The sequence below is a fragment of the Equus caballus genome, chromosome 6, assembly GCF_041296265.1.
Source record: "Equus caballus isolate H_3958 breed thoroughbred chromosome 6, TB-T2T, whole genome shotgun sequence".
NCBI lineage: Eukaryota > Metazoa > Chordata > Mammalia > Perissodactyla > Equidae > Equus > Equus caballus.
Genome location: NC_091689.1, coordinates 79,625,352 through 79,760,520, shown reverse-complemented (window position 1 = coordinate 79,760,520; position 135,169 = coordinate 79,625,352). Strand labels below are relative to the sequence as shown.

Sequence of the window (135,169 nt, the reverse complement as noted above, 5' to 3'; positions counted from 1 at the left end):
GCGACCCCCTTGCAGAGACAGACACGCTGAAGCTGAATGACCCGGATCCCCAGCTTCCACCCGGCACCAACTAGAACTCTTCCCTTACAGATCGAGGCGCTCCACCGTCCTCCTCGGCCCTTCTTTTAACTCTCTTACCCTGAGGGTTCCCGGAACCCTTCGCCTCAATCTTCCCATTGGGATCTTGGAAAACTTCCCAACCTCTCTGTTCAGCTGACCCTCCACTTGCCCCCATTCCAGAGGGGGCTAAATTAGGGGAGAGTCAGTTCTCTTCTCGCCACCCCCAGTGTCATCTCCTCCTCCTGGCAAGTGCTTTGGGAGGGCACCTCCTCCCCTCTCTCTGTGGTCTAGTCCAATCGGTCCAAGGATCCCCTACTGCCCACCTACCCCCAAGTTACTCAGCTTCAACTATTCAGAAGAGCTAAAGAGGTTGTGTGCGTGTTTTAAAAATGTGCATGGAGGTTTGCATGTTTTTTGTTTTGTTTTTGTTTTTAGCTCTAACAGAAGGAGCAGAAGCTTTGCCTTTCATTTGGCAATAAGACCTGGAGGGAGAGAGGCCCCCCCTGCACCCCCGCTGACCACAGCTAATGGACTAGCTCCTCTGAGCCTTGGGGCAGCTTAAGTTTCCATAGGAGAAGGGGGGTTGGGTGGTGCTGGCCAAGGCAAGCAATTGTCCCTGGCTTCCCCTCCCTTCCTCCTTCCCTCCCTCTACTCTCCTAGAACCTACAGCCTGAACACCATCCCTCTCTCTACCCCTTACTTTAGAATGGAAATATCAATGACTTCTCCCTGAGCCTATCAGAGGGAATCTGAAGGTGCATAGGGGCAGTTCTGCACCTTTCACTTTTTCTCATTTCCAGTCCAGTTGCTGGACCACACACTCCTCTCCCTTCTGCCTTGGAGAGAAGGTAGGAACCTCAGAGCTAAAGCTGGGAGCCCAGCCCCCAGGTCCCCAGAACCGTCCTCTCTCAGCCCCTTCCCAGCGAGATGACTGGCAGGGTTAGCCCTCTTTGGGTCCTGTCCAGGACCCACACCCTCTTCCTCCTCACTCTACCTCCCTTGGGTCCCCCATCTCTGGCTCTGATCTTGCCGTATCTGGCACCTTGCTAAGAGGGACCTCTAGCCTGACTGCACTCCTGGGAGCCATGCCTTAGCATGGCCCCTTCTGTCCTCAGCTCCAGCATACAGGTCCCCAGGGCTTCCCAGGCAGCCTTCATCCCTTTGCCCTGAGGTCAGCTCACCCTATTTTCTGAGCTCCCAGATCCCCAGGTTGTTGGGACCTCAGGATATCTGGCAGAGCCTCTGCGAGCCCTTTCAGCTAGTCTTCATGCAGACACAGCTCTGCGCTGGGGGTTGCCCTACTGATCTAGAATTGGATGTCAGTCCCCACTTGCCTCCTCAGCAAGGCATAACCCGCACAACTGTACTTAGTGGCCCTGGCATTTGAAAATCTGTGTACCATGAGGACAGAGAACAAAGATCTCCATGTCTATCCCTTTGTAGCTATTCTACCGAGAGCAAAACAAAATCTCCCTGTCTCTTCTGAGAAAGCTCTGTGAAAGTAGCTTTCACAGGGAATACCCATTATCAACTCCAGATATTACTCTGGGGAAGTTCCTCCAACATCAAACCTCGATCCCTCCTGCTGCAGTCTCTGTCTTCTTTTTCTGGGCTCTGCCTCTGGGCCCGTGGTGATATTTGATGCTTCTAGGCACTTTCAGGCTCCATCCCCTGACGCAGCATTTGCTATAAATATGTCTAAAGAGTTTCTTGCTGACAGTGCCCAGCAAGATCGCACCTTCCTTCCCACACCAGGTCTGTCTGGAGGGACTGGGCTCTCAGTCTAGGCTTCCAGACCCAACTCTTGCCCGAGCTCGGGGGCAGGCAGCGTGACTGCTCTGGGGATTTGGGGGTTCCTTCTGGTACCTGGGAAGGAGGGAAGGTGAGAGGGCTGAGATGCTTCGCTCTCATTCTTTTACTGCCCAGAGTCTGGCTCAGCCTGGCCCCCCGTAGGTGTTTGATAAATGTTTGTTTTAGTCCTGGATCTCAGCGTCCCTTCTGGGTCCATTGCCTGTGACTGGTGATTCCAGTTCCACAGAATGGACGTGTGGAATCCATTCCGGAGGAATGAAGCTGGGACATGAGCAGAACGCTGGGGCTGCCCCAGGTGGAGGAAGGGGGATTTACAGCAGGATCCCAGGATCCTGGGGATGCCTGGGGAAGGCGGCGGCCTCGACTTTACCCCACTTTCTCTCCTGCCAAACCATTAACACTTTAGGACTCTGAATCACAGCACGGATCAAGGGGTCAGTTCAAGTCTTTCCTCCACTCCCACATGTTTACAGACTTTGTAAGCATCAGAGCAGAGGTTAACCAGGGAAGCTGAGGTTGAAAGAAATGAGGCGGGGGTAGGGAATCTCTGGGAGGGGGATCTGAGACCTTTGACTCAGATTGTAGGCCTAAGCGGTGGGAGCTCTCTGGGGAAAGAGTTCCCCAAACAGAGGCTGCTGAGGCATCCCAGGGCTTCCAAACGTCTGGGGCAGAGTGGACTTGGGCATCCTTTAGCAGGGTGGGGCAGCTGATAGAGGCCCAGGGTGGCCTGGAGAAGGCTCAGAGGGGTGGAGGAGGAGGCTGACCCTGAGGCACAGTGGAGTGAGTGGGAATAAGGCGTTGTGTTTGGTTCCATTCTCTCTGCCTTGACTTTCTGCAGTTCTGGGCTCCTTTATCTCTCACTGGATCCCTGACCTCTGGCTGATTCAGAGCCCCTCTGTAACAAAGAGGAGGGGAGGTGCCAGTGGTGGGGCTGGAGGCTGGGTACCCTTCTCTTTGCTCCCACTAGCCCTCTGCTCCAACCCTGACTCCCACCACTCTCACTTTGAGGATCTGAGCTGTGGTAGCTGTTTCCAGATCAGAATGAGGGCATGATGCCTGCAGCCTCCCCAGGAATGAATTATTGAAGACAGCATAGTGCTGGCCGCTCCCAGCAGCTGCCCCTTGGGCCCACCGTTGCCTCTGCTCTGCTTCTCACTGCTCCTTCACCAGCTGCCAGGGGGATGAGGCCGGCCTGGCAGGCTGGGAAGGCGATGTTAGGGAGAAGCAGAAACTGGATAAGGTTGGGGGAAGTGTGGACTCTGGCCTTGGAGAGAAGCCTCCTGGGGAGGAAGGAAGAGGGCCGGTGAAGAGTTGTGGCCCCTCATCATGGATCAGGAGGGCAGAGAGAGCTGGCAGCCAGCCTGGAGCCAGGCTGGGACGTGAGACTGGAAGAACCTTGACCTGAGTGACTGCCCAGTATTGGAGGTCTGGACTCCCATATGCCTCTGGAGTAACACAGAGCCGGAAGGAGTCTGAATCTTTCTTTGCCCTGGAGTGAGCACCAGGAAGGGCATTAGGTCATTTAGGGATGCTGTGCAGAGCCCTCTGTCCCTCCCAGGGAAACGATAAGAACTGCAGAGCTGCTGGAAGCACGTGTGAGTAAGGATGGGTGCAGGTAACTGTCAGGGTCCTAGATGCACTGTCTGAGGTGGTGGAAAGAATGCAGGATTTGGAGTCAGAGGGCAAGTCCTAGTTCTACAACTTACTAGTCATGCACAAGTCACTTTCTACCTCAGACACTTTTTCTTACCTTTAAAAAGGGGAAAGAACAGTGCTTGCTTAACAAGAGGTTCTGTGAGAGTTCACCAGGAACATTTGTGTTTCATAAAATGTAAATTGCTGTGTAAAAGTTAGTTGTTATTATTGGAGTAAGAATATCATACACAGGGAAGCAGCATGTGGTGGAAAGGACCTGTGCGGAGTCCTGACCTGGGTTTTAGTCCACGCCCTGTGACTACCCCTCAGAAGTCCTTCCACTTCGGAGGTTAAATGACTTTTCAAAGGCCACAATCAGTCAATGTCTTCAGACCCGGATCTTCAGCTTCCACCTCCTGGGTTCTTTCCATTACACAGTGTGGGCTGGATGTTCTCTTCCACTCTGACCTTCCCGTGCCCGGCACTGGGGACTTCCCCTAAAAAGTCCCCCACACCTGATGCCCCAGCAGTGACGACTTCATTCCTTTGTATTATGCGTGGCCACACCCCTCTCTCCTTCAGGAATAGTGCAGCGAGGATTATTTCTTGACTTTCCCCTGAGGCAGCATGAATAACATTATCGAGTATTTGGAATGCAGTTTAAAAATAACCTTTAATTATTACAGAGGCAGTGCTTATTTATTGTAGAAAATGAGAAAATACAGATAAGCAGTAAGACAAAACAAATCCAAACATAGTATTCCCATCACCCAGAAATTACCACCATTATTACTTTTGGGGTAATCCTTCTGGACTTTTTTCTTAAAAATTTTTTAAAAATTGAGATATATGGGGCCTGCCCCGTCGCCGAGTGGTTAGGTTTGTGCTCTCCGCTTCGGCAGCCCAGGGTTTCGCCGGTTCAGATCCTGACCGCAGACCTAGCATGCTCATCAGGCCCTGCTGAGGCGGCATCCCACATAGCACAACCAGAAGGACCTAAAACTAGAATATACAACTATGTACTGAGGGGCTTTGGGGAGAAGAAGAAGAAAAACAATTGATATATAATAATTATATAGAGTGCACAAATATTAAATGTATAACTTGATTTTTTTGCACCATGTCTATATCTGTGTAACCACATCCAAATCAAGGTCTAGGACATTATGCTCACCCCGGAAGTTCTCCTCATGCCCTTTCATGGTCAGTATCCAGGCTCCCGTGATAATGGCTGTTCAACTCTTCTCACCATTAATTAGATTTGCCTGTTCTTTTTTTTTTTTTTAAAGATTTTATTTTTCCTTTTTCTCCCAAAGCCCCCCGGTATACAGTTGTGTATTTTTAGTTGTGGGTCCTTCTAGTTGTGGCATGTGGGATGCTGCCTCAGCATGGCCTGATGAGCGGTGTCATGTCCACGCCCAGGATCCAAACTAGCGAGACCCTGGGCCACCAAAGCAGAGTGCGCGAACTTAACCACTTCGCCACGGGGCTGCACCCTAGATTTGCCTGTTCTTGAACTTCAGATAAAAAGGACCTTACAGTGTGTACTCTTTTGTATCTAGCTTCTTTCACACAACGTTGTAATTTTGAGATTCATCCTTGTTGCAATTATCAGCAGTTTGCTCTTTTGCTGTGTAGTATTCCATTGTTAGAATATACCGTAATTTATTTATCCATTTTCCTGTTGATGAACATTTCGGATGATTCCAATTTTGTCTATAATGAATAAAATTGCTATGAACATTCTTGAACATGTGTCTTTGGTAGATATGAACTCATTTCTCTTAGATATATGTGCCTAGAAATGGAATTGCTGGGTTATAGGGTAGGCTGTATCTTTTTTAATGCCCCCCCGACACACAAATGAATGTTTTTGTTAGCAAAATGAGATCATAATGAACATGCTATTTTGGACCTGCTTTTTTTCAATCAATGGTCTCCACCTTTCCATTTCATTAATTTTCATTTTATCTCCTCCCAGTCAATATTCAACTCTCCCCAGTTGGCCCCAAGATGTCTTCTATAGCTCATATGTCCTAATCAGTATCCAATCAAGGACCACACGTTGCACCTGGTAGTTGCATCCTGTAAGACCTCTCCTTAGGTCATTGTTGGCTCTTGGCTGGATACATCAGTTCCTTGTCATGTGGACACAGGGCTACACACAACATGGCAGCTTACCTCTGAGGGAGAGAGAGAGAGAGAATTGAAGCTGCGGTCTTTTTGTAGCCTAATTTTGGAAGTGACTTTTCATCACTTGCTGCATTTTATTCCTTATAAGCAAGTCACTAGATTTGGCTCACACTTAGAGGGTGCGGATTACACAAGGACTTGAATACCAGAATGCGAGGATGGTTGGGAGCCATTTCAAAGCTGCCTACGGATACATTATAGATGATGTTCCACGCTATCACATGGGAAGATACACAGTAACTTAAAGGGGACTTTCATATATATACATGAAGGCAAATACTCCTACCTCCCTTGTATAGATGAGAAAACTGAGCATCTGAGAGAGCTTCCTTTTTCACCCCATCAAAAGTAAGTCCCTCCGGTTACCTTTTATTTATGTTAATCTCCTGCAACACACGTTTTAAAAATAGACTTTGTTTTTTAGAGTTCACAGCAGAATAGAATGGAAAGTACAGAGATTTCCCATATACCCCCTGCTCCTACACATGCACAGCCTCCCCTGCTATTAACATCTCCCACCAGAGAGGTATGTTTGTTAAAATTGATGGAGTATGGTTTTGGCGCATCATTATCACCCCAAGTTCATAGCGTATGTTAGGGTTCACTCTTGGTGTTGTACATTCTGTGGGTTCGGACAAATGTGTAATGACACACATCCACTACTATGGTATCATACAGAGGAGTTTCACTGCCCTAAAAACCCTCTGTGCTCTGCCTGTTCCTCCCTCTCTACCCCCAACCCCTGGGAACCACGGATCTTCTGCCATCTCCATAGCTTTACCTTTTCCGGAGTGTCATATGGTGGGATTCATACAGTTATATAGCTAGATTATGCAATATACTTTTCATGACATACAATTTTCTTATTCAGTCACCTGCTTGTTTATAGTCTGCCTTCCTGGACTAGAATGTAGTGGCATGAGGACAGGAGCCTTGTCTGTCTTCTTTACTTACCATTGTATCCCCAGTTCCTAGAATTGTGCCTGCTACCTAGTAGGCATTAATGCATACTTGTTGAAGGAAAGAATACGTTTTGAGGTTTGTCCACGTCACCTTCTAATTGGTTGGAATCCAGGTGTCCATGACTTCACAGCCCAGAGGGATCTGCTCATTACACTACACTGAGAAGGAAAAAAGGCGGTGGTGGTGTGTGACAGAGAAGGGAAAAGGCAGGAGGAGGAAAGGAAGAGAGAAGGAGGGTAGGGGGCAAATGGCTTTTCTACAAAACACACTTGGCCAAGGGGACAGCTCTAGGAGGCTCTCCTTTCCCTTAGAGCTCTGCCCCAGCAGGAGCATCACCCCCTTGTCCTGGTTCTTCTTAACATGGCTGAGAAAGGCTCAATTGGTTTGTTTGTTTGTTTGTTTTGCAACATGCTTTTTATTTATTTTCTAAATTTTTATTATTAGGATTTATTTTGGTGAGGAAGATTAACCCTGAGCCAACATCCACCTCCAATCCTCCTCTTTTTACTGAGGAATATTGACCCTGAGCTAACATCTGTGCCCACTTCCTCCACTTTACATGTGGGATGCCTGCCACAGCATGGCTTGATAAGTGGTGTGTAGGTCTGCATCTGGGATCCGAACCCGCGAACCCTGGGCCACCGAAGCGGAATGTGTGAATGTAACCACTGTGCCACCAGGCCAGCCCATCACATTTGTTTTAAGCAAACAAAAAATTTTACCTAATATTAAGCAAGAACAAAAAGAAAATGAACAATGGAACTGCATGAACTGTAAAACAGTGAAGGATAGACTGCACTATAAAGTTTCCATTCTCCCGCCAGCCAGTTTTACCCCTGGACTCCCAGACTTGGGCCCTTTGCATGTCTTGCCTCCTACATAACAGCTACCCACTTCCAAACGGCTTTTTATACCTTTGCAGCCCCTTGTGCCTTCCCGGTTTCCCTGCCTCCCAGCCCCAGCCTGTTTGCCTTGGTGGGTGTGGGGACACATTAAGATGCCCTAAGCATTAAAAAGATTATGACGATCCCTGTGCAGTGAAAAACCATTCAATTCAACAAACAACTCAACTGTGTAAAATTTAAGAAGTCTAACAAAATTCTAAAACTTCCCATGACAAATCTGATGTTTAGGGGAAGATGTCAAATTCTTTTTTAAAAAAAATTGTTTTATTGAGGTCGTATTGGTTTACAACATTGTGTAATTTCAGGCGTACATTATTATACATCTGTTTCTGTATAGACTGCATCTTGCTCACCACCAATAGTCTAGCTTTTATCCATCGCCATACATATGTGCCTCTTTACCCCTTTCGCCCACCCCCTCCCCGTCTGGTAACCACTAATCTGTTCTCTTTATCCATGTGTTTGTTTATCTTCCACATATGAGTGAAATCTTACAGTGTTTGTCTTTCTCTTTCTGGCTTATTTCACTTAACACAATACCCTTAGGGTCCATCCATGATGTTGCAAATAAGATGATTTTGTCTTTATTTATGGCTGAGTAGTATTCCATCAAATTATTTCTAAATAAATATTTTTTAGTTCCCCTGCTTTGCTGGCACCAGCACTCAGTGTGCCCACTGAGTAAATATTCACTCTTGCACCACCCCCCACCTCTGTGGGAAATGTGAAATTTAGAGGAACCACAGTTTATTGTCACTTTCCTCATTTGGAGTATTTTCCCGCTAGCACTAAAACTCTGAACTGGCATTTCCTCAAATTTTTATCTTGAAAAATTTTAAACTTTTCTGTAGGTCTAAAGTTGCGAGAATACAATGACTGCATATAACTTTCACCTGGATTCACTGGTTGTCAACACTTCTCCATATCTGCCATGTAGATATGTGTTTTCGCTGAACCATTTGAGAGTCAGTTGCAGACATCGACTTTATTCCTAGGTACTTTATCATGTATTTACCAAGAACAGAGACATTTCTACATAACCACAAAACATTATCACACTCGGGAAATTTAACATTGTTACAATATTATCTAATATACAGTCTGTTTCAAATTTCCTCAATTGTCCCAACAATATCCTTAGGACTCAAACCAAAAAAATCTGAGGATCCAATGGAGCATCATACATTTCATTTAATTATGTCTCTCTAGTTTCCTTAAAACTAGAACAGTTTCCCAGCTGTTTTTTTCCCTTCCATAACATTGGTATTTTTGAATAGCACAGGCCAACTCTTTTAGAAATATACCGTTAATTTGTGATTAGATTCAGTTTAAACATTTTTGGCAGGAATGCTACGTAGTGTCCTTCCCAGTGCATCCCATTGGGGCATATGAGGTCAGTTTGTCCCATTTTTAGTGATGTTAAAATTTGAGCTCTTGGTTAAGGTGACATTTTCCTTAATCAGAGAGGATGTTACCTTAGAGAGGAGGAGAGAAATAAGGAGAGCTGAAAGGAAGAGTGAGGAGACCAAAGCAAAGAGGCCCAGAAAGAAAAGGTCATAGTTTTTCATCAGTTTTCCTACGACCAAAACTGCATGAAGCGACTAGGTGCTTCCACGCCCTGCTGCAGCCCTGGGCCCAGCTGAGCCAAGCCCAGCAGCTACTGAAGTATCTTCCTCTGCTCCTTTCGCCTTCCCCTAAGCCCAAGTCCTGAGCTAAGGGCTGAGATCCAGCTAGGTCAAAATCAAATAAAAGGGGATCGCTGTCCTGAGCGTCTGCACCCCCTCCTCATCTGTGCGATGGTACTGGCACCCAGCAGGGTGATAACTGATTTCTGGGAGTTGGTTCTCCACCCTGGGCTTTCTCTAGGATCCTCTATCTTCCCGATCTGAAGGATCAAGCACAATGCAGAAGGGGAAATGCCATATGCTGAACACCACTTTTTAAATTGATGACAGTGTCTATAAGGCAATGACAACTGTCTTCATTCTCCAACCCCACATTCTTTTGTTCAGGGTTGATGGAAGAACTTTAGTGAGTTTGTATATATCTATGAATATAATATTCATAGCCCTCAAATGGGAGCCCTTTGAGGCTTAGGAGATGAGGAAGCTGGATATTTGTTAAATATGATTCCTTTTAGTCTCTCTCACCGCTTATACACATATATGAAGCTGGCTTCCTGGACCACTTTTGGCAAGAACAAAAGCAACTTTTGCCATGGCAACTGCCTAGCCAGGGAGATCGGGAAACAAAGGGAGAATGACCTTATGACACTCTCCTTACTACTCTGAGATGTTTAAAGAAAAATGTGGGCATCATCATATTCTACCACTAAATACTTCAGTAGTATCTCTCAAAAAGAACATTTTCTTACAGCACCAAAATAACAGTATTCCTCCTAACACAATTGAAAATAATTCTATCTAATAGCCAGTACCTCTTCAAGTTTCCTCATTTGTAAGACAGGTTAATTTTGCTGGGTTTGGGTTGAGGAGGGCCTTGAAAAGCCCTCAAGAAGGAAGTGGGATTTTGAACGAGGCCTTGAATGATGACTAACAGCTACCTCATTGTAGCAGGCTGACTCCAAGATGGCGCCAAGTGATCCTCACCTTCTGGGATTCATGTCCTTGGATAATCCCTTCCTCTTGCATGTGGGCTGGCCTAGTGACTTGCTTCTAGTGCATAGAACACAGCAAAAGTGATGGGAGGGCATTTCTGTGATTAAGCTACTGGAGATTGTGACTTCCATCTTGCTGGTGGACACTCTCCCTTGCTGGATTTGATGAAGCAAGCTGCCGTGTTGGAAGGGCCCGTGTGGCAAGGAGCTGAGGCCCTCAGCTCAACAACCTGAAGGAACCGAGTCCTGTCAACAACCACCTGAGCTTGGAGTTGGGTTCTTCCTCATTTGAGCCTCAGATGAGACTGCAGCCCTGGCTGACACTTTGATTATAGCTTTGTGAGATTTTGAGGCAGAGCACCCAGTAAGCCATGCCCAGATGCCTGATCTACAGAAACTGTGAGATAATAAATGTGTATTAAGATGCTTACTGTTTGGTAATCTGCTATGTGGCAATAGATAACTAATACACTCATTTAATAAAACAGCATGGCATATGGAAGTCATTGTTATTGGCTCAGAAAGGCTTGATCAACTGACCAATGTACCAGGCATCTTCTTGATTGCAAAAAACAGAAACAGACTCCAACCAATGTGAGCAGAAAAGACATTTATTGGAAGAGTAGGGAATGACTTACTCACAGAATTGATGGAAAATCCACAGTACCACGCTTAAAAAACAGGCAGGAACAAAGAGAAATTAGGCAGCAGGAAGCATTATGGAACTAGGCATCATGGAAGAGCCTGGCTGGAGGCTCCTGCCGCTGTCACTGGATGCATTGCCGCTAAGAGCAGAATCAATTCTAAACTCCTCTAGCTTCTTCACGTCACCAGCTCCAGGCTCAAAGCCCTTGGTGGGAGTGTCTGATCATCTGTGCTTGGGTCAGCTTCGCGCATCTCGATACCTGAGATCAGCTCACAGTAGGTGCTCAAAAATAGTTTATTCATCTCATAAACAAAAGACGAATCTGGCAATAGACAGAGGGCTAGCTCATGCCTCTAAGGCTCAGAAACCAATGTGACCCTTTGCCTTAATGCAATGACATTCCCAGCCCTTCCTAGGATTTCCAAATTTCCCATACTGCCCTAGGAGCATGTAGTTAGATGAGAAAATTGTAGATTGAGCAGTGAAAAAGCTGGGGAGAGTAACCATGGGCTGCAGTGTTGAGAATGTGCCACCAGAGGGCACACGAGACTGAGAAATCTACCAAGGAAGCACGAGGGTATTAGGGCAGCAGAAGCGGGTGGTGGAGAAGGCTAAGGAAGTCTGGCTTGACTGGGGCTCTAGTAGGCTCGGTTCTGGGGACCCAGAGAAGGATGGGTAGTGGTGTGGGCACCAATAGGTTTCTCTTGTCCTCGTGGCCCTAGATGAAACCTCTCCCCACTGTGGGAGCTTTGGGCTCCCCTGGTCTTTGCTCTGAGATCTTGGGAGAACTTTGGACTCTTTTTTTATGGCATCAATTCTCCAACTGTAAACACTCCCCGCACCCCATCAACCCCAGCGTTGGAGTCCAGTGCAGGGGTGGGGTGAGAGGTGTGCCTCTGGTCCTGAAAATGAGGCAGGGTTGGGATGGGCAGTAACTTCCCCAGCCTGGAGCTTCCTGTGGCAGTAGGGCAGGAGGCGGTGGGTTTGTTTTCTCCAGACTGTAACTTCCAGTGCCTAGCACGTGCCTGGCACATCATAGGTGCCTGATAAATATGCATCAGTTTTTGATAATTATTTGATATGGATAAATCATGCAGAGGGAACCAGGTCATTAGGTTACTCCAACTCCAAAACCTTTCCTGAGCCCTTCTACTTCTCAACAGCCCACTATTACCATCCTTTCTAAGGCGCTGCTCTTTTCTACCTGAACCACTATAATAGCCTCCTAAGTGGTTTCCCTTGCATCTCTTGATCCCTTGATTTATTCTCTACCTGGCAGCCAACATGATCTTTTAAAACCATAAATCAGATCATGCCACTTCCGAGCTTAACATCTTCCAAAGCCTTCTCATTACACTTTGAATGAAATCCAAACTCCTTATCCTGGCCTATGAGCTCTGATGCTAGCCAAGGCAAGCCTCCTTCTCTGACCTCATTGTGCACTTTTTTCCTCCGACACACTGGGCTTCAGCCTCACTGACTTTCTGTTTCTTGAACACAGCGAGCTTGCTATTGCCTTAGGACTTTTGCATTAGTTGTCTCCTCTGCCTGGAATGCTCTTTACCCAGATTCTTTGCATGGCTGATTCCTTGTCACTCAGATCTCTATGTAAATGTCACTTCCCTCGGAGAGGCCTCTCCACAACGCAACCTAGGTTTCTCCCCAGCCGCTTCCTATCCTTCCCTGTTTCTAATTGTCACCATTGCACTTATCACCATCAACTATCTTTACACCTATTCACTGTTTTTGTCTCCTCCCACTAGAATAGAGACCCAGTCTGCTGAGTTCAGTTACGGTACCCCCAGCACCTATTAACAGAACAGTCCCTGGCCATAGTAGATGCTTCATAAATACTTGTGGAAAGAATGGACAAATGAATGAATGGTAAGGAGCTAAGGAATGAGGAAGAGAAGTTTGTGTCCCTCTGGAGTTTACAGTCAGCCCCTCCATTTCCATGGGAGGTAGTGGTTGTGGCGCCAGCTATGGCCAAGGCCTCCTCCAACCCTGCGACCTAGAGGAGGCCAAGAGCCTCTGGGGTGGTGGTGGTAGCAGCAGTCATGTTTGGCATGATGAAGTGGACAGGGTACATTTGCTGGATTGAATGAATGTGGGTTGTCTTTACACAGCTTTCTTTCAGAAAATGCAATGTGTAGAAATCTGATCTTTAAGATAGAAAAGTTAGGGAATGGTTATTTGCACTGTAAAAGGAATCCTTGCTTTGCAAAAGGGAGTAGGCAGAGGCTCGCTTAGCTGTTTCCCAAATAACCCAGGGAAGGCTCACGGGACTTTAGTCCATCCATTAGTTAGGTTATGGGGTGTTTTCAACACTGGATATTTACAGACTGTTGTCCAGGTACACTTATGGTTATATGGAACTTGCATTTACATATAATACACTCTTCTTGTAGGAATTTCCTCTTCCTGAAAATGAGAGGTTGAGAATATATCACTGTCACTGTGGTCTGTATTAGAGAAACCGAGGTCACTGAGATCAGGCTGGACTTGGAAAAACAGAAACAGTTCATGCCAGCTGCCTCTCTCTTTTTTTTTTCCTTCCTTCTCTTTGTCAGGGTTGAAACCTTCCAATTGCTCCCTGACTCACTGTTTGTTTCCCATCCTGGGATATGGAGGTCCTTTCCGAATATTTTACTTATTGTAGTGGTTCTCAGACTAGGCTCAGCAGGGCTGGTGTTCCATAACCCGGATCAAGGTGTTCTACCACGAAAACTGAGCAACAGCCATCTTGTCCCAGTTCACAGAAAGAAAAATGGATAGAATTTTCTCAATCTTAAGGTTTTTCAAATATATCTTTCTAAAACTTTTGTGCCTGCGATTCTAGGCTCTATTAGATCTGGCATATCACAAAATTATGTATTTAGTTATTTTAACATGTTAATATTTCATCACGTTCTGCTAAGAATACCATTTCCTCTAGGGGCTCAGACGAGGTCTGAGAACCACTGTATTAGAGAGTCCGTGTTTCCTCCCAAGATACTCACCCACAGGCTCTTTGGTGCATTTCAGAGAGAGATGGTCTGACTGAACCATGTCCCGCACGTGCAATGCTCCATCACGGAGGGGGCTGGTGGGAGGCCCAGACTCGAACCTGCTGGTCTGATGAGGAGTCCCTGGCCCTTTGCAGTTTGTCAGTAACAGCGGTCCTCACACTTTTTGGATCACGAAGCTAGAGATCAAGGGCCCACTGTCCCCATCCTTCAATGCACTCCCCACAGCCAAATGGGGATGAAGCCCACCCACCAGCAGAAGAATGTTGTGCTTCTGAGGAAATACCAGGAAAGGACTGGCACAATCCATGTCTATGACGTATACAGGCATAATCATAGTGAGGCACAGTGGAAAGAGGAATGAAGTGGGGTCAGTGGCTATGAGTTCTAGTCCTACTGCTGTCACCAACCAGCTGTGTGGCTATGGGCAAGTCACTTCCCATCTCAGGGGCTTGGTTTTCTGCAGTCAGTGTAGCATGATGGTTACAAACACAGACTCTGAAGCCACACTGCAAGTGTTCAGACCTGGACCTACCACTTTCTGACCTTGGAGAAATTATTGGACCTCTCTGGGCCTCACTTTTCCCATCTCTAAGGTGAGCATGATAATAATAGCACCATGCAGTTGTTATGAGGACAAATGAGTTATTTTATGTCAAGGGCTTAGAAGAATACTTGGCATATAGTAAATGCTATATAAGTGCTTGCTATTATAATTACTAAAAGGATAGCAGCTGAATGAGATAATCTTTAAGACCTCTTCCTGCTCTAATATCCTATAAATGATAAATCCAATAATTGAGCATTTCCCTTATGCCTAGCACTAGCTCGTGTTTCCTATCTATGAAATAAGAGACTGGAATCATTTTTAAGGCCCCAACAGTCTATAGTGGTGGAAACAGATCTTCTGAGTAAGGTGCTGATGGTGGCCTTGCCCTCCAGGAACTGGAACTGGAATTCAGGAGGCAGGAATAACACACTAGCCATACACTAGGGTAGAGGAGGCCAGCGTGACTTAAAACGCCCGGAGACGGGCCCCTAGCATACTTCTCCAACTTACTTGATTGGTGTCCACATGGTTTTTTTTTCATTCCAAAATAAAACGAGGGACAAAGCCTTCCATTCCAAACATAAAATTTCATAATGCACACATTTCCTGTTCCTTTATTGTCTTTTGTATTTTCCCCATATGGCCCATAAACATATTATTCTAAGAAGTAAGTGGCAAATACTGGATTCAGGTTGGAGAGGAAATTTTGATAGTGCTGAGAATACTGGCTACTTGAAGGGACAAGTCAGGTGAAGGTCAAATAACAGGCGGGGCCTATACAACCGAGGATCGTATGTGGCAGAATAAACTCTCTCTCATTTTCATTTCATTTCATTTAAACCATTTTTCTGGGTGATCCTCAAAATCCTGTAAGAAAGACAAGGTAAATAGCTTTATCCCCATTTTATAGATGAGGCTCTCAGAGAAGAAGTGATGATTCACCCAAGGTATATGGTTTGTAATTATATATGCCCGATAAGTGATGGAAGTGGATTTTCCTAATTCTTCCCCTCTGTCCCTTGCCTCAAGCTCTGTCTTGGGTTTAGGAATCCCAGCCGGGATTTGGCTGGACAGAGTTGGGCCTTGAAGGACAAGAATGTAGGGAGGACTGAGCCTGAGGAGGGAGCAGCTTTAGATAGCTCCGATGGGGAAAGGGCTGCCAAAGGAAGGAGGAGCTACAGGTCTGGTTGAGGGAACCATTGGCGGCCTCCAAGGGAAGCCAGACAAGGTGCCCTTCTCCCAGATCTGGAGGACTGGCACCTCCTCTAAAGTCAGACTCATCTACATCCTGGGAATTAACCCTCTTTCCCTTTCTGGCTACACCATCTTTCTCACCCTCAAAGGGTTTAAAGCAGCTTCCACGTGATTTTCCCATCACCCAGGTAACTTGGGCTGCTGCACCGTGCTTGATAACGTGGGAAATAAATAAAAGTCTCAAACAATTTCTCAGTACGTGCACTTAGCAATGCACCCCCCCCCCCCCCGTTATCCCCCACCCTCAGCAGAGAAGCACAACCCTTTGGGTAAGAGGTGCCAGGGTACGGACTCTGCACGTTGGCAGGTGCGAGGGAGGGGCTCCCCAGAGAGAGAGAGTGGGTTCAGTGGGCAGCGTGGAGAGTGCCCCTTCCCTCAGTCCCCCTCTGGGCTCTGGGTGCAGCAGGTTCTCGTCGCGTCGGGGCCGTGCCCCAGAGGGTTGGAGGAGGAGGAAAAAAGTGGTGTGCAGGGAAGCAGGCCGCACACACCTGGCGCCTTGTGGAATGAAATCTTAATTAATTATTAAACTGAGTTCCCGAGGGAGGGAGCAGGGCCGTGGCAGGCAGGGCGGGAATGGCAGGGTGGGGGCTCGGGGGAGGGAGAAAGGGAGGGCTGAGGAGTGGGCGCCGGGCACGGGTTCAGCGCCAGGGGACCCCGACCCTCCGCGTGCGAGGCGGGGCGGTAATCGCGGCGAGAGGGTGGGTTGGCCGGCGCGCTTGGAGACCCCTCGGGTGAGGGTGGGAGGAGAATGCTTGAGGATGCATCATGGGGGTGGAGGGAAGGGGGAGCTGGACGGCGGCCCCCCCTCCCCCCACCCCGGGTCTTGATCCCAGAACAGTAGCCGCTTGTTTTCCCAAGACTGGGGGAGGGAGCGGCTGGAGGAGAGGAGGGGGCGCGCGGAGGGAGTGGGCCCATTCTTTGGTCTCCCTCACCCCTACCCTGTTCCTCGGAAGGAGAGCGGGCCACTCGGCCGGGCGTCTGGGGAGGGGAGGGGGTGCCCAGACAAAGGGAGCTTGTGCCTTTAAGGCGGGGAGTCCGGGAGCCGGCGGGGAGGGGACTTCTGGATCCGGGGTAGAGGGCGGCTGCGCTGGACAGCAGGGAGGGGGCGAGGGCCGGGCGGGCTGCGGACGGCGGGAGGGACGGCCGGGACGCGCGGGCACCGAGCAGGACCGCGGGACGGCCGGCCGGCCGGCCGGAGCCCGCGGGGGCGGCGCGGCGGGGGCCCGGGGGAGGCGCGGACCCCGGGCGGCAGGTGAGACGGCGCCTGGAGCTGGGCGAGGTGGCGGCGCCGGCGCTCGGTGGCGGGGCGGCTGGGAGACTGCACGGCTCCCGAGAGTTCTTCTGTGGGGGCGCGGAGCCGGGGACGGGTGGTGTCGCTGGTGTTGGGGGAGCCTTGAGGCCGCTGGGGCTGGCACACGGAGGTCTGGGAGGAGCTGGGGGCTCGAGGACTCCCGGTCCGGGCTCGAGGCTCCCCACCCGAGCGCCCTCCGCCCGCCTCCCTTCCTCCACCCGAAGCGAGTTCCCGGCTGGCTCCGACGAGGGGAAAGGCAGGCACTGGGGGAGGGGCTGTCCCCAGGTTTTTGCAGCAGGGCTGTGGGGCGACCCTCCGAGTTTGGGGTACAGTGTGATTGTATTTAGGGGAGGGGGAGGCAGCCTGGGCAGGGAGGCGGGGGTTATGCCCGCTGCCTGCATGAAACCCGCTCCCCTCCCCCTAGACTTTGTGAGTGAAAGGGGTGGTGTCAGGACCCCCTGCAGGGTGGGCAGGGGGAGCAGACTTTATTCAGAACGGGCTCTGGGGCCTGACTGCAGAGCTGGAAGTGGAATCAGGCCCTGGGGACCCCTCTCCCATACCCTCCCCTTTCCTGAGTACCCTTGTGAGTTGCAGGAGCCTGGTGGGGGTTGGATGGTTGCCCGTGGAGGTAAGAGCCCTCTGCGGTCTTTAGGGAGACCAAGGGCTGGGGAAGAGAGGAGAAGGCTGTGCTGGACCTCCAGATACAGGCCCTCCCTGGGCAGGTTCCTCTACATCTGGAAAGGCCAGGAATAGAGGCCCACATCCCAGCATGGTGGGTGGTGCTGGCACTTGAGGGCCCTCCCTGGGCTGTGCCTTCTGCCATGAACTTTCTGAAGTCTTTTAAAGTCCCCTAGAGCCTCCTTTTGCCAAGGAGGGCAGAAGCAGAGGGCCCCTGGGGAAAGGACAACAGGAGGTGGCCAGGAAAGGGCTTTGGGCGAAGCAGCCAGCAGGGCTATCCTTGGGGCTGGGCCTTGGCCTGCTTCAGACTCTGGGTCTCAGGCTGGAGGATCAGGGTTTGGCAGGGACTTGAGGTCTGGGAGGCCCTGGGCCTCCGTCCACCAGGCTGAATGGACATGGCTCTGGCTGTAGGAGCCGGTGGTGCCTGGAACAGCAGATCTGTGAGAGAGAGCGAAGAGTCCAGGACCCAGGGGAGGAGGAGGTCGGAGGCGCAGGCTCAGGAGCTTGTCTCGGGGGAAGAGGGAGGTGGTTTGTGGTTCATAGTGATGGGTTCCCGGGCAAGGAGGGTTGGGGGACCATATAGGGAAGTTTTGTGGCTTTGAACAGTGCTTTCCCCTGTTCCCTGCCATACCAGCCTGGCATGTGGTGCCAGGAGTGCTGGGAGCCTGGTGAATTCTCCAAGATGGGCAGAGCCTGGAGTGGAGCCCAGGGTGGGATGGTTACAGTTGGTTGGACAATTACAGAGCTCTGAAGCTATCCCCTGTGGGGTCACAGTGTTCTTGGGAGGGTCATGTGTTCCCCTGGACAGTGTCTACCCCTTCCTCTGTGGGTATGAGCCAGATGTTAGGATGTGCTTCCAGGGGGCTGGGAACATGGCCAGAAACAGGTCCTTTGGGAATGGAGGTCTGGGCCGGTGGGAGTGGGGGTGTAAGAACAGGTCAGGGGACCGGCAAGTGGGAGGAGGCTGAAGCAAAATGTCATGGAGGGGGGTGGGAAACCTGCTCACTCTGGGCTCTGTCTCCAGCAGCTGTGGGGACTGACAGCCGAGGACACAGGGACTGATAGAACCAGGCATCTCACTGGCTGGGGAGATGCGTGTTTTTGCTCATGACTTTCCTGTCTTCTTATGTCGTGGACACTGGCAGAGTTTTGGGTTCAAAGTGGTCTGGGGTGGAAGAGCTAATGTTTATTGAGTGTCTACTATGTGACAAGTACCGTTAGATTCTTACCTCACAACTATTCCCATTTTACAGATAAAGAAAGTGACGCAGGGAGGTTAAGAGACTTGTCCAAGGCCATGAAGCTAGCAAATAATCACAGTATGGTTTGAAACCTGGTCTCACTCCAAAGATCATACTTCTAATGAAGTGTTTTGAAGAGCCAGGCTTTCTTTGGTGACCTTTTCCAAATGCCAGCCTGACCAGAAGTCTTGGGTTTCCGCTTCGTCCCTCCAGATGGTGCTGTTGGTGATGTGAAGGAGTTGGAGGGCGTGCGGCTCAGTGGGATACAGGAGAAGGGTTGCCAGAGAACTTGCCTGAAGGTGAACCAGGGATGGGAGTTTCGTGTGTGCAGAGAGCTCCCCAGTCTGCCTTCTGCTTTCTGGGCCCCTGGGCGTCTGCTTGGAGCCCCGCTTGTCTAGCTTGAGTGTCTGGTCATGTGGCCACCTGGGGCAAGAGCTGGGTATTCTCCCCCTGTCCCCTGGTGAGTACAAATGTCAGAGCTGCTAGCTCTGCAGGTTTAAGCACAGGAGCCCCTCAGGGTGCCCTGTGGGCATGGAGGAATGTGGCCCTGGTGGGGGCACAGGCATCCGTGGATGACATGCTCTCATCCTTGCCTTCTCCTGAGCTGGGCTCAGCTAGGGAGACACGTTGAGGGTGTTGTCGTAGAGTCCTCCCACCCCAATTCAGGACACTTCCCTCCAGGAAACCTGACCTCTGGGGCTGATTTCATTCCTCCTGCATCAGCCATATAAAATGGCTGTGGACCTGGGTTCCTTTTTTTTTCTTCTGTCAAATCTCCTGTGCCCCAGGTGGTCACACGACCAGCTTCATAGGGTTTTGGTGAAGAACAGATGGAATTAGGCATATGAAAGGACTTCGAAAAGTTTCCAGCACAGAGAAAGTCCACGGCAGTGTTATCCATCCAGCCATGCAGCCATCCGCTCAGTGAGCATTTATTTAGACCCTACGTGGTGCTGCAGACAGAGCAATGAGCAAAACAGGCCCAAACCCTTGCCCTCATGAAGTTGACATCCAGTTAGGAGAGACAGACAATGAACAAATAAGAAAAATATATGGAACGGCAGCTGCTGATAAGAGCCGTGGAGAAAAATAAGGCATAAAGCTGGGAAGAGAGATAGGGAGCTCCCGGAAGGGGGTTGCTATTTTAATAGAGTGGCCAGGGAAAGCTCACTGATAAGGGGACATTTGAGCTGTGACCTGGAGGAGCTCTTGTTCCAGGCAGAGGGAACAGCAGGCGGCAAAGTCCTAGGCTGGCCTGTGCGTGGTGTGTTAGGGAACAGCAAAGGGCCTAAGAGGACCGAAGTGCAAGTGAGAGGAAGAATCATAGGATTATCGTTATTAGTTATTATTTCACATTAGCTGCTCTCTACCAATCCCCTTGAGCTTTCTTTCCTTCTACCCTTTCAATATATATTTATTGAGTCCCTGCTATGAGCCGGCTCAGTACTTGGTGCCTCACAAAATTTGTAGTTAGGGGGTGGAAACACATATTAAACTAGGGACAATTGAATTATAATTGTGATGAGTACTATGGAGGAACGGTACAGAGGGTAAACGGGTCGCACTTAGTCTGGGTGGGGAGCTGGGACGTCTTCCGTGAGGAAGTTACATTTAAGCTGTGACCTGAGGGAGAAGTTGCATTTTGCTTGGTGAAGTGTGCATAGTGTGTGTGTGTGTGTGTGTGTGTGTGTAATGAGTGTGACTGAGTGGTGATGGGGAAGGATGTGGAAAGAGATTCCCTTTTGTACAGAGGTCACCGATGGGCAGCTCACAGGCTGAATTCATTCCATAGACGTGATCTGTTTGGCTTTCAGTGTTGAAAAATGTGAATTACTTGCCAATGTTTAAAAATCAGGAGATGTTGCATTAAAATGTGCGTCTTCTTTGTTCAGCTTCTGTTGAAAAATCAGATCAGGCTCCACTGGGATGCTCGTGGCAACAATCCACTGGTGTGGGTGGTGCTTGTCCCCATGCTCAGGGTGTGACTCCTCCTGAACCATGGGTGGCTTTGCTCCTCGACACAGGCACTTGAGTTTGTAACCATCGAGAAATCAGTGCCTTTTAGGGAAGAGGCGAATGTGTAAGTGTACTGCTTTGGAGTCAGATGGGTCTGGGTTAGAGTCTTGGTTCTCACACTTGTCTGGCTGCTTGATCTTGGGCTTGATCCTCCCTTGTTGAATGGGGATACCATCATCTTCCTCAGAGACGTTGTATGAGGATGGTGTGTCTGAAGCGTGGCAATGGGAAGTGGCGCTCAGTTAACGGCAGCTACTGGTGGTGTTGGGCTGTGATGGTAGTGTTGATACCATCTCATTTCTTTCCTTCCAGCAGCATGTCGTGGTTTAGTGGCCTCCTGGTCCCCAAAGTGGATGAACGGAAAACAGCCTGGGGTGAACGCAATGGGCAGAAGCGACAACGCCGCGGCACACGGACCAGTGGTTTCTGTGCACCCCGCTACATGAGCTGCCTCCAGGATGCACAGCCACCCAGCCCCACCCCTGCAGCTCCCGCTCGGTGCCGCTGGCAGGATGAGGCCTTCATCCGGAGGGGTGGCCCAGGCAAGGGCAAGGAGCTGGGGCTGCGGGCCGTGGCCCTGGCCTTTGAGGACACTGAGGCAGCAGCAGTGGCCAGGGCGGCTGAGGTGGCGCCTGATGTGGCCCCCAGGAGCAGACGATCCTGCTGGCGCCGTCTGGTGCAGGTGTTCCAGTCGAAGCAGTTCCGCTCAGCCAAGCTGGAGCGCCTGTACCAGCGGTACTTCTTTCAGATGAACCAGAGCAGCCTGACTCTGCTGATGGCGGTGCTCGTGCTGCTCACAGCTGTGCTGCTGGCCTTCCATGCTGCGCCTGCCCCTCCTCAGCCTGCCTACGTGGCCCTGCTGGCCTGTGCCGCTGCCCTCTTTGTGGCACTTATGGTGGTGTGTAACCGACACAGCTTCCGCCAGGACTCCATGTGGGTGGTAAGCTACGTGGTGCTAGGCATCCTGGCAGCCGTGCAGGTCGGCGGTGCCCTGGCAGCCAACCCCCACAGCCCCTCTGTAGGCCTCTGGTGCCCTGTGTTCTTTGTCTACATCACCTACACGCTCCTACCCATCCGCATGCGGGCAGCTGTCTTCAGCGGCCTGGGCCTCTCCACCCTGCATTTGATCTTGGCCTGGCAACTCAACCGTGGTGACGCCTTCCTCTGGAAGCAGGTGGGTGGTCGGGGAGGTAGGCATGGGGACACCAGGCTGGGAATGAGAAGGGGTCTGGTAATCGAGGGTGAGTGAGTCATGGGTAGCTACGGGTCATGGGTGGATACTGGGTACAGAGATGTCTGGCTGTGTCTCAGAGGAGGGACAAGTGATGGAAGGCCAAGTTCCAGGGGTCCACCTCCATTCTGGGGCAGAGGGTGCTGCTGAGGGAGGGAGGACTCCAGGACCCAAGCCTGTACTCTGTCACCATGAGCGACAATCTACAGCTCTTTGGCCTGAGGCCCTTGAAATAATAGAGACATAATGTAGGGCTGGAGGTGGGAATGTGATGTTTAGCCCCAGGGTGGGGGCGGGGCTGAGAGCAGTGTAGGCTGTGTCCAGGCCCTGGCATCTCTGGCCCCAGGTTGACACCTGAGACTCATACCCTGGTGCCATCCCTGAAAAGCAGCTCTAGGTGGTGGTCTGCAGGGGTCGAGCAGGTTTTGGATAGAATTAGTAAGGGAGGAGTTGCTTCTCCTGGACCAAGGCCATCTCTGAGGGGACAGGGAAGGTGATGAGTGGGGTCAGTTCTCTCCTGGGCTGAGAGTGGTTTGGATGGGGTTGGACTATAGAAACGATGGGCGGGGCTGGCCTGGTGGCGCAGCGGTTAAGTGCCACGTTCCGCTTCGGGGCCCGGGGTTCGCTGGTTTGGATCCCGGGTGCAGACGTGGCACTACGTGGCATACCATGCTGTGGTAGGCGTCCCACATATAAAGTAGAGGAAGATGGGCACGGATGTTAGCTCAGGGCCAGTCTTCCTCAGCAAAAAGACGAGGATTGGCAGTAGTTAGCTCAGGGCTAATCTTCCTCAAAAAAAAAAGAAAAGAAAAGACAGGCATTAGGGTCTGATCTCGTCCTCCCCTCCTCCCACTGGGTGCCAGGGGTCTGGCAGCCCTCCCTTGAGGTTCTCTGCCCCTGCCGGCTGCTGCCTCTGGGTTCTGAGTGGTGTGTGAGGTGGGGCTTGACAGCATGGTGTCCAGTGAGAAACAAAGGCTTGGCTGCAGGCAGACCTAGTTTTCCATTGGCTGCACTCCTCTCTGTGAGATCTTAGACAACTAACCTTGCCTCTCCCAGCCTTAGTTTCCCAGTGTGTAAGCTGGGATAAAAATAGTATCTGTCTGGTGATGTTGTTGTTAGGGCTCCACCCTCTCCCAAAGTGGAGTAGAACCTGACAGGGCAGGTTCTCACCTGGGGGCAGGGAGGTGTGGGAGTGTGCAGGGGATGGTACCCAGTGAAGGGGCTTCTGGAAAGTCCCTTTCAGAGAGACATGAACTGTGGAGTCTGCCATCTCATGTCGTCCCCCTGACCAGGGAGCAGAGACCAGGGTGTCTTCCCAGCTGATTCTTAAGGGGCTGCTGTAGGTGCAGCCCCACAGCCAACATACCTCATGATTCCTCCATTGGTACCCTGATTTAGAAGGTGCTATCCTCTGTCTTGCTCAAGGTTTGAGGGAACCAGCCTCTGCCTTGCCCAAGGCTTATGGCCTGTAGCCCACCTTAGCTCCACCCACAAAGAGGAAGTTGCCTGGGGCTCCCAGGGTGAGAAGCTGGGTGCTCTGGCATGATGCCTTTCCCCGCCCCAGCCTGTGCTCCAGAACAGAATGTACCTTTTCAAAGTTAACTTTACAGTCTGATTGTTTGTGGAACGTGTGCCCACAGGTTACTGTCAGATCTCTTAAAGGGCCAGGGTCCTTCTGCCGCTGCTAGCCCCCTACTTCTCTCCAGGGTAGCTATCATGCTGTGCTTTGCAGTTGGACTGCCTTCCTGGGGAAGGAGGAGCTTTGAGGTGGTGCCTCCCTTCCCCCCATCCTCTCTGGCTCGTCAAGGGTGGGTGGGTGTCTTTTCTCTGCTCTCCTCTGGCATGGTGCCCAGAGCCAGGCCCAGGGCCTGACTAGGGAGGCGCAGCCCCATGAAGGCCAGGGCTATGCCAGTCTCCCGCCTCCACAGGGGCGCCCGGCTGCAGCCTCACCCAGTGGGTCTCGGCAGGCACATTCCTGGGGTGAGTGGAGAAAGTCGCCCCTGCCCCTCTGCCAGTCCTTGGGGCCGGGGCTGTCCATACCCCTTCTCTGAGCTGAGGATTCCCTGTGCCCAGTTGGCCTGTGGCTTTCTGGATGGGGTGGGGCTGTGGCCTCCTTTCTAGGATCCTTGGGCAGCTACCTCCCAGATCTGGTCCCGCTCACGCTCACGGGAAGGAGCCTTCCTTCTCCTCTGACCCACTCATTCAGACACGCCGAGCAGTCTCACTCAGCCACCCTGGCCCAGCCTGGTCTCCTGCAGTGCCCTGGCATCCATTTGTTCTCACAGTCTATGGGGTCTGTGTACAGATCTATTTCAGTCTCTTGTCCCCCTTCTCCTTCCCTCCACATGACTCACATTTTCCTCTTGGGCTCCTGGGGCCAGGAAGGGAAGTTGCCTGGTTTGCTCCCCCTTCTCTTCTTCCCCACTGGGGGCTATTCTTAGAAACCCCTGAGGGAGATAGCATGCCCCCCTCTTCACCCCTGCTGCTGGGAGGGGGCCTTGTGAGCTGGACTGGGAAGGGAAGTGGGGAGGCCAGTCCTAGAGGATCAGAGCTGGAAATGGCTTGGGGGTTCACCGACCCATCCCTCCATTTTACCCAAGAAAAATGAAACCGAGGTCCCAGAGATTAAGTGACCTGCCCAAGTGTGCTGCATTACTTCTAGTTCCAGGCAGAGCCCAGAACTCCTGGCTTCCAGCTGGTGCTCTTTCCCTGCCTTCTCTCAAAATTAGAGCCCTGCCCTAGCCAACTCGGGTAGAGCCACAGGTGCCAGGTTAATCCCTGAACTTCCAGAAACACTGAGGCCAGCTCCCCTTAGACTTGCTCTCCAGTCAGTGCTACTGATGATGATTGAGGACTGAACATCCTAGGATCAGGGGCCTAGGGTGTGGGGCCTGGCGGGGCCAAGTCTTGGGGGTGGTGGGGCATGGTGGCACCCTATCCCAGTTGGGAAGGGTCCTTCATGTTGGGAGAATTGGTGACTCCCAAGCCTGGGCTCTGAGGCTGGGCCTCAAGAACTCGGGTGAGTCGGGTGAGTAGGAATCTTGGAAATTCACAATGTACCGTACTGTATGGTTAGGACACAGGATTTGGACTCAAGTCCCACACCAGCCAACACCAACTGTGTGATCTTGGGCAAGTTACTCAGCTTCTCTGTGCCTAAATCCTTCACCTTTAAAATGAGATAGTGTTACCTATTTTATGGAGTTATAAGAAATACATTTGTTAATGTATAGAAGACACCTGTAGAATCTAGGCATGTTGTAGGCAGCCAACAAATTAGCTCCAGTAATAATAATAATAATAATAATAATAATAATAATAACTATTATTATTATTATGTCAGGACAGGGAGGGACCTTAGAGATCTTATTTTGCCTCTCCAGGTGAGCAAATGGGCCCAGAGAGATGAGGCCAGTTGTCCTGGGCACGTACAGGAGGGTGTAGAGCTCAGGTCTCTGGGTGTTGTCCTGTCAGGAGAACTACATGCAGAAGGAGCAGCATTTTTTTGTTTGGGGTGTTTGTGGGGCAGGAAGTCATAGTGTGCTGGGCCCAGGCCCCATGACCTATGTGGCCCTAGTTGGTGCTTCTGCTCCCAGGAGCTGTGAAAAGATCTAATTTCTAGCCATGGAGTGATCCAGGCAGGGAGCTGGAATCCGAGGGGAATGGGGGAGATATACGGCAGGGGAGGGGACAGCTTGGGGAGAGACAGGGCTCAGGATCCTGGATTCCTCTCCAGAGGAGTGCATCTCCAGAAAGCCTAGCTAGTTGCGCCTGTGCACATGGGGGGTGGTCACCCGTCTGCCTCTGCTACCTTCCTGCAGCTCGGTGCCAACATGATGCTGTTCCTCTGCACCAACGTCATCGGCATCTGCACACACTACCCAGCTGAGGTGTCTCAGCGCCAGGCCTTTCAGGAGACCCGCGGTTATATCCAGGCCCGGTTGCACCTGCAGCATGAGAATCGGCAGCAGGTGGGGCTGCTCTCCCTGACCATGGCCTTTCCCCTCCTCACCCCCAAATTACTTGTGGATTGGATCTGCTGCCTCATATAACTCCGTCGAATAAATGTGATTGGTTCCCCCAGTTGTGCATCCCAGAGGCTCTATAAGACTGGGGATCCTGTCCTGTCCGAGAGTGAGAGGGAGTAGATGGGAGCACATCGGAGGGGTTGAATGGAGGCTGGTCAGAGAGGGCTGGGATGTATATCTGCTGAGGGCTCTAATGGGGGAGGATCAGGCCACGGTCCAGAAGGGAAGCTCAGTTCTCCAGAAAGGTCTGGTAGGGCTCTGGGAGTGTGGAGGGACCAGGATAGGTTAAATTGTGAGGCCAAGAAGATAGTAGTGCCCTGTTGAAACCACTGGTCTAGGAGCGGCTGCTGCTGTCGGTGTTGCCCCAGCACGTTGCCATGGAGATGAAAGAAGACATCAACACAAAGAAAGAAGACATGATGTTCCACAAGATCTACATCCAGAAGCATGACAATGTCAGGTAGGGTGGGGGTGAGAAGATGCCAGGAGAGGTGGGGGATCTGGCAGTGTTTGAGGGCATTGTGGCTCTTCTATCTTCTGTCATCATCCACAGCATCCTGTTTGCGGACATTGAAGGCTTCACCAGCCTGGCATCCCAGTGTACTGCACAGGAGCTGGTCATGACCCTGAATGAGCTCTTTGCCCGCTTTGACAAGCTGGCTGCGGTGAGGGTGCTGGGGCTTGGCGGCAGTGCCAACTGGTGAGAGCACAGCCTCACCATGGCAGCCTGAGGGGTGGGGCAGATGGAGTCTGCAGTGAGGGTGGTGGGCCAGGCAGGCTGGGTGGGCAAGAGAGTAAAGGTGATTCTCCCCCAATTCTTTCTCCTTTAGGAAAATCATTGCCTGAGGATCAAGATCTTAGGGGACTGTTATTACTGTGTGTCAGGGCTGCCAGAGGCCCGGGCAGACCACGCCCACTGCTGTGTGGAGATGGGGGTGGACATGATTGAGGCCATCTCGTAAGCAGCGCCCCCTCCCAGGCTTCCTGGAACTGAGGGTGCCCCTGCCTGATCCTACCCTTTGACGTGTTCTCAGGATTCTTCCTCATTCTTGGCCGCTTCTCTGTTTTTGAGATCCATCACTGGGGAGGGAAATGGATCTCTCTTCAGCCCGTGTCAAGGTCCATGTGCACCTGAGACTCCAGCCAGTTGGGATAGGGTAGGGAGAGCCAGGGTGAAGTAGATTTGGGCTGGAGAGAATGCCAGATGAGCAGGCCTGAGGGGAGAACAGTGACTGCTTCTCTCCCAGCTCAGTTCCACAAGATGCTGCTGGGTCCCTGCTGGTGAACACAGTTCTCAAACCTTTGTCCTTGAGCCCCATGCAGCCTTCTGCCCATGTCCAGCCAAGGCTGTGCTCCTGTGCCCTGCATCTGGGTCTGTCCTTGCCTGTGTGGCTCCGAGGGGAGTGAAGGGCCTGGGTTCTGGGCTGGGAGTGGGGATGCCTGTGCCAGGAGCTGAGCTGGAGTCACTTCTTCTCAGGCTGGTACGTGAGGTGACAGGTGTGAATGTGAACATGCGCGTGGGCATCCACAGTGGGCGCGTGCACTGCGGTGTCCTTGGCCTGCGGAAATGGCAGTTCGATGTGTGGTCCAATGATGTGACTTTGGCCAACCACATGGAAGCTGGGGGCCGGGCTGGGTGAGTGTGGGGTCCAGGTGGTGAGGGATGGGAGCAACCTGGGAGAGCCCAGGTCTCACCCTGCTGTCCCTGCACAGCCGGATCCACATCACTCGAGCCACACTGCAGTACCTGAATGGGGACTATGAGGTGGAGCCGGGCCGTGGTGGCGAGCGCAATGCATACCTCAAGGAGCAGCACATCGAGACCTTCCTCATCCTGGGAGCCAGCCAGAAACGGGTCAGGCCATGGCAGGGTGGAGGGAGGGGCAGGCTGGGGGAAAGGCAAATGGGAGAAGTGGGTAGAGGCCTTCCCTGGGCCCCTCTTTTGAGCCTGTACCCGTGCTGCCCACACAGAAGGAGGAGAAGGCCATGCTGGCCAAGCTGCAGCGAACGCGGGCCAACTCCGTGGAAGGGCTGATGCCACGCTGGGTGCCTGACCGTGCCTTCTCCCGGGCCAAGGACTCCAAAGCTTTCCGCCAGATGGTGAGGGCCCACAGCACCAAGACCTGGGGCCTCACTTTCTCAACAGTCTGTGTCCCCCTTCCTCCTTCTGTCTTCCTTGTGGTGGCTGCCATCTCCATGTATGATTTCTGGTATTGGGGGTAGGAGGGATGATTTCATTCCAGGGGTTCCAAGCCCACCAAGCATATGGCTGGGGAGCCGTCAGCACAGTGTTGGGGATGGGGAAGGGATTGTAGAGGTGAAGGAGGATCTGCCCTTCACCTCACTTGCACACTCTATCCCTTTCTCCAGGGCATTGATGATTCCAGCAAAGACAAGTAAGTCAGGTTATTGAGGAGGGAGGAAGAGAAGGGAGAAGGCACTTGCACCCTGGGGCAGGGCTGTGGGGAGCTGAGATCCCCCTCTTTCCTGGACCTTAGATGTGTCATGTGGGAACAGGTGCTATACACCCGGCTCACGCTCCCTCCTCTGGGTGCTGTCCTTGCCCTTCCCTTCTCATTGCCTCTCACATGGCAATGCTTATGCACCTGGTGAAGCCATGTCCCCTGCCCTCAGCCGGGGTGCTCAAGATGCCCTGAACCCTGAGGATGAGGTAGACGAATTCCTGGGCCGTGCCATTGATGCCCGCAGCATCGATCAGCTGCGCAAGGACCATGTGCGCCGGTTCCTGCTCACCTTCCAGAGAGAGGACCTTGAAAAGAAGGTTTGGGGGATGCAAGGGCAGGAGGACAAGGGCTTGGGGAGGAGGGAGGTCCAGCAGGGAAGCGTGAGCACGGGGGGGGAACAGGAGAGGTTTTTGGGGAATGGGAAGGTGACCACAGGGCATGGAGGGGATTCATATCAATTGGGCACCCCATCCAGGCCTCTGGTAGTGCCCTGCCTCCCCCTGGGCAGAGCCCAGTGCCAGCTCAGCCTCCTCTCCTCAGTACTCGCGGAAGGTGGACCCCCGCTTCGGAGCCTATGTGGCCTGTGCCCTGTTGGTGTTCTGCTTCATCTGCTTCATCCAGCTCCTCATCTTCCCACAGTGAGAGCCCTGCCCTGCCTTGCTTAGCTTCTCTTCCCTCCACCACTTCCCAGAACCTTCCTAACACCCACACAAGCCCACAGTCCCTGGAGTCTGCATCGTGCCTGTCTGGGGAGTGGTACAAGGATGCCTGGATCTTGCAGAGTAATGTTTTCCCTGTCTCTCTTCTTCCCCAGTTCAACCCTGATGCTTGGGATCTATGCCAGTATCTTCTTGCTGTTGCTGATCACTGTGCTGACCTGTGCCGTGTACTCCTGTGGCTCTGTATGTAGGGGGCCTTCCAGGGCAGGCTGGGTCAGGGGTGGGGAGGGGTCACACGGGGAAAGGGGTCACACTGGGCCCCATCCCTGGTTGGCCTTATCCCTTGGCTGACTTAGCCTCCAACTCCCCATCTCTTGCCTACCTGCAGCTCTTCCCTAAGGCGCTGCAACGTCTGTCGCGCAGCATTGTCCGCTCGCGGGCACACAGCACCGTGGTTGGCATCTTTTCAGTCCTGCTTGTGTTCACCTCCGCCATCGCCAACATGGTAAAGGTCCAGTGGGAATTCTTCCACCCTTCCTCTGTGCCAAGCACTGCTGTGGGTATTGGCGGTACAGAGAGGAATAAGACACATTTCCTGCCGTCAGGGAGCCTGTTATCCCAGAGGAGAGGGTGAGGTTAACTCCCCCTTCTCCTTGCTCTCCCCACCTCCTGTCATCCCTCAGGGAGCACTTGGCTTCTGGGGTATAAGCTCCTGGGCATGGCCCTTGTAACCTCTCTCCTTCTTGGTTACCCTGATATGCCCCCCCACCCCCACTTTTGCAGTTCACCTGTAACCACACCCCAATACGGACCTGCGCAGCCCGGATGCTGAATTTAACACCTGCCGACATCACTGCCTGCCACCTGCAGCAACTCAATTACTCTCTGGGCCTGGATGCTCCCCTCTGTGAGGGCACCGCACCTACCTGCAGCTTCCCTGAGGTGTCCAAGCAGTGCTCAAGCGGGTGGGGGGGTCCTGATCAGTACCAGTTATTGACCCCTCTGTGCCATTCCTGGTGATGGGACTGGGGACCCAGGGTCTCACCAGAGTCCCCACTCTAGGAGCAGCCAGGGACCTTGGTCTGATGAGGGGGCTGGCTGTGGAGGGTTAAGGAGGTTTGGGTTTGAGGTTGTGGAGGGGAGCTTAGGTCAGGCAGGGGAGTACAGGACTCTCCCTGCACGGGGGCGCCGTGGCCTCCGCCTTCACCCAACACTGCCTCTGCCATCGCCCTCAGTACTTGGTCGGGAACATGCTGCTGAGTCTCTTGGCCAGCTCTGTCTTCCTGCACATCAGTAGCATCGGGAAGTTGGCCATGATCTTTGTCCTGGGGCTCATCTACTTGGTGCTGCTTCTGCTGGGTCCCCCAGCCACCATCTTTGACAACTATGACCTGCTGCTTGGCGTCCATGGCTTGTGAGTTTCTCCTCAGCCCCTTTAATCCTCCAAGAGCCTCCTAACCCCCTGCTGGGTCACTGTGAGTCTGTCTGGTGCCCAGGCCCCTTGTACCTTGGAATGCCACCACTCACCCCTCACCTGTAGGGGGAACGGAGGCAGTGGAGGAGCTCTCAGCACATGACCCTATTCACCCCAAGGAAGCCCCAGTCCTGGGAAATCCCTGTTTTTAGGCTAGACATTAAAAAAAAAACGAATTCCCTCTCAGATTTGCATGGTGCTTTCATATTCATTCTCTTAACCACCTCTACGTCACACAGCTGCTTGGTGGCAGAGCCCTGGCTAGGAACCAAAACTTCTGACTACTGCTTGAGGGCTTTGCCTGGGATATCACACTGGCTTTTCCTTTGCAAAACCCCACCCCTTGTGATAAGTAACCATAGCTTGGTGTGGTAGAAAAAGCCTCTGGAGTCTGCGGGGTTTGAATCCCTGCTCTGTGGCTCATGAGCTGTGTTACCTTGGACAGGTGAGTTAACTTCTCTGAGCCTCAGTTTCCTCATCCGTAAAATGGCAGTGCCACCTATATCACAGGGTAGTTGTAAAGATTATAGTAACTAACATTTTTTGAAGGCTTCCTGCATGCCAGGCATGGTGCTAAGCCTTTTGCAGGCATTATTTAGATCTGATCCCTCTTTTATTGATGAGGAAACAGAGGCTTAGAGAGTTAAGCAACTTGTTCCAGGTCACATAGCTAGTAAGTAGACAAGCCAGGAGTGGAATGTTCTCTTAACCTCTGCTCTTAATGAGTTACTATTAAGCAGAAGCCCTGGCCCAATGCCTGATTTATGGTATGTGCTCAGTAAGTGCAGTTTCTGTCTCCCCTTCTATGCCCCCACCCTGCAACCCAGGAAGACCCGATGACTTTGTCTCTTGTATCTTCCTGCCAGGGCTTCTTCCAATGAGACCTTCGATGGGCTGGACTGGTGAGTGAGGGTTCTGGGGCAGCAAAGGGTGGGGCTGCCAGATGCCTCCTTCAGACCCTGAGCATGCCTCTGCTTACCCTCAGCCCAGCTGCAGGGAGGGTGGCACTCAAATACATGACTCCCGTGATTCTGCTGGTGTTCGCGCTGGCGCTCTATCTGCATGCCCAGCAGGTGGAATCAACTGCCCGCCTGGACTTCCTCTGGAAACTGCAGGTGACTGAGTAGGCCTCTCGGGGAGGGGGAGGATCCTGGGGGCAGAGCCTGGGCCAAGCCAGAAATGCATCTTGTTAGCTGACCAAGGCTCAGGCTGCCCCAAGCCCACCCTGGCTCCACGTGTCCTCTGTGCCCATGCCCTATCTCGCCTCATCCTGTTCCCACCCCCTTCACCCCTTTGCCTGTTCTTTAGGCCTCATCTGTCTGTGCCTTTCTTCTTCCACGTGATTCCCTCTGATGCCCATCTCTGGGTGTTGGCTACTGCACCCATCCTGGTGAATGTTGGGCAATGGGTGATGGGTGTGGTGTCCACAGGCAACAGGGGAGAAGGAGGAGATGGAGGAGCTCCAGGCATACAACCGGCGGCTGCTGCATAACATTCTGCCCAAGGACGTGGCTGCCCACTTCCTGGCCCGGGAGCGCCGGAACGATGAACTCTACTATCAGTCTTGTGAGTGTGTGGCTGTCATGTTCGCCTCCATTGCCAACTTCTCTGAGTTCTACGTGGAGCTGGAGGCAAACAATGAGGGCGTCGAGTGCTTGCGGCTGCTCAATGAGATCATTGCTGACTTTGATGAGGTACTTGTCCAGTCAGCTGGTGCTGGCAGAGAGTAGGGGGACTTGAGAACCAGGGGAGTGGGGAGAATTTTGGATGAGAAGGCCAGGATTGGGGTGGGGGGGTGGTACTGGGAGGAGGAAGGGAGATTTGATTTGTCTAGGAGTGGGGATAAAGGTAGGCACAGTGGAGAAAGGGACAGGGACAGTCTCAGAGGCAGCATGGAGGTCAGCCCCATGGGGCAAGGTCATCATTGTTGGGGAGAAAAGGAGAACATGAGGATCGATGGAGGGGACAGGGTAGGTACCAACTGGATGTCACTGAAGAACGCAGTAGTCTGTGGACAGAGTCCCATAAGGCCAAACAAGCAAGATGATCCCTGAATAGAGAAAATGGAAGCAAGGAAGTAAGGAGGTGTCCTGAACATCCATGTCAGGAATGGGCCATTCACTGTTCTGGAGAGAAGGTACTTCTTCACTCTGGGACTCAGTTTCCAAAGGAGAGGGTTGGATAATTGATGCCTAAATGTCCCTTCTGTGGTCTGGGTTCTGTGAGTGAGGTATTGAAGTTGACCTGAGGCTGTATGCCGAAGTCCTGGCCTGGGGTTCTGATGGCTGCTGGGTGAAGGAGGCCTGTTCTCCTTGCTCCTCAGTCCTGTACTGAGAGCAGCAGCTGGAAGGCTCACTCACTAGAAGAGGGGAGCTGCTGAGACAGGGAATGGGCAAGGGGCCAAGGCATGGCGAGGTGGAGCATGGGGCAGGGTGGGTTTGGCCTCTGTGCCTTGACAGCCAGGTCCCCTCTGCTGGTCAGATCATCAGCGAGGAGCGGTTCCGGCAGCTGGAGAAGATCAAGACGATTGGTAGCACCTACATGGCTGCCTCCGGGCTGAACGCCAGCACCTATGATCAGGTGGGCCGCTCCCACATCACTGCCCTCGCCGACTATGCCATGCGGCTCATGGAGCAGATGAAGCACATCAATGAGCACTCCTTCAACAATTTCCAGATGAAGATTGGTGAGAGGGCCTGGTTGCCTGGCAGGTTTTCCCAGGGCGTTTCTTGGGGAAACTGAGGGAGCAGGCTGGGGATGGCATCATAGCTTCCCCATCAGGATTCTGTAGGTTTCCTTTTCTCCACCTCCTATATCATCTCATATTAAGAACAGAGATCATTTATTGAGGACCTATTATGTGCTAGGCACTGTCCTAGACAATTTTTAGCACAATTTAACCCTCACATTATTATCCCCTTTTACAGATAAAGAGATTGACTCTCAGAGAGATTAAATAACTTGGCAAGGGTCGGACAACTAGTAAGTGGCTGAACTGGGATTCAAAACCAGGTTTATCTAAACTCCAGTACCTGTGCCTTGCCTGTGGCCAGTCTGGTAGAGGCACATCCTCTCAGAGGGACAGGTGGATGGCAGTAGTTAATAGTATGGGTTCTGGAGTCAGACTGGTTTGAATTCTGGCTGTTCCACTTACTGGCTTATTTGGTAAGTCAACTAACTTCTCTAAGCTTCACTTACCTTATCTGTAAAATGGGGATAATGATACCTACCTTTAGGGCTGTTGAGAAGATAAAATAATGGAAAATGCCTACCAGTGGTTGGCACAGAGGAGCATTCAGTGGATTAGCTACAGTTAGAGCAGAACTGTCTTGACTCAGGGGAGCTCCTCAGCCAACATGCCCAGATTTTCCATTCTTTACAACCAGGACACTTGTCCCTTTGCCACTTTCTTCTCTGGGTCCTTCTAAGGTGCCAGGAGGAGGGATGACTCCCTGGGCTGCCCCTGAAACATCCACTAGTCTCAGTTTCTTGCTGCTCTGCTCATCCAGGGCTGAACATGGGCCCAGTTGTGGCAGGCGTCATTGGGGCTCGGAAGCCGCAGTATGACATCTGGGGGAACACAGTGAATGTCTCTAGCCGTATGGACAGCACGGGGGTCCCTGACCGAATTCAGGTGAGGAGGATGTGAGCAGAGGTTGTGAGAGGTATGGGTTCAGAGGGCTTCTGCAGGTCCCTCTTACAGTCAGCTAGGACAGGGGCAGGGTGGCAATGTTCTGTGGCTGGTGGGGTGGGGCTGGGGGAGGGAAGCTAGCATGACTAGAGAACCCCTGGGCCCCTGCAGATGCAGCAGGAAGGACCCCAGGCTAAGCAGGTTCCCCTCCCACATCCCCAGGTGACCACGGACCTGTACCAGGTTCTAGCTGCCAAGGGCTACCAGCTGGAGTGTCGAGGGGTGGTCAAGGTGAAGGGCAAGGGGGAGATGACCACCTACTTCCTCAATGGGGGCCCCAGCAGTTAGCAGGACCCAGCTACCAATTCAGCTGAAGGGACCAAGGTGGGCATGTGAGTGGACTCTGTGCTCACTGGGTGGAGCTGTGGCAGGGAGCACTGAGCCTCCAGACCCTGCTGACCACAAAAGGGAACACCCCAGCAGGCCGTGCTGGGACCATGCTTGTCTGCCCTCAGGTTGGTGAATGAGGGGATACCAAGAGGATTGTGCAAGTGACTTTCTTTTTTAATTGGGGTAGGGCTGTTCCTTCTCCTTTCTTCCGGCTTCTGGGAGCAGGGGAGGGGGCAGCAGCAGAGGCAGTGGAAGCTCTCCTGCCTGACAGATTAAAATGGCAGCTCGCCATACCTACCCTTTCCCTGTCTGTCTGGGCAACAGGCTCAGGGCTGGGCCCTTCCTTTCCCTCTTTTTCCTGGGAATATTTTGTACAAAGACTGGGGCAGGCATGAGTGCCTATTCCCTGCTTGCCTTTGCTCTGCCTGCATCCCAGCACTGGTCCTGGATACGCCCACCCCAGCCAGATCTCCCTCCTAGGCACAGGGCAAAGGAGGGAGATGCTCTGGGGACACAGTTCTATCCATATTTCAGGGGAATATTTCCTTTTGCCAAATCCTAGTCCCATGATCTGTCCCCAAAGGGGAACAAAGGGACTTCTGACAGCTCAGATTTGACCCCAGTTCCTGCAAAGCTCTAAGGAAAGGAGTGTCTGGCCTCATTGGTACTGTGAAAATGCCCAGCCAGAGAGCAAGCACGTGTGTGGGGATGTCAGAAGATCAGGAGCTGGAAGTTCACCTGCAGGTGCCAAAGAGAGCAGGCTGGCCAGGGAGTGGGTTGGTGCCAGACTCTGATCGGAGGGCCCCGACAGGGTCAGGATCAGGTCACTCTGCCCCAGTGCTCTCTTGCCATCTACTGGCAAGGGGGTGTGGAGCATCTCTGCCCCTTCTGTTGCCAAATAGAAAAGGGCCAGGGCATGGAGAAAGATGACCCTGATCCCAAGCCTGTCCTCCCAAGCCTCTGGCACTGGGAGGGCCTCTGTGTTTGTGTAACGTGCGTGCATGTCTGTCTTTGTGTGCAGATCTGTTTCCCAGGTCTGTGTGTGTCCTTGGCTCCTGCTCCTCAGCTCTCTACCCCAGGTTGCCTATCTCCTGTGAGCCTCTGTCTTCTGAGAATAAGGCAGGGTTTCTAATTTCAAGGGATGGAGAGATATGCCCAGGTTGCCCAAAAGTGGGATGGGGTGTGGTAGCAAGTGGGTGGCCCTGGGGAGAGGAATCCTTTTTGTGCCAAATCCCTAAGTGCCATTTGGGGGCCACGTATGCAGCATGATTGTCTCCCTGCCTGGGGCAGGGACCAAGCCTGAACTGTCTGGGGTTTGGCGGGCAGAGGCTCAGGAATTCCCTTGGTTCCCCAGCTGGTGTCCTGGGATGTGTTATGCTTTGGGACTGGGGTAGTGTGGGATCCCTCTGAGGACTCAGATACTGGTACTAGGGGATGGGATAGGGGAACCTGAAACTCAGCCTGAGTCTAGTATGTTCCTGCTTCCCCAATCTCCGTGAAGCCTCCAAGGGCTGGCAGGAGGGCGAGGAGGTTGGACACCAGATTCCCACCAGGGTCCCTTTCCCTGCAGCCTCCTTGCCTCTGGCCTGAATTAGTTGGTGCCTTGGTTTCTCTGTCTTGTACCTATTTAAGCCAGAGGCATTAGCCTGAATTTTGCTTGAAGATTGCCTTCTCTTGGAGGCAATTAGAGAGGCAGAGTAAAGAGGGTCCCAGAGTTGCTGCGTTTGAGGAGTGGAGGGGGCAGGTGGCACTCTTGCCCTTCCTCATGCCCTTTCTGACTCTAGCTCTTTGCAGAAGCCTGGTGTCTGGCTCAAACTGTCTGCCTTGGGGGATCTTCACACATCAACCAAATGATCCATCAGGCACTTCATTAGCCAAGGCAGCAGGAGGGGAAAAGACCATTTGGTCCAGACAGAAAATCAACTCCCTTCTCCCAGCCATATCCCTGGGTAGGAAGGGACTGCTTGGAGCCCTGGGGTGGGAGTGAGGGTGTAAGGAGACCAGAGTGGGAAGACTTCAGTTTTGGGTGACTTATCTCTGCTTCTTGCCAGGTGGGAGGGGCCTGTCCACACCCTGGCTTCCCACACCACAGTGCCAGCCATGCCCTTAGCTGGGCTACCATTGCCCCCTTCCTCACCGTTGGTGGGGGAGTCAGTGGGTGGGAGGCCCATGGACTTTGGTTTTATAATGTAACCACTGTGGGAGGGGGGGAGGGTGGTGTACCATGTATTTCAGTGAAATATTTAATATATTTAAATATCAATAAAATCAAACTCTTTGTAAAATTCCCTGTTCTCTGCAGCTGTTCTGGGCTCTGGGTTGGGTCAGAAGTGGCAGAGCCTGGTGTAGGAGGCAGCCTCCTGCCGGAAGGCTCTGTGGACCTCTCCTGTCTGTCGCCAGAGGGCTTCCTCTGGTTTTCTCCCTGCCATTGTGAAGCTGCAGTGTCTTCAGGGAGCATGACTACTCCAGGCCCTTCACCATCATGAGGACTAGTGTGTGTCTTCCCAGATCTGTTACTCTGACTCCTGCATGCATGAAGTCAGGACCACCTGTGGTGGTCTTTCCAGTGTCCTGGCCCCTCCCAAACCAAATGCCAAGTTCTGGCTCGTTCAAGAGTCTCTCTCACACCTGATCTCACAGGAATTTGGGCATTGGAATAATTTCCCTCACCCAGACTTCCAGTGCACACAAATGACTTCTAGTCCAATCTGTTTACTCTGCTTTCTTGATCCCCTCCTCCCGTTAGTCAGCCATTGGAACCAGGGCACCTTCTCCCTCTTTCCCCTTCTTTGTCCTCCTTCCACAGTCTATCTTGTTCTTCTGCAAATACATCCTGCTCAATACAGACTGAAGGTTCTGTCGCTGAGAATACAGTGATCCATAAACCTGGAACAGACAGAGAGGGTCTTAAATTCAGCCAGGCCAGGCTGGAGCTGGGGAGAGGGTCCCAAGTCTGCCTCAGGCCAGAATGGGCAGGGGTAGTCATGAGGAGGTAGGGCTACTGCCAGTGGATGGTGGTTGGAGGGGTGGGGAGGCAGCAACCAAGGGAGTGGAAACATCTCCAGCCTCCCACAGGAATGCTAGAGACACTTGTCTTGTGCTTGCCCAGAACTCACATCCACAAGGCAAAACAAGGACACAGACAAATCTTTAACTCCTTTGAAAGCCACCACTGCCTAGATTTTGCGGCCAATTTTCCCTGGTAAGACCGAAACTTCCTCTTCTAGTCCCTAACTCTGAGTAGAGATGAAACAGTCTCTAAGGATCTAAGTGAGAGAAGGGAATACTTCTCTTGATCTCCCCACGTTTACTCCTCCCAGCCTCACCTGGCCATTGGGCTTTTAATGAGGCAGTGGCGGGGGCCCCGGATCCATGGCATGGTTTCCTCTGGGCGCACTCCTGGATGGTGGGACCGCCAGAAGCTGAAGTTCTGAGCATCAGTCAAGGGGACTCTGAAGACCTGATTGGGGACTGAATGGTTGGGGAAGGGCAGGTTATCCAATTTCTTCGAGTTCTCTGCTCCCTTTTGTGCCTCAGGGCAGCACAAGCCCAACCTAGCAACTGGGCCTGACCACGTGCTGAGAAGTCCTGGAATGTGGTCACCACACCCAGCTTCACTTCCTCATTCTAGCATCTCACACCCTTCATGGTCAGTTGAATGAGTCTTGGTTTTTACTTCTGCTATGAAGCCCATTTCCAAGAACGCTTTCCCCAAGTGCTAAGGTGATGGAAAAGCAAGAAGTCAAATCACTTGGGAAATGTGCAAGATGGGTCCACTGGTTCGTTTTTTCTTTTTCTGGGCTTAATCATCCTCATTCCCTTCCCTCCTCTCTGAAATAATTCTTTTCTTTGCTCATTCCAGGTAATTCTCTGAAACTTAGCAATGATACCACCTCATGGTTAGATACTGCTAATAGATACTATTTATCAAGTGCCTGTCAAGTTCTAAATGTGGTTTTAGGTGTTTTTAAAATTTTGAAATATCAGACTTACCTAGATTTTTTTTTGTATTTTCGCTCTTTATTTGGATAAATCGAATTATACCAGTATATAAAATTTGAATGTTTTTTAAACTTAGAATTATGGCCTAATATTCTGGCTATATAGTCTTAATAATGTTTTTTTTTTTTTTTTGGATAAATCCCTAATATACCATTGAGATGTTACTTTTTTGTTAAAGATTGGCACCTGAGCTAACTACTGTTGCCAATCTTTTTTTTTTTTTTTTCTGCTTTTTCTCCCCAAATCCCCCCAGTACATAGTTGTATATTTTTAGTTGTGGGTCCTTCTAGTTGTGGCATGTGGGACGCCACCTCAGCATGGCCTAATGAGTGGTGCCACGTCCAAGAGGCGCCCAGGATCCAAACCGGTGAAACCCTGGGCCACTGAAGCAGAGTGCGTGAACTTAACCACTTGGCCATGGGGCTGGCCCTAGATGTTACATTTTTGAGTTAGTTGTTTTCCTATTAATTGATGATAAGCTTTTTAAAAGTTTGCTATTAGAAATAACTCTTAGATACTCCTCTTCATGCATATGTCTTTTTTAATTTCTGAAAGTATTTTAGTTTTTTAAATTAAATTTTAATTTTGAGATAATTATAGATTCATATACAGTTGTAAGAAATGATACACAGAGATCCTGTGTACCCTTTACCCATTTCCTGCCAGGGGTAACATCTTGGAAAACTACAGTACTATATCACAACCAGGATATTAACAGTTTCATCACCTGTTGCCCTTTTATAGCCATACCACCCCACCTTCGTAATCCACAATGCATTTTTTCTATAATTTTGTCATTTTAAGAATGTTGTATAAATGTCATCATACAGTATGTGATTGTTTTGGGATTGGCTATCTTTACACAGCATAATTCCCTGGAGGTTCCTACAAATTGCATGTATCAGTGGCATGAGCTAACATGCATGCCCATCTTCCTCTACTTTATATGTGGGATGCCTGCCACAGCATGGCTTGACAAGTGGTGTGTACATCCACACCAGGGATCTGACCCGGCGAACCCCAGGCTGCCGAAGCGAACGTGGGAACTTAACTGCTGTGCCACCAGGCTGGCCCCTAGATGCTTTTTTAAATGTACATTTTCTCTAACATTCACAACAATGCTAGAATATTGTTCCCATTTTCAGATGGTTCAGAGAGGTTAAGTAGTTAAAGGAAGTTGCCTAAGGTCACACAACTTGTTTGGAGTTTACACTCAGTTCAAATTCCAAAGCTAGTGCTTGGTCTACCACTCCTTCCAGGCATAGCACACAATAATGGACAAAGTACTTTTGTAAATTGTCTCATTTTTGTTTTGATCTGCACAGGAATTCCGTAAGATTGGTAGAGCAGGCATTTTCTGGTTTTTGTTTTGCTTTCTTTTTAAATGAATGAGGCAACAGGTTAGTAAAGGATAAGTGACCACCTAAAAGTGAGACACTTAAAAGAGGCAGAAGTAGGACTCAACTTGGATCTTCTGCTTCCAAGTCTGACGCAAATTTTATCTTGCTCGCTGCACCATTCAAGTCTCCTCTCTCCCTCTTGTTCTCAGTCTTTATTCTTGGCTCTTTTTTTCCCCCTGCCCTATAACTGTGCCCCACGACATCCCATCCATTCTTGAGGAACTCAGATGTAACTCTTCTGCCCCTAGCACGGTGCCCACTCCAAGATACTTACATGTCTTCAACAACACCTTCTGTACAGCTTCATGGTACCTTGTGTGGCTATTCTGGTGCACGGAATAATTCCCATCTTCTGAGATAATAGGGGGAAGCCTAGCAGGTACCAGTTCCCTCTGGTCTGAAATGAGAATAGAGCAGCTCTGAGTACATAGCAATTGGGGCTATTTGTTTTTCTGAATTTCTGGTCTCTGTGGTAACCAGGCACACGGCAGGGATCTCTCCTAGCCACTCAAATCTGATTCTTAGGATCTCAGGAGTCAAATCACAATGCCTATGACAGAGGGGAGGGAGGGAGAACCCAGTGATCATGAGACCTCCCTCACCACTCTCTTGTGCCTCCCTGACTCCTGGGTTTTGAGAGGCCTCCTGCTGGAATCAGGATATTGACAGATACTTAGGGTTAGTGCAGGTGAAAAAGGCCCCTTATTTGGATGGACACTCCTTTCCTGGGAATCGCATATTTGCTGAGCTTCAATTGGTCTAATAGAGGAAGTTATGCTTGAGCCAAATCTTGAAGGATAAGAGTTTGTGGGACATAGTATCAGGAAAAGCATTTCAGGCAGCAGGATAGCAAGTGTGTTAGAAGCATTAGAGAGGTCTCAGAGAGCTTGCTATTGATGTGGATCCTGATTAGTGCTGGGTAAAGTGGAGAGGAACAGGGAATGGGCCTGGAAATGTAGTGTAAGATAAGGTACGATAGGGTAGGGTAGGGTAGGGTAGAGTGGTGTAGTGTAGACCTAGCATTCTTAATGGGGATTTGGGAATCCCCTCTGAGGCAAAACCTATATATCACTATAGAGGCTGAACAGACCAGATGTTCCTTACCCACTGTTAGGGTCTGAATGTTTGTTGTCCCCCAGAAATTAATATGTTGAAAACTTAATGCCTGAGGTGATGGTATTTGGAGGTGGGGCCTTTGGGAAGTGATTAGGTCATGAGGACTCAGCCCCCATGAATGGAATTAGCGCCTTTATAAAAGAGGCCTGAGAGCGCTCCCTTGCCTCTTCTGCTCTGTGAGGATACAACAAGAAGTCTGCAAGCTGGAAGAGGTCCCTCACCTGATCATGCTGGCACCCCGATCTTGGACTTCCAGCCTCCAGAACTGTGAGAAATAAACTTCTGTTGTTTGTAAGCCACCCAGTCTATGGTATTTTGTTATAGCAGCCCGAACAGACTAAGATACCCAGCCTCTTTTGCAGCTAGGGCATGGGCAAAGAGTTTTGATGTGGCCAATCACATCTGCTTCAGATTTTGAATCAAAGATGAGGTTGCAAAGAAGCAGGGCCCATGTAAAGTCTTCTATTGATGGGAAGTTGCAGCAGTGAATCTGTATCTTGTTTCTAGCAGCAGTATCCACAGTCCAGTGTCCTTGCTGCCAGTCAGTACCCACCACAGCACTGAATGCAGTAGTCTAGGCCCAATCAGGTCTGCAGCATGATTCTGAACATTGTTTCTGGTTACTATCTTCCAAGCTTGGTTCTCTGTTCTTTCTACAGCTTTTATATGCTTCCTAATATATATTTTTAAAAACAACTTCATTTTAGAGGCCGGCCCAGTGGCACAGTGGTTAAGTTTGCATGCTCCACTTCGGAGGCTCCGGGGTTCGCCAGTTCAGATCCCGGGCGCGGATCTACCCACCACTTATCAAGCCATGCTGTGGCAGGCGTCCCACATATAAAATAGAAGAAGATGGGCACAGGATTGGTGGCGGATGTTAGCTCAGGGCTAATCTTCCTCCAAAAAAACACAAAAAACTACATTTTATAATTGACATACAAAAGCTTGTACATACTTAATATTTACAACTTAATGAGTTTGGAGATAAGTATACACCTGTGAAACCATCACCACAATCTATGCCATAAACATGTCCATCCCCTCCAAAAATTTCCTCCCATCCTCCTTGTTATTATTTTGTGATAAGAACATTTAACATAAGGTCTACCCTCTTAGCATATTTTTAAGTATCCGATACAGTATTGTTAACTATAGGCTCTATGTCATACACTAGATCTCTAGGACTTCTTCTTGTATAGCTGAAACTTTGTACCCTTTGACTACTACCTCCCTGTTTCTTCCTCCCCCCAACCCCTGGTAACCACCATTCTGTTCTCTGCTTCTATGAATTTGATTATTTTAGATTCCTCATATAAGTGGTATCATGTAGTATTTGTCCTCTGTGTCTGGCTTATTTCATGTGGCATAATGTCTTCCAGGTTCATCCATGTTGTTGCAAATGGCAGGATTTCCTTCTTTTTTAAGGCTGAATAATCCGTTGTATGTATATACTACATTTTCTTTATCCATTCATGTGGTGATGGACATTTATGTTGGTTCCATGTCTTGGCTATTGTGAATAATGCTGCAATGAATATGGGAGTGCAGATATCTCTTTGAGATCATGATTTCAGTACCCAGAAATGGGATTGCTGGATCATACGGTAGTTCTATTTTTAATTTTTTGAGGAACCTCCATAACATTTTCCATAGTAGTTGTACCAATTTACATTCCCACCAACAGTGTACAAGGGTTTTTTCTCCACATTCTCATCAATACTTGTTACCTTTTGTTTTTGATAATAGCCACTTTAACAAGTATGAGGTGATATCTCATTGTGCAAGTCTTATTTGCATTTCCCTGATGAAGAGTGATGCTGAGCATATTTTCATATACTTCTTGGCCATTTGTGTGTCTTTGGAGAAGTGTTTATTTAGATTTCGGCCCATGTTTTAATTGGATTTTTTTTTTTTTTGCTATTGAGTTATAGGAGTTCCTTATACATATGGTTTGCAAATACTTTCTCCCATTCTGTAGGTTGCCTTTTCATTTTGTTGATTGTTCCTTTCTGTACAGAAGCTTTTTAGTTTGATGTAATCCCACCAAATGTTCTTTTAAGAAATTCATGTTCTGCTTAAGTAGGCTGCATTTGGCTTGCATCTCAGAATCCTAAGCTTGTCAGGAACTGAATCAAAGTTTGCCATTCTCTCTGGAAGTTGTTGTAGAGATCACTGTGGAGGGTGTGGATGCCACTTCTGTTCTAGAGCTCTTCCCCAGCTCCTGCTTTCCCCCTTCTTCTTGGCTTGGCCCTGCTCATTCATTATTTCTTCCCCTCCTCCCTTCCTTTTACACTTCAATGGAAATCTGCTTTAACATTATCTATCTGAGATAATGACACCACTAGAGTGGGGCACTGTTTGAATCCTCTCCCTCAACAGTTGAGGACTTGGAGAAGTGGTAGAGTATAGAGCTCTGGAAGCCTGGACTGAACCAGCGGGCTGATTTGTACTTCATTACAGGTTACAGCAATGAGGGGCCAGTTCTTGGAAGCAGTGTCATTTGAATTTGGTTGTTTGACTTTGGGCAAGGTGGGGGTGGCAGAATGTCCATGGCCAAGTAGATGTAGATGGAGGAGAAAGAGCATATTCCTAGTAAGCAATGGGACCTGGACTGTGAGTAATTATTCTTCTGGGTGCAGGTGACAGTGGGAGCTCTTTACCAGGTCCTGAGGCCTCAGACTGATCGTCCTTAAGGGTACAGCCAGATGATGTTCTCTATTATCTCAGTTTCCAAGTAGTACGCTTCCAGCTTCCCATATGGATGGTTACCACGTGCTTGGAGGTGTGCTGGACAATATCACTCACTTGGATACCTTTCTCCTGAATCAAACACCAGTTGGCATACTCCTCACATCAGTTTTTGGCAAGCTGCAAGATATTTTTGGTAACCCATAGCTTCCCCAAGCTGCCAAGTTTTGGAAGCCACCTGAGGTGAAGGGTGGTGAGAGGTAGGTGAGAATCATGCCATAGCTACTATGAAAGGGCATGTTCTAGGTGGAGAGATGCAATGAGCTCTTCATAAGCAAATTCTACTGTGGCAAGGTAGATGAATCCATCATTTTGTTGGTAGACGGTATAACAGAAGTTTTCTATCTACCCAGTTAATATTATGTTCCATATGGTTTTTTGTGGTAAACAGATATGAAGGGCCCTGACAGCTTCTTCTAGAGCTAGGCCATAAATTGGAAGTTGTCATAAGACCACATTTAATGCTTTGAATGGACCATGAAGGACATCTGGGGTGGTGCAAAAGTACTTGGGTGGATTTTCCACTTATCCAAATTAATGCTGTAGATTTCTCAATATTATAGGCTTCTCAGGGCCACTGGGGTGGTTGCAAAATCTCATGTGTCCACTTCTTTGCCCATCGTTGCCTCTGGTGGTTGGAACCAGGGCTGATTTGCCAAAATGTTTTCAGGTTGAAGAATTTTTAGCCTGAGTCTACCTCAGGTTCGCAGAATTCTGACTTCCAGGTGACAGCACTTGCCTGTTTAAGATGCCAAAACATAGTACATAGTGGTGATAATATGTCACACACATTACTTGTTGTCTTGAAGTTGGTGTTGCTGCAAGCAGAGTAATACCACCCTGACTAGAAGTTCATACAAAACCAGTTCAAGAGAAAATGTTGTAGTATTGTACATAAAAAATGACTCCTGTCTAGGAGGTCCTATCAGATGCTGGACTTTAATCCCATGAAGTTGGCTGGAGCATTAGGATGGACTGAAATTGGCTGAAGTGTGTTTGGAAGGCTATCCTGCACTTATTGCTTCCCTGATACAAAGAAATTGTCAGTGCTTTGGAAGGAAGTGGACAGGAGCATGAGCCCAGGGAACCAGACCAATCCCCAGGGCACATTTTACATATGGGGATAATTCCTTTGCCTCCATGTCCAGAATATCTTCCTCAAACTGGTGCCCTTGTTCAGGATCCTGAGCACAGGGGAAGTAGATAGGGCACAAGGAAACAGAGAGGCGTAGTGTTGGTTGTAGACTGCTGATATAAAATGGACTATGTGGATCTTCTAGAGATAACAGTGATAAAAAGAGCTAGTACTTAGTGAATGAGCTCAGCACAACTATAAAAAGTAGGTACTATTACTATCTTATTTTACATATGGGGAAACAGAAGCCCAGAGAAGTTTAGTAATTTGCCCAAGGTCACATAACTAGCATACAGCAGAGACATGAGTTTAACCCAAGCAGTTTGGCTTCAGAGCCCATCCTTTTAACCACTACACTAAATGGCTCTTGAAATCATCTAATCAGGACTTTAAGGAAAGAATAAAGACTAAGGGAAAACATGGACTGATAGAACCAGCCTCTGATGGGTTCCCCTGTGTACAGCTCAATGGGGGACCTGTCAAGGGTGTCTGATTATCCTGAAACAACCTTGAATTGGGTGGGGGACATGATATCATTACCTTGTCCCAGAGGTAGATCCCTGCCTCCCTGAGCTTCCCTGAAATGTGGAATATTTCCTATTGCCAGCAGCGGCCGGGCCGAGAGGGCTCGAACCTGGTGGGCCACTCTGCAGTGGATTGGACCAGTCCTAGTGGGGAAAACCAGTGGGGAAAAGCTGAGCCTCTGTGGAAAGAGTGGCCTATCTGCTGCCACTACAGACACAGTCACCCACCTTGGAGGTGCCCACTCCCTAGGCTTTGACAGATTGTAGCTATAAGTAGCTTGAGTATCTTCTCCCTTTAGTTTCACGTAGATAGGGGATGATGGTGTGTAGCAGCTATGAGATGTATGGGTTGTTTCCAAGATACATTTTTATAACTTCAGTAGGTTTATCCATTTGGAAAGGCAGAGAGGCTCAGAGGCTTTGGCCAGGTTCATTCTTGGCTGATTAAGCTCATGTTCCTGTTTGAAAAGCCAGAACTACACTGCCCTCTGCTGGAGTCTAAGAATGGCATCTCCAGCTGTCTCTTAACAAGCGGGTCACCAAACAGGAGCTTGGAGAGGTCAGAAGACCTAGAAGATTGAGCAGAGGACATTCCAGGCAAGGTGGGGAAAACTACCTATTATATCCTTTGACAGGATCCAGAAAATGAGAACACAAGTGAGATGTGCTCAGCTTTTACGAAAGACTTGAAATTTAATCTTTCTTTGGTGATTCATTTGGAAGTAAGGGCACCTCTGAGGACTCGTTACTGAATGCCTCTGGGAAGAGGAATGATGAAGGCAGCAGTGGAGGAGTGAGGCCCTTTGGAGGTGCAGAGCTTGGAGGTAACTGTGCTTATGGCTAGGAGGCAGTCACTAGAAAGTCTGGCAGGAAGAGGTCATTTGTCTCAATTGTCTCAAGACAAGAACAAGCATAATCTCTTCCTACCACCCACCCCCATTGATTTGCCTCTGAGACTCCTGTCAGTAGGCAATGCCCTGAGTGTAGATTTGTGTTATGATGAGGGCTAGTTTGACCTAGGGTTTTCATATAACAAGGCAGGGGAGTTGTCTCAGCAAAGGGCCAGATAAGAGGGAATTTGTCTGAAATCAAGACCAAGACACTCCTGGACCAAGAGGAGTGTCCAGGTATGAAGCTAAGAGTAGATAGGAGAATAGGGTTCAAAGCAGGTTGTGAAGTAGATTCAGCACAGGAAAGGACAGATATAGGGCCATGCTCTCCTGGGCAGGACAGAGAAGGGAAAGCTTAGGCACTCAAGAGACCAGGGCATAATGTGAATGAACTCTGGAAGCTGGGCTGAACCTGCAGGGGCCACCAGTATTAGGATTAGGAAAGGTGAGTCCGGGAGGGGCAGGAATCTACTGATTGGTGGACATGAGAGTTCTGGTCTCTGGTCAGGGATGCTCTTCTGTGGGCAGCTGTAATTGACCAGGCTCTTTCAGGGCCTGGATGAAATAGCCTTTGAAGCCAGCCAGCATTTGTTGCTTCTCAAGGAATCTTATGGTTAAAAATATTGCTTCCCAGGTACTCTGTCCTGGCAAGTATATTTTGAAAAGTGGACAAAGATATTCCAGTCATAGGAAAGGTACATATTACATATGTAAATAGTAACTTGCTTATTATGGCTTATAACTTTTCCTCCAATCATTTGTTGTACAGTTTTATGTGCTAGGCCTTAGGTGTATTACATACATTATTTCATTTAATCTCCACAACTAATCTATAAGGAAGGCATTATTATCTCCACTTACAGGTAAGGCAACTAAGGCACAATGAATCTGAACAACTCTGGGAACCTGATAAAACTGAGTTTATGAAGTCAAGGGTAGACCAAAGTATGCTCCTCACACCCTGTCTTCCTCTTTTGGTTCTTTTTCAGGAGGAAAAGAAAGGAAGGAGGCAGAGACTGGCAGAATATTTGGTTACATATGTTGACTCAACTCTATGAGTCTTCATTATGACTATAATAAGGAAAGCTTGAGTGGGCCTCTGAGTAGAATGTTAATACACTCACACCTACTAGGAGGAAAAAAACCCTATCTTTCTTCAAAGAAAAATTGTGAATGTCTTAAAAATATCTCTATAGTAAGAGCGTTAAGAATGAAAGTGTTGGTATTATTAGGTTTATTTTTATGGCTGCTGTTAAAGCCCCAGCTCAAGGGCCAAGTAAGATTGTGGCTGATTTGAGCATGGAGAACAAGCTGAAGTACTAGTGCAGCTGGATAGGAAAGGGTCAAGCCACCGGAGTGAATGTATGAACAACACGAAATCCGCCAGAGAGAGTGGGGCCAGAGAATCATTCTGAAGACAAGCGTAGATTACAAATCAGAGTCCTGCAAGATCGTTTGGGTTGTGGAACTAAGGGTGAGCATAGAGTCAGGAACTGTGGGTTCCTTGAATTAGTGGATGTAAAAATTGGGATTAGAAAGACTGGGGTAAGCAAGGTAGATATGGGCTTGCTAAGAGCCAAATAGGATGCTGTATTTTATCCATACATACTTTCCCAAATCAGTTCTAAAGTGATAGAAAATTATGAGGTAAGTTCCCCATTATGGTGGTCCACAGGCCCAAGCCTCTACCAGCTGACCATATGTTGCAAGCAACCTCAGCAGCATTAGGTTTCAGAACCATCTGAGCCCTGATGTATTTTTCTGTTGATATGTTAAATAAGATGAGAACTAAGAGCTTACCGTCTAATTTAGCAACATGATGACTGGATACGAGCATTGATGACTAGATCATTGGCGTGGGGGGGCAAGAACCTGATTGGCATGAGTTCAAGAGAGACTGGCAGGAGAAGAATTGGAAACAGCAAGACCAGACAACATTTTTGAGGAATTTTCCTGTATGGGGGGGGCAGGGAAATAGAAAATGTAGGGCTTTGTCTAAGATGGAAGAAATTATAGTATGTATGTATGCAGATAGGAGCGATCAGAGATGGAAAAATTGATGCAATAGAGTGCAAAGAATATTGGAGTAGTGTCCTTGAATAGTCAATGAGATAAGGTCTGATGCACAAGTGGAGGGTGCATGAACCATTCATTGTAAGAAGACATATATGAGTGTAAATGCAGGTAGATGGATAGATGTGGTTTGTGAGGGGTTATAGAAATTATATTCCAATTGCTACTGTTTTCTCTGTGAACTATAAGGTAAGCCATTATCTGAGAGTGAGAATAGGGGAGGAGGTGTTGGAGATTTGAGGAAAGAGGAGAAGGTATGAAGGGGTCTCCAGGAGAGTGAGAGAGTGCATGGAACAAGGAAATGTAGTCTGACTTCTAAGCAGCCGCTTGAGTTCAGTGATCATGAATTTAAAGTGAGGCCAGTCAGCATTGTTGTTTTTCTCTAGTTGATGAGTATAAACTTCTCTTTCCAGGAGTTTTGGAATAGTCAGGGGTGGTGGTGGTGGTGGTGGGGGGGGGGGCCGGAAAGCATGGTGGAGAAAGGAATGGGGACAATAGCTTGAGGGGACCCTGTCGTCAAGAGAGGGTTCTTTCTTTTCCTTTTTTCATTTTTTTCCAGATGGAAGAGATTACAGCACATTTGTGTACTTATAGAAATGATCCAGGAAGAGTGAAAAAACTGAGGGAGAGGGGGATCATTTTGGGAGCAAAATCCTTGAGTAGGTGAGACGGGATGGGATCCAGTACACAAATGGAGTCAGTTCACTCACTGTGCCAGAGGGAAGGTACAACGTTAGATGTGACGATGGAAAGTTTCTTCTGATCACTTCTATTTTCTTAGTGAAATAAGGAGCAAGGAAGTGATCACCTCAGGGTAAGAATGGAAGAGGGATTTTAGAAACTCAAGGAGAGAGATGTGAAACAGTTGCCTTGAGGAGTAGGAGAGTGACTAGGGATATATAATAGGATTGTCAGGCAGTCCTGAGTGCCCACTTGAGATCTGTGATTATGGTACTAATCATCCTAGGAAGACTAAATGTCCTAGGAGAGCCAAATACACGCACTTTTGTCTTGACAGGTTCCCCTGGAGCTCAACACTTCAACTCCCTGGAGTTTCATAGCTTCATGCTGAGCTCCTAGAGTCAGCCTACGTGCCCTAGACCTCAGCCAGGTGGGCCCAGACTTTAGCTCTGGGGCAGTTCAAGTAGCTTGAAGGGAATCCTAGGAATAGAACATAATTACCGTTGAATGGAATTTTCAGGTGGAAGCCTGAATGACATTGTTGAAGCCAAACTTGGCAGAGGGTAGCCAAGTTGCTTGAACGTCTTTGTGGAAAGGGCAGTAGCACCAGAAATATTGTTCTAAGGTTCCTGTTGTTATGAGGTCATGGGTGATGGGCAGAGTGCATAGATATTCCAGGATGTGCACAATTAAAATGGCTTGTCAGAAATGGGAGAAGAGTTACAGGCTTCTGGCTGGGATGCAGTGAAAGCAGTCTGTGATCAAAGTGGGAGTTGGAGGTGCTTTGTTACAGTTTTGGCCTTGAATTGCCTCTAGATTTTGAAATGTGCTTTTATGAAGATGAAGCTCTAGCCTTGGCTGTACACATGGCTGGCTCGTTCTCGTTCTTCAGGGTGTTGCTCAAATGTTATCTCTTTGATTATTCTGTCTAAGGTGGGCCTCCCCAAGTTATTCTCCATCATTGGATGTGCAAACTCAGCTGTGTATAAACAGCCAGGGAGATAAGGTTTATGAGCAAAGCAAACTGAGTAAGACACCTGTCCCATCTAGAGGGGAAGCTGCTATTTTGCTCTGGCTGATTGTGGTCATGTGGGAATTTAGGGTCAAGGTGGCCAGTTCTAATTTTTTTAAGAGAAGTCAGAAATGTGGGTTTTACATAAATCTGATTTTTAAATGTTGGTCCAAATTTTTATAAAAGCACTCTGCAGGCTGAGTCTGGCCTTCTGGCCACAGGTTTATAACTTCTGATCTATTGCATTGTCCTCCTTATTTCCTTCCCAGCACTTATTATAATCTGTGAATATCTTGTTCATTTATTTACTTGTTTATTGTCTGTGTTAGTCACCGTTGTATTCCCAGTGCCTAACACACTGCCTGGCACAATCAGTTCCCAATAAATAAATATCTGACATTGGATGAGAAAGGGTCTGGTTTGGTGCTTTACTTGGGAGCTTTTTATATGTTCTGAATATTATTATATATATGCATCATACATATGAACACATGTATGCACGTGTGTATTTATATATGTGCGTGTTTTTCTCTCATGATTTAATAAGGGTTTATACTTACATAGATGTATGTTTATATACACATACACCTATATATGGCAAATATTTGCTCTTAGTCTCTTTCTTGCCTTTGATACACAATGTCTTTGATACACAATTTACAATTGTTTTAAGTAAAAATTGTAATCTTTTCTTTTAGGCTTCTGGGCTTTACGTCCTATGAGGAAAGTTTTCCAAAACCACGCTAAGATTGCGAAAATGTTTTCCTCTAATATTTCTACAGTTTTGTTCTATATAACTTTTTAATCCATCTGTAATTTATTTTTGTGTATGATATGAGGTGGGAGGTCTTTATTATGCTGAGGAACATCCTTTTATTCTTAATTGACAAAGCCTTTAAAAAATATATCAAATGTCTCTTTCATTTCCAGTGAGATAGTTCTATATATCTCTTTAATTTGACATAGGTGTGTGTATTATATAATCTATTCCTTAATATTAAATCATCATTGTATTCCAGATGGTAGATGACTTGATGGTAGATGATTGTCTTTAATATATTCTTGAATTTGATCTATTAATAGGATTTGTCCATTTATATTTTCATTGGTTGATGGGTATAATTCTGTATTATGTTTTATGTTATTTTACCAGTTTTGTGTTAGTATGGTAAAGTTGATTATTTTCATTGTCTTCTGTGCTTTTAAGAATTGAATTATTTGTGTCCTAAAATTTTGAAAAAATTTTTATCAAAATTATCTGGGCTCACAGCCTTTTGTCATGCAACTATTTAACAACTTTAATTTTCTCTCATGATTACTGATTTAATAAGAGTCTATATTTATCTTAAATCTGTCTTGTAATCAAAACATTTACAAAAAACATCTTTTCACTTTTTGATCGTGTCCTTTATTTTTTAAAGATTGGCACCTGAGCTAACATCTGTTGCCAATCTTCCTTTTTATTCTTCTTCTTCTTCCCAAACCCCCCAAGGACATAGTGTATATTCTAGTTGTAGCTCCTTCTGGTTCTGCTATGTGGGATGCCACCTCAGCATGACCTGACAAGCGGTGCTAGGTCTGCGCCCAGGATCTGAACCAGCGAAACCCTGGGCCACCAAAGTGGAGAGTGCGAACTTAACCACTGGGCCAGGGGGCTGGCCCTGATGGTGTCCTTTGAAGCACAAAATTTTTAATTTTGATGAAACCCAATTTATCTGTCTTTCATTCTGTCACTTATAGTTTCAGTGTTGTATCTTAGAAACCATTGCGTAATTGAAGGTCATGAAGATTTTTCTTCTTACAGTTTTCATCTAAGAGTTTCAAACTTTTAGCTCTTACATTTATGTCTATGATCCATTTTGAGTGAATTTTTGTATATGGTGTGAGGTGGGGTTCAATTTCATTCTTTTGCATGTGAATATCCAGTTTTTGTAGCACCATTTGTTGAAAAGACTATTCTTTCCCCATTGAATTGTCTTGGCACTCTTGTTGAAAATCAATTTACCATAAATGTAAGGGTTTATTTCTGGACTGTCAATTCTATTCCATTGATCTATGTGTCAGTCCTTACGCCAGTACAGTAGTCCCCCGCTTATCCACAGTTTCACTTTCCGTGGTCTTAAGTTATCTGCGGTCATCCACAGTCTGAAAATATTAAATGGAAAATTCCACAAATAACTCATAAGTTTTAAATTTTCTGGGGTTCTGAGTAGCATGATAAAATCATCCCTTTGTCCAGCATATCCACACTGTATATGTTACCTGCCCGTTAGTCACTTAGATCCACTATCTTGGTATTATGGTGCTTGTATGAAGTAACCCTCATTTTTCTTAATGGCCCCAAAGCGCTAGAGTAGTGATGCTGGCAATTTGTATACGCCAAAGAGGAGCTATAAAGTGCTTCCTTTAAGTGAAAAGATGAAAATTATCAACTTAGTAATAAGGAAAGAAAAGAAACCGTATGCTGTTTGCTATCTACAGTAATTTTTATTATAGTACTTTTTGATAATTGTTCTATTTTACTATTAGTTACTGTTGTTAATCTCTTACTGTGCCTAATTTAAAAATTAAACTTTATCATAGGTATGTATGTATGTATAAGAGAAAACATAATATTCACATTAAATGTCAATAGCTCAATACTATATAAAGTAGAAGCTCTCCTAAAGAAGCTCTATTTAATAGGCTTGCTAGATTAATTAATGTTCTCCACTTTCTCTAAAAAACATATGAAAAGATGCCAGTGACACTCCAGTTGCAGCCAAGAGCTACTCTCTAGCATATTTGCATACTTCTGCCCCAAGTTGAACTGTATGCTTACCAAGAGTCGTGGTTTTTTTCTCCAAACAATTTATGCTGGTTTTACTTTGTTTGTGATTGCAATTTTGTAATTTAATGGAATATTATTTAAACTAATGTAATATGTGTTTTTAGAAAAAGATCAGTGGAGGCCAACCCCATGGCCGAGTGGTTGGGTTCACGTGCTCTGCTTCAGCAGCCCAGGGTTTTGCCTTGTTCGGATCCTGGGCGCGGACATGGCACCGCTCATCAGGCCATGCTGAGGCAGTGTCCCACATAGCACAATCAGCAGGACCTACAACTAGAATATACAACTATGTACTGGGGGGTTTTGGGGAGAAGAAGAAGGAAAAAAACAAAAAAGATCAGTGGTTTGTATAAAAGCTAAGATGAACGTTTTGGAAAAACCCAATAAAACTTAAATTGTAAACTTTGACTTAAAATGGACTTGAGCTAGAAAATTACTATTTTGCAACAATCATAGAAATAATTGATGCACAGTGAACCATCAATAGATGCTAAAACTAGTGGGTGAAATGTTGATGAAGAATAGTATATTTGGGGCTAGCCTGGTGGTGTAGTGGTTAAGTTGGTGCACTCCATTTCGGCAGCCTGGGGTTCCTAGGTCCGGATCCCACGCATGGACCTATACACTGCTCATCAAGCTATGCGGTGGTGGCATCCCACATACAAAATACAGGAAGAGTGGCATGGATGTTAGCTCAGGGCCAATCTTCCTCACAGACACACACAAAAAAGAATAGAGTGTATTTACATTTTTTCAAAGTATCTTACTGTTTACAAAAAGATAAAATAGATTGACAGTGGAGAAAACTGGCAAATCCCACCTTAATCAAATGGTCCAAGTTAATATCACCAATAATGGGACAAATAGACATCATGAGCTTCCTGATGTTACGTACCAAAGACATAATGTTGCTCATTCCTGCTAAAATATTCCAATAATAATCTCATCATGAGAAACATCAGACAAACCCAAATTCAGAAAAATTCTACAAAATGTCTTGCCTGTACTATTTAAAAAGGTGAATGTCAAGAAACACAAAGGAGCAGAGGAATTCTTCCAGATTAAAGGAGACTAATGAGGCATGCCAACTAAATGCAATGCTTCTTCCTTAAGCTGATCATAGATGGAAAAATTTTACTCTAAAGGACATTAATGGGACAATTGGCAAAATAGGAATATAGACTATATATAATTAGATAATAGCATTGTATCAGTGTTAAAATTTGCTGAGTTTGATACCTATACTGTGGGTTGTTATCTAAGAAAATGTTATTATTAGGAAATACAGACAAATATTTGGAGGTAAAGAGATAAAATATGAGCAACTTATTCTCAACTAGCTGAGAAAAAATATTTATATATATAAATTATATATATATGGAGAGAGAGAGAAAGCAAATGTGGCCAAATATTAACAATTGCTAATATGGGTAAAAGGTATAGGGAAGTTCTTTGTCCTAATCTTATAACTTTTCTATAATTTTGAAATTATATCACCAAAAAAAGTTTTAAAAATGATTAACTGATCATATAAGTTTATTTCCCTTTCCTCTCAAATTTGCTAAAATGACGTCAAAATAACAACAACAACAATAATGGCTTTAACCTTTAAAGGCAAAGAGAGGGAGAGCAAAGAGACAAGCGCAGATGATATATTTCAATGGAATTATCTTTTGGACAATGGAAAGTGGATAGAGGGATGGTAACTAATGTACCAGAATGGGAAAATTTTAACTTAAGTTTCTGTAGTGGAGGATACATCTAGAATTGAGCTAATTCACCTGAGAGGCTCAAACCTTAGAATGTAACAGGTACCACAGAAGGTAGGAGTAAAGAACAGGTCTGAGAACAGTAAAGTGGTCACTGAAACTCAGTCTCTGGAGCAAGTGGTACAACCAGGCAAAGCACCCTGCATCAACAAAGAGAAGACAGATTTCTGTCCAGCAATCCCACTTCTAGTATACAGCCAAAGGAAATGAAAACAGGATCCTGAAGAGATATCTTCACTCTCCTGTTCATTGCAGCATTATTCACAATTGCCAAGATATGGAAACCCAAGCGTCCATCAATGGATGAATAGATAAAGAAGATGTGGTACGTATATACAATAGAATATTATTCAGCCATGAGAAAGAAGGAAATCCTGTGACTTGCAACAATATGGATGGACCTTGAGGGCATTATGCTAAGTGAGATAAGTCAGACAGAGAAAGACAAATACTGTGTGATCTCACTTATACGTGGAATCTGAGAAAGCTGAACTAACAGAAACAGAGAGTAGAATGGTGATTACCAGGGGCTCGGGGTGGGGGAAATGAGGAGGTGTTGGTTAAAGTGTACAAACTTCAAGTTATAAGATGAATAAATTCTGGGATCTAATGTACAGCATGATGATTATAGTTAATAATACTGTATTATATACTTCAAAGGTGCTCAGAGAATAGGTCTTAAATGTTCTTACCACAAAAAAGAGATGGTAATTCCATGACATGATGGAGGTGCTAGCTAATGCAAAGGTGGTAATCATTTTGCAATATGTAAATGTATCAAATCAACATGCTGTACACCTTAAACTTACACAATGTTTTATGTCAATTATATCTCAATAAAACTGGAAAAAAAGCAAAAGATTTCTTTGGAGGAACTAAATCTAAGAGACATTGCAGTGAATCCTGCTGTGAGGGCTGGTATATGGTGTACGACTAAAAATCTGATGACTAAGTGAAAATATAGATCCTCTAAGACTCTCTATACCCCCTTCTCCTGTCCCAGTCCCAGTATGCTAGCAGACAAGCAGACAAGCAATCCCCAGAAAAGCAATACAGGGTTCTTCCCTGGAGAAACTACAGAGATTCAGAGGAAAGCTCCCAGTGAAGCCCACAATGGACAACTCCCCCAATAAGCTCCCAGTCAGCTTTTTAGTTTCCTCATTCTTAAATTATAATAGAGAGCGAGGGATCATCAGTTATTTAATGATAATCATCAATGAGAAAAATAGAGACTAAAATAAACTCATAGGAAAAAGGGCCTAGAGGAAACAGAGCTAAGGCACGGAACAGAAGAGAACTCAAATAAAGTATAATATCCATGAAGAAAAGAGAGAAGATATGGAAAAGGAAAACCAGAGCATCAAAAATGGCCCTTGGAAATAAACAACATAGTAACCAAAATAAAACGTTCTCATACAAAGGTGTGGTAGTTTTCACATATGTCCACAACTTCTTTGATATTCCTTCCTTTAAGAAGTAGAGCTATTTCCCTCCCCTTGAGTGTTGGTTGGATTTACTCTCTCTCTTCTAATAGAATAAGGTGGAAGTGACAGTCACCTCTCAGACTAGGTCATAAAAAGTGACTGTGGCTTCCTTCTCTCTCTCTCTCTCAGATCACCTGCTCTGAGGAAAGTTAGCTGCCATGTGAGAACACTCAAGCAGCTTGTGGATAGGTGGTGAGAATGGTGAGAAACTGAGATGTCTTGTCAACAGCCAGAGGGAACTGAGGCCTTCAGCCATAAGATGAACGCAGCACCTGCTGACATCCTGTCCGCAATCACATGAGAAACCCTGAGCCAGAACCACATACTGAGCTGCTCCTGTATTCCTGATTCACAGAAACTGTGAGGTAATAAATGTTTGTTGTTTTAAGTCTCTCTGTCTTAGCGTAATTTATTACACAGCAATAGATAATTAACACAGAAGGCTGGAACATAAAATTGAGGAATCTCCCAAAGAGTAAATTTTTAAAAACCCAAAGAAAATACAGAGAAAGATTAAGAAGTTACAGGATCAGTTCAGGAGGTTTTATAGCTGACAAATGGAAGTGGAGAATAAATTAAGAAATAATAAAAGAAAATTTCTCAGAAATGAAGGGTGCAAATTTCCAGATTGAAAAAGCTCATGAAGTATCTATCACAATGAATGAAAAAAGACCTACAGCAAGTTCCATCATTACGAAATTGCAGAACACTAAGGAACAAAAAGAAAATTAAAAGCTTCCAGAGAGAAATAAGTCACTCACAAAGGAGTCCAACTGGAAACTAGAGGACAATAAAGACATACCTTTGAAATTCTCAGAAAGTAATTTTAAACCTAGCATTTCATATCTGGAAAAACTGACAATTAAGTATGAGGGTAGAATAAAACCATTCTGGATTCAAAAATATACCTCCTACACATTCTTAGGAAGCTATTCTAGGATATATTTCAGGTAGGGGAGACAGTAAACCAAGAAAGAAAACATGGGATCCAGGAAACAGGCAATAAAACCTTAGAGAGAGGCAAAAGCAAGTTCCAGGACAAGAGCAATGCACCAGACTGGAGTAAGAGAGAGGCAGTTTGGGAAAAAGTGAAGTTGACAGATTTGTGTCTTGAGTGTTTGGAAAAAATATCATTGGGCATTTGACAGAGCTGTCAAAGTATCTGGGAAAAAAAGTAACAATAGTTACCTGGACAACCAAGCAAATGAAAATACGGTGGCAATTCTTAAGTCTAGCAAAAAATTTTTACATATTTGTAAGACCATACGACTACTCATTTAGTTTGCACCCTCCGCTTCGGCAGCCCAGGGTTTCGCTGGTTGGGATCCCGGGCGAGGACATGGCACCGCTCATCAAGCCATGCTGAGGCGGTGTCCTACGTGCCACAACTAGAAGGACCCACAACTAAAAATCTACAACTATGTAATGGGGGGCTTTGGGGAGAAATGAAAAATAAAATCTTTAAAAAATATATATGGATTTAAACTTGTATTAGCATTCTATTGCTGCATCACAAATGATCACAAATTTAGTGGCTTCAAACGACATCCATTTATTATCTCACAGTTCTTTAAGTCAGAAGTCTGGGCAGACTCGACTAATTCTCACAAGGCTGAGATCAAGGAGCTGGCTGGGCTGGGGTCTTATTTGGAGGCTTGAGAGAAGAATCCATTTTCAAGCTCATTCAGGTTGTTGGCAGAATTCAGTTTCTTGTGGTTATAGGACTGAGGCCTTGCTCGCTGTCAGCTAGGCCAGTCAGCTCCTAAATGCCACCCACGTTCCTTGGCATGTGCCTCCTTCCATTTTTAAAGCCAGCAATGATGTGCCAAATTCTGCTCATGCTTCTAATCTCTGAATTCTTCTTTTGCTGTTAGCTGGAGAAAACACTCTGCTTTTAAAGGGCTTGTGTGATTAGATTAGGTCCATTCGGATAATCTCCCTTTCTCTATATAAAGTAACAATCACCAGAGTGTTATCTGCCATATTCAGAAGTTCCACCTACACTCAAAGGGGAGGAGACTATACAAGGGCAAGGTTCACTGAGGGTCATCCTTAGAATTTTGCCTACCACAAACCTAAAACTGTGATATAACTATCCTGGAAAAACTAGAGTGGGAGAGGGGAAGCATAGGGTGTGGTATAAGAAAGCTAAATTCTTAACTGTCATAACAGGAAGGCAATATATAATAACCACAAATGAATAAGTCAATATATAGCATATAAACATTTTCTTTAGAAGTAGGAAGGCAAGTGCCAAAAGAAACAACTAAAATAGTTGAAAATGATCGTCTCTGGAGAGTGGAGGTGAGAGGGCTGAGGCAAGGGACTCATTTTTTCATTATAAGCCTTTTTAGCACTATTCTTTATGTTTAATATTACTTTGAAAAAGAATTAAAAGATAACTTTTAAATATATCGGTTGATTAGAAATGAGGAAGATTAAAAGATTGAGGAAAATCATAAAACTCATAAAAAAATAAGTTTGCTTTGCAAATGCCTGACTCCACTTTAATAAATCCAAACGGAAATTGTAGCTGAAGAATTGAGGGTGAAAAAAAGGCACGGTCCTCATCAATAGACACATTTTTCTTTCTTCTCCTTTTTTTTTTTTTGCTGAGGAATATTGGCCCTGAGCTAACATCTGTGCCCATCGTCCTCTATTTTGTATGTGGGACGATGCCACAGCATGGCTTGATGAACAGTGCACAGGTCTGCGCCCAGGATCTGAACTTGTGAAGGCCAGGCTACCGAAGTGGAGCATGCCTACTTAACCACTATGCCACCAGGCCAGCCCCAATAGACATATTTTCAAAGAAAAGGAACTGGCACTATATAAAAAAAACTAGTGAACCTATAGTTATACATATTAAGAGAAACTAAAATGGATAAGGTACGTATCTTTTGATTCTCCAATTTACCATGTAAACTTTTGTTAAATTAACTGACCAACTATTTGTCCGATAAGAGAGATTCTATTGTAATTACATTCTACTTTGATTATATACTACTTATTAATTGTAGCTGGATGACTAGTGGCAGGTTTATACCAGGGATCTGTACTTAGTGGTTAGGAGTTTATGGGTGTTGATTAGGTGAGCCACACTCCAGGGTCAGACGGGCCAAATTCAGTTCAAGATGCCTCCTGGAAGGATGGGACCAGTGGTAACTTGTTGCCTTGTCAAATGGTGATTTCACTAAATTCTTGTCCCAGAAGTGAAACTTCCTAGTTTTCTTCGGAGAAATAAGATGTGGATGGACTCCTAGCACTGAGTTTTCACCAGTAACTCCAGTTTTAAGCACAGAAAACAAATCAAATGATTGTTTTGGTTTCTGCATATAACAGTTAGACTATATAAAGATGATTCTGCGATGTCTCTGTGTGTGTGTATCAAAGAGGGAAAAAAAGAGAGATCAGAAGGAACCAGTTACTCTTTCCTGTGCTTGTAGACCACTACTCTAGACTTCTAAAGTGTTGTACCGCTCTTGGGAAGTTGCCCGAGGCAGATGGGAGAAGGTTAGAAGGTACTGACTCCATAAAGCAGTTCCTAAGTCAACAATTCTAGCCATTAGCTGAGCAAAAAGTTACCATTCAGTTTCAGTGAATGGTGGGCTCCTGGCAAACTTGAGAAATACCTGTTGTGGAATGGTGAATAACTCTATGCAAAGCCCACCTGACATTTGAACCCAGGGTTTAGGGGTTGACAGATTTTCTTAGAAAGGCTGACCAATTGTACAGTGGCCTGCTCACAGCAAAAGACCTATGCAATCTGTCCCCATAAATAACTTTAAAAAAATGAGCACAAGCATAGGTGTCTGAAAATTTGGAATCAAATTCTGGCTCTATCACTGTGACCTTGGGTAAATAAGTTAACCTCTTGGAGCCTCAGTTTCCTTATTGGTAAAAAGAAAACAGGAATACCTACTTCACAGGAATGTTGAGAGGATTAAATGGAATCATGCATGTAGAGTGCTTAGCACAATGTACATATAAATAAATAGTTGTTTATTATTAAGTGCTTGAGCCAACAAAATGTGAGATTAATTAGAAGTTAGCAAGTAGACTTCCTCTGTTCAAATCTTGAGAGGTGGCCAGAGGGTGTAAAATTGAGAGGGGAGGGGGAAGCAGGCAGGGGAGCAGGGGTGGCAAATTTGATGTCCAGTCCTCCCTCTAACCTTACATTTTAGGCCAACAGTTTGGCCAAGCCTCCTTCCTCTTATAGTCTGCCTTGGGATGGAAAAATGAGTTAGCAGATGCTGTCAGGATACTTCCCTGTCATCCCATAGGAGACTCCAGTTTTTACGAAGTGAAATCATTCTCTCTGCCTAGCCTACAAAATTATTCAGAAACAAGAGCCAGGCCGCTTTGGATTAGTGTCTTGTTTACTAGTGTTTAAGTAGCTAAATGGGTAGGAGAACCACAAGCTTGGTGCTCAGTTCCCTCATGGTGAGAAGTCAGGCAGGGTTGGAGCAGCTAGGAGAGGCCTATTCTTAGCCTGCAACAAGGGAAATTTGTGGGGTAGGCCAAGTGTGTTTCTCTGAGAGAGGGCGAAGAGCTCCGTATTTGGGGACAATAGCAGCACCATGGCATAATGCTGGGACTCAGCTGGGGGGGAGTAAGCAGGGGAGGGCTGGTGTAGGGCTATTAAGGGATTTCGAGGGTCCATCAGTGGGACCCTAGAAGCTGGATATGTAAAACAGAGCTTCTTTGATGGAATTAGAAAGAGGACAGAACGGAGGCTTATACAAGATCAGTGCTTTACAATCCTAACTTTGTGCTTTATACTTTCTCAGTTACTCCCTCCCCTTACCCCAATACAACTTCTGCTTCAGTACCTGCCTACACTTAATTTCCTTCACGTGTTCTCCATTCTGCCTGGAATACTCTTTCTCCTTCATTTCTGTACTTTCAAACAATTCATCTTTTAAGACCTTAATCAATTGTCACATCCCTTGCAAAGCGTCCCGTGTAACTTCCTGTTTTAGAGTTAGTCATTCAATATCATTCATTCATTCATTCATCCTAAATATTTATTAAACCTCTATTGTATATGAGGCACTGCTAGGTACTCTGGATATAACACAGATCTGATATTTACTCACTGCCTACTAAAACTCCTTCAGCGGCTCCCTGTAAGGTTAAAATTCCTAGCATGGCTCACAGCATCCTCAATTATCCGGACCCTGCCTAGTTTTCAAGGCCTGCTTCTCATTACCTGTCTACTTTACTCTTTATCTGTACCCAAGGACTTGGCGTTCACTTAATATGGCTCTCTCTCAAGTCTCTTTTCCTTTGTCTGTGCTATATACCCTACTTGTCTACTTGATCAACTCCAATCATCCTTTAACACTCAGTTCTGGAAGCATATCCTGTGTGAGGTCTTTTCTAAAGGATCCTCATTCTCATTCCAAATCCAATAGTATCAGGTACTTCCTCTTTTGTGGTTCCACAGCATTCCATATTTAACTTAATCATATACTATATTCCAGCTTTTTTGTCTGCATACTTATCTTCACCTGATAGCCAGCCACTTTATGGCAGAGGCCTTACTCTATCCATCTTTGTAACCCCAGTCACCAACATAAAGCCTGGCACATAGCTGGTGCTTAACAAATGTTGACTAAATGAGCAAATGAGTTAAGAATACAGTTATTCAGTTGAATCAACTGGGTGTCATAATAAGGATATTAAATGACATTAACGAATGGATACTCTCCGTGCTCCATAATTTTAACTAGTCTAACTGTTAATCTTGGCAGATAAATCTCCAACCAAAGGCAGGAAAAGAAATGGCTAAGAAGTGGCCTCTTAACGCTCTACGCTTTATTTCCCTTACTTGTTTCTTCAGTTGTGTCCTTCTTCTTGTTCCGAAAGGAATTTTGATATCCCAATAGATACAAGTTAAAGAAGGCCATCTCAGCTCCTCCCTGTCCTCTTCTAGAATGTCCAGGTTGGAGCACTGCACTGTTTGGTAACCATGGTAATATCCTGAAGAATTACTGTGACTGACACCCCCTTTGTCTAAGGAGGCACAGGACTTATGGGTTCACAGTGGAGCTGGAGCGGGAGTGGGCTAAATAACTTCAGGAAAATGGATGAATCAAGTACTAGTTATCCTTTCTCTTGCCCTAGTCTTATTTATACTGTAAGCTTCAGATGGCAGTGAGTAGAAAGAGCAGTGACCTGGGCTCAAATCTTAGTTTTGCCATATTCTAGGTGTCTGACTTTGAACAGATTAAGCCTCAGTTTTTTTTATTTAAAAGAAGGGCAATAGTATCTATTTCATGAGTTATGAGAATTGGAGAAAATGTAGGCAAATTTACTCAGCATAGCATTCAGCATATAATGGAACCTTAAGAAACCGTATTTAAATCTGAATATGGTACTTCCAACGAGTCTTTATTTCAAGCAGCAGTGTGAGCCAGTTACAGACTTTCAAGAGCTGCTTGTTAAATTTTCCAGAAATTTGCAAGTTGGTTGTTAAACAAGCCATTATTAAAAATTATCTAAACTTACAATTGAATGAACTATATTAAAAATAAAAGTAGTAAATACTAAAGTCATTTGTCTCCCTAATTATTTTACTACATTTTACTATTATCTATGCTCATGAGGTTATTTACATCTATTGTGTCTGGATATTGTGTTCTGCTGTTTTCATTTTTTCTCTTTGCTTTTCAGTTTGGGAAATTTTTACTGATCTATCTTCAAACTCACTGATTCTTTCCTTGGTTGTGTCCAGTGTACTGATAAGCCCATCAGAGGCATTCCTCATTTCTGTCACAGTTTTTTTGATTTCTAGCACTTCCTTTTGATTCTTAGAGTTTTCATCTCTCGGCTTACATTACTCATCTATTCTTGCATATTGTCCACTCTTTCCATTAGGGTCCTTAGCATGTTAATCATAGTTATTTTAAATTCCCAGTTTGATAATTAAATCTCTGCCATATATGAGTCTGGTTCTGATGCTTGCTTTGTCTCTTTAGACTGTATTTTTTGCCTCTTAGCATGCCTTGTAATTTTTTTGTAGAAAGTCAGACACAATATATTGGGTAAAAAGTTTTATGTTTATCTGGCTGGGAGTTAGCCTGTGTTTCCTGTTTGGTATAGCAATAGGAGTCAGAGGCTAAAATTTCCTCCAGTGTCCTTGTATTTGTCTCCTCTGTTGACTTCAGGTTTCCCTAGAGACTCTTTAAGTAGGGTCTGAGTTTGTAGTTCTTTCAGTTGTAATCCCCTGTTGGTCAAGTTGGGGGAGGGGAAGTGTTCTATAATCCTATTAGGTCTCAGTCCTTTAGTGAGGTTGTGTCCCTGGACTGTGACCTTCACAAATGCTTCTTGTCCTTTTTCCCCCTTCAGGTGAAACAAGAACGCTAGAGGCTGGAGTTGGTTATTTTCCTTCTCCCATATTGATTAGACTCTTTTAAGTAGTTTCTCTTGAGGACAGGCCTTTGTTAAGGAGAACTGAATGCTCTGGGTATATTTCAAAATAGCTACTTTTTCCCTTTCCCTGCTGGAATGATGAGGGGATTTTTCTCCAATCTTCATAGTAAGACCTGTGGGACTCCTGGAGGTAAAACTCATGAAAATGGGGGAGACCCCTTAAGCCTGGGGCCCCAGGAGTTTTTTTTGAATCTTTCAATCTAGTCGATGTTCAGTCTCCAGCAATTAGTCAATTGCACTTTAAGTACTCCTACCAGTTGCTGGTTCCAGTAATAGTTTTTGCTCCCAGTAAGCCATGATTCCCTGTTCTGCCTGTTCTGATTCTGCCTGTCTCTCCAGTTTTTGTGGTGGTTTGCAGTCACCTCAGTTCTCTGATGGATTTAAGAAGGGTTGTTGCCTTTCAGTTTGTTCCGCTTCTTTCTTTGTTGTGAGAACAGGAGTGATGACTTCCAAGTTCTTTACATGTCAGATTGGAAACCAGAAGTCCCGTCTATTGTATCTGTATGGAAGAAATACTATGTGATAGGGTGTTCATCTGTTCCATATTTCATAAGTGATGTCACATTGATAGCTTGAAATTGGCCATGGTGGGAGAATTTATACTACAGAAATTGGCAGATGCTACCAACAGAGGCTTGGTTTATTTGTTTTACTGGTTGTCTAGTCTTAAGAAAGTGACAGAAAATGTTAATGTTGTAGATTAAGAGTGTATCACATCTGTAGCCGTTACATTGTCAATAGCACAAGAAATTGAAATAGTCTTCCAGTATTCAAAAACTATTATCCAGTTCAGCAAAGATGTTGCTTAAGTCACTGACAAATAGGTGAAGTTCCAACATAAGTCTCATTGTTTCATTTTCAATGCAAATAAAAATGTCAACCATCAAAGCTATACTCTTTTGTTAAATGCAGTCATAGGCTGGTTCTTGATTCAAGAGTTTGGCAAAACTCAATGAAAGCATTCTGTGAGAATCAGTTGACTATAAGAAATTTACAATAAAGATTCATATTTTATTTTTTATAAATTGTGTGCAACACATCCTTTGTATTAGTAAATTTTATAACAATGTATGTATGTTTACATACCCATACAATTGTTTTACTGGATAGCTAGTTGTTCATAATTTACCAGTACACACATACCATGGCCAATTTCAAGCTATCAATGTGACATCACTGAACGTGGACTTGTCGATAGTTAAAAATAGCACACCATCATTTCATATTTTAATTTGGAGACTATATGAATGTTGGGGAGAAACTGTTTTAACAGTAGTAAATGGTAAGAATGTTTGACATGACTGAAATATGATATTCATGAGCACAATGCAAAACAAAATCAAACCATGAAATAAGATTACCCAGAACAAGATTAGTCTAGTGAATAGGAAGAAGAGCCTCATAGGTGTGATTTACGGGAAATGGAGTCCTATTTAAAATTTTTAAAAAAGTAAAATTCCTCTGGTTTAAGATTTTGTTAATTGTTCCTTAAGGGCAATGAATCTGAAAGTTAACATTATTTTGACAATAAAAATGTACTGAACACCTACTATGTGCCAGATGGTGTTCTGTCAGGATGCAGAGATGACACTTAAGATCAGACAGTTAAAAGAACAGCTGGGAATTTTGAGGACATTATACCAAGTGAAATAAGCCAGTCACAGAATGACAAATACTGTATGATTCCACTTACATGAAGTGTCTAAAGTAGTCAAACTCACGGAGGTAGAAAGTAGCTTGGGGGTGGTCAGGGCTGGGAGGAGGGGAAATGGGGAGCTGTTCACTGGGTATAGAGTTTCAGTTTTGCAAAATGAAAAAGTTGTTGAGACCTGCTGTATAATAATGTGAATATAGTTGACCTTACTTAAAAATGGTTAAGATGGCTAAAAAAAAAAGAATAGGTAGGATTTGAATCCAGGCCTGACTCAAAAACTCATGTTTAGCAATTATGTGATCACTGCCATCTACTTTCAAATAATTTTATCTTCAGTCAAAGAATACTTCCTTTCTCTGATTTACACAGCTCCCTCTCTTCTGTACAGCAGGGTAGCGAGCCATTGGTCAACAGCTGCACCGCCTGAAGCCTGGCAGACACCACAACTTTTTCTTGGAAGACTGGTATACTCAGCCAGGAAAGCAAATTCAAAAATGGAATCATCAAGCCAAGAGATTAAGTGGAGAACCAAACACAAGTCAGAGATAGGCAAGAGGATCTAAGAGAGAGAATTTTGGCTGTTTAAAAGACAACATACATGACTACATAACCGAAAAAGTGCTTATTCCATTAAAAGAAAAAAGTCTGTAAAGGAAGAAGTTTAAAATTTTGTTTAAAATTTTTTTTTAATGTTATAACCTCAGGTAAGTAATTTAAATTTTCCCGAACCTCAACTTTTCTGGAGTAAATGGAGCTAATGCTGACTGTAAGCAGTACATGGCAGAGGAGGGCCTGAAATGGAAGGAAAGACTTCTGAAGATGAATTAAAATCAAATTTACTGAGTGGGAGCAGCCATGTCTAGAAATGACAAAACTCAAAATATTATAAGAGACAAAAGATTCTAATATTACCCAAATTTAATCAGGGTAGATTGAGTGTTCCAGAAAAGCAAGGATACAGTCTGCTAGAATGGAAAGAACAACGGAATTAGACTTGATTTTAAAATCTACTTAAATTTCTCTAAGCCTCCGTTTCTTTATTGTAGGGTGTGTGAGCATTTATTTGACACTTATTGACTACTAGAGCCAGGACCGTAATAGGTAGCTGCTGGGGATACCAAACTGAAGGCGGCTTGTCCTTGCCCTCGATTTCAATACAATGTAATAATACCACGATAACATCTACTAAATGTTTTCTATGCGCCAAGTACTATTATAAATGCTTTTAATTAAACTTCATTTGATCCTTCACAACGTAAAACGTAGGTACTATTATCCTTTACATTTATACAAGAGGCACAGAGAGGTTAAGCATCTTGCCCAAGAGCAAACAGCCATGAAGCGTTGGAGCTTGGCTACATCTTGACAGAAGACAGGAACTTACAAGTTTGTGCCTGCGCAGGGGGGCGATGGAAGCTTTCCACATCGAAGGAGTGTTAGTTCACCGCTCGCGAAACGTAGATTAAACTGTTACTACCTTTTGGGATTGTGCCGATTAAACGAAATAGTGTATTTAACAGTCAGTATTATGCCTGGGACATAGTAAGCACTAAATTACTACTATTAATTTCATTTTGTTCCTTTAAGTTGGATCACTGTGGCGAGGCGTAGGAACATTTTCAAGGCTTCGGCTACATAATCGCAAAGCGGGTTTTCAAACGGCTCATCGACACTACTACCAACAATGTAAGCGCCTCTATTTGCTTTATGTTAGGATATACGATAGGGCCATTCTCTCTGATCACTTTTTTCAGTTTTTGACAATCTCACCTATTTTCTCTGTCAAGTTCTCCAGCTGCCCCATTTTATATCGCCACCTCCTCCACAAACGAAGTTCTCCGAGGAGCCGCGGAGCGGCGCGAGGGCGGGCGCCTCACGCCTCCACAACTGCTGCCTCGCGCCCTCGCCCCGGGCGCCAATGCTCCACCCAGCTCTCGCGGGAGGAGACGAGGTTTTGAACGAAAATTCCGAACCCCCGCGCTACCTCCCAACGGTCACATGACTGGCGCCTGCCTCCTAGACCCAAGGTCTTTCCTAGTCGCCTACTGGCTGTTAACTCGGCTACGGGTTGCCGCGTGGTCCATTCCGGAAGTAGCCTTTTTAACTAACCCTCCTCCGCGGAAGCGTGTCACAACCTAGCCGTCCACCGCTAACGGAAGTCCGTCACGTCGCAGTTGCCCCCGCACAGCGGATGTGTGTCGCCGCTTAGGTGACGCTGGGAAGTGCTTGCAGCCTTCGCCGCTGCCTTCTAGTTGAAGCACTATGGAGGGAGAGAGGAAGAACAACAACAAACGGTGGTATTTTACTCGAGAACAGCTGGAAAATAGTCCATCTCGTCGTTTTGGCCTGGACCCAGATAAAGAACTTTCTTATCGCCAGCAGGCGGCCAATCTGCTCCAGGACATGGGGCAGCGTCTTAACGTGTATCCTTGCGGCCTAGGCCTGTGGCCTTAGGAGTCAGTCCCGCCTTGCTCGGGCGTCCAGGCCTCAAAGCTCCGTCAGGACGGAAGCGGGAAGAGGGTGGGCAGGGGCTGGATGTCTAGGTGGGAGAGCTTACGGTGGGGCGGTCTGATGTTCAGCGTTCGCGCGGGGGAAGCGAGGCGGAGTTAATTTCCCGCTCGCTCGCTCGGGCCGCCAGCCTTGCTGGGAATTCGTATCCTTCCCGGCTTTGTATTTTAACCAGCGCTTCCTGGTCACTTTTCGGTGTGTTCTCATTTCCTGCTCTGATGATTTTGAGATTCTGCTTTTCCGCTGTGCCCTAGGGGTCTGGTGGAGGTTTCACGGTTGATGGCTGCCTTTTGAACTTAGTGTGTAAAGAGAGTTTTGAGAAATTCAGTACCTGAAGGTGGCCTACAGTTAATGCCCCAGCTGTGCTTCAAAGTCCGTTCCTCCTGCTTACTAGCTGTTTAAGAAAGCTGTCAAATTCTTGGTTTTCTCGTCTGTAAAATGAGGTGATACCTCTTCAGTTTGATTTTTGTGCCCATCATGATGCGTGACCTTCAGATATTCAAATAGTAGCTACTCTTAGAGTTTTATAGAATTTCAGAGGAAGGAAGGATGTCAGATTAGATTTGTAGGGATTATAGACCTACGAATCTAATGTTTTAAAAAACCGTTTACAAAATAATGTGTTTTTAAGTTACTCAGAGTGCTGATGTCTTTTCTTTTTCCTCATTTCAAAGATGAGGTAATTTAGTGATTTTTTTCCCCTGTAAGTATTTTTATTTGTCAGAAAATATACTCATTTTGTAGCAAAGAAAGCTAATGCAGTTTTCAAGTGCTTTTCATTCTCTAAGTGAAAAATTATTCTTGGGTGCAACTTCTCTTTAAATGTGTTGCTGGCACTAATATTTGTGTCTTAAGGTTAGGCTCACCTCGAAAGAGGTGTCCTCTTTATCGTAGATATCCAGTTTGTTTCCTAAGTCTCCACTCAGTGCTGAGTTAAACTTTTTGTTTGAAATTCTGTTCCTGGCACCTTAGCCCTCTTCTTTTTATGTATGTTGTTAAGATTGTTGCCATCATGGGACGCTCTCATCTCTGTATACCCGACGGTGTCTTCTCAGGTCTTCAGAAGTAAGGCATTTAAAAGTTTTTCTTTTCAGGGAATGAACAGCAAATCATTCCACAGTGTTTCTGGTCCCAGGGATCACCAAATGAGAAGGCTCGGTTGCCAAAGAGAAGTGGAACTGAAAAGTTAATTACTGGAGTTTAGACAGTGGGATAGTGGAGACATACATAGGGGCTGGATCAGGGAGGTCATTTTAAAACAAGTGGAGAGAGATCCTGAGCTAATGGATCACCACTGCAGGATGTTCAGTAAGCACGTGACGATTTAGGTCTTACATAGTTTGGTTTATATTCTGTCTTGATCCGCACATGCTGAGAAGCTTGATTATTAATTCAGCAAGTTTATATTGAATATCTGTTAGGTGTAAGGCATTGTGCTAAGTGTCAATTGGTGGTTAATAATTTGGTGAAAGAAAACAGGCTTGTTCTTTAATTTGGAGAGGTAGGTATGATTTTCTTTTAGGAGCATCTACTGTACTTGGCTGCATGGTCCTTTTGGGAGGACACAGAGGTGGTAGGGAGGTTTGGGGAATTGTAGCGCCTGCTGTTTTGGGTCCTTAACTTGAATATTTTAGCTCACAATTGACTATCAACACTGCTATCGTATACATGCATCGATTCTACATGATTCAGTCCTTTACACAGTTCCATCGAAATGTAAGTATAATTTTTTTATATAGTGTATTCCTTTTGTGATTGATTCCAACTTTATATTTTGTTTGTGGTTTTAATCTTTACTGCTGAACTGGAGTTTGAAGTTTAGAATTTGGGGTTGATCTCTTTCATTGTGTGTTACACTGCTGTTCTGAATCCAGCCTTCCAGTTTTCCTGTCAATTGTCTAGCTAATTGTTTGGTGGGTTTAGTGCTTCCTTAGATTAGGTAGATTCTCTAATAAAGAAATAGATTATTGAACATTAAACTTAACATTTTTGGGCTGGGAGACTAGCATTAAAGAGAAAACCATGCCTAATTTAACTGTTATTTTTGAAGCGCTAAATAATATGGTCACAGGAACACAAGTGAATGTAAGTTATTTAGAATTTCTAAAAGCCTTTGATAAAATTCCAATCAATGACTGGTTGGAGGGGGAAGGTACATTATGTGATGACTAGGGGATGACTTTTAAGACAGGAAAAGTAAAATAATAGTAATAAAGGGATTTTTTTTTTCTGGACAGAATTGTAAATAGTGCTATTTTCAGTTTTGCTAGCTGAAATGGTCCTATTTAACATTATTGTAAATGACTTGGAAGCAGGTGCATAGTGATATCCCAGTTGCAGGTAAGACTATCTTTGTTTAATAAAATCAGAAGTTAATAGGGCTAAACTTGATGAACACGTCATATGGATTTGTGAGTCAAATATTTCTTCTCTTTTTCTTTTTTTTTTTGAGGAAAAGTGTTTCAGACTCATCCTTCGGATGATGGGTTTTGAGCTCCTTTTTTATGCCATAGGGAGAGAATCTGTGAAACAGGGTGCTGTTCTGGTAGTGTAAGATGTTTGCAGACTCAGTATTGGGAGTAGTTGCACAGCAGGCCCTTTGGATTTGTGGATTAAGTATTCCCTATTTTTGTTGATTATCCAGTCAGTTTACCTTTCTTCTACTCTTAGCCTCCCTGCCTCCTGCCCTGACCTACCTCAGGTTGCAAGGAGCACGCCCTTATTTAGGGAGAGAGAAGTGTTCAGTGAGGCTTTGTGATAGCCCTGGAATAGAAGGTAGTGGGTAAAGAATGAAATTTGAAGAGAAGTTCATACTGTTTGCTAATTCTGAAAGTTTTCTATGTTTTTCCCTTTTATTATGGTAAAGATTTGAAATCTAGGGTGAAATACATCTCAAATCAATTTATACATGTATATGTATTAATATATACTTACTCTACTTTTACTTTTTAAATTATATCTTTCCTTATTTCCTATGTATTAAACTTAGCAAGGATGGAGACTCACTTTTCTGTATCCTCAAAGCACCTTCAGTAAACTTGTTGAATGGATGAATGATCTGGTAATTATCCACTATAGAGAGATTCTTTTGGATGCCATAACCTTTTCAAAAATACAGTGACTCTTTTTTTTAAAGATTTTATTTTTCCTTTTTCTCCCAAAGCCCCCTGGTACCTAGTTGTATGTTTTTTCAGTTGTGGGTCCTTCTAGTTGTGGTATGTGGGACGCTGCCTCAGCATGGCCAGATGAGCAGTGCCATGTCTCTGCCCAGGATTCGAACTGGCGAAACCCTGGGCCACCAGAGTGGAGCGCGAGAACTTACCACTCTGCCATGGGACTGGCCCCCTCCATTGACTCTTAATTTGGGGTTGTTGATTCTCTTTAGAGAACTGATTTTAGGTACATTCTAGAGTTAACAGATCAAAAAAATCACCCCTTTAGTATGTTAATTCTAAGAGTTTAGCTGTGATGAATCCAGCTTCAAATTTGGGAGGACTTAATACACCATTGTGGCATTGATATATTGTATGTCCTATCAAGCTCCCGTGCATTTTTCATGTTATTGTTTTCTTATTACAAAGGTAAAAAATGCTCATGGTAGAAATGAAAACAATACAGAAATGTATAATAAAAGTGAAAGTGGCTCTGTAATCCCACTCTCCAGAGGTAACCATTGATAAATGTTTTGGCATAGAGTGTCCCAGGCATTTTTCTGTGCATATACTAGCATTTATGTATTTATATAAAAATCATTTCTTACTGTACTACTCTTACACAACTTGCCTTTATCATTTGATGGTACATATTGGACCTTTTTTCATATCGGTTTCTCATTATTTTAAATGGCCACGTAGTATTTCTTTGTATAGTTCCCATAATTTATTTCACCAGCTCCCTAATGGTGGGTTTTTGGGTTGTTTCTGGTTTTTTATTGTTATTATTATTATTATTATTATTATTATTGCTGAGGAAGATTAGCCCTGAGCTAACATCTGAGCCAGTCTTCTTCCACTTTATATGTGGGTTGCCACCACAGCATGGCTGATGAGTGGTGTAGGTTCCTGCCCTGGATGTGAACCCAGGCCGCTGAAGTGGAGCACGCTGAGCTTAACCAGTATGCCACAGGGCTGGCCCTCTAAGATTTTTTGTTTTTTAAAAATTAACTTTTAATGTAGCCTATCCTTTCCTCCTTTTTGTCCCAGCTACCATTGGGTTAATCTTTCTAAATATTTCTGAAACTCTGCATTTTTTTCTAAAATCTTTGTTGTCACTCTCATTAAAAATTTTTTGTGTCCCACATTCCAGTATCTGTATCATTGAACTACTCAGTTTGGTGTTCAGAATGTACTTCACGCCCTGATTCCCCACACCTTTGTTCATGCCCACTTTCCTCTGGTTCTGCTTCCCTTATGGTAAGGTCTAGGAATGTATATGTAGCAAATGGCATATATAACTGCAACAAATATGAAGGAAGAGAATTGTTACTATGAGTTGAATTTGTGGAGAAAAATCTGTTCTAGCAAAGTATAGCAGGGATACAAATAAGTATTAGGATGCTTGTCAGTTCTACTCAGTAAAGGGAAACAGCTATTTAAATTCTATAAAATTATTTATTGCATTTCTTTGACTCCTGGCCAATTCCAGCTCTTGCCATTGCCATCTTTGATTCATTGAAATATTCCTGTTATGATTCAGGAGAACTTCTGCTTCCTGAGATTTCCCAGATCATCAGGCTACATTTATCTCATATTGCTCTAATCTCTTAGATTGTTTAGTATCTGAGTTTGTTGTCTACTTGTGTACTTGCTTCAATTTTTTCCCCCCTCTAAGTTCCTTCTATGTTTAACCTCTTGAATATAATACTATACTTTGAATTCCTTTTTTTTTAAGATTTGTGCTCCCCCTCATATATATAATTGAGATACTTTGAATATAATAAAATTCATCCTTTTAAAGTGTATAATTCCCTGGTTTTTAGTATATTCACAAAGTTGTGCAACCATCACCACAACCTAATTTGAGAACATTTACATTGCCCCAGAAAGAAACTACTCCTTTAGCAGTTACTCCTGTTCCGCTCTCCTCCTAGCTGCTGGTGACCACCAAACTACTTTCTTTTGTATCTATGGATTTGCCTATCCTGGACATTTCAATTTACTCCTTTAAAACAAGGTATATAGAGTGCTTTGATACAAACTTAATAAATAACCTTATTTTAAATGGAAAGCCAGCATTTACATCCAGAGGCTTCTTGAACAGGTAGCTTTTTTTTCTTCTTCTTCTTTTTCTTTTGGCTGAGGAAGATTAGCCTTGAGCTAACCTCTTTGCCGCTCTTCTTCCACTTTATATGTGGATCACTGCCGCAGCATGACCCATGAGTGGTGTAGGTCCCCACCCGGGGTCTGAACCCGTGAGCCTGGGCTGCTGAAGCAGATTGTGCTAAACTTAACCACCACACCATGGGGCTGGCCCCTCACCTAAGTAGTTTTTAATGAGAGAGAGTTTGTTGAAGGATTGGTTTTCAAAAGTGGACTGGATTACAGATAGAAGAGGGGAGGACATTTTAAATAGAGGAAATAGCGTAAGCAAGGGGTGATGAAGTTGAAGTAAAGAAACTTGGTTTGAGGCTTGGTTCTTTTTTAGATCTACCTTGATCTAGGACTAAACAAATAATAAATGATTTGTTTTCTCTCCATCCAGTCTGTGGCTCCAGCGGCCTTATTTCTAGCAGCTAAAGTAGAGGAGCAGCCAAAAAAATTGGAACACGTCATCAAAGTAGCACATGCTTGCCTCCATCCACAGGAATCACTTCCTGATACCAGGAGTGAGGTAGGGGATTAATTACTCATATCACCTGTTCTTCTTAATTTATTTTGATCTTAGTTTAGTTTTGTAACTTTGATTTACTGAAGTCTGAATGGGGGCTGTTAAAGGAACCTTTTAGTGTTTGTTTTCCTTAGCAAAAACAGAAATTTTATGGCAAAAGTTAATTGTATTCATTGTGGTAAAATTGGAAAATGCAGAAAAACAACGAAGAAAATATGTCACCTAGGTATAATTTGTACCTCAGATATATGTCAATCGTTATTATTTTTAGCTTTTTTTCTATGAATAGCTATACATGTATATATTTTGTATCTGTTTTTTTTTTTACTTACTATATCCCAAATATTTTCCCATCTTATTGTCCAGTTTAAATGCTGAGATAGTATTTCATCATATACATATATGTGTTTTAACCATTCTCTGTTAAGAAGGTAATTTCTAGCTTTTCACCACTCTAATATCATTATGAAGAACATTCTTTGAGATAAATTTTTGTTAATGAGTATTTTTAAAAAATTAGTCCTGTCAATGGTGTTTTTTTTTAAACTTTTTAAGAAATTATAAGTTATATATGCTCATTATAAAAGTATCCAAACACTTAAGAATCATTTAAAGTAAAAGTTAAAGCTCATCTTTCCTCCTCCTCCTAGGAGGATACTGCTGATTACGGTTTTGGTATATATTCTTCCAGGCATTTGTCCTGTGCATGTACATACAGCTTTTTTGTTTTTCCCTTCCATCCTTTCTTGACTTTTTTTTTTTTAAGATTTTATTTTTTCCTTTTTCTCCCCAAAGCTCCCCCGGTACATAGTTGTATATTCTTTGTTGTGGGTCCTTCTAGTTGTGGCATGTGGGATGCTTCCTTAGCGTGGTTTGATGAGCATTGCCATGTCCGCACCCAGGATTCAAACCAACGAAACACTGGGCCGCCTGCAGCGGAGCGCGGGAACTTAACCACTTGGCCACGGGGCCAGCCCCTCTTGACTTCTTTTTAAAGGAGGGCAACTCTCTCTTGGCTTTAGAAGTCAATGATTGGGGAACGATGAGATATGAGAAATTGAGAAGTCTGCCATTTTTAAGTGCTTGGGAAAAAAAATTATGGGTTTCTGTTAATAGATTATTTAAGTCTCTTACAATCAATGCATGGGTTATCCTTTATCAAATAGATAAACGGAATTGTGTATTCTTGTGATCATATTGGAGAAGGTGGTTTTTTTTGCAGGGGGGTGGTTTTGATAATAGCCCCTAATTATGTGAGTTAAGTGTTTCGCGTGGCAGTGTCTTGACTTTCTTCATCTCCTCTTTGGGCTATACTAGTAGCTCTTGTTAAAAAGAAAAAAAGTTATTACTCTGGACTGTTATTTAGATCTGAGACTACTAAATGCCATTGGTCTATTGAATTGACTAAATAAAAGTTTTATTTTAATGAAATAAAAAATAATTGCCACTTTTTTTCCTTCTCTGAAGTATATTTACACAACTTCTCACCTGAGTTTCTATTCCTGGTGAGTCGATAAGGGGAAGATATTTTCTTCACTATATGGAAAGGAAAAATAGCATAGGTTAAGTCCTTATTGGACTTATTCAAGATCATAAAGTTAAGTGGAAAGTTAACTACAACGTAAGTCTCTTAATTCCTGGCTCAAGTCTCATTCTTCTACAGTTCTAGACCAGTGCTGTCCAATGGCAGTAAGAGGAGTCATGTGTAACTTAAAATTTTTATCTTTTCATTAAACTTCATTTAAAATAAAAAGTTAATTTTAATATTTTATATTATAATAATGTATTTTTTAACCCCAAGTATTGTCATTTCAGCATATAATTAATATTAAAACATTGTTAGTGAGATAGTTTACGTTATTATTATTTTAACTAAGTCTTCAAAATCCATTGTGTATTCTACATTCATAGCACATTTCACTTTAGACTAGCTACATTACAATTGCTCAATAGCCATGTGTGGATAGTGACTACAGTGTTGGCTGGTACAAATCTGAGAGATTTTTTTTGTTTGTTCCCTTTTCCTTTGAATTCTTCCATGAATTTTCAGAAATCTAGCATTACCCCAAAGGGGAAGGTTTAACAGGAATCAAATGTTTGAGATTGCCTACAGTACTCTAGGAAGGCTCTGCAAATGTATTTTGATGATGGTGAAAAAAGGTGTATTTTTAATTTTCTTGTGTCTACAGCACATGAACTTTAAAACCTAAAATGTCGGTCTGAAAATGAACAAACTCTCTGATGCTTTTTCTGTAGCTGTTTATGAATAAAGTGTTCTCAGTATACCACTTTGTTTTTCTTTTAAAAGGAGAATCTGTAGTGAATAGGGATAAAGATTAATTTCAGTTCCTACTCTACCTCATAACTCCACTCCTGTCTTTTGTGGCTTTGCTTTCCTTGGGAGAGGTTGTTTGAATTGCTTATACTTAATATATTGGGCTTTTTTGGGGAGTAATTTATGTGTCTTCTGACCTGCAGGCTTACCTGCAACAAGTTCAAGATCTGGTGATATTAGAAAGCATAATTCTGCAGACTTTAGGTAAGTTTATTTTCCTTTCAAACATTAAACAAACATGTATGTAATGCATATAATGATATGATTTTAAAATTTGCAAATTAGGAAACAAGAAGGAACCTCTTGGGAAGGTTTTTGCAAATTATAGAGGTTTTAGAGGTCAGAGTTTAACCTTGGCCTATACCATAGGAAGAGTGCAGGTACAGCTGACCTTTGAAATAGCAGTTAGCAGTTTGTTTTTTTTTAATTCTAGGATTCATGATTTGCTCTTTAAAGTTTTGCAGTTTTTAACTTTCTGATAAACAATAGTAGAAACTATCTAAAGGAGTTTTTTCTTTCATGGATTTTTATAGTCTGTTTGTTCACAACATTTAGATAACAGCATTTGCCTTTAAAAGTAATAATCAGTGTTCAGAACAGCAGAGAGGAGGTGAAGTTAAATCTATAGCGGTTGATGGGCAACCCTAATGATATTCTGTTATTATCTATTATTATTTTTATCAGAGAGACTGTCTTTAAAAGCTTAGCAAATATGTAAAATAAAGAGGTTTTTTTCTAGTTCCTTTGGACTGTCATTTTTCTCTTCTCTAGGTAGGGGAAGATTTCTTGAGTTGTGTGAGAAAGTTACTGGTATTTTATTGCGTATATATACACACAATGAGTTCTTCAAAATTTATCTCTGAAGTTAATTTCTGCTAATTAACTTTTTACTTTAAATATCTTCAAGGTAACCATACTTTAGGTGACAATGATGTTTTTCTGATGGAATAAATTTTTATTAATATTTTAATATGGAAAGCAGTAAGATCTAATTTGCAAGAATCAGTTATTTTAGAATGATTTGCATCATGTAAATTTTTCAGTAGAATTTCTTTACTTTTATCTAGCAAATTTTATTTACATATGCAAAAAGAGAAATTTACTCAAAAATTTTTACAGACACACTGACCTTCCTTAAGTAATTTTGGTAAAGACCATTGGAGTTGGATAAACTGATCAGTACCTATTGTGATTAAGATGATGAAAAGGAACAAAACCAAAGTAAGACAGGAATAGGTTTTAAATTGTTTTCTCAAGGTTAAGCTTCAGAAGATAGTCATCACTTAAGGGACTACTTCTTCAACCATATATTTATATTCTATTGTCCTTAAAAAGGTGTTTTGTGTTTGGAGGTTATTGGTTCCTTAGGGGTCTTGAAACTGTATTAGCTTTATTATCTTAGTGGTACCTTCTAGGTCAAAATATAAGCAGCTTTGGAGATAATGCATCTTAGAAAACAGCATATTGTATACTTTATGTGACTCTTAGCCTCTGAACAGCAGTTTTGGGACAGGAAAATGAGAGAGACCTTTAATGATGATTCAGATAAAAGAAGTATAAAGTATCTCGACTATCTTTAGCTTTTTAACTAGTTGTTTTTTTTTTCAGGCTTTGAGCTAACAATTGATCACCCACATACACATGTGGTAAAGTGCACTCAGCTTGTTAGAGGTAAGGAATCCCAGCTCGGGATAGTTGTCTTAAGTTGTTTACCATTTAGAGGCTAAGATTTGCTGTGGACAAATACATAATATAGCTGTTTTGGCCAAAAGTTAAATTGAAAGGCCTTTCTAGCTTAAATCAAAACGAGTGGTTCTGACTTGGGGTTTTTCTGTTAGGTTCTTATAATTAATGTTTTCAGGTGATCGCTAGTTAAAGAGAGTTACCTTCTTGAGAATGTTTGTCAAAGCTGGGGGTGTACTTGGAAAAGTTACCAAATCATGAGTATCTAACAGCACTTTTAAGCATGTCTTGGGAGTGGGTGATCTTAATTTGATTCTAGGGTTGATTGTCCCACACAGTCTTAAAGGCCTCCCAGAGGATCATCCAGAATTTATTTGAACTCATTTCCATGATTGACAATCCCTTCGCAAGACTTTCTTTTTATTCTAATTTAACTTTAGTAGCTATAATTGCATGCAATCTAGTTCCCCTTATTTAGTTTAAATAGTAGTATCAGGAATATCTACACATTGTCGCGCATTTACATGCCTTTTATAGTTTTGTGGACTAAACTGATAATTGGCCTTATTTTGTGTTTTGCTAATGTGTGTTTCGTCTGAAAATCCCCAGGGGTTTCCCCAAGTTCTTTATCTTTTGAAAGCATTAAAAAGTTTACATTGAGCAAGGCTAGGGTTAAACAGAGATGGATATATATGAATATTTAATCAAGATTAAAATTTTCTTTGTCACCCAGAGCAGTTTTCTTTTGGAAGGAGGAATGTGTTTTTTTATTGTAATATATTAAATAGTTTGTTATTTGGTGATTTGGAGATTAAATCACAGGCTACTCAATTTAAAATTTTTAATTTTCTTTTTTAACCAAAAATCTCTTTTCCCAAATAGATCAAGGTCTTCTAGATCTGATCTTGCCTCCAAATTAGCTCATCCCCTACTACAGTATTTCTCGGTGAACCATTGCATCAGAATCTCTAGATTACTTGTTAAAAATGCTTGCATCCTTCTCCATACATATTGAGTCATTCTAGGAAGGATGCCCAGGGATTGCACTTTAAACAAGTACCCGAGATACCTGGTGTGCAGAATAAAGCTTGAGTCCCTAGGTCCTGAAGCAGCATTAATTATTAATGTTATAATTAAAAATCGTTTATCTGTCTCCTTTGGTAGAATGTAAATGTCAGGTGGTCAGGGACCATATCTACTTTATTCACCACTATAGTTTCTACTTTGCAAACATTAAATGCTTACTAAATAATTGTTGAGAATGAATGGAACTAATAACATTTTCCTTACCCCCCTCCCCCCCCTTTTTTTTTTTTTTTAGCAAGCAAGGACTTAGCACAGACTTCTTACTTCATGGCAACCAACAGGTTTATATTTTAATACTTTTCCCTTCTATTTTTGGGCTAGGACTTTACTTGGGTTGGAATTGTCACTTTTTTGAGGGGTATATGGAAAGTTGTCAGGTCTGGCACTTAGTAAACTAGAACCCAAAGACCCAGGCATGGATCTTTGATACAATGTGTTATAGACAATTCTCTGGTAAATGTTGATTTTTCTGCAGTTTTCATGTTGTACCTTAAATTTCCATGGTGCTTTTTTAATTTGCTGAGTTAATGTAATTATTTAGTATTGATTGATAGCCTGCTTAATTCTGCATGTGTTACTTTGCTTTAAAATATCCAAGAGCATAGTTCTGAAAGTTGGGGTAAAATTGAGGTTCACTGACAGTGACTAAAAATCTAATTTGGAGGATTCCGCAATAATTGCGATATTTTAAAACACTCCTTTTTCTTCCCCCCACTCCCATATAAATGGGCATGTATATGTGTGAAGAGTTGTAATAATTTTTCTTTCTTCTTCCCCTTTTAAAGAAAAAAATCGTTAATCATAATTTGTATTACCAAATGACTTGCTCATTCTCATCTCCAGTCTGTTGATTCTTCATGGAAACCAAAGATATTCCTAATGACTGTCAGGACTAAGAAGTTCATTTTTATAGCCTGATAAGAAAAATTTTTTAAATAAAGCATCAATCAAGCATATTCACACTTGAGAGAGTTGATTGCATATTTGTCATTTTAAATAGACCAGACCTATGATTGGAAGAAATGAGATAATTTTTAGGAGATTTCCTTAAGTGTTTGATTTAGGGATTATATGTATCAAAAATCTTACAATTTTCTTTAAGTTCTGAACTTATTCTAAGGATAATTTATCCTTGTTTAAAAAACAAGTCTTTTATTTTTGTTTTTTGTTTTTTGTTTTTTGGTCCTTGGTCAGTGTGTGGATTGAATGATGTGTAGTCAGAAAATTTAGAGATGTTGTTACCGAGAAGATGGGTTAATGGAGTTAATGGAGCAGCACTCAATCCAGCATGTTGAGTACTGGATCAGAGCACTGGATATTTCTTGCCCTTCTTGCTCTCCAGTGTTTTTTTAAACTTTTTTTTTTTTAAAAAATAATGGAGAGTTTTAACTTGGGTTCAGAATTGAGAGCTCATGACACTCTCTTGTTTCCTTCCCTTTGATGTCAGCCTGCATTTGACCACATTTAGCCTGCAGTACACACCTCCTGTGGTGGCCTGTGTCTGCATTCATCTGGCTTGCAAGTGGTCCAACTGGGAGATCCCAGTCTCAACTGATGGGAAGCACTGGTGGGAGTATGTTGACGCCACTGTGACCTTGGAACTTTTAGATGGTAAGTTTTAGAGTAAGGGACCTTGAAAAGCACTTGCTCTTGATCTGTCACATATCTGGCCAAAGGTGACATGATTCAGATGAAAATAGTTAGTTGAGGTTATTCTTGTTTCATTACTTTTGCCTCTCTGAGTTTTTCTGAAATGTTCTATTTCATTTGTAGAACTGACACATGAATTTCTACAGATTCTGGAGAAAACCCCCAACAGGCTGAAACGAATTCGGAATTGGAGGGTAAGAATTATTGCTGTCAGCTTGTGGAACAGATGATTTTCTTCTTTGACTGCACCAGTGAATATACTAGAATTGGCTATGTACCCTAGGTTTGGAATTTCCCTTTTTGTAGTTATGCAATGATCATGACTGCAACGTCATAGCTTGGATACTGGCCCAGAAGTCAATGCCTGTAGTTGATAGCGTGATTGTTTTGTGTTTTGCAACTCTTGTGATACAATCATTTGGTCAGCAACATTGGTTGAGTATTTTCTCTGTGGAGACTGTTAAGGAAAACACTGTGGCTTCTTTGAGTCACAGTGTTGGCTTCTGGTAGAGGAAGGATACAGAGTTACAGGGTTAGAGCTGGTATCACAATTTTGTCTTTGACATTACCTGCTTTTTAAGTGGATTTTAGAATTTTCTTTTTATATAGAGTGCACTTTAAAGTTGTATTTCAAATGTTTTTCAAAGTATTACTTACGACTAATCGAATCATTCCTTTTTTTTTCAGTGTCAAATAGAAAGTTCGTTTAAAAATGTTCCCTGCGTTTTTCAGATATCCAGACTGATAAGCTTAATTTCATTCTCCTGAGTCGAGTGAGTTGCAGAAAATGAGTTTGCCTAGGGATCAAAGGAGACTTAGGAGCACATCAGCCATCTTTTACTTTCATATAAAACATTACCAAAATTTCTAGAATTTGCTTTTGGATAAAATTCTAGAATTTAGAATTTGCTGCAATCATAAGCAGTTATAAGGCACAGATGTTCATGAATGAATTTTAGATATGTACAACTTCATTTTTTTATTGCCTTCTAGCACTGGTATAGAGTGCTATGAATTTTTTTTTTTGTGATAGAATATTTAAGCAAATTTTTAAGTATATAATACTGCACATGATCTTAGCCAAAAGGCTGAGAAGGATAACGTATACAGTACTGTATTGTTAACTAGGTACTATGCTGTACAGTTGATCTCTAGGACTTACTCATCTTGTATAACTGAAACTTTGTGTCCTTTGACTAATAGTTCTCATTCTCCCCTCCTCCCCGCCAGACCCTGGCAACCACTGTTCTTCTCTCTACCTATACGAGTTTTAACTATTTTAGATTCTCCATATGAGTGAGATCATGCAATATTTGTCTTTCTGTGTCTGGCTTATTTCACTTAGCAAAAGGTCCTCTAGGTTCATCTGTGTTGTTGTAAATGTCAAGGTTTCCTTTTATTTTTTTATTGTAGTAAAATACAAATAACGTAAAATTTGCTATCTTAACCATTTTTAAGCATACAGTTCAGTGGTATTAAATATATTCATATTGTTCTACAATCATCTTTACCATCTATCCCCATACCTTTTTTCATCTTGTAAAACTGAAACTCTATAACCATTAAACAATAACTCTCCATTTCCCCTGACCCCAGTCCCTGGCAACCACTATTTTCTGTTTTTATGATTTCAGCTACTCTAAAGTACCTCATGTAAATGGAATCATACACAATTTGTCTTTTTGGGACTGGCTTATTTCAATTTGCATAGAGTCCTCAAGCTTCATAAATGTTGTAGCTTATTGTAGAATTTCATCCCTTTTAAAGTCTGAATAATATGCTGTTGTATGTATATGCCGCATTTGTCTATCCATTCTTCTTTTGATGGACACTTGGCTTGCTTCCACATTTTAGGTATTGAGAGTAACGCTACTATGAACATGGGTGTACAAATATCTCTTCAAAAGCCTGCTTTCAGTTCTTTTGGGTATGTACCCAGGAATGGAATTCCTGGATCATACAGTAGTTCTATTTTTAATTTGTTGAGGAACGACGACAGTGTTTTCCATAGTGGCTGTACTATTTTACATTCCTGCTGACAGTGTATAAAAGTTCAGTTTCTTCACATTCTCACCAGCACATGTTTTATTTTTTTGATAGTAACCATCGTAATAGGTATGAGGTGGTATCTCATTGTAGTTTTGATTTGCATTTTCTTAATGATTAATGATGTTAAGCAGCTTTTCATGTGCTGATTGGCCATTTCTTTATCTTGGGAGAAATGTCTATTCATTCAAGTCCCTTTGTCCATTTTTGAATTGGGTTGTTTGTTTTTTTGTTGAGTTTTAGGAGTTCTCCATGTATTCTGGTTATTAATCCCTTAGCAGATGTATGATTTACAAATATTTTCTTCCATTCTGTGGGTTGTCTTCTTACTCTTGGTTCTGCCTTTTGATGCACAGAATTTTTAAATTTCTGTGAAGTCTGAATTGTCCTTTTTTTGTTGTTGTTACCTATGCCTTTGGTATCATATCCAGGAAATCATTGCTAAATCCAGTCTCATGAAGCTTTTGTCTTATGTTTTATTCTGTGATTTTTATTTTTGTAGGTCTAACATTTAGGCCCTTTATCCATTTTGAGTTAATTTTCGTGTATGATGTTAGGTAAGGGTCCAACTTCATTCTTTTGCATGTGGATATCCAGTTTTCCCAGACCATTTGTTGAAGGCTATCCTTTTCCCATTGAATAGTCTTGACACCCTTGTCAAAAATCATTTGACCATATATGCAAGGGTTTATTTCTGGGGTCTCTATTCTATTCCGCTTATCTGTATGCTTGTCTTTATGCCAGTACCACACTCTGTTGATTACTGTAGCTTTATAGTAAGTTTTGAAATCAGGAAGTGTGAGTCCTCCAGTTTTGTTCCTTATTTTCAAGATTGTTTTGGCTATTCATCATCCCTTGAGATTCCTTAGGGTGAATTTTTCTGTTTCTTCAAAAAAAATGTCATTGAGATTTTGATAGGGATTCCATTGAATCTGTAGATTGCTTTGGGGTAGCACTCACATTTTAACAATATTAAATCTTCAAATCCAGAACATGGGATGAGTTTCCCTTTATGTCTTATTTAATTTCTTTCAGCAATGTTTTGCAGGTTTCATTGTACATGTCTTTCACCTCCTTGGTTAAGTTAATTGCTAAGTATTTTATTCTTTTTGTTACTTTTATAAATGGAAATGTTTTCATAATTTCCCTTTCAGATTGTTCATTGTGTATGGAAATGCAACTGAATTTTGTGTGTTGACCTTGTATCTTGCTTATGTTGCTGAATTCATTTATTAATGCTAATTTTTTTTGGTGGAATCTTTAGAGTTTTCTACATATAAGATCATATCTGCAAACAGATAGTTTTGCTTCTTCTTTTCCAATTTGGATGCCTTTTATTTCTTTTTTTGCCTAGTTGCTCTGATGAGAACTTCCAGTACTATATCATGAAAACGTCTAGTACTACGTTAAAGTCATGAAAGTGAGCCTTTTTGCCTTGTTCCTGATCTTAGAGAAAGCTTTCGGTTTTGCACCATTGAATCTGATGTTCACTGTGGGTGTTTCATATATGGCTTTTATTATGTTGAGGTAATTTCCTTAGATTCCTGGTTTGTTGAGTGTTTTTATCATGAAAGTGTGTTGAATTTTGTTGAACACTTTTTCTGCATCGGTTGAGATGATCATGTGGTTTTTTCCTTCATTCTGTTTAGTGGCGTATTATGTGGATTGATTTTTGTATGTTGAACCATCCTTGCATTCCTGGAATAAATCCCACTTAGTCATGTATATGATCCTTTTAATATGCCACTGAATTCAGTTTGCTAGTATTTTTTTTCTCGAGGATTTTTGCATCAATGGTCATAAGGGATATTGGTCTATAATTTTCTTTTCTTCCAGTGTCTTTGTCTGGCTTTGGTATCTGGGTAATGCTGGCCTCATAGAATGAATTGGGAGCTGTTCCCTCCCCTTCAAATTTTTGGGAAAGTTTGAAAAGGATTGGTATTACTTCTTTAAATGTTTGGTAGGATTAACTGGTGAAGGGCTTATCTTTCTTTGGAGATTTTTGATTATTGATTCAATCTTCTTACTAGTTATAAGTCTATTCAGATTTTGTATTTCTTCAAGATTTAGTCTTGGTAGGTTTTGTGTGTTTCTAGGAATTTCTCCATTTCATCTAGATTATCCAATTTGTTGGTGTACAATTGTTGATAGTACTCTTTTTTTTAAAAAGATTGGTGCCTGAGCTAACAACTGTTGCCAATCGTCTTTTTTTTTTTCCTGCTTTTTCTCCCCAAATCCCCCGAGTGCATAGTTGTATATTTTAGTTGTGGGTCCTTCTAGTTGTGACATATGGGACACCACCTCAGCATGGCCTGACGAGCAGTGCCATGTCCGCGCCCATTATCTGAACCAGCAAAACCCTGGCCTGCCAAAGCGGAGCACATGAACTTAGCCACGCGGCTGGCCCCAGTACTCTTCTTATAATCCTTATTTCTGCAGAATCTGTAACATTGTCTCCACTTTTATTTCTGATTTTAGTAGTTTGAGTCTCCTTTTTCCCTTAGTCCATCTAGCTAAAGGTTTGTCAATTTTGTTGATCTTCTCAAAGAACCAACTTTTTGTTTCATTGATTTTTCTCTATTTTTCTGTTTTGTTTTATCTCTTCTCTAATCTTTATTATAGCCTTCCTTCTGCTAGCTTTGGATTTAGATTTAGTTGGATCTTCTTTTTCTAGATCTATAAGTTGTAAAGTTACTGTAAGATCTTGTTTTTTTTTTAAAGATTGGCACTTGAGCTAACAACTGTTGCCAATCTTCTTGTTTTTTTCCCCCCTGCTTTTTCTCCCCAAATCCCCCCAGTACACAGCTACATATTTCAGTTGTGGGTCCTTCTAGTTGTGGTAGGTGGGATGCTGCCTCAGCATGGCCTAATGAGCGGTGCCATGTCTGTGCCCAGGACCCGAACTGGCGAAACCCTGAGCCACTGAAGTGGAGTTCGCGAACTTAACCACTTGGTCACGGGGCCGGCCCTTAAGATCTTGTTTTTTTATGTAAGCATTTATAGCTATAAATTTCTGCCTTAGCACCACTTTCACGTTGTCCCATAAATTTTGATGTGCTGTGTTTTCATTTTCATTCATCTGTAAGTATTTTTTGATTTCCCTTTTGGTTTCTTCTTTGATCCATTGGTTGTTTAAGAGTGTGTTGTTTAATTTCCCCAATTTTGTGAATTTTTCAATTTCCCTTGTGTTAATTAATTTCTAACTTTATCCTGCTGTGGTCAGAAAAGATGCTTTGTATGATATCTACCTTTTAAAATCTGTTGAGACTTAGTTTGTGGCCTAACATATGTTCTCTCCTGGAAAGTATCCCATGAGCTCTTGAGAAGAATGTGTATGCTACTGTTGTTTGGTAGTGTGTTCTGTATACGTCTGTTAGATCTAGTTGGTTTATTTTTTAAGCCCTCTATTTCCTTATCTTCTGTCTGCTTGTTCTATTTCTTATTGTGAATGGGGTATTGAAGTCTCCAACTGTTATTGTAAAACCGTCTGTTTCTCCCTTCAGTTTGTCGGGTTTTGCTTCGTATATTTTGATGATCTGTCATTAGGTGTGTAAATGTTTATAATTGTTATATCTTATTGCTGTATTGAGTCTTTTGTTAATGTATAATGTTCTTCTTTGTCTCTTGAAACCTTTTTTGATTTGAAGTTGATTTTGTCTGATATTAATGTAGCCACCTCTGCTCTTATTAGTTATTGTTTGCATGATATATCTTTTTCCTTCCTTTTGCTTTCAGCCTGTTTGGGTCTTTCAGTTGCTTGTAGACAGCATATAGTTGGATTGTGGGTTTATTTATTTATTTATTTTATTATTTATTTTTTTTAAGATTTTATTTTTTCCTTTTTCTCCCCAAAGCCCCCTGGTGTACATAGTTGTATGTTCTTCGTTCTGGGTCCTTCTAGTTGTGGCATGTGGGGCACTGCCTCAGCGTGGTTTGATGAGCAGTGCCATGTCCGCGCCCGGGATTCGAACCAACAAAACACTGGGCCGCCTGCAGCGGAGCGCGCGAACTTAACCACTCGGCTGCGGGGCCAGCCCCTGGATCGTGTTTTTTTAATACATTCTACCAATCTCTTTTCTTTGAGTCTTTTTATTAAGAGCGTAATCCATTTACACCTGAAGTAATTACAGATAAGGAAGGATTTACTTCTGTCATCGTGCTATTTGCTTTATATATGCTTTATAGCTTTTTGTCCTGTTTCCTGCATTACTGTCTTCTTTTTTATTAATCTTTTGTGGTGAAAATTTTAAATTCCTTTCACATTTTCCTCTTTTGTATATTCTACAGCTGTTTTCTTTGTGGTTACCATGGGAATTACATTTAATATCCTAAAGTTACATTACTCTAACTTGAATTTATAACAGTTTAACTTTTATAACATACAAAACTCGTCTCCTTTACAGATGCATCCTCACCCCTTTTGGTTGTTGATGTCACCAAATTATATCTTTATACATTATGTGTCCCAAAACATAAACTAGTAATTCTTTTAAATGTGTTAGGCTCTTAAACTTTATAGAAAATAAGATTTGGAGTTATAAATCAAAGTTACAGTAATACTAGGTTTTACATTAATAAATATTTTTCCTTAAAATGTGTTAATCTCTTAAGTCATGTAGAAAACAAAAAGCACGGTTACAAATCATTGTTACAGTAATACTAGCCTTTGTAATTGCCCATGTATTTACCTTTATTGAGATGTGTATTTCTCCATATAGCTTCAAGTTACTGTCTAGTCTCCTTTCGTTTCACCTTGGAGGGCTCCCTTGAGCATATCTTATATGACTGGTCCAGTGGTCATGAACTCCCTCAGCTTTTATTTGTCTGGAAATGTCTTAATTTCTCCTTTATTTTGTTGAAGGACATTTTTGCTGGCTATGGGATTCTTAGTTGACATCTTTTTCTTTTAGCACTTGGAATGTATCGGCTCAGTGTCTTCTGACCTCCAAAGTTTCTGATGAGAAATCTCATCATCCTATTTTGAGGAAGATTAGCCCTGAGCTAACTGCTACCAGTCCTCTTCTTTATGCTGAGGAAGACTGGCCCTGAGCCAACATCCATGCTTATCTTCCTCTACTTTATACGTGGGACGCCTATCACAGTATGGCTTGCCAAGTGGTGCCATGTCCTCAACCAGGATCCAAACTGGCAAACCCCTGGCCACCAAAGTGGAATGTCCGCACTTAGCCTCTGCGCCACTGGGCTGGCCCCTCATGATCTTTTTGTTGTTGTTGACGAAGATTCGCTCTGAGCTAACATCTGTGTCAGTCTTTCTCTGTTTTTTTAGTGTGTGGGCTGCCAGCACAGCATGGCTGCTACAATGGTGTAGGTCCGTGCCTGGGAACTGAACTCGGGTCACTGAAGTGGAGCATGCTGAACTTAATCACTAGGTCACTGGGGCTGACTCTCATGATCTTATTGAGGATCTCTTGTATGTGTTGGTTCAGTTCTTTGTTGCTGCTTTCAAGATTCTGCTTTTGGCTTTTTTTTTTCTTTCAAGGAAGATTAGCCCTGAGCTAACTACTGCCAATCCTCCTCTTTTTTTTTTTTTTGCTGAGGAAGACTGGCCCTGAGTTAACATCCATGCCCATCTTCCTCTACTTTATACATGGCACACCTACCACAGCATGGCTTTTGCCAAGTGGTGTCATGTCCGCACCTGGGATCCTAACCGGCGAACCCCGGGCCGCAAAGAAGTGGAACGTGCGCACTTAACCACTGCGCCACCAGGCTGGCCCTGTTTTTGGCTTTTGAAAGTGTCATTATAGGCAGTCTCTGACTTAACAATGGTTCAGCTTACAATTTTTCAACTTTGCAGTGATGTGAAAGAATATGCATTCAGTAGAAACTATACTTCAAATTTTGAGTTTTTTTTTTCCCTGGGCTAATGATAGGTGGTATGATACTTTCTCATGGTGCTGGGCAGCAGCAGCAAGCTGCAGCTCCCAATCAGCCACACGATCACAAGTGAAAACAACTCATACACTTAGAACTATTCTGTACCCATATGATCATTTTGTTTTTCACTTTCAGTGCAGTATTCAATAAATTACATGAGATATTCAACACTTTATTATAAAAATAGACTCTGTGTTAATGATTTTGCCCAACCATAGGCTAGTGTAAATGTTTTGAGCATGTTGAAGGTACGGTAGCTAAGCTATTATGTTTGGTAGGTTAGGTGTGTTAGAGGCATTTTTGACTTAAGATATTTTCAATTTAGGATGGGTTTATTGGGACGTAACCCCATGGTAAGTCAAGGAAGATCTGTAGTATGTCTTGGTGTGAATCTCTTTTGCGTTCATCTTGTTTTTGAGTTTGTTGAGGTTCTTAGATGTTTATGTTCATGTCTTTCATCAAATTTGGGAAGTTTTCAGCTGCTATTTCTTCAAATATTCTCTTTGTTCTTTTCTCACTCTTTTCTCCTTCTAGAGCTCCCACAATGCATATGGTGGTTCTCTTGATGATATCCCATAGGTCTCTTAACCTCTGTTCACTTGCTTCAATCTCTTTTCTTTCTCTTCTTCAGACTCAATAATTTCCATTGTCCAATCATCACGTTTGCTGATTCTTTCTTCTGCCTGCTCAGATCTGCCTTTGAATCCCTCTAGTGCATTTTTCATTTCAGTTATTGTACTTTTCAGCTCCAGGGTTTCTTTTTAGATTTTCTGTCTTCTTACTGATGTTTCCATTTTGTTCACACATTGTTTTCTTGACTTTCCCCACATCTTCCTTTAATTCTTTGAGTATCTTTAAGGGACTTAAAGTCTTTGTCTTGTAGATCTGCCATCAGAGGTTTTTCAGGGACAGTTTCTGTTGATTTATTTTTTCCTTTGAATGGGCCATACTTTCCTGTTTCTTTATATGCCTCGTGTTTCTTTTGGTGAACACCGGACATTTGAATCTAATAACACGGTAATTCTGGAAATCAGATTCTCTCCCTCCCCCAGGGTTTGCTGTTTTATGTTATTGTTTTTGTTTATTTTGTAGGGGCAGGGGGGTTGATTTTTTAGGGTGTCCGTGCTGAAGATCAGCCTGAGGTGTAAACTTAAGGTCTTCTCTGGTCTTTTCTGAGCCTTTCCCTGGACATGTGTGGTCTTTTTCTAATTTTCCCTGTGTATGCATTTGTTTTTGAATGTCCTACTCTTTAATGTCTGGCACCCAAAAGGGGAAAAAGCAAAAGATGAAGGAGGGGAGGAAGAGTGTTGGCCTTTTCAATCCCCTGGAAGTCACTTCAGCCAGATGGGGAGGGGCTTGCAACAGTGGAGGAAGGTGCAAGAACAATGGCTGCCTCCCTCTTTGTACCTTTGTGATCAGAAGCAGCAGCAATCAGCGATCAGAGCACAGATCCCCAATATATGGAGGAGAGAGTCCTTTTTGCCCACTCTGGCTCTCACAAGCTGTGTGCAAGCTGCTCCAGGAATAGATGCCTAGCTGCCTGCTACATGGCTAGGGGTGGGGGCTTAGTCATTGCTACTGTTTTGAGAGCTGAAATTGATGGAAATTAACCCGGATTTACTGTCTGCGGTTTACCCTGGAAGTTGCAAGCCTTCAAAAGACTCCAGAATTTCAAAATAGTTGCTTCAGACAGATTCTGCCAATGTAATTGTCTGGGTGGGGAGATAGATTTCCTGGTGCTTCCTACTCCGCCATCTTCCCAGAATCCTTCTGCTCATTTTTTAAGGCTAAATAATATTTCATTTTCTTTATCCATTCATTCATTGATGGACTCTTGGGTTGCTTTCATATCTTGAGTATTGTGAATAATACTGCAATGAATGCAGACATCTCTTTCACATCCTGTTTGTGTGACTCTTAATTGAAGCTTTTAAAAATCTTATGTCTCGTATTGGCAATAATTACTGATCTCATGTTGGAGTAGCCTTCTGCTTATGGGCTATCCAGAATTCCCAATGTACAGGAAGCACAGTCTACTCATTTCAGTGTTTTTTTCCACTTGATAAATTACCTGAAGTGAAGAGATGTCATTTGCTTCATTCTAGGCATGCCAGGCTGCCAAGAAAACAAAAGCAGATGACCGAGGAACAGATGAAAACACTTCAGAGCAGACAATCCTCAATATGATTTCCCAGAGCTCCTCCGACACAACTATTGCAGGTTTAATGAGCATGTCAACTTCTTCTACCACAAGTACAGTGCCTTCCCTTCCAACCACTGAAGAGTCATCCAGCAACTTGAGCGGTGTGGAGATGTTGCAGGGCGAGCGTTGGCTGTCCTCCCAACCTCCTTTTAAACTAGAACCTGCTCAGGGCCATCGGACTAGTGAGAATCTAGCACTTATAGGAGTTGATCATTCCTTGCAACAGGATGGTTCGAATGCATTTATTTCCCAGAAGCAGAATAGTAGTAAGAGTGTGCCATCAGCTAAAGTGTCACTGAAAGAATACCGTGCAAAGCATGCAGAAGAGTTGGCTGCCCAGAAGAGGCAACTGGAGAACATGGAGGCCAACGTAAAGTCACAGTATGCATATGCTGCCCAGAATCTCCTATCTCACCATGATAGCCATTCTTCAGTTATTCTGAAAATGCCCATAGAGGGTTCAGAAAACCCCGAGCGGCCTTTTCTGGAAAAGCCTGACAAAACAGCTCTCAAAATGAGAATCCCAGTTGCAAGTGGAGATAAAGCTGCCTCTTCAAAACCAGAGGAGATAAAAATGCGCATTAAAGTCCATGCTGCACCTGACAAGCACAATTCTATAGATGACAGTGTCACAAAGAGCCGAGAGCACAAAGAGAAGCACAAGACTCACCCATCTAATCATCATCATCATCATAATCACCACTCACACAAGCACTCTCACTCACAGCTTCCAGCTGGTACTGGGAACAAACGGCCAGGTGATCCAAAACATAGCAGTCAGACAAGCACCTTAGCACACAAAACCTATAGCTTGTCTAGTTCTTTCTCCTCTTCCAGTTCTAGTCGTAAAAGGGGCCCCCCTGAAGAGACTGGAGGGGCACTTTTTGATCATCCAGCGAAGATTGCCAAGAGTACTAAATCCTCTTCCATAAATTTCTTCCCTCCTCTTCCTACAATGGCCCAGTTGCCTGGGCATAGCTCAGACACAAGTGGCCTTCCTTTTTCACAGCCCAGCTGTAAAACTCGAGTTCCTCATATGAAACTGGATAAAGGCCCCACGGGGGCCAATGGTCACAACACAACCCAGACGATAGACTATCAAGATACTGTGAATATGCTTCACTCCCTTCTCCATGCCCAGGGTGTTCAGCCCACTCAGCCCCCTGCATTGGAATTTGTTCATTCTTACGGTGAATATCTGAATCCACGGGCTGGTGGAATGCCATCCAGATCTGGCAATACAGACAAACCCAGGCTACCACCTCTACCATCAGAACCTCCTCCGCCACTTCCACCCCTTCCTAAGTAGAAAAGAAAAAGAAGAGGAGAAAAAAACTTCTTTAAAAACACATGCTTTCTCTCTTTTTTTAACTACTGATTCTGGACTAAGAAAATTACTTCCCTTATGAAATATGTCACCCTTCTTGGACTAGGGAATAAAATAATATCGAGACATAGGTGGAAGGGTGGTAGAGGGCCTTCGTCACTATATCTGCTGCCTCAGAAATTTAACTATTTTATTATAGTTTTTACTGGTATTAGAGAGGTGAGAATGTGTTGAAGCTGTGAAGGCTTAAGAATACTTTCTCTATTCTTGGCCTTTCCACCTCCTAATTAGGTTGATTAGAGTTGATATCTTCCCTCTTCTTGCCAGGACTGAAATCTGGAGGGTTTGTTTTATCAAACAGTTGTGGATCATTTTGGTGTTTAATATATCAGAAGAGAGGAAGTATTTAAACGTCAAAATCTTTTAAGAGACTTTTAAAAAATAATTTAAAGAAAGTAAGTTATCTGTTTAGTTTTTTTATATAAATGGGGAGGGGATAGGGATTTTGCTGTGTTTATGAGATACATAGCAATGAGTCCTGGGGGGTGGGATTGGAGGGTAGGGGGGAGTGTAGGGGGAATGGGAGGATATGGTTTTGGCCATGAGTTCTCAGATAGGCTCCGGCCACTTGAAGTGTTGAGACCTTTAAGTGTGTATGTAAGTGTGGGTATGTGTGTTTTTAAGTGTGTGTGTTTAAAAATCATGTTTTACCTTTCCCTCCTTGTCCCTCACCATTTTCACTTCCCAACAGTCTCCTGGAGAGAGCACGGTGTGGCCTTTAGAACATGAAGGAAGATACATGTAGGACATGGTGTTTTCCCCTTTCTTTATGTTGTAATTGAGTGGTAGCCTTCTGAATTCTGGTTTGGGCAGGTGCAGCCAATGGCCTGACTCTGGGCTCCATTATAAAAACTTCCTTTTTACCCTTTTTTTCCTTTTGATGCAGAACAAAGATGTGGTTGAGGAAGAAGGGTTGGAGAGCATGGCCGGCTTCTGCCCTGCAGGATTGGGCGTGTGTTTTTTCAAGTTGGGCTTTGGGAAAGTGTTCAAGTGATAGCAGCCTCAGGGTCTCTGAAGAGAGGGGGGATGTGCTACATATCCTGCCTATGAAAGACCAGACCATATGTGAGAGTAGTTCTGGGAGAAGCCATGGAGCCAGAGATTGTGATTGGGAATTTTTAGGACAATGTATTTTAAATTACATTATGAATGTAAAACTTGCTTTTATCTGTATGTCTGAAGGGAAACAGCTGCATCCTCAGTTTTTGCAGCCTATATGACTTCAGAGATTGGAGCTTGTGAATTTAACAGTACTGGTGCCATGAAGGTAAGCAAGCCTAGCGCACAGATACTGTTAGGTTTACATTGTCCATCTTTGGTGGCTTTAGCTTCTAGGCAGAGGTTCTTCAGGAGTTTTCTAAGAATCCTTTAGAAAGAATTCTAAGCCAAGTTGTCTCACTGAAAATGCCATTATCTACAGATCATTTGATGTGATATTCATTGGTCTTCATGGCATTTTTTGCTATGGAAAAGGATGATGCAATTTGAATATGTCTTTTTTTAGTGCAGCTTCTTTCACACTAAGTATTCTTTGTGGAGAAATTGAATTTTTTTCATTGGAAGTCATAGGGAGATAGGAGTTGTACATCTGCTACCGCTTGCCAGGAATAGGTTGGGGAGAAAACTGAGGCAGTTGGAATTGGTGATGCACTGGCCTAAAATAGGAAAGAATTTGTACAGTAAACCTTAACTGAAGGTAAATTAGCGTCCTGCATCTCTGTGTATTTGAACTCTCTAGAGTGCCTGCCATTGCTGTGTAAGATGAGCTCTCTGCTGACCTATAAACCAGTAATGCTTTTGACTTGGAATGTCGCGTCACTTTTATAGACGACATTTTCCTCTTTCTCTTTGAAATTTTCTGTGTTGTGCTAGGTAATTGGTAGATGTGTGGTGTGTTTACTAAACTTAGGTTTTGTATTTATTTAGATTTTGTTTGGTGAAGTCTGCTTTCCTTCCTGACTTTCCCAAAAGGTTATTTAGTTTGCATCTGTATCTTTGTGGAATTGATGATCACTGATTTGATTATGAAAATATCTTTCCCAGCTTTCAGTTTTTCTCATCAAATGTCACATATTTTCTAATCACATGTACTCCCTCACCACAGAGGCATATGTAGTCACTTAGCCTTATAGCAGTTCTCCGTGGCGGTCTGAGTTAGTTCCTTAGAACTTTGTGAGGAGTGAACTAGAAAAAAGTGCTTACTAGAGCTTAGAACCTAAGAGCTGCTTTATGCTGCATAGTCTGGCCTTTGCATTAGTAGGTCATTGCTGATATAGGTCAATTTAGAGATTTTCCTTTGTTAATGCCTCCTGATACTGTTTTAAGATACCTACAGTGTCTGCTTTTAGATCTATGCATATGTCATGAACCTCCTTATGGGCTCTCCATGAAGCTGCTGCATTGTCTTTGGGTTAGCAGATGTGTTTGTCAACTTGCATGCATATTGTCCAAATTCCATAAACTTGGGCTTTGAAGGGTTGTGTGGTTTCTAAACTCTGTGTCTTCTTTACTCTCACACATTCAAAGGGTGAAAGTGGGATATATATATCCAAAGTTAGTCTAGCAAATGTGGCTTTTCCCCCCTCATTTTAACCTAGGCTATCAAGGATAAGTGGTGTTAAGCAGGACTGGAGCCTCAAGTTCTGTAAATCTCATTCCTAAAAGTTTGCTTGAATCTTATGTTGGCACAAATACCTGTGGATTGTCCTTAGGGCTTTTAATCAGATACCTGTGTTGCCATTAACAACTCTAGTGAAGCATTAATCTAAAGCTAAATCGGTCTTTCGAAGTGTCAGTTATGCTTTTTGGGTTTAGAAAATATGTAGGAATTTGTCTAGTCTTCTCACTCATGAATCAGTGTGTTGCCATATCTGAGACCCTAGCTTCCTCTTTTTTTAAAAATGATTTTAGTGTTTTGATTTAATGTATCCTTGTTCATAATTCTGTATTATTGGCTTCACCAGTGTTGATAGAAAAATTTTAAATCTCTAGTTGAAAACAGCAATGGATTAGGATATAGAAATAAAATCATGGTAATATCAGTCCTGGATTTCCTTAAGCCTCTGCTACCTGATTCCCCATACACAGCCCTCCTACCTTGCTTCTGGACGAAGGCAATTAGAGGGGTCTTATCCCAGTATGGTTGGATTTTAACATGTCTGTGTTTCCCACAGAAACATGAACTGTGGGAACTTGGGAACTGATTAATTTTTTAAAAGGATTATTATTTTATTGAAGAGTTATTTTGATACTAATGCTAGGAAAGGGGAGATTCTAGATCATTTTGAAGTTGGAATACAAATATTATTCTCTTGGGTTTGGGAGAATTAAAGCAGTCTATGCAACCCTTCACATGGTGAGATACAAGCCCTCCACGGTCCCACTAAGCTTTCAGTGACTTTGATACTTCCCCAAATTTCTCGTGTTGCTGCTTATTAACACCCAGCTTTTAACTGAGTGTTTGCTCCTGATGGTTTAAGAAACGTTTGTGTTGTATCACACTGTCAGTTTTATTTTGTCTTTTTAACCCTCTGGGGATGTGAGTTTGAAACAAGCATGGTACTGTAATCCTACCTGATAAAGTGGTCTGGAGTGAGAATTATTTTTTAAGTGGGAGACTCTTCCATTTTAATGTCCCTAAAGTTTTTAATATGAACTTGGCATTGGGAAAGGAAGGGAAAGAAAAAGAATGTTTACTAAAAAGCGGTGTCTACTCTTCCCCTTTATGAGTGTGTATTCATGGTTGAATGAAAAGAGAAAGACTCTGGGGTTTTCTGTTGTCATGTTAAGTGTGGAGAGGGATGCTTGACAGCATGCTAATTGAAGCCAGAGCAAGTATGTCTCCATCTGGTTATCAGGAACTCTTCAGTTGAAAGCTGAGGACCTAAGTGATTAGTGGTTGGTTGATCACATTGGAGTTGGTTACAGTATGGAAGTGCTGGCTGGGTTAAGCACCCAAAGAAGTGAATGCAGCAGCCTAGCTAGTGTTAACCTAGGTTTCTAGATTTGAAACTGACCTTTCTCCCACGTCCTCCACACACCTAAAACAGTCCGTTTTCTTATCAGACCAAAGAGCAAAGAAGGAAAAAAAAAAAAAAAGCAAAACACTTTACCAATCTATGTCACTCAGGTACAATTTTGTGGTGGTATTTTTGTCTGTTTTCTTTGTATTGCTCTTGAGTCCTTTCTCAGCATAGTATTCTGCTGTTGCCTCTGTCTTCCTTGGGGCACCACAATTCTGGATGCTACCCCTGGGATGTCTACTGCTGTTATGTGAATGATAGGATGTAAGTGACCATTACAGTAAGGGCTCTTTGTAAAAAATTCAAAAAAATTTTTAAAAAATTTAAGAAAGGATGTTGTATAAATTTTATAGTCTGGCTATCAGTTTGATATCTTGCTGTCAAGTATGTTTCTCAATCTGTATTTATCCATCCCATCAATAAATGTTAATGATAAAACACTCATCTGATTGTTGTTTATGTGTACTGAGTCTTCAAATTAGTCTTTAACTGTCATTTTATTGATAGGATTACAGTTTTGTTTTAGTTTTGTTTGTATGTTCTTTCTTACTGACAAGATCCTGTGGGAATTGAGTCCATTGGAAAGATCTAAGATTTGGTCATCACTGTCGACCTAATAGTATAAAGTATGTAGTCAGAGGGAAAAAACCTTCATTCCTTATTGTTGCATGGATACCTCAAGAGTAACTGGTACACAAAACATATATAGCTCTAAGAGATGATAGTGACATGTACTGCTTATCTAGCAAGCGCTATCAACATGATTCATAATTGTATGCTTGGTTCTTTGAGAAATCTGATTTCAGATTATTTTCAAAGACAGTGCATTTGGAAGAAAAAAAATTTGGGTTAGCAGATGTGTCTGTCAGCATGCATATTGTCCAAATTCCATAAACTTAGATTTCAAGGCCATTACAATGCATTTCGAAGAAAAAATTAATAGCATTCTTGGTAGTGCCTGGAAAAATTGATTGTGAATACTCACCCTTTTCCTGGGACATAAAGAGACACACACAGGGTAATCCTATAAATTACACATTTAAAGGGAAAGAATTTTTATGTTAAAATACTCCAAAATTATAACACAAAGCATTAGCCATAGTTTAAAAGCTCTTAAAGGAAAAAAAAGTTTAACAGAATGATATACACTTCTGAAAAAAAAAATCACTTGATTTCTGTTCATTCCTTCTCCCATTTTCTTAACTAAGATGACTTAAGATTTTTGCTGTACCTCTCTTGAAACTTGTGGAAGTTGCTGACATTTTAGGAATTCTGGTCTGGTTTGAATGGAAGAATAGAGAAGCAGTAAATGAATGTTGGAATGGATGATATTACAAAATCATAAATTTGGTGATTTGCCTTTGTTAAGAGAGTTAATATCAACTGTATCATCCTTGGGGATAGTTGAGGTATAAATCATTATAAAGGTTATGTACAACTGGATCTCCAGTTACAGGGTTTGTTAAACTAATTGACACAGAGCTGGGCTTCATTTTATGATCAGTGCTTAAATCATCCTGGTTTCCCTGACTTTTGAGAGCTAAATAAGAGTGGCTTGCTCTCTATCATTCAACGTTCTGTAGACAGTTTGAAGCCCCTTCTGTGACTTCTGTGGGATTCCCTTAGAGGCTTGTATTTTCTGTACTCTCTAGCTCTGGGGCCTACTTCTGAATTGATTGGGTTTATGGATTGTCACACGTCCTACTTTTTTTGCACTGTGGAATCTCAACCTCTCTTCTTCATTTCACGTAATACTCAAAACCAACAGATAACCAAAAAACCACAGTGATGAAAACAAGTTAAAATTGAATACTAGAAGCACCTTTTCCTAAAAGTTTCAGGCATTTCACTGTCTTTCATTTATTCCTTCATTAAAAAATAGTACCTACCAAGCACTATGTACTGTTTACTGATGGGAATATGGCAGTAAACAAAAGAAGCATTCTGCCCTCGTAGAACTTACATTCTAGTTATAGGGAGACAAGTAAAATATAGTATGTTAGATAAAAGTAATTTGGAGAAGATAAAGCAGGGAAGGAGGGATAGGGATTGTGTGTGTGTGTATGTGTGTAGGTAAATAGGGTTGAAACTGGAAATAAGATGGCTAGGGAGAGAGGCCTCATGAAATTACAGTTCAGCAAGGACCTGAAAGAGGTGAGAGAGCAAGCCAGGGGAAGAGCTGGGGTAAGATCATTCCAGGATCATTCCAAGAAAACAAGTGTAAAGGTTCTGAGGTAAGAACATGCTAGCACGTTTGAGAAATAGCAAGACCAGTGTAGCTAGTATGGAAATAAGGGGAGGGGAGAGTAGTAGCATATGAGGTCAGGCAATAGAAGGCTAGAAACTGTAGGGCCTTGTCTTTTATGAAGACAGTCAAGTGGGGTACCATTGAAAAGTTTTGAGCAGAGAAGTGACATGATCTAGCTTAGATTTTAAAATGTTCATTTGGGCTGCTTTGTTGAAAGTAGATTGTAGGAGTCACAGTAAGGAGCCTCTCACAATAATTAAGGTAAGAGATGAGAGTGGTTTGGACCAGGTTGGAAGTGCTGAAGATAATAAGTTACATAACTTGACACTGGAGCCAGTGGGATCTGCTATAAGGTTGGAAGAGAAAGAAGTCAAGGATGACTCAGTGTTTGGCCTGACCAACTGGAAGGATGGAGTTGTCATATACTGAGATGAGGATGACTCCAGAAAGAGCAGGAGTTTGGCGTTGATTTCTGTCTCTCTCTCACACACACACTTTTCTCTAGGATTAGCCTCCAAAACTCCAAATTCTCAAAAATTCCCTTTCCTTCAAGAATCTGTATTTCCCAACCTCTATTTACAAACAGCCTCAGGTCCACTTTAACCTATTCAACAGCTAGCTAAGTGTTCAGTGGATTAAAAACAGCTATTCACTCTGTTAAACGGCACAAAGAATTTGCCAATATCTTGACCCTTTAATAATCTGTCCCCTCCCCCACCTAGAAGGAAGTGGTTCTAAATAGCATTTTTTATGTCTGTTTTGGGCTTACCAGGAGGGTTTTTTTTCCAACTAAGACTTTCAGTAAACCCTGTAATTAAACAAAGTCTTTGTTGCATCCCTATCTAGTCCCTAATGCCTCTTTACATTGTTCCCTAGTTTTAATATTCCTTTTTTTTTTTTTTGAGGAAGATTAGCCCTGAGCTAACATCTGCTGCCAATCCTCTTCTTTTTTTGCTGAGGAAGACTGGCCCTGAGCTAACATCCGTGCCCATCTTCCTCTATTTTATGTGGGACGCCTGCCACAGCTTGGCTTGGCAAGCGGTGCCGTGTCCACACCCGGGGTTCCGAAACAGTGAACCCCAGGCCGCTGAAGCGGAACGTGCGCACTTAACCACTGTACCACCGGGCCGGCCCCATAATAGTCCTTTTTTGATAGTACCACATTTGGTTGCAGATTCTGATTCCCAGATTTTCTGTAATGTGACTCCCTCTGGCTAGTTTTGAGTTATAGGCTGTTGATATACAAATGTCTTCTGCGTACTCCTCCTGAGGGTTGGAGTGTTTGCTTGTGTATATAAGTCAAAGTTACTATTAATATTATGTTTGTGTTGCATCCACAACCCCACACTGCTCTAGAATGTTTACTCCAAAAGAGAAGGGTTATTTTTCTTGTTCTCTCTGTATCCCCAGTGCCCGGCACTTATGTGCTCAATAAATATTTGTTGAGTGAATGAATTTCAGGAAAGGGCCTTCTAGAGCTGCCCTGATCTCTGGGAACAGCATCTCTTCTGCCAGCCCTCCGCCATTTTTGTTTTGTCCCTACTGTTCTTGAGTGTGTAGATTCTCTATGCGCACCTCGGCTGTGAATCATGCTCACCTGCTCATTGTTAGTGGAGAAACATCTTACTTAAATGAAACTGACAGCAGATAAGGGAGCTTGGGAAGCTTGGGATGCAAAAAAGATCCAGAATGGTTATGGGGAGAGTACTGGTTCATTTCTTTAAGAGGAGTGGTGGCGATGAAAGAAGAGAGATGCTTTTAACTAAAAATCCTTAAAGGATGATAAAATTGGGATTGTGTCTGCTATTTCTATATACCTGCGTTATTTAGCAGGGAATTATAGATAATTTTAGAGAATCAGGGCCTAAACCAGAACGCAAGTTTCCTTATTCTCAATCCAATGCTCTTTACTATGAGAGGTAATAAGTGATAAAGAATTAGGGCTGGGTTCAAATTAGCCTCCCTCCCCCATTTACTAGATATGGGCCCATTCTTTTCCTTGGTTATCTTATCTGTAAAATGGAGATAATAGCCTTCTACCTCTTAGGGTTGCTCTGAAAATTAACTGTTTATGTATGTAATTTCCCAGACTCATTAAACACTCAAAAAATGTTTCAGTAAATGAACTCACGAAAGAAAACTAAAGCCTTTCCGTGTATAAACAGTAAGAGTCAAATGCACAGTGACCCTCTGGCCTCTATATGTCTGATTTTCTACCCGCTGTGTAGGGGTGGTGGGGTAACTGCAGCCTGGGACCACAGAGCGGCCAAAAGTGCCCTGAACGGCAGCCGCGCTGCAAGGTGCAAACAGTCGCATCCGGCGAGCGGCTCTCGCAGCCCGCGCTCCCTTCGGGTCACCCTCCTCGGGGCGGAGTTGCTGACAGACAGGTCCTCTCAGCCACCCGAGCCGCGCGTTTTCTCAGCGCCCCGCCCTCCCAGACGTGATAGGTACCTGGCCTCGGCCAATGGTGACACACCACTGTAGGCGCATTAGCCAATCAGCGGTTGGGAGCCCAGAAAGGAGCGGGGCCGCGTTAGAAGCGGCTGGCGCGGCTGGAGAGCTAGCTGCGCGGCGTGGAGGCAGAGGTAAGATGGCGTCGGTGCTTGCTTTTTCCTTTGCAGTTAAGCTGCTGCTTCGCTGCTTCTATCCGCTTGGAGCTGCTACTGTGCCTCAGTCTGCGTTGGGGTCGCTCTCCTCCCATAGTCTCCCAGGACCCACCTTCTCCGGGGCCCGGAGCCTTGGACAAAATGGCGCTTGCATGGGCCGCCGAGGACGGGCAGGGCCAGCCGAGAGCTTTGAGGCGGGCCGGGACAAAGGCGGCGTACAGGGAGGCGGAGGCGGAGGCGGGGCGGCGCAGCGGCCGCGCTGGGCTTCCCCCTGGTGTCGCGGCCGTGCGAATCCTTGAGTTACTTTCAGCGCGTTGGTGGTCGGGGTGGGGCGGGCATGGAGGGGAAGTTGAGGTGAGCGAATCCACTCGTGCCAGAGGGGACCTGGGCGGGAGGTGGGGGGAGCTACGGAGCGTGACTTCGGTCCGCCCTTTAGCGGCTACCCGCGCACTGCCCGGATATCGTGGAGCAGGAATTTTCGGGAAGGGTAAGGGCTTTTTGATCTTTTGTGTGACCCTCCAGGTTTTGGTATGAACAGGATTCGGATCCACGTCTTGCCGACCAATCGGGGGAGGATCACCCCAGTGCCCAGGTCTCAGGAGCCCCTGTCTTGTTCGTTCACTCATCGCCCATGCTCGCAACCTCGTCTGGAGGGCCAGGAGTTTTGCATTAAGCATATCCTTGAAGACAAGAATGCGCCCTTCAAGCAGTGTAGTTACATATCGACGAAGAATGGAAAAAGATGTCCCAGTGCTGCCCCAAAGCCTGAGAAGAAAGATGGGTATATATGCATAGATAGTTATGTCGTTTGTACTTTTAAAGTGAGAGGGGGATGTGATATGATGTGGGCTTGGGCAGAGCTGCCTGAGTTTTTAGGTGCTGTGCTTGTAAAAATTGGGGATATGGATATATCCTTGGAAAATGAAAAAAATCTTAAAACGGTGGAAAACTGCAAGGAGACTTCCAGGTGGGGCACTTAGTTCATCTCTTTGGATCTTTTATCTGTAAAATGAAGAGATATTCTAGGTTAGTCTTAACCCCTGGGAGTCCCTGGCTCTTTTGGCCGTTTCTGAACTTTGCAAAATTGTGTGTTATGTGTGTTTTTCTGGGAAAGGTTTCATAGCTGTCATCATATAAGCAAAGATATCCGTGCAGAAACATAACTTGGCTAGATAGATCTGCATATGTCTTTTGGTTTTAAAACTGTGTCCCACATCTGATTATATACAATGGATTGATATTGAAGTAAAATGTAGAGTTGCCTTCCAGAACCACTTTTGAAAGATGAAACTGGATTTCTTTGATTTGTGTGAGATGATGTCAGCATTTTTATAGTTGGAATGTTTTGTTTGATGGATAGAGCGTTAGATTATGCCACCTGTATTAACTTTAGCAATACCCAAATGAGTTGACAGTGGGCCAGTTAAATTACTCTGCCTCACTGGCCTTTTTTTTTTTTTTAAAGATTTTATTTTTTCCTTTTTCTCCCCAAAGCCCCCCCGGAACACAGTTGTGCATTTTCAGTTGTGGGTCTTTCTAGCTGTGGCATGTGGGGTGCCTCCTCAGCATGGCCTGACGAGCGATGCCGTGTCTGCGCCCAGGATTCGAACTGGTGAAACCCTGGGCCGCCGAAGCAGAGTGCGTGAACTTAACCACTGGGCCGCGGGCCGGCCCCCTCACTGGCCTTTTTAGTTTATAAATGAAGTTAATAGTCATTTTAATTTCCTAAAAATGATCTAAAGACCGGTGTCTATGAAAATCATCAAACTCTTGAAAGAGGGAACCTATCTGAGTATAAAACGTTAATATTTTGTCTCCTTAGGGTGTCGTTCTGTGCTGAACATGCCCGTAGGAATGCTCTGGCACTTCATGCTCAAGTGAAGAAGACCAATACAGGGCCTATGGGTGAAACACTCTTGTGCCAGCTGAGCTCATATGCTAAGACAGAGCTGGGGTCTCAGACTCCAGAAAGTAGTCGCAGTGAAGCCAGTCGAATTCTGGGTAAGGATCATTCTCTCTCCTAGAATGAAAAAGGAGGAAGAACATTAACCACTTATTTTGGTTTAGCACAGTGCCTTGAACTTACATGGCACTTGATAATACAATATTATTGCTAATTTGTTGGCAATTGGGTCAGAATTGCAGGATTGCTATGTTGTTCACCAGTTCTTTTCAGTTTGAAGTAGTGTGTGCTTAGGTTTACTTTCCTGAGTTTAGGACTGTTTTCTTCATTGCTGTTTTTATACTTATCATCTTTGCTAGGTAGGGTAACTAGGTAACTTCAGGAAACAATAATTTTGAGTTGCCCTTTTTGTCCTTTTGAGGGCATGGTTAACTCATTTATGTTATAAATAATCTTACCTGGGTTGTGTTTTTTTAAGCTGTTTTTATTTGCCAGTGCCTTTGAACTAAGTTTTTTTAAAATTAAGATTTGGGTCGATGTGTTAAGTAATCTAGTTTTGTGTGGTGGAGTTACAGAGGTGGGAAGTCTTAATGGCTGCTCTCCCTTCCTTGCCTCAGATGAAGACAGCTGGAGTGATGGGGAACAGGAACCCATCACTGTGGATCAGACATGGAGAGGTGATCCTGACAGTGAAGCTGATAGCATAGACAGTGATCAAGAAGATCCCCTAAAGTAAGTTGTAACTCCACATAAGGCTTTTAAGTATTTTATGTAGTTAGTATGTGGAATGTAGTACTGCATACCGTTAATAGATCAATAACTTGGGAGGATTGAAGATAGCTTAGCTGTTTGTGAGCAGTAACAGCTTCTGTATATTGAAGTGTCATGGTTCATCACCACCTTCAAGGCATGATTTGATTCTTTTTTAGAAGTCTTCTGATTTGGGAAAATTTTTGGACATCAGATTTTACACTTGAGCAACTAGGGGAGAAAATAGGAAATTTCTTGGATATAGGAGTTGGGAGGTGGGTTTAGAAATGCTTAGGTCAGTTTTTATGTGAATGGGTTCTTGGCTTAAACCTCAAGAATAGTAAAGTGATTGTATTTGAATAACTACTTTTTTGCAAAGATACATTTTATGGTTTTTTTTTTTTTTCAAGAAAAATAAAAAGATGTTCAAGAGTTTCCTTTGGTTTCATACCTAAGAGAAACTGATTTAGAAACCTAGAAGAGAGTAATGAGCCTAAGTGTATCTTACTGAGGTTCTGCTCTTGCCTTAACCCACAATCCCCTTAGGATTGTAGAAACATGAAAAATCTTGCCACTCCAAAGTCTCATATTTCTGTGTCTTATGGTTTGAGTTTAGTGGGTTGTTTTCTTTCTGACTTCTGTCTCTTGACACTTCCCACTGACAGTTAAGGTAGAAGTACTGTATATTGTGAGAGGCGTAATGACTTTCTAGACTTGACTGTTGGACTTAAATTCTCAGAATAGCATTTTCTTCATTATCTAGGATTCTGAGTTTATAAGAAGTCATTTAGGGTTACGTTTTCTGAGTAGAATGATTTCATCTGTTTCTATTGAGTATTCTCAGCGTGGTCAGGAAGCACTTGTTTGGAAAGTCTCGGACCAAGTAGTTTGAGAAGGAATGTTTGTTTTCCAGCTGGATTCTCTCACAGTAGTAACTTTATACCAAACATAGTCTTTTTTTGTCCCCACTGTGCTGCTAGAAATGCCAGACTTGCTGCTTTGAAGAGGTGTATGCTCTGTAGGGTCACAAAGACACTGTCTTTTGGTGTGGTAAACACTCAGCTTTAAAGGTGCAGAAACTTGTTTTTGTCATTAGTAACCCAGAGTGGATCAGTCTAGGGGACACATTCATGCTAATCTAACTTACGGGAGAGTGCTGTATAAACCAAAATACCAGTTAATTTTATGAGAAGCATAAATGTTAAAAGGAATACGTAATTGATGTCAATTTCTCCTAAAAGGAACATTCAAAGAGGAAACTAAAGACCCAGATATGTTCAACTATTAGGCATCTAAATATCAGACTTTCCTTAGTTCTCCCAGTGAGATTATCCAAAAAAATTATGGCTCGCTAAAATATATGCATTTTTAGGGATTTAAAATGGAGTTGTTAAGTGTCTGCTTATAATACTTAGTTTATTAATCTGATTACATACTGCTATCTTGTTATATTTAATACAAGTGTTTATTTAATGAAATTCTTTTAATTAAGAATTTTCATCTTTGGTGCCAGTGTTTTTGTTATCACTAGGACCACTTTTTGAATCGTTAACAATTTACAGCATATATCTTCACTTGTTTCAGGCAGGGTGCTTTTTGTATTGTTTATGATGATGTCATTAGAGATTTTATTCTAACAAGAATTACTATTGGCATAGTGTTTTCCCCCTTTGTAGGTATTTATGTGTGATTTCCCTCAAAGTAACCATTTACTTAATTGCCTTGTAAAAAGTAATCTTTAAAAGCTCATTTATAGCAGCATCCAGCACTGGTGAAGTTTTAGCTTAAGAGTAATTGTTAAATCTTTCTTTGTCTTTTTAAGTTTTATCATATGACCTCTACAAGCATCCAGAGCCTGTTTTGGTAAAGATCAATTCAACTTAGTGAGTCTTCTTCATTGTTATCAAAATAAAGAAAGTTGGGAGAATGCCCTTTAATAAGAGACACTATTTAATGGAGTATAAGGTGACTCTTTTTTGAACATGAATTCTAATAATAAAACCTTGACTTATATTTGTGCACATCAGGGCAAGGGGAGTTAATGCATGATTTTAATAACTAGCTGTGAATGTCTGGAGCATCTCTCTTTAAATAAATGACCCATTTGTCCCATAAACTAGGCATTCATATTAGTCAGGGCGCTCACACATACCCCTTCTCCCTTCTTATCCCCCAAATGATTTGTAGTAAATTCTGATTATAGTGGCTTCCCATTTATAAATTCTAGTCCTTAGACCATTGGTTAAATTCTCTTCTGACAGGATACAATAAAATTAATTTCATTTTAATAAACTTGATATTAGGTTAAGGCTTCAGTATTTTAGAGTTTCAGACATCTTAATGCAGATATCGCCATTTTCCTGAAAATGGAACGTAGTCACCTTGTTTGGACATTAGATATTTTTAAAACTTTCACATTTTTTGATAGTCTTAGATTTGTCGTTTCTGTAAATTGCTGGTTTTATTCTTTTTTTTTTTGGTGAGGAAGATTGGCCCTGAGCTAACATCTGTTGCCAATCTTCCTCTTTTTGTTTGAGCTAAACATCTGTGCCATTCTTCCTCTATATATGGGATGCCCCCACAGCATGGCTTAATGAGCAGTGAGTAGGTCCATAGCCGGGATCCAAACCTGTGAACCCTGGGCCACTGAAACGGTGTGCGAACTTAATCACTATGCTACTGGCCTGGCCCCTGTCTTTACTTCTTTTTAAACATAATGCAAATAACTAGGAAACGTAATGAAACATTTCCTCTTCGCCATTATTGTAAGATCATATATTAGTATCCATTCTTGGAGATTTTCTTTTTTGTTTTGTTTTTTAATAAGAAAATTTGAATACTAAAATGGCTGTGTGAAAATATTCCTGTTTAATAAGGTGATTATCTCAGCACTGATTACTTGTTAAATAACAAATTTAGGTCTAACCTCTACCTTTTTCTCCTTTTAAGCTTGGGTTTTATTATTGCGCTTTTTTTTTCTTTGCTGAATTCTCTATTTTATTCCAGACATGCTGGTGTCTATACAGCAGAAGAAGTGGCCCTGATTATGCGTGAAAAGCTAATTCGTTTGCAGTCTTTGTACATTGATCAGTTTAAACGACTTCAGCATCTGCTCAAAGAGAAGAAACGACGTTACTTACATAATCGCAAAGTGGAACATGAAGCTCTAGGCAAGTTTTATGCCAAGTCCAACAAGCTGTTGTGGGTTGAATTTGGTAGTAGTTAGACTTATTTCTGTCTTGGTGCCTTGAGTGGAGGAGAATTTGGTTTTGAAACTGGCTATCTTATGGCCACAGATTTCCCTATTTACTTCTTGTTAATTTGGAAAAGCATCCTTGACTGGTTGCTCAGTGAATAGCATCTTGACTGTTGTGACTCTCCAGGTAGTAGTCTTCTGACTGGCCCAGAGGGACTTTTGGCCAAAGAACGAGAGAACTTAAAGCGTCTAAAATGTCTTCGGAGGTATCGTCAGCGCTATGGAGTGGAAGCCTTACTACATAGGCAGCTGAAGGAACGCAGAATGCTGGCAACAGATGGTGCCGCCCAACAGGTAATTTGTGTGCATACCTCTAAGGTGTATACCTTTGCTTTATTTAGGAAGTTAGGGTACTCGTCAAAACACTGTTGCACAGTCTTAGCTCTGAAATCTGACTTACTGGACATGGGGTATGTTGAAAAGAGCACTTATCTGGAAGTCCAGGGACATGGGTTCTAGCCTCAGTTCCCTTCTGACTAGTTATTTGCCTGCACTGATAACTTCTCTGCGCTTCTGTTCTCATCTGCAAATTGAGGGATTACCAGAGATTTCTAAATTCTTTGGTTTGTTAATTTTTCCGTTCAGAAATGGACACAGGGTTGACCTAAGTTGCTTGGGAATCTGGTTTTAGAAGATGGGAAGAAAGGTAGACTAATAGGAGCAATGGATGTCAGAGGTAAGGTTGATAGGAAGCAGAGTTCAGTGATCGTTCTTAAGTTTGTTTCTCAAGTCTGACTTGAGAATACCATTTTTTATCTCTATTTGTTGAGGCTCCATGTAAGATTAAAATTTAAAAGAGTTCTCTTAAAAGATGAAGTGGTTTGAAAACCATTAGGCTATATCACACTTTTCTAATATAGAGAGGTGTATTTTTTTTTTCAGATTGTATTTTTCCTTTTTCTCCCCAAAGCCCCCTGGTACATAGTTGTGTATTTTTAGTTGTGGGTCCTTCTAGTTGTGGCACGTGGGACACTGCCTCAGCATGGCTTGATGAGCGGTGCAATGTCCGTGCCCAGGATCCGAACCGGTGAAACCCTGTGCCGCCGAAGTGGAGTGAGTGAAGTCAACAACTGGGCTGCGGGGCTGGCCCCCATGACAGGTGTATTTTGAGTTAGGGTTGACTCATTATTTGGACATGAGGTTTTAAATTATTTTTCCTTTGGCATAGTATTGGTGAATAAATTTGTTAAATGTTGAAGTTTCTGGTCTTTAAGGATATACCTTTCTTATGTATTGTAACTTGAGTATTCTCATAGATAAGTGGTTGTATATTCGTTTGTGGGTTTGTTTGTTTTGATTTATCTGTTTTCTCCATTTTAGGCCCATACCACTCGTTCCAGTCAGAGATGCTTGGCCTTTGTGGATGATGTTCGTTGTTCGAATCAGTCTCTTCCAATGACCAGACACTGCCTTACCCGTATCTTTTTACTCTGTTCAGTTTGCTAGCTAGACTGAAAGCTAGTGGGCTTCTCTGTGTTTGCTTCATCGAAGGTCTTTGTTTTCCTTTGGCCCTGAATCAAGGCCAGCAGTTTGCTGAAGCTGTTGGTTTCAAGCAGGAGCCTAAAGAAATGTCTTTCTATGGTCTGTTGACCATTTCAGAACTTGAAATGTAGTGGTCAATTCATTAGAAAGAAACATCTGAGTCATTGGTGATAGATGTGGGCTAATCTTTATTCGTAGTCGGTTTATACTGGGATTCCAAAATACAGAGATCCCTCATTTAACTTGTTCATTAGAATTGTAATACTGTTAAATCCAGTTAATAGCAATAAAATCACTGGGTTTTCCATCAAAAATAATGGGACGGTTCTAAACTGTGAGCTTCCTTCAAGTATTATCCTTTTGTGTGGTTAGGGCTCTAACTTGTAGTTGTTAGACCTAATTCAGATTGAAAACTTACTGTTTCCGAAAATGGATTGATTCCTCCCCAATTAATTTGCCTTTGAACCATTGTAGCATCTCTTAATTTTGCTATGGGACTACATTTACTATTGGGCTGCAAAACTTTTTGGGTTGTTTATTGGATTGTGAAAGTGCAGTTTTCTTACGGACATTGAAAACGTTAACTTTCACGGTAAAAACACTTGTTAAATATGATGATCCTCACTATATGAAAGGCATAAATCTTGCTGGATTTCATTTGCCTAGCAAGAGATGTAAAGTATTCGGAAAGTAAAATGTATTTTCTTTAATATGAAGAGGAGAACCTTTTCTTGGTGTTTTGAAAGGAAAACTGATTTTTTTCTATTCTATTTATTAAATATTTTACCAATTTATTAATTATTGCAATAAATATGTGATAAAGGATTACTGTCCTTAATATAGAAAATGCTTGTGCAAAGTAATTAAAAACTAAAGATAAATGCTCAAAATATAATTGGGCAAAAGCTGTCTGTGGAGAGATTAAAAATAGAAGGGACTGAGCCAGCCTTGATGGCCTAGTGGTTAAAGTTTGGCACTCACTGCTTTGGTTGCCTGGGTTTGGTTCCCTGGCACAGAACCACACCACTCACCTGTCAGTCGCTGTGCTGTGGTGGTGGATCACATAGAAGAACTAGAAGGACTTAGAACTAGAATACATGACTATGTACTGGGGCTTGGGGAGGGGAACGAAAAACTAGAAGTGGCTGATAGTTGAAAAGTTTATCTTCACTCCAAATAAATGAAATAGGAAATAAAACAAGGAAATTTTTTTAAGTCTATAAATTTGATACTTGTATACATATGATATTTAATGAGTGTGAATTTCAAAAGTTGGTGAGGGTATGGTGAAGTGGGCTCTTCTCAACACTGCCAGTGGGAATATAAAGTGATGCAAGCTTTTTAGAAAGCAGTTAGACTATATTCATATTCTTTGGTAATGTCACCTCTGGGAATTTATTTTACGGAGATAATCAAATGAAGATTAATATTTTTTAATGAAATTCCTCCAATTGGAGACAGCTTTAAAATTTTCAGAGAGGAATAGAAAAGAATTGTGATACAACATAATGTGGAATATGTTCAAGCATTAAACATTTAACAAAATTTACGGATGACATAGGAAGATGTTTGATGGTGACAAAAATAGGATATGGAATTCTGTGGAGTATGTTTTAACTACGTGGAACAAAATACTGGGAGAGAATGTAATAGAGCTGTGACTTTATGGATGGTGGAGTTATGAATGTCTCTTTTTCCTCTGCTTTATAGAACTTTTGAGGTTTTCTTCAGTGAGCTTGAATTACTTTATAAGGCAAAACCCCCAATTTATAGATATTAAAGACTATTTTAGACTTTTCTTATAGTACTATACTCAATATATGAGAATATTAATATTTTAAAAAGCGAAGTCGGAAATGAAATGTATTTGAAAAGAGAAAGGAAGTAGTTTTTCTTTTATGCTCTTTTCCTTTCCACTCCGTAGTTGCCTAAGTCACTTACCCTTCCTTAAGTCCTTATCCCAGAGAAAGATGCGACTGCCATTGGTGACCTGTTAACTCTTTACTCTGGTCTAATGGAGACAGCACTGGACTGAAAGTGAAGGACCCAGACGCTAGTTGTAGGTCAACCATTCCCTTCTCTTTGTCTCTTTTGTCCTCATTTGAAAGGAAAGGGGGTGGCAGAGGATGGGGGGGAGGGTTTTTCTAAGATATTGTGGTATTAAATTAATAAGAGACTTGTTGAAGTCCTTTGAATTCTATGAAAAAGTTTCTATTAAAACATTTAATGGATTAACACTTTAAATATTAATAACTTAAATATGTTTGGGCTTCTTACTCTTACGCTCGTTAGAGATTGTTTAGATTTTCTTAAGCACAGAGACTGCAAATCTGATTATTCCCATTAGATTCATGTTTGGTCATTTGGTCTTTCATTTTCATTCAATATGTATTTGTTTATTTTGTACTATTTACTGTTTTTAGAGTAGTGGTTCTCAAATGGGGGCCATTTTGTCCCGTTTGGCAATGTGTGGAGACATTTTTGCTTGTCTCATAACTGAGGGTGGAGGTGCTAACTGGCAGCTAGTGGGTAGAAGGCCGGAATGCTGCTAAACATCCTGACATGCATAGGACAGCCCATAATGTCAGTAGTGTCAAGGTTGTGAAACCCTGCCTTAGAGTTTAGCAGTTTCCAAGAATTGATTGGAAGAAATGGCTTTATTCAAGAAGTTTTATTTGGTTTAAAAATTATAATGTACATTATAGTTTTTAATTTTTAAAAATTACCTTAAAATTTTGGAGATAGAAAGTACCCATAATTCCATAATCCTGGGTCCAGTCAGTTTATAGAAAATTGTGCTTTCTGGTTTAAAAATAAGCCCAAATTTGAGATAGTAGTTGTCTATTAATCTAGGGAAAATAACCATGTAGTTAAGATTTCAAGAAATGGTAACACTCGAATAAAATGTATTTTGTAGAGTAACTTGAACTGAAATTTTGTTATTTTATCTAATCATGATTTCAATTTTGATTCATCCTGCAGAGCTTTGTCCACTTGGAAATATAGCCCTTGTCTGCTTCTACCCTTAACAGAAGTTGTTAGAGCTCCTGGAGCGTTCCTGGAGTATTTCCTTCCCTGGGCCCTTATAAGCAAAATTATCTCCTTCCTTTTCTCTTTGGGATCCTAACAGAACTCCTCTGCACTAACACCACCTCCCCCTAAAAAACGGGAGGAGGAATGGAGATTTATTTTTATTTTCTGTCAGAATGTGATACCTAGTTACTATTATTAGAGCTTCTATTTTCCCCAGTCCCCTGCTACCTTAAACAAATTTATTATGTAAACAGTTTAGAAACAAGGTTCAAAAAGTTTTTGCTAACTTTTTACCAGTCTGCTTAAGAGAATAGAAACAAGATTGTATGTCTTGCCTCTTGGAGGAGAAGGGTTGGTAGGGGGCTCCTGCAAGCTTTTTGCATTTGCGGTGACATGTTTCTTCTGAATAGGTGTAGATTCCTAGGATTGTTAATTGCTGTTTACTTAGTGCTGTGTTTTCAAATATTTTGTGTTTGACCCTCATAAGGGAGAACAAGTTAGCGTCTCTATTTTAAATAGCTAGGATTCTGAAACAGGTTGGGGACTAGTTTTAAGTTTCTGATAGAGGTACGATTAGATGCTAGTGAATTTAGACCTTATTTTGAGAAATAACTTTAAAAATTGCTCACTGCATTTGGTTCTGCATCAAATGTAACCAATTACCTCGTGTAGTCCAGACTTTGAGTTTTACGTGGCAGACAACTCTTCTCTTTTGTACCTCCGATAGATCCATTTTATTTCCCTTGACCGTTTTTCTACAGATATTTGTCAGGACACGAATCAGGTTCTCTTCAAATGCTGCCAGGGGTCTGAAGAGGTACCCTGCAACAAACCGGTTCCTGTAAGCCTCTCTGAGGATCCCTGCTGCCCACTGCATTTCCAGTTGCCTCCTCAGATGTATAAGCCCGAGCAGGTACTGTCTGTGCCAGACGATCTGGAAGCCGGCCCCATGGATCTGTACTTGAGTGCTGCTGAGCTTCAGCCCACTGAGAGTTTACCTCTGGAGTTCAGTGATGTAAGTTAGAGAAGCTCTGCTCTGGTTGGCCCTTGAGGCAAGGCCTTATTTATTAATGGTAAGAATAGGTTAGTTTTGTGGTCAGGAGAGTTGATAAAAGTTTTTGAAATGATATATGTACGGTTATATTTCTATGTTAACATGTTGACTTAGAGACAGTTTAAATTTGCAGAAGTTTTTCTTTTTCTGTGGGAATAAGGGAAATTGTAAACTAAGAGAAATTGGAAAGTCAAGATTATGGTTGCATTTTGTGTAGCCAGGAAATGTGGTACCATCCGCAAGGTGAGTGATTCGCTAGAATCTTAATAATACAAACAAATTCTGATATCTGTTCTTGACAGTGTAAACTTGTGCTTTGACCCTGTAGTAAGGGTTTTCATTTTCAGATTAATGAGTCTCCTAAGAAACGACTCTAAACTTAACTCTGGCTGTGTTTCACTTTTGATATGTTATTATGGAGTCTCTTGTGAACAGACTAGAACAACAGTGATCTCCCTAAGTATTTACTTTACCACCTTTTAAGTATGTACACTACCTTTTTCAGCTTGTTCCTTGATTGGTCCCAGCCCATAAACTCATCTCTGATTTCATTTGTTTTCCTAATTAGCACTACCCTACTATTTGACTGTAGGGATCAATTGACATTCCATCTGTCTTGGCACTTTGCTTAATCTTTAACCTTCTGGATGAGGGTCTTCATTATTTATTCTGAAGATAAATCTTCTGAATTTCATAATAAAAGTGTCTTGTATATAACTATGACATGTTTGAAGTGACAAATCTAAATGGAAAATTCAGTATAGGTTGCAAGATTGTTTGCTAAGGGTAGAAGCAAGGCTTGGGTGGCCTCAGGAATATTGCTCATTAAAAAAGATATATCCAGACAGAGTTATAGCTGAAAAAGTGGCATTAAGAATAAACTGATTTCGGGGCCAGCCCAGTGGCGCAGCGGTTAATTGCGCATATTCCGCTTTGGCGGCCTGGGGTTCGCTGGTTCGTATCCCGGGTATGGACATGGCACTGCTTGGCAAACCATGCTATGGTAGGCATCCCACTTATAAAGTAGAGGAAGATGGGCTTGGATGTTAGCTCAGGGCCAGTCTTCCTCAGCAAAATGAGGAGGATTGGCAGCAGTTAGCTCAGCGCTAATCTTCCTCCAAAAAAAGAATAAACTGATTCCAATTTTTTTTTTGTATTCTCTCCACTTTTTTCTTTTGGTTATATACTGTCTATAGTCTTATTAAACTTTTGATTTTCATTTCTTCATTATAATAAAATTAGAATTTTTATTGTAATCTTGATTATATTTGCTTTTTAAAAAGTTTCTTTCACACAGATTGTAGAATATGAGAACTAGACAGGGACCTTCGAGATTATATACTCCAGTGCTTTCCCAAACTTTTCCAATGTGATTTTGTTGAAGAGAATAAATGAATAGATAGTCCTGGAATGATAAAGACAGATTTTTGTCCACTTCCCTTTATTTTACATGTGAAGAAACCCCAGAAAAGTGCTATTTTTTTAACTTAGTTAATGCTTAGAGCCACTGCATAGGATCTAAAAAATAACCTCTAAGCACTACATAGCCAAACTTTCTTCAGATTTTAATGTATATATATACAGAAACTAGCATGTGTGTTTTATGTAGATGTACTAGGTTACTAACTTTTATTTTGTCTGTTAATTTCTAGAAGCATTTCTCTTGCTCTTTAGAGATAACACAAAATATTAGATATTATAAGATGTGGTCGTAGGTGAAAACTGACATTTAAGGAATCTTAATTAAAAAATATTTAAAAATATATTTTCAAATCTGTTAATCCTTATTTGTGGCATGAATGTATGAGAAGGAACCTTATTTTTGAGGATCCAGTGGGTTTTTAAGATGGACCTTTGTTGTTAGAGGTTTAAAAATGATGAACAATCAGATGTTAGTACTTGATCATCTATTATGTTCATATTAATGTACTTTTGATAAACCACATTGGTTATTAAAAAGTATAGTTTTATTCTTAATCTTTGGAGGTAAAAATTCTCCAGAAAATGTTGAAAGAAAATCCAGTTTTAGAAAGTTTTTGTCTTCCCACAAATTCTGGATATATTTATTATTGGGAAATTTTGTTGGGAAAAAATCATTTCTTAATTATATGAGTTTCACCAAGCAGTCTTAACTTGTTACTTATGTTCTGCCTTAGATATCATTTCTTGTTAAGTTCTGGTAACTTATGGGAGCACCAGGTATCTGATATTAGTATGGGTAAAAATTCAGCCTTTCATTCTGGATATTACACTTGCCTGTTTTCTGTGCTTTGATCCAAGGATGTTTTGGCAAGGAACAATGTAGTACCTTAATCCTGTTACTTTGACTTTGCTTGCTTTTTGTGTGTGTGTGGTTTTTGAGCTTTCTTTTTGAGATCAGAACAAAATGTGGATTCTGTCTTTGTGTTCTCATGCTTATGTCTTTAAATATGCTTGTTATGATAGGCATTTCTGCTGATCCTTTTTTCCTTTCTTATTTTAGGTTCCTTTTCTCAATTTTAATTCCTGTAACAGACAACACTGAATATGTGTGAAAAGCCTTTTCAGTCTCTATTTTCCTTTAAAAACATTTCTATACCATTGTTATCTTGAGACTTGGAAAGCTTTTGCCTCACTACTTAAATGGGTTCTTCTAAATTTCAAGTTAATTGCTTGTATAATTAATAGTTGTGCATAGTAAAAGAATTGGAGAAAGCAGTTCATAGTCTTAATCATGTGAGAACTCTAGTTTCTGTGGATAGTACAGAAGTTTCTACCACATATGAAATGGACTATAGGTAGCTGACTATCCTATGTTTCTGCCTAAATAGAGCAGCTTTAAATCCAGTATGTTCTTTAACTATATTCTTTTCTTTACCTTAATTATTGTGAAGATGTGATTCTCCTTTTTGGTGATTAACACCAAAGAAAGGTAAAGCGTTTCACACTCTTAGACTTATTTAAAAGCATAGAACTAAGCTTCTCCTGAAGCTCAACTGCTGGAAACATGGAGCCTCTGTAAAGTGTATCGGGCATAGGGGAGTACAAACCCTTGGGTATTTTTCACTCTTGGGAAGGAGAGTTTAGCAGTAGACTCTTAGAAAGTGATGCCCTGAAAGTCATTTTGACACATTGAGCTCTTGCAATGCTTTGGGCCCTGAATCAAGACCAGTGGTTTGCTGTAGCTGTTGGTTTCAAACAGGAGCCAAGAGCAATGTCTTCCTGTGGTCTGTTGGCCATTCAGTACCCCAGTGGAATGGCCAGTTCAATTGGAAGAAACATAGACTGTAGAATATAATGTCTTTTTTTAAGAGAGCAATTGGACTATGTTAGGTTTAAGAACCCAAAATAGTATTTCTTAGCCATTCAGAGGGACTTTGAATTTTTTGTCCTTTATCTCCTTTTTTCCTCTGTCTCTCTTGCTCACTGGCTTGCTTTGTGGCTGTTAGGACGTTAATCAAGCAGTCTCATATTGTCCAGTCTTTTAAGGCAATATTTCATTTTAATTTGTAATTATACTGATTGTCCATATTAGATTTACCACTGATGAACTTAGATGTTCACTACAGTTAGTCTTAGAGGGAATATGCTTTTAATAAATATTTCTTTATTATGGTAAAATATTTGTAATAATATTTATCATTATAACCATTTTTAAATGTACAATTCAGTGATGTTAAGTATATTCATAATATCATGCGACCATTATCATTCTGTTTCTAGAACTTTTCCGTCAGCCCAAAAAGAGACTCTAGACTCTGTACCAATTAAACTATAACTCTCACTTCCCCTCTCCCCCCAGCCCCTGGTGGCTACTATTAGTACTTTCTGTCTCTAAGTTTTCCTACTTAAAAAATATACTTTTTTAAGCTGCTATAGTGGTCTGTGCTTTATACTCAGCAGCAAGAAAAAATTCTTGGTGCTTTTGGATCGTATCCCATTTGTTGGACATTCTAAAAAAATCTCATTTTGATTAAAAGTAGGCAAGGGATGAGGGAAGTATGGGAGAATTGCTTTGAGGTTTGCTGAAAAATATGCCAGTTTTAGCTTATTGTTCCCTTGGTATTGCTGATAGGCTTTTTCTTTCTTTTCCTAGGACTTGGATGTTGTGGGTGACGGTATGCAGTGCCCTCCTTCACCCTTACTTTTTGATCCGTCACTAACCCTTGAAGATCATTCAGTCAAAGAAATTGCTGAAGGCCCAGTGGATATTTTGGCAAGTGAAGAACAACCCCAGCCAGGCTTCCCTCATGTAGTGACCCAGCCAGGCAGAGTATTCCCTGTTGGTTCTGGCTAGCATGTACTCCCAGGGAGTGGGATTGTCATCACAATTAGACTGTAAAGGTGCCTCCAGGTGGCACTTCTCCTGGTGGACCCTTAGAGAGAACACCCTAATGGCCCTGGTTCACATATATCTCAGAGAGCAGGACACAAATTTGTTTAGTTAACTAGAAAATGTTGAGATGAGGAATCTAGGTAAATTGTTCCTTAAAAAAGGGTGAGTTCAGCACTTGTTTCCATCATAGAGTAAGGACAAGTTATATGATTTGGCTTCTTTTCTGAGACTTGGGGTGGGATACCGGTGGCCCTGACTGAAGACCAGCAGTTATGCTATAGCTGTTGGTTTCGAGCAGAGGCCCAAAGGACTGTCTTCCCATGATCTGTTGGCTGTTCTGGAACCTCAGCAGAGAGTGGCTATTTCATTTGGAAGAAACATCCCACAGCTCTCCCTCCTGTTGGGAGTGCCTCAGGAATGCTGCAAGCAGTAACTTCTGACTCCAAGGGTCAGGGATAGTTAAGTATGGGGATGAGCAGCGACCCAGCATTATTTTATGTCTGTTGTCTTGTTCTTACTGCTCCTGTACATGGGCATTGATAAGTCAGATTCATGCTTCAGCCCACAGTGAGTGGATTTGTAACCTAAGTGACTTTGTTTTAACAGGGCCAGATGCAGATGGCTGGAGATGGGTGCAGATCGCAGGGATCTCGAAATTCTGAGAAAGCCTCTGTATCGCTGCCTCAGAGTGGAGTGGCTGCTGCAGATGGGAAGCCAGAACCCACTTCTATCAGTTGATAGTTTGTTTTGGGAACCATTTGACTTTGGAGGATTTGAATTTCCCATTCTTTAAACCAGTATTTGTGACTATCTCTCACTAAAGGACAACCCAGACTACCTTGTTTTTCCCCTGGGTTATTGTGTGCTATAGTCAAACAAACCAAATACTGGGGGAAGGGACCGATAGTGTCTAAAAGTTGTGGGTGTCTTCCCATGCTGGGCAGGGAAGCTCTAGAGAGAGAGGTGATTCCTGTCAGAGCTGCTGGGATTGGGAGTATTTGGGACTGTGCCTAAGGGGAGAGACATCTTTGTAATGGGATTTCCTAGGTCTTGGAACAAATCCGCATAGGTGTTTAGCTGGGAGCTGTGTACCCTTGGGATATTGATGGTCTCAATATCCAGTTATCTCTATCTGACAGTCTGCAGTTTAGCCTTTTCTCGCCTCTCACCTAATTGGTTAATCTGAACCTCTCCCCCCAATGAACTCTGACCTATAACCTCTAAGAAAATAGCCCACAGGACTGGGCCCTCCTTAACCATCCGTCTTGCTTCTAACTTATGTAAATATCTGTAGTGGCTATCTTATGTAATATTAAAATAAAAAATTATTGTATATAGTTTCTATTAAATGTTAAAATGTTATGAAAATGTAAAACAATCACTTGAATGCATGTTTTGTTTGTGTTTGAGAGTATATATCTATTTTTTTGGGTCCTCAGGAAGCTATCTCTGATGGGAAAGGGAAAACAGGACAGATACACTTCCATTCCAAGGAGTAAATACATTTTCAGTCACCTATTTTGGTTTTGGATTAGAAGATAAGATAAAAACCTATAAGAAGTAAATGGAAAAGGGTGGGACTTCCTTATTAAAGCCTACCAGTTCCAAATATCTTCTTTCTACCTTCCTCTCTGTGCCCCCTACTCCTACTCCCATTTCTTTCTTACTGTTAATGCCTGATTATCATCTCAAAATTCTCAAGTGCTAGCAATATATATATATATATATGTAAAACGTCCAGAGAAATTGGGCCTGATGCTGGATCACAGAGATAGGCATAAGTTGTCCAGATCATTTTGATGCTGATTCTAAGGGTAGGGTTAAGATAGAGGTTCAGTTAAATTAAATTACCTATGATAGAAGTTATCTATTGGTATAATGCATTTTGACAAGGAAGTCAAAAGGTTACCTTCTATAAGAACTGAACTGAGGAACAGGGAAGGGTTTATACAGTTAACACCATCATCTTGGCTTTAGTTTACATGTGGTCAGAAGTAACTCAGAAGGCCCATCAGGTGAACTCCTGAGATCACTTTTAACAAGGCTTTCAGTATACTCTTTTTCAGTTTGTGGTATCCATTCCTTTCTTGTCTAATGCTTGTTAGACTTTGTCCACAAAGACAAACATTACTTCTTATGCAGCTGTAAACAAGAACATACCTGCTCCTGGAACAGGATTAGAGATTAGAATATCCTCTTCCCATTGTTTTAAGTAATCTACAAACCACTAGCATTGTCCACATCACCAGGGTGATTGTTCTGTAAATTAACAGGCCTATGAGCGCTTGTCTTTGGAGGGGGGAGTGGAAGCCAAGGATTCTGCATTCTTAGCACCCAGAAATTCTGATAGTCCTTCAAGGTGGCAAATCCAGCAATGGTGAGTTTTGAGAAGGCCATGTATAGCTACCACTCTTCTCTAAGGTCTTGGCTTCTGTTAGGCACAGGCAAACATGAGGATTTGGTAGGAAGAGTCTTGGGCTGCACCATATCTCCAAGAAAGTCTGGTTGATGGAGTCCCTAAGCAGAGGTTCCCTGATAGAGTTGAAATGACCCAGTACCCCTGTTGTGGTCAGTCATTGGTAGCAGCCTGAGGGAAATGTGACACCTTGGTAGATCCAAAGGTGAGGAATTTGGAGGCTATGAGTTAAGAGTTTGTGGTTAATTCTCTTGAAAGGAGATCTGGGTGGCATACCTGCATGGCCACTAGGGTCAACTGTGTTGCTGCAGTTTGTCTTGGGGCCACAGCTTGTACTCATCTTCCAATAAACATTCTGAGTTCCCTTCATCCTTTGTTATCACGTTGGTATGTCTTGGTAGCTTACCTGGTAGTGTGAACCTAAGTCATTCCTGAGGGATCTTGAGCCTTTGGTAATCATGCCCTTCTCAGGCCAGGGTTGCTGGACATGTTCAGTTACAGTCGGGCAATGGAGTACCAAGATGCACCTGTGGTAGAATAGTCATTTCCTAAAATGAGTAGTCCATATCCTGCATTCCTGGGTCCTGTGAACATGTTTCCTGGGCAAAAAGAACTGTGTAGATGTGGTTAAGGGCTTTGAGATGGGAAGAGTATCTTGGATTGCTGAGGTGGGCCCAGTGTAACCACATGAGTCCTTAAAAGTAGAGAGCCTTACCTGCTGTGATCAGAGAAACAACACTTTAGAAAGATTCAGTGTTGGTTCTGAGATGTGGGGGACTGTGTACAGGAGTCGTTGAGGTCTCCAGTTGCTGAGTGCAGTCCCCAACTGACAGCCAGCAAAGAATTAGACCTCAGTCTTGTGTTGCATGAGACTGAACTTTGCCAACACCTGAATGAGTAGGAAATGGGCTCCTGTAGAGCCAACAGAAAGGAGCACAACCTGGCCATACTAGCAGGTTGTTTTCAGTCTGGTGAGACCTGTACTGGGCTTCTGACCTGTAGAATTGTAAGATAATACATTTATGTCGTTTGAAGCCACTAAGTTTGTGGTAATTGGTTATGGCAGCAACAGAAAACTACTACAGCACCCAAGTTGATGACCTGGGTTCTCCAACTGTTGCATAAAAGAATCCTGCCACAACAGAGGCTCCTTTCCTGCTAGTTCTTGAACGCCGAGTTGAAAGTGCCCTGGTGGCAGCTGTAGCTTATAGTTCAACCGGTTTCTTGCTATGTCCCCTGGCAAGAGTGCTCCCCTCTTTGGAACCAAGACCCCTAACTTGGCAGAGCCTAAAATTGTGAGGTGGAAATACCCCAGTGGGTCGTTCAGTGTGATAAGTAGGGCTACTCTGCTTCCATCCCTTGGTCCTGAACCCATTATTCTTCCCAGTGGAACCTAGCACTTTATAGAGATCTCTAATTTAGTGTGTAATACTGTGTCTTGGAGTATGGCACCTCTCCTTGCAAAGTATTTCCTCCAAGGCCAGCTGCTTCTGGATGGTGCAGTATGTGCTATAACCAGTGGATCCCTCCTTTTCTGTGCAGTGGATTCCTTGGTTAGATGCTATGTTCGTAGAATTTCATGTCTGTGGTGCTGGCTCAGGTCCTCTGAGCAGGAAAGGCAAAACCCGTACCTGGAATAAGCATCCCTGTGAGGATGTACCATTCGCTCTCCTAGGAGGGAAAGGGGGTGTTCTACTTACTACTGAGAAGATGGTTGGTGTGGTTGAGGAGTAGTGCCATATCAGGGGCTCAGTGTCGGTCCTTTGTTGGCCAGTTAGACATTTGGAGGGGGCAGTAGCTAGTTAGTAAGTAGGAGTTGTTGGTAAGTAGGAGTCTGTCAGCATAGCTTCCATCTGTCGCTGTGTCTACTTCGTTTGTGTGCCTATCCTAGTTCTAAGGTGGCTGATGATGAAGGATGGCTAACATCAACTAAGTTATTTTGTCCACTTGGTTATTCAGGGCCTTTTCGGTGGAGGATGCTTTCTGGTGGGCATTAGTAAGTGATAGAAAAAAATCTTCACATTTCATGTGCATTCTCATGTCTAGTCACATGTCTCTACCTCACCCTCTTTGTGTGTGTTCTTCTAGTCCCTTTTCTTCCAGTTTCCTGACCAGCTGGCCAGGCCATTGGCCACTGCTCAGCAATCTGTATATTCTCACCTCAGGCCATTTCTCCTTCCACAGAAAGTGGATGACCAAGTGGACTGCTTACATCTTCACCTACTGAGAAGTTTTTCCCCAAGGCTGCCCCTACATATGGCTGCAGTGCAGCTGCCAACAATTTATGGTTTGCACACACAAACTGAGCACCCCCCCCCCCCCCGCCCCAATCTATAAACCAGGCTTATTTTTTTCTCCTCCAGCTGGTCTTATGGGTACCCACCTTCAGTAAGTAGATGGAAGGGCCTCCAGTATGATGCAGGACCATGATGATACTTCAGGTTTCTGGGTATCAGTGTCAACTCAGACCTATGTTCACTAATCCTTGAAGGGACTGAGTGTTACAGGCTCTTAATACCAGCCTTAGTATCGGTTCTCCTACAGTGAACCCAGCACTTGTGGGGTTAAAACTGAAAGCACACATTCCCAGCTCCCTGCTGCTTTAGTTACATTCATATGTAAATATGTGTTTCTTTAACCTTTGACTCCCTGAGCTTTACTATGAACAGAAGTTACAAATTGTTAAAGCCCAGGTGGCCTCACGCTGGGCTCCCACTGAAGTGGCTAATCACAGGTCCTTGAAGTTATCACAGGAAAGCTGATGTCCAGAGAATATCAAGAAACTGAAGCTTCCCAGGCCCAACTCCTCGGCTTCCTGGCACCAGAATCCACTGTCTGCCGCAGAGACAACCAGCCAAGGACAGCCACCTGCAGGTAGCCTCACAGGGCCAAATGCAGACTGATGGGAAACGCTGGCCAAAGGGACATGACCCCTTCCCTTACCTAAAACCCTAAATAAAAACTCCTACCCGTTTCTTAATGAGGAGATAGCAACTTTTGAAGCACTAGCCCTTGCTTTGCTCCCTCTGCCTGGCAAAGAAGGTAAAGCTGTCTTTTTCCTTTTTACCCAAGACTGTTCTCGTTATTTGGATTGTCATCGTGTTCAGAGACCAAACTTTCAGTTACATGAGTATTCCCTTTTCCCCAGTGTATAGTCACCCAAGTAAATGGGGAAGTATTGAAGGACTCAATATATAGCGGTCATAGTGGTGCAGGGTACTCCCTCCTACGGACCTGACTGACTATCTCTTCAGTTGCTGTGTTCTAAGTCTGAAAGGTGGTCCAGGTCTGTGAACTGAGCGAGAGGATTGTAACTTTTTATTAGGGTGACAACTGTGAGTCTCCTGTCCCTCCATTCTTCTTCTGATTGTGGATGTTAAAGCAGCACCCTCGTAGCTGCCCATCTAGTTTATCTCTAGGGATGTTATATTCTATTAACCATCTCCATAACTCCCTGTGGGTCAGCCTACTTGGCTGCCCTCTGACTGTAGTTGTGTTTTGACAATAATTGTGGTCCCTTGACTTTTGGCAGTTAAGTGCTGCCCACCTGGCTTATGTTACTTAGGAGCCCCAACATCTTCGGCTGAGTCAAAGCTGAGTCAAAGCTGTAGGGATGGGAGGGGTGGGCAGAGAACTGAGGAGTACAGTTTGAAAATGACTTCCATCCCCTTGCCCAGTCTTATATCCCTGCTGCTGATTAGCTATAGCTACCTGAATGTCCTTTACACCTCTTCTACCTGTGTTTCACAGCTTGGTGAATGGCATACCATCCACCCAATGACCAAACTATGAGGTTAACAAATTTCCTTTCTATTCCTGGTTTGCTAAGTTAAAAAAAATCACATATCAATATTGAATTTTATCAGAAAAATCTTGCATCTATAGAGATGGTTATGATTTTTCTTCTTTAATGTCTGATATGTTGAAAGACATAGGTTTATTTCTAATTTCAAACACATCCTGTATTCCTTATATAAACCCAACTAGTTATGATTTATTATTTTTTATGCATTCCTGATTTATTTTATCAAATTTCCTTTCTTGTTTTGCTATAATTGTTATGCTACCCTCATAAAATGAATTGGACTTCTATCATCTCTTTCCATTTTTTGGAATAGTTTGTGTAAGATTAGAATTGTTTCTTCTTTGGATATTTAGTAGAACTTGCCTATGGAACCCTATGGGGCTGGAGTTTTTTTTTTTTTTTTTAAGATTTAAAAAAGTTTTTTTCTTTTTCTCCCCAAAGCACCCCCGGTACATAGTTGGATATTTTTAGCTGTGAGTCCTTCTGGTTGTGGCATGTGGGATGCCACCTCAGCATGGCTTGATGAAGAGTGCTATGTCTGTGCCCAGGATCTGAACAGGCGAAACCCTGGGCCGCCGAAGCGGAGCACACAAACTTAACCACTCGGCCATGGGGCTGTCCCCTGGAGTTTTATTTTCTGATTCAATTTATTTAATGGTACATGATTGTTAAAATTTACTGTTTCTTCTTGTATCAGTTTTGGTAAGTTATATTTTTTCTAGGAATTTTCCCGTATCACATAAATCTTCAAATTTATTACAAAGTTGATAATTTAATTATATAATCTTAATATATATAATATATATAATATAATCTTAATATAATTTAATAATATAATCTTATCTCTGAGGACTGAATCATATTTAATGATTCTCTTTTTTTCATTCCTGTTATTGGTTATCAGTGCATCCTCTCTTTTGTTTTTCGCCTCTCCGTATATTTATCAATTTCGTTTGTCTTTACTAAGACTAACCAACTTTGGGTTGAGTTCTTTTCTATTAGATTTTTGTTTTCTATTTTATTAATTGTGCTTTTATCTTTATTATTTCTTCCTACCTCAAATAAATCTATTATTTTCATATCTAAAAATGCTTTTGCCTTACAGTATATTTGGCCAGATATTAATATATGTATACTGGCTTTCTTTTAACTAGTGTTTGCATGTATTTCTTTTTACCGTCATTTTTTATTCAACTTTTCTGTATTTTTGTTTTCAATGTTGGTCTTGTAAACAGAATATAGTTGGATTTACTTTTTTAATCCAGTCTAATAGTTGTTGTTTTAACTGAAGCCTTTAGATCATTTTCAGTTTCTGTGTGAATTTTTCTTTATTTTGACTTTATTCTTTTTTTTTTTGTTAAAGATTGGCACCTAGGCTAACAACTGTTGCCAATCTTCCTTTTTTTTTTTTTCTGCTTTATTTCCCAAACCCCCCTGGTACACAGTTGTATATCTTAGTTGCAGATCCTTCTAGTTGTGGGATGTGGGATGCCTCCTCAATGTGGCCTGATGAGCAGTGCCATGTCCGCGTCCAGGGTCTGAACCCTGGGCTGCTGCAGTGAAGCACGTGAGCTTAACCACTTGGCCACGGAGCTGGCCCCTTGACTTTTTTCTTGAAGGATATTTTTGCTGGGCATAGGATTCTAGGCTTGGCAATTTTTTCTCAGGACTGTTTTCTGGCTTCCATTGCCGTTATTCCATTAGAGTTCATCAATTTATCTCCAGCCATGTCCACTGGGGCTTCTTTTAAGATCTAAGATGCTTATATATCCTTTTTGAGATTCACTGTGCTATGTGTATGTGTGTTTATATATGTTGATTATTTGAATCAGAATCCATTTAAAGGTCACACGTTATGATTAGTTGATATATCTTATAAGTTTCTTTTACTCTATAGGTTACTCTTTTTCTCTTCTTCTCCTAATTATGTTGTTGTTGTGAAAGAAAATAGATGTCCTATAGAATTTTCAGTCTGGATTTAGGTGATTGCATCTTCATAGTGTAGTTTAACATGTTGTTCTGTCATCTGTATTTTCTGCAAATTGGCAGTTGGGTCCAGAAGCTTGATCACATTCAGGTTCGTTATTCATTAAATCCGCTTCATAGGTTGTATTTTCTTCCTCTATCAGGTACATAATGTCTCTTGTCTCTCTTTTTGTGATTGTAGCAGCCATTTGATAGCTCAATCCTAGATCTTCTGATTCATTAGGAGTTTGAAATAATGATATTCTAACGTTATTTCTTCTTTACTTCTTATCTGGAAAGCTTCTATGAAGAGAAATTTCCCCTTATCTACTATTTGATTTTCCACTGGTACAGTTTGCATAGGAAAGGCAGGATAAATGCTTAAGTCCCCTTTTTAATTTATTATTTTTCAAAATAACAAGTTAGGTCATTAGGAACCTCTAAAAGTAATCAACTAGAGTTTTAAAAATTATAATTATGGACTTACAGATTAAGTATTTTTGATGTATTTTAGTCCATTACAGTTAAAATTCTGATTAATACTTAAGTTGTCCTATCTTTGGCCAGAGGGATGTTCTTTAAATTGACTTCTGAGTCATTTTGATGTGATCTCAGTAGTCTTTGATAGTTTCTTTGCTATTTATATGCCAAGATGGTTTAGGCTTATCTTATTCATTTCCTCCTCTAAACCCAGAATCACTCTTTTCTACAAGGAGGCCTCATTCCTTTTTAGCAGGAGGTGGTGGTTCACAGACTGAGTGCTAGGGAATGCCCATGGCTACTGGATTGGTCGTTGTTTCTAGAGCTTTTCAGTGAACAGAGGTAGGAAGTATTTCTTTTTCTCTATTTTCAAAAATAAATAATGCAATTTCGCATGACACTTCTAACTCAAATTCAGGATTAAAGGATTTCAACTTAACCTCTTCTGTCTTACATCTGTACATTTTTTTCCCCCATGTTGGCCATCTCAGTTCTCAAGGACACCAAGGATGACAGAATTAGTATATAACCTAATTGTACATTTATTTTATTATACTTTGTAAACACAAAAGTTTCAGAAAACCAGTATCAACACTATCACCAGAATATGATTACTGAAAACAGTGAAGACATTTTTGCTGATCTTTTTCCTTTGGGTACATCCCACTCGGGATATTCAGTAAAATTACTCTGTTTTAAAGTCACTTTGGAAGTTCCTTCTTGTATGATTATTTTACCAAGTAGATAACACCTAGGTGCTTTTATTTTATTTTATATTTTTAGGGGTTGCTTAAAAATTAGTTATTTTACACATAGCAATGGAGATTGAATTGGTGGTTACCATAGGGGAAGAGGGTGGAGGGCAAAAGGGGTGATTAGGCTCACATGTGAGGGGATGCACTATAATTAGTTTTTGGGTGGTGACCATGATGTAATCTACACAGAATTCGAAATATATTGCGATGTATGTCTGAAAGCTATATAATGTTATAATCCAATGTTACCGCAATTAAAAAAAAATAAAAAAATTAGGGGCCGGCCCAGTGGCGCAGTGGTTAAGTGTGCACATTTTGCTTCGGCGGCCCGGGGTTCGCCATTTTGGATCCTGGGTGCGGACATGGCACCACTTGGCACACCATGCTGTGGTAGGCGTCCCACATATGAAGTAGAGGAAGATGGGCATGGGTGTTAGCTCAGGGCCAGTCTTCCTCAGCAAAAAAAAGAGGAGGATTGGCAGCAGTTAGCTCAGGGCTAATCTTCCTAAAAAAAAAAAAAAGCCAGAAAAAAAATTTAAAAAAAATTAGTTATTTTATCATATAAAGTGTTACATGGTTCCATAGTCAAAAGTGTAAAACAAAGTCTATTGAAAGAAGTCTAACTTCTATCCCTTGCCTTTCTTGTCTATCTCTCCCTCACCTTATAGATAATCATTATATAAATTTATGATTTGTTCTTCTATTTAAAAAAATGTATGTACAAACATTTGCGTTATCTCTTAAACACGACCTAGTGGCAATCTGTACTCTTGTTTTAGAATGCTCACCCCCTTACCTTTCCCTAGTTCATAGCTCAGCTCTATGGTGTTCTTCTGATTTGTTGATGTGTGGAGTGAATTCCCACATGCCAAGATATGGAGTAGAATGTCTTAAGATGCCCAGAGATTACAAGAAATAGCTAGGGAAGCAACTTTGACAAGAGACTCTAAATGAGGTGTGAAGGTTGCAATGTCAGGCTTAGGGCCCTTGAATGCCATGGTGATAGGAAAAGGGTTAAAATGATGTTATGGGAATGGGATTTTATGCAACTAAAGTGTGTTTGTTAAAAAATGGGCACTTTGGACCATGTACTATTTTCTTTGCCCCGCAACTGTTATACAGCAGTGTAATATCCTAAGATTTTGCAAGTGAGGGTGGTGTCTTATCTGCGTTTGCCTAGGACTCCAAAAGGTCGTGCTAAGTCTGTCCAAAACAAACTCAAAACAAAATGTTAATAACTTCAATAAATGTTGCAGTCACACCTTGCCCTGAGGCCATTCTATATTTTTTGAGTAACTTTGCACATGTCTTCTCTGGTCCATGATGGATCTGTTTTTTGGTTATTTTCTCCAAGGTCGGTCATTTCCCCCATGTACAAGTCTTGTGAGCTACCTCATTTTGCTTCCACCTACTACCTAAAGCATATGTGTGTCCTATTCATGACTTTATTTCCTTCCTTTCACACTTTTACTCTATCACCTACTTCTCATTTGCCTTGTATTTGAGCCTTAATTGATAGATAAATGAACCTAGAACGTAACCCGAATGCATTTGTTGAGCACCTACTACCAGGTATGCTGGTTCTTGGGATACCCAGATGGGTAGATTGTCCCTGCCCTTTTGGTACTCATACTCTACTGTGAGAGGGAATTGGTTCCCTTCGCTTCCCACATCCTCATTCCAGAGCTCTGAGTCTTCTAAAACCCAAAGTCTTTCCTCTTTTTCCATCAGCTTCACTTGATGCAGCTTCTCCTCCTTCCCTGGTGTCTGCTCCCTGGTGTCAGGGATCTCCTTGGAGGCAAATGCTAAAATGACCTGTGCAAATTCTGTGGTTTAGTTCTCTCAGCTACCCTCCTTTTTCCTTCCTGCCACCAGCAGCTTGTTCACACCGAGACCATGCTTCCCACAGCCTGCTCCAGCCAATGACTATGTGTGGCCGAGATACTGAGGCAGGCCTATTTCTGGGAGACTCGGGCTCCTCTGATGAACCACCTTGGCTCATGGACTCCCCATCGACCTTGCCAAACGTGTAGAATTGCACTGCACTCTAGGATGCTTCCACCTAGGCTTCTTTCCTTTCTCCTCTCCTTTACAAGACTCAGACATTCTTTGTAGTCTGATGGCTCTCCTAGTCTTCTTTAGCTCCTTCCCATTTTCCCCTCATAGATCTCCTGCACATTTACTCCCATCTTGGCATCTGCTTTTTGGAGGACCTGGACTTACATATGCGCTATTTTAAAATCTCATCTCCCTCAAGAAGACTTTCTAGCTTCTTGACCCCTGCCTGTTCCAAACTAGACAGATTCTTTTTTTTTTAAACCTCCATTTTATCACTGACTGGTTGTTTGAATGCTAATTACTCATGCACTTTGGCTGCTATCTCCTTGTTTAATGAAAATTATTGATTCTCTACATTGTGCCAGAACTGTGATGGCATTGGCCTTATTCTGTAGTTAATGAATTCTTGGTAGCTGTGTATATAGCGAATGATCATAAATATTTGTTAAATTAAATTTTTAGGATTATCTGCCTGTCACTGTCTACTCAGCTGAAGAAAAAGTGTTGGATGCAAAGCTGAAACATGGTGCAAGTCAGTTTTACTGTAATCTGAGGAAGTGTCTGCCTTCAGGCCGGATTCTGTCTGCTTTCTGGTGAAAGTTCCCAAAAGCTGACAAGGGTGCAGTGACGAGTTATGAGCACTAGAGGGCACTAGGGAGTCAGCGTGCGAATCTTTTCAGTACTGCTGAAGGGACCTCTAGCTAGGGGAATCTGCCCAAGCTCAGGGAGAGAGTAGGGGAAAGATGAGAAGAAGGGGGTAGAAGTGAGGTGAGAGTGTAAAGAGGAGAAGAGAGGGAAAGAACGCAGTGAGGTGGGAGTGTATAGGAGAAACAGAACCCATGATGGATGAGGTCTCAGGCACCAGATCAAACTTCACGAACACATTTCTCTATCCACTTGTTACGAAGTCTGCAGCCACCCTGATTCACAACACTGCACCATGTCTCACCGGCAAGACTCCAGTACCTCTCACTTATCCCCTTATGGCCACAGCTACCCCCTTCTCGCCTATATTTCACACTGCCACCTGGGTAATCTTCGGAAAATACAAATCTTATTATATTACTCCTTTGCTTTAAAACCCTTCAGTAACTCCCCCTTGGATTTAGGATAAGGACCAGACTCCTTGCTGTGGACTACAGTGGCTGCACGGTCTGTCTCCAGCCGGCCTCTCTAGCCTTGCCTCTCTCTCTTTTTTTTTTAAAAGATTTTATTTTTTCCTTTTTCTCCCCAAAGCCCCCCAGTACATAGTTGTATATTCTTCATCGTGGGTCCTTCTAGTTGTGGCATGTGGGACGCTGCCTCAGCGTGGTTTGACGAGCAGTGCCATGTCCGCGCCCAGGATTCGAACCAACGAAACACTGGGCCGCCTGCAGCAGAGCGAGCGAACTTAACCACTTGGCCACGGGGCCAGCCCCCAGCCTTGCCTCTCTTGACTTGCTTCTGTTCCACAAGTGTGCCGAACTCCCTTCTGCTTCAGGGCTTTTGCACATGCCTTCCCTTTGCCTGGAGCGTTCTCTCCAACTTCTCTTCAACTCTCTCATTCTTGGTTAACTCCCACTTATCCTGCAGGTCTCACCTTACTTTCCCAGGGAGGCTTACCCTGACCACTGGGATGGGTTCTCTCTGTCTTCGCCTTCTTAACACCCTCACCATTGTAATGTATGAGTGTTTGTGAAAGTGTTTATTTAATGTTTGTCTCCCCTTTTAGACTCTAGAACTGTAGTAATAGGGACTGTTTCTGTTTTACTCACTGCTGTATCTCCGCCTCTACATAGTGTCTAGACTATATCTGCATTCAATAAATATCAGTAGAAAAACTAAATAAAAGTGGGTGATGCCGGCACCATGATCAGACTGGGTGGAGGTGAGTCACCGCTGGGTGAGCCACTTAGCAGCAGGAACCTGGATGCGGGAGAGGGTTCTCATTCCTGGAAGGGCTCAGCCAGGGTTGAGGTGGGCTTACTGTGAAGTGTAAAGCATTAGAGGGGGTGCGAGGGGGTGTGAGGACCTATTGCTCTAAGGATGCCCCCCTGCCTGTGTCTGCCCCTTTGTCACAGCGATTTAGGACTTCTTTCTCCTTGTTCCACTCCTTACTCCACCCTCACCCCAAAATTATAGGGTAGTTCTCCTCCTGTGTCCTATTTCTCAGAATTCATGGGATACCTAAAATCCCATATCCATACACCATAGATTGCCAGAACTGGAAGGATTCCTGCTGCTCTTACTAGTACTTCCTCCACTGGCTTACGCTTACTTAGTGCCAGGCACGGTTATATATTTACCTCCGTTTTACGGGTGAGGAAGCCAAGGCATAAGAGATTAATTTGCCCAAGGAATTTTATATATAATCTAGTCCAACCCTCTTATGTAAAAAGTATGGAAACAAAGACCCAGAAATATCACCAACTTACCAGTAACACCAAGTGTGTTAGGTTCCTAGGGCTGCTGGGACAAAGCGCTACAACCTGGGTGGCTTAAAACAACGGAAAGTTATTAGCTCACAGTCCTGGAGGCCGGAAGTCTGAAATCAGGGTGTTGGAAGGGCTGTGCTCCTTCTGAGGGCTGTGGCGAAGAACCTTCCTTGCCTCCTCCCAGCTTCCGGTGGTTTGCCAGTGATTTTTGGCATTCCTTGACTCGCAGTTTCATAGCTCCAATCCTTTCTCATTGTCACGTGTTGTTTCTTCCCTGTGTCTCTCTGTGTTTTCACATGGCTGTCTTCGTATAAGGACAACAGTCATATTGGCTTAGGGGCCCACCCTACTTCAGTATGACCTCATCTTAACTAGTTACATCTGCAATGACTCTATTTCCAAATAGGGTCATGTTCTGAGGTACTGGGAGTTAGGCCTTCAACATATCTTTTCTTGGGGGACACAGTTCAACCCATAACACCAAGTAGTTAGTGTCAGAGCTGCTGTAAGAATTCAAATAGACTCACAAGTAGGATCACTTTACATGGAGCCCTATATGAGTCTGTATGCTTGTAATGCGTTTATCCCACATGCATTGGATATAGCTCTAAATTTTAGTTGAACCTCTTTCCTTTTAGGCAGAGTGAAGTTTTGAGATTTATATCTTATTGTCTTGCTCATGGTTGACCCTTACCAGTTTTATTGTTTTAAACAGCTTTATTGAGGAGTAATTGATATACAATAAACTGCACATATATGTATATTTTTTTTGCTGAGGAAGATTAGCCCTGAGCTAACATCTGTTGCCAGTCTTCCTCTTTTTTCACTTGAGGAAGATTAGCCCTGAGCTGACATCTGTGCCAATCTTCTTCCACCTTATATGTGGGTCACTGCCACAGCATGGCTGAGGAGTGGTATAGGTCCATGCTGGGGAACTGAACCCGTGAACCTGGGCTGCTGAAGTTGAGCACACCGAACTTAACCACTGTGCCACAGGGCCAGCCCTGAACTGCACATATTTAAAGTATATAATTTGATAAATTTTGACAGAGGTATAAACCCATGAAACTGTCACCACAATAAAGATAGTAAATGTATCCATTCCTCTGAAAACTGTCCTTGTGTCCCTGTGTGGTCTCCCCCTCCCAATCTTCCTATGCCCCATCCAAAGCAACCACTGATCTGCTTTCTGTCACTATAGGTTAGTTTGCATTTTTTAGGGTTTTATATAAATGGAATTAGACAGTATGTACTCTTTTTTTGGTCTGGCTTCTTTTAGCATAATTATTTTGAGCTTCAATCCTGTTATTGTATGTATCAATAGTTTGTTCCTCTTTATTGTTGAGTAGTATACCTGTATGTGGAAATGTCACAGTTTGTTTCTTCATTTATATGCTGATAGACATTTGGCTTATTTCCAGATTTTCGCTGTTACAAATAAAGCTTTTATAAACACTTGTGTACATACGTTTGTGTGGACATTTATTTCCTTTATTCTTGGGTGAATACACAGGAGAGGAATGGCTGGATCGACCTGAGAAGTTGTTTTCCAAAGTGGTTTCACTATTTTACATTCCCATGAGCAGTGTTTGGGAGTTCATTCCTTCAACACTTGGTATGGTCAGTCTTTTTTAATTTTAGCCATACTAATGGGTGTGTAGTGGTATCTCATTGTGGTTTTAATTAACTTTACCCTAATGATTACTAGTGTTGAGCATCTTTTGTCAGGTGCTTATTTGCCATCATTTATCTTCTTTCATGAAGTGTCTGTTCAAAGTTCCCTTATTCTTGACGGCAGTCATCAGAGGGGTCTGTCACCCTGATGTCCAAGCTTTTGTTTCCCTCCTCTTGAGCTGTGAGGTCAGTATTGCTCAAATAAGGACTTCTGAAAATGCAAACAACCAACCCGATCTTCTTTTTCTAGATAAAAGGAAGCTTATTGGAAGCCAGACAGAGAAAGACGAACTCTGTATGACTCCACTCATAGGTGGTAGTTAACATATAGACAAAGAGAACTGATCGGTGGTTACCAGGGGAAAGGGGGGGTGGGGGAAGGGCACTAGGGGTGAAGTGGTGTACCTACAACATGACTAATAATGATGTACAACTGTAATTTCACAAGGTTGTTAACTATCATAATCTTAATAAAAAAAAGGAAGCTTATTGGTTTTGAATAAAATGATACAGTACAAGATCAAAGCATTAACTGTGTGCGGTATGAATTTTTCTCATCCAGAGAGAACTTTTCTGACTCCGTTGGTGGCTGTTCTTGACCCTGGGATCTGCTCTGTTATGGTGTGAAATGATTGCTTGCCTTTCTTTTTCTTTCTAGTGCAGCTCCCCTCTGGGCTTGCTCCTTTGGTGTAGCCAAAAAAAAAAAAAAAGAAAGAAAGAAAGAAAGAAAAAAAGGAAGAGTTTTACTTGATTTAGTAGCTCTGAGGTGAAGTATTTCAAAGTCCAATTTATATCTAGATTTTGGGATGATGGAAAAAGTCTGCTGTTACCTCTTCTGCTGCTTTTGGTTTTTAAATCTTTATTTATTAAATGAGCAGAAAAGTTCACACCTGGTTAGAATCACAGACATGTGTCTGCTCCCTGCTCTTCTAATACTACAGAGAGCTCTGAGATGAATAAAGATAACAAGAGCAGCCATATGGATAGCCAGGTGATTCTGCACCATTTACTGAAAATAGCATCCTTTCCCCATTGCAATACGGAGCTCCCTTTGTCCTATCAGCTGACCATATTTGTGAGAGTCACCATTGTGTTTCACTAATCTATTTGCCTATTTTGGCACCAACACCACACTATCATAAGTACTACAGCTTTGTAATAAATGTTTTTGTCTGGTAGTATGTGTCTTCTCATTTTGTTTTCTTTACCTCAGTTATTCTTGAGTTGATTTTTTTAAGTTGATTTTTATAGGATTAAAAAGAACAATGTTGTATTTCTAGGAGTGAATAAAAATATCTTGCATCTAAAGCTCTGTCAGAAAAAGTGCCCCAAAGACAAAAAGTTAACTTTTATTTCATAAATGCAGAATCAACATTTACAAAAAATGTACAAACACTCAATATTGATTTTATGTAGAGAGAGGAAAGGAGCTACATTAGATTTTGTTTAAGGACTCATTTATATTAGTTACTGGTTGGATTATTCTTGGTGGGGACTTTAGGTTCCCTCCCTGGGATTGTAATATGACAAAGGTCAGGGCCTCCATCGAAATCCCTTTTCTGGACAACCAAACACAAAGTATTGGTTCAGTAAACATATTGTAACTAAATATAATGCAAAGCTATCAGGAGAGGTACAGAATCTGCATCCTCACAGTAGAGCCTTGCTAGTAATCTAATTGGGGGTAGGATTTGTGGTGAAGAGTGAAGGGAGTGACTCTGAGAAGTTACGGGGGTGGGGAAGAGTATTAGTCAGTTTTGTTTTTTTTTTGCATTGTCATAAACCACCCCAAAACTCAGTTGCTTACAACAGCATTTATTTTTCTTGCTCCTGGGTCTGGCGGATTGTTGGTGGAGTGGAGTGGGGAGGGGACTCTACTTTAGAAGCCAGGATTTGGGCTGGGTTCAAGTCTGTTCCACATGTTTCATTCTGGGGCCCAGGTAAGGGTGGGGGGACAGTGGACACCTGGGGCATGCTCTCTTCTGGAAATCGCAGAAGTGCAAGAAGCGAAACAAAACCGTGCAAGCACATTTTTAGTTTCTGCTTGTGTCACATCTGCTATCATTCCATTGGCAAAGCAAGTCACATGGCCAAGCTCAACATCCATGTGGTGAGGAAATACACTCTGTCCACTGTAGTGCTCTGGAAGATCACATGACAGAGGGAGGAGGGTAAGGAACTGGGAATCCTAATTCACTCTACCACAGGAAAGGACAGGGTTCTTGGATTGTGAGAACCCAGCTTGCTGCCTCCTGGAATGTGGAGGTGCAGAGAACTTCCTCCAGAAAAATTGGGGGAGAATTAGCTCTATTAAGAAGCTGTGTAATGTTGGTGCCAGAATATAAGCTGGCCTCTCTTTATTTTCTCTTCACTTTACTCTTCTGTTCGTCCATTCCTTTCTTCTCCTACCTGGGAAGCTTCAACTGGGGCTCAGCCATGGTGATGCCAACCAGACAAGGAAAGGAGTCCAGCCAGCAGCTGTAGCAGCAGCAGCAGCAGAAATGATGATATCCATTCAGAGAGCTCGCTAACTGGAAGGTGGCAGCTGCAGGAGCAGCAAGGCAGTGACAGTGGCAATCAGAGAAAGAGACCTCAGTGTCCTGCTTTCTATCACACATGGAGTGTGGTCAAATAAGATCTAGTCTTCAAAAGTACTTTGTAATCTATTCTAACAGACATTGTATCAGGAGGTTAAATGGAAAACTCTTTTTGTCTTCCTTTCAGCAGAGGCCTCAAGACAATAGATGCTACATTTCAAAGGGAAATGCAAGACTACGAATATTTACAAAAGGAGATTGTGGAAGTATGTTTTTGT

At 43.0% G+C, this 135,169-nt stretch overlaps 4 protein-coding genes, 1 long non-coding RNA gene and 3 other non-coding genes across 24 annotated transcripts; 6 read left to right on the top strand and 2 right to left on the bottom strand.

Annotated features, from left to right (window-relative positions):
* Positions 1 to 16,752: 16,752 nt before the first annotated feature.
* On the top strand, positions 16,753 to 66,747 carry ADCY6 (adenylate cyclase 6). 9 transcript variants are annotated; one of them, XM_070271312.1, is made up of 23 exons: positions 16,753 to 16,892; positions 19,064 to 19,149; positions 21,182 to 22,040; positions 25,919 to 26,068; positions 26,464 to 26,585; positions 26,679 to 26,790; positions 26,956 to 27,083; positions 27,603 to 27,761; positions 27,839 to 27,980; positions 28,097 to 28,225; positions 28,496 to 28,521; positions 28,760 to 28,907; positions 29,131 to 29,228; positions 29,405 to 29,492; positions 29,638 to 29,754; positions 30,033 to 30,191; positions 30,485 to 30,663; positions 31,590 to 31,625; positions 31,709 to 31,838; positions 32,154 to 32,417; positions 33,205 to 33,409; positions 34,233 to 34,357; positions 56,535 to 56,796. In XM_070271312.1, exons 3-23 carry the CDS (start codon positions 21,183 to 21,185, stop codon positions 56,556 to 56,558), a joined length of 3,399 nt encoding a protein of 1,132 aa, XP_070127413.1. In that variant the 5' UTR covers positions 16,753 to 16,892; positions 19,064 to 19,149; position 21,182; the 3' UTR covers positions 56,559 to 56,796. The 9 variants fall into 9 exon arrangements, 7 of the variants coding, with proteins under 7 accessions (XP_070127413.1, XP_005611191.3, XP_005611189.3 ...); XM_005611134.4 differs by lacking the exon at positions 56,535 to 56,796 and adding an exon at positions 34,577 to 36,599; XM_005611132.4 differs by lacking the exon at positions 56,535 to 56,796 and adding an exon at positions 34,577 to 36,599 and having other exon boundaries at positions 21,179 to 22,040.
* Positions 26,530 to 31,841, bottom strand: LOC138924801 (uncharacterized). The gene is made up of 3 exons (XR_011440063.1): positions 31,703 to 31,841; positions 29,632 to 29,803; positions 26,530 to 28,939 (listed from the first exon to the last, which is right to left on the bottom strand). It is a non-coding gene; the product is annotated as an uncharacterized lncRNA (long non-coding RNA).
* On the bottom strand, positions 37,441 to 67,569 carry SPMIP11 (sperm microtubule inner protein 11). Of its 4 annotated transcripts, none has more exons than XM_070271316.1 (5): positions 67,267 to 67,569; positions 62,239 to 64,357; positions 40,421 to 40,543; positions 38,071 to 38,215; positions 37,441 to 37,630 (listed from the first exon to the last, which is right to left on the bottom strand). In XM_070271316.1, exons 2-5 carry the CDS (start codon positions 62,315 to 62,317, stop codon positions 37,582 to 37,584), a joined length of 396 nt encoding a protein of 131 aa, XP_070127417.1. In that variant the 5' UTR covers positions 62,318 to 64,357; positions 67,267 to 67,569; the 3' UTR covers positions 37,441 to 37,581. The 4 variants fall into 4 exon arrangements, with proteins under 4 accessions (XP_070127417.1, XP_023499234.1, XP_070127418.1 ...); XM_023643466.2 differs by having other exon boundaries at positions 62,239 to 64,341; positions 67,267 to 67,406; XM_070271317.1 differs by lacking the exon at positions 67,267 to 67,569 and adding an exon at positions 66,409 to 66,456 and having other exon boundaries at positions 62,239 to 64,341.
* A 62-nt stretch (positions 67,570 to 67,631) lies between these two features.
* On the top strand, positions 67,632 to 96,584 carry CCNT1 (cyclin T1). Of its 2 annotated transcripts, NM_001081846.2 has the most exon segments (9): positions 67,696 to 67,919; positions 69,639 to 69,720; positions 73,705 to 73,833; positions 76,309 to 76,369; positions 77,774 to 77,836; positions 79,170 to 79,215; positions 80,382 to 80,545; positions 80,708 to 80,778; positions 90,634 to 96,577. In NM_001081846.2, coding segments are annotated over 9 exon segments (2,184 nt in total). In that variant the 5' UTR covers positions 67,696 to 67,758; the 3' UTR covers positions 92,041 to 96,577.
* A 4,178-nt stretch (positions 96,585 to 100,762) lies between these two features.
* KANSL2 (KAT8 regulatory NSL complex subunit 2) lies at positions 100,763 to 118,165 on the top strand. 5 transcript variants are annotated; one of them, XM_014740982.3, is made up of 10 exons: positions 100,763 to 100,973; positions 101,517 to 101,775; positions 102,817 to 102,995; positions 103,515 to 103,629; positions 106,654 to 106,817; positions 107,031 to 107,197; positions 108,224 to 108,320; positions 112,180 to 112,331; positions 116,548 to 116,667; positions 117,394 to 118,165. In XM_014740982.3, the coding sequence occupies exons 1-10, from the start codon at positions 100,853 to 100,855 to the stop codon at positions 117,523 to 117,525; spliced, it is 1,506 nt and encodes a 501-aa protein (XP_014596468.2). In that variant the 5' UTR covers positions 100,763 to 100,852; the 3' UTR covers positions 117,526 to 118,165. The 5 variants fall into 5 exon arrangements, with proteins under 5 accessions (XP_014596468.2, XP_014596466.2, XP_070127416.1 ...); XM_014740980.3 differs by having other exon boundaries at positions 100,846 to 100,973; positions 112,180 to 112,433; XM_070271315.1 differs by having other exon boundaries at positions 100,846 to 100,973; positions 106,654 to 106,821; positions 107,035 to 107,197.
* LOC111774083 (small nucleolar RNA SNORA2/SNORA34 family) lies at positions 108,409 to 108,543 on the top strand. The gene has a single exon (XR_002808926.1). It is a non-coding gene; the product is annotated as a small nucleolar RNA SNORA2/SNORA34 family (small nucleolar RNA).
* LOC111774084 (small nucleolar RNA SNORA2/SNORA34 family) lies at positions 115,603 to 115,735 on the top strand. Its single transcript, XR_002808927.1, has one exon. It is a non-coding gene; the product is annotated as a small nucleolar RNA SNORA2/SNORA34 family (small nucleolar RNA).
* MIR1291A (microRNA mir-1291a) lies at positions 117,022 to 117,108 on the top strand. Its single transcript, NR_032850.1, has one exon. It is a non-coding gene; the product is annotated as a microRNA mir-1291a (primary transcript).
* Positions 118,166 to 135,169: the final 17,004 nt, after the last annotated feature.

Bases quoted from the DNA above. Each gene is read 5' to 3' on its own strand.
- SPMIP11 (XM_070271316.1), bottom strand. From the start codon at position 62,317: ATGGCCTTCTTTAACTTGTATCTATTGGGATATCAAAATTCCTTTCGG. The intron at 38,216-40,420 runs GTAAGTATCTTG...CCAACCATTCAG, and splicing joins GAAGGTGTTGTTGAAGACAT to TCCCCAATCAGGTCTTCAGA. The intron at 37,631-38,070 runs GTGAGGCTGGGA...TGTCTGTTCCAG, and splicing joins ATTAAAAGCCCAATGGCCAG to GTTTATGGATCACTGTATTC.
- KANSL2 (XM_014740980.3), top strand. From the start codon at position 100,853: ATGGTGACACACCACTGTAGGCGCATTAGCCAATCAGCGGTTGGGAGC. The intron at 106,818-107,030 runs GCAAGTTTTATG...GTGACTCTCCAG, and splicing joins AGTGGAACATGAAGCTCTAG to GTAGTAGTCTTCTGACTGGC. The intron at 116,668-117,393 runs GCAAGTGAAGAA...TTGTTTTAACAG, and splicing joins AAGGCCCAGTGGATATTTTG to GGCCAGATGCAGATGGCTGG.
- ADCY6 (XM_005611134.4), top strand. From the start codon at position 21,183: ATGTCGTGGTTTAGTGGCCTCCTGGTCCCCAAAGTGGATGAACGGAAA. The intron at 22,041-25,918 runs GTGGGTGGTCGG...ACCTTCCTGCAG, and splicing joins ACGCCTTCCTCTGGAAGCAG to CTCGGTGCCAACATGATGCT. The intron at 28,226-28,495 runs GTGAGGGCCCAC...CCCTTTCTCCAG, and splicing joins CCAAAGCTTTCCGCCAGATG to GGCATTGATGATTCCAGCAA.